Genomic DNA, 144,179 nt, shown 5'->3' with positions numbered 1-144,179 from the left:
TTTACTGCATACGGGTATCAAGCTCGTAAGCAAAACACCTGGAGCAGAAAAGATACTGCCAAGTCTGGGAAGCCGTCTCAGACTGAATCCCAGCACCAAGGCCGTCCTCAGAATAATGGCCAAGGTCCAAAACCGCAGTGGAAGGACCAGGGGCAAAACACTCAGAAACCTGAGTGGAAGAGGTACAAGTACCCTAACCAGCAGCAGTATCAGCCACGCAACCGACCGTCGGGACAAACTTTTCCACCACCAGCTCAAAAGAGGCAGGAAGCGAATGCAGCCTTCATTCCTCAGCAGCAGCATGGTGGTCACGTCCCTACCAGTGTGGGTACTTCCCCACAGTTCACTAGTCCCACAGTGACAGTGAACCCCCCTCCACAGATGGCCAATGTTCCATCTTCCCAATATAATCCACAAGGCACAATGTTTGCCACATCAATTCAGCAGCCTCATGAGTGGCTAGCTGCTTCCTCCACAGGCCCTCCCACAGGTGACAGTACCTTCCTTGTTCAGCCAGGGTTTGTGGGAGACATTCCTGTGGAGGTCCTGAGAGACAATGGTTCCTCAGGTTGCTCTGTTAAGCAGAGTTTAGTTCGGCCTGAGCAGTATACAGGTCGACAGATCCATGCAAACCTTATTGATGGATCAGTGAGAATGTTCCCTGAGGCATGTATCCAGGTGGCATCTCCATTTTATACTGGTACGACACTTGCAGTTGTCATGCCAGAGCCTCTATTTGATCTTATAGTAGGCAATATTCAAGGAGCCAAGGATAGTTGCTCCGATGATGGCGCTACTCAGACTTCGGCTGCTGCGGTAACACGAGCCATGACTGAGGCTCCAGACTGTGTCACCCCAGTGATCATTGAATCGCCGAAAGATCTGATGTGTAGCCAACTTGTTGTGCAAGAACAACATTCTGACCCGACACTTGCTGCTGTGCGGAACAAACAAAAGGGTCGAGTGATAAAGTATTCACGGGGAGGTCGAGCCAAGTTCCTTCGTAAACAAGGACGGCTCTACTGTGAGTCACGAACACCCGAGGGCGAGGTTCGACTGCAGTTTGTCGTTCCCGCCAAGTACCGCCTAGCAGTGTTACAATGGGGTCATTGTTCAGCCTCAGGAGGTCACATGGGCAAAAGGAAGACCCAGGGCCGTATCCGAGCTGACTTTTTCTGGCCAGGGATGGGACGGGACATAGATAGTTTTGTCCGTTCTTGCAGTGTGTGCCAAAGTATCACCACTAATCAGGGACATGCCCTTCCTGTGCCATTTGTAACTACATCTGTATAATCTCTGAGTCAGTTGAGAGACAGGGTAGTGGTGAAGTGGGTGCAGACCTGATGTCTTGCCCATTGGCCCCACAGGACACAGTATGTCCAGGGCCTGTACATACATATTATGTACCGTAAGTTAAGGGGGAAGTTGAGAGGCGACTTGAGGCTATGGAAGACCTGAGTTTGCATAAGGATTCTCAGCTTCCCGGTACTAATAGAAGTACTGTAGGTTAAGGGGAAAAGTTTGAGAGAGAACTCCGCAGAGGCGACTTGAGGCTATGGAAGACCCAGGTTTGCACAAGGATTCTCAGCTCCCTGATACTGATATAAGTACTGTAGGTTAAGGGGGAAGTTCGAGAGAGAACTCCGCAAAGGCGACTTGAGGCTATGGAAGACCCGAGTTTGCACAAGGATTCTCAGCTCCCCGATACTAATATAAGTACTGTAGGTTAAGGGGGAAGTTCGAGGGAGAACTCCGCAGAGGCGACTTGAGGCTATGGAAGACCCAAGTTTGCACAAGGATTCTCAGCTTCCCGATACTAATATAAGTACTGTAGGTTAAGGGGGAAGTTCGAGAGAGAACTCCGCAGAGGCGACTTGAGGCTATGGAAGACCCAAGTTTGCACAAGGATTCTCAGCTCCCCGATACTAATATAAGTACTGTAGGTTAAGGGGGAAGTGAGAACTCTGCAGAGGCGACTTGAGGCTATGGAAGACCCAAGTTTGCACAAGGATTCTCAGCTCTCCGATATTAATATAAGAACTGTAGGTTAAGGCACAGGTTGAGGACCCGTGTGCAGTTCGAGGCTATGGAAGACACGAGTTTGCACAGGGATTCTCAACTTGCCGACACTAATCGTGTGCTAAAATTAATGGCGACCTCGAGTGTACTTTTCGTAGCATGTACTGATTGCTAGGCAGAGAGAGTAATTGTAACGTAATAAGAATTTTGTCTCATTGACACTTTTGATGCTCCACCTTAATTGGTTTTGCAGGTTCGGCAATGGGTGTAGCAGTTTTGCTGTGCGGGCCAGCTGATCGTCTGCCGCACGCTGCCGCCTCTTCTCCTCTGCCTTCGTCGTCGCCATATTATTATTTGCTGTGTCATTTTACACGTAGGTACAGTTACACTACAACTGTCACACCTACACCGTGTATTACTTACACCACGCTACACAACAATTAGTTGTCAGTGTAAATGTAGCGAATTTTTGCTCAGTTTGACCTGAGTACAGGATTTTCACCGTCGTCACGGAGTTTTTCCCTCAAGCTTGCTTCTATTAATGTAAATACGAGGTTTTTTCGCTCACTGGCGACTGCGACTTTCTCCTGTAGCAGGATAGCACACACACCACAGTGTGAAGCTTGTGTGAATGACTTAGGATGTGTACATATATATATATATCCACAAATTTTTTCCCATAAGGAAAAAATTTAACTTTGTAAGGGCGTAATGTCACAAATCAATTCGTGACATTTCCCTTTTGTGAGAAGCCACGAACTATTAGTGGAAAACTCACTGTGTATCGCTCAGCTAACCGTTTCTTCCTCCATTTCGGAGTATACTTTTCAAAACATTCGTCACTTTCAAAAGTGACCGATTTAATGCACGACACTAAGTGCTCTACTGAGTGATACAATTGTTTCTTTATCGTTCGCCTCTGCTTGCCTAAACCGTTAGCCACGCCTTCTTCCGGTGGCTCGTGCGTCCTGCCTATACATTATTTGAATTCAGTCGAGTGTTTGTTGTGACGGAAGAGGGTCCTGCGCTCCAGAAGTGTGAGAGGTCGCTAGCACCCAAGCTCCACTGAGACAGTTAATCCAGTCCTCCCACCCCCCGGGTGATACATAGCATTCATCGACTGGTATTTCCTTTTTTGTATAATCCTAGTTTTAAGAGTTTAGTTAAGGTGTTTTTTCCTAGGCGTAAGTATTTAGCTTTTGTGTGAGTGAGTGAGTGCGTCTCATTGATTTGATTTGAAATGTAACGTTAAATTTATTTTTTTGTAATCAATAAATTTAACAGTTCTTTTTCTTGAGCTCAGTGTAAAGTAAAATCTTGTTTCATTTCTCCAAATTAAGCTTATTTTCCATATAGCTCCTAGCTTGCATAAACGCTTGCCTTCATGACTGGTACTTAGACCAGTCTTGTTGTATTAACTTAAAATCCGTTGTGCCAGATAGGAGTTAAAGCATCAGCAAGAGCCTGATATTATTATTAGTATTAGTTATTTACTGTCAGGGGTGAAGTAACTTTCTCCAGAGGCTAACAGTACAGTAATTCAGCAATTGTGAGTAATTAGTCTCTGCTGTGTACTGTTGAGAAAGTTTTTAAATTCTCGTTCTTAGAGAATCGTTGCACGATTTAGCAAGACAATCATTGTCCCTGCTCTTCAGTAATATTGAATATTATTATCAATCAAATAATATTTAAGCATTTATATCAAAATTACCCTGATATTATAAAAACCCCGTGACAGGTACATTTGGAGGTAGAGTCCCGGAGGATTGGAAGTCAGGTATAATTATTCCCTTGTACAAAGGGAAAGAGGAAAAAGAAGTGTGTCGTAATCATAGGGGCATTTGTCTTCTTAGTGTAACTGGAAAAGTATACGGTAGGATATTTACTGAGAGAGTTAGGGAAATAACAAAGGAATTTGTTGGAGAAGAACAGGGAGGCTTTAGGAAGGGAAGAGGTTGTGTAGATTAGATATTCATTCTTAGATCTTTAGTGGAAAATCTTTTAGAGAAGGGAAAGAAGTTGTATGCAGCCTTCATGGATTTGGAGAAAGCATATGACAGGGTGGTTAGACAAGGATTGTGGAAAGTATTAAGAATATATGGAGTAGATGGGAAGTTGTCGAATGCTGTGAAGAGTATGTATGAGGGTGCTAGTGCTGCAGTGAATGTGAATAGTGAACTGAGTGAGTTTTTCTATTCGAAGGCTGGGCTGAAACAGGGATGTGTAATGTCTCCATGGTTGTTCAATCTGTATATGGATGGGGTTATAAAAGAGATACAAGGTAGGGCAGTGGATGTTGGAGAGACCCTAATGAGAGAGGGCAGTGTTTGGAAATTCCCTGTACCGTTCTTTGCAGATGATACTGTATTGTTAAGTGAAGACGAAGGGGAGCTGCAAGGTGGATGAGTTTGGGAGAGTGTGTAAGAAACGGAATCTAAAGGTGAATGTAGGGAAGAATAAAGTTATGGTCTTCGAGAGAGGTGGAGTCAGTGAATGTACAGTGAGGTTGGATGATGAGGAAATGGAAAATGTGAGTATGTTTAAATACTTGGGTAGTGTGATGAACATGGATGGAAGTTTGGAGGGTGAAGTGTTTGAAAGGGTACAACAAGGAAGAATGGTTGCTGGTTCCTTGAGGGCAGTCATAGGAAACAGGGAAGTCAGCATGGAAATGAAAAAGTTATTACATGACACTATTGTGATACCAACTCTAACGTATGGAAGTAAAGCTTGGACGTTGCTGGAGAGACACAAGTCAAGAGTGAGGGCAGTGCAAATGAGTTATTTGAGAGTTGCATGTGGAGTCACATGGAGAGACAGACTGACAAATGAGGAAGTGAAGGAATGTTATGGTGTGGATGTGATAGGAAGCATTAGGAGAAACACATTGAGGTGGTTTGGCCATGTGTAGAGGATGAAGAGAGAGACTGATTTTTTTTTTTTTTTTTTTTTTTTATGTGTCCGACTCTGGGCATAGGCTTCACAGCCGGCTATCAAGGCCCAGCAGTCCTCCTAGATACCATACACCTCTACATGTCACCATTTCGGCGCTAACACCCACTGTCCATATTGAATACATGCTAGGGCTGTCTCATACAGGACTGGTGTATTGGTATTAGCGGGGGTATTTTTACGACATGTCGGCGGGTCTTATGGTAGATCAGTAAAGCCAGATTTAATGAAATTCAAATCCTTAAACTGTTCCCTACCCCAGCCGGGATTCGAACCTGGGTCCATTAGGACTGCAGGGCACCTCTCTACCGATTGAGCCACCGCCTCCCCGTGTGTATTGAGGAGAGTGTATTGAGGTTGGGGGGGGAGAGGGAGGGGGAGGCCAAGGTTGAGATGGAGGGATGGAGTGGAGAGGTATATGAGAGACGGGGGTGTGAACTGGGAGCAGGGCAATGAAATGGCAGGGGACAGGGTGACATGGAAGCAATTTGTTTGTGGTCATGCCGTATAAGGGATTAAGGCGTCTGGCAATAGATAATTAGATAGACAGACATTTGGAGGTACACCTGGCAGCATGGTTGTACAACTCATTTTGGGATACACTGTAGTCTCAGTGCTATGACTTGAGTTCCAAAGGTGACCAGAGGTTTTTCTATCATATAAATACTACCACAGGCATAGGTCAGTCTCCTACCCTTAAAGGTTCTGAATTATAGTAACCCAGACTCCAGTCCCTCCAGACGGGACAAAACAGTTTTAACAGTTACCACTTGCATCTAGGGATCTCTGATTATGAGTTATAATCCTATTAGGCACATCCAAGGTATGGTGTTTTATGTCTATTACTGTCATAAACAAGTGACTACCCAGCCACTTGAACAAACTGTAAAGATATGAGGTGCTACCCCAGAGTTCTTGAAATTTGAAAGCAGGGCAGAAACTGCTTGTCATACAGTGTGTGGATGTGAGGTGGCAGTGCACGCACCCTTTGTTTTTAGTGTATCGAGAGACATTGTGCAGGATAGATGCATTCACTGCATGTTTTTTTGTTTTTTTTTATCGTTGTGTTTGGGTTAGTGTGAATTTTGTGATCTCAAAAATGAAGGATGTGAAAGAGCAACCTCTGTGCATCAAGTTTTGTGTGAAACTCGGGATGAACACGGCAGAAACCCACAAAATATTAAATCAAGCATTTGGTGACAATGCTTTATGCTTTGGGGAATACACAATCCTACAACTGGTTTAAGTGATTTAACCCCTAAAGACCGCAAATCTCCCAGCCTCCTGATCCCCCAAAACACAAAAAAGGTCCACTTTTTTTTTTTAACTTTCACCAAGGTAAAATTTATTCTTACAGATTTCAAGAGCTTGAAATTAAACACCTGAAAACGTATGTTTCACTCTCATATGACTTATGGTTATCTCAGTATCAACCGTCACAGAAATTCAAAGATAAAAATTGTTACTTTCATGTATAGCAAGAGAAAAATTGCACCAAGGAAAATTTTTGTCTTACAGATTTGAAGAGCTTGATTTTACACACCAGAAAATGTATATTTCACTCTCCTATGTCTAATGGTTACTGACAATCGACCATTATCAAAAAAAAAAAAAAAAAAAAAAAAAAAAAAAAAAAAAAGTCACTCCTCACTATGAGAGAGAATGCGACGTCCTTGAGAAATAAGGGGCAATAGGGTGGTGGAGTGTGGGGGGGGGGGCATCAGGAGTGGGGGGAAAGAGGAGGGAATATGTCTGTCACACACCCAATATGGTCTAGAGGGGGCGTGGGGGGTAGTTTGGGTGGGAAGGGACACAGTAGGTAGGATTCAGTAGGGCAAAAGAAGGCGGAGAGATGGCCTGGGAAGGGAAGGGGGGTCCCCACACTCGGGAAGGGGGCTGGATCATGCCTCCCACCACCCGATCTCTTAGTTCCCATCAGCCAGGTTCCACATACACCATAAAAGAAGGGGTGCTACCTACTGCCAATTTTTGGTAGCCTCTGTACCATCGATGGCCATAGGACTTTATGTGACATTTTCCGTAACTGTCACATGACAGCCACAGGTCCGCAGGGGTTAAAGACAGACGAACATCAACAGATGACGATGCATGTTCTGGTCCCCTTCCATCAGTTCAACTCCTGACAATGTGGCCAAAGTTCGTGCAACCATCCTCAAAGATCGCAGGAGGGCAATTCACAATATTTGTGACATTATTAACCTATTGTATGGAACTTGCCAACGCAGTCTGTCTGGCGACAGGGGGTGAAAACGTCCAGATAAGTGGCGCACAAACAAATGGGTGCTTCACCATGACAATGCACCCACCACAAATCCCTTGTTGTTCAGCAGTTTTTAGCATAAAAAAACATACCAGTTGTCCCCCATCCCCCGTATTCTTCTGATTTGTCCCCCTGTGAATTTTTTCCTCTTTCTGAAAATGAAAATCTTGCTGAAAGGACTAAGATTTGACACCGCTGAGGAAATCCAGGAGAAAATCGCAGAAGGTCCTGAAGAAGATGATACTCGAGGATTTCCAGAATGCTTTTTGATCAGGGGAGAAGCGCTGGGATCAATGTCTGCATGCCTAAGGGGACTACAGATTTACCCTGGTTTAACGATGCAATTGCTTAGGTAAAAACCCATCGTTAGGCGAGGTACCGTATATCGGGGTAGTTTCAACATATAGAGTAATGGGATGCGTTTTCCAGCCTTGGGTTTCCCCCCAACCAAGTCCAAAACCCACTCAAATGAGCCCCAACAAGTTTAAAGCAAATCTAAATGGCCTAACAGCTGTAAAAAGAAGCTAACCTAAGCCTAACACCTGTAAATAACTCACTAAAACCAACAAATAAAATCTGAAAATCATCAAATATAAGTCTGGAAAATATCAAGCTTAGTAAACTGTACCCCAAAATGACAATGTTCACCCCACCCATAGCTAAAACACATTAATCTATGTCTAAGAACTGTTTATAAATCAACCTAAACACACAGTTTTAGTCTAAAATATCATCAAAATCAGTAAAAAATAAAAATAAAAACCAATCGTTAAACTGGGGTTTGGCCATTGTTAGGTGGGGTATGCTGGTATTTCTACCCCCATCGTTAAGCCAGGGTATCGCATCTAGGGGTATCGTCTGTTGGGGTATTACTGTACTCTGAAGGGGACGGTGGTGATTAGAACTTGATGTAAGCTTTTTCTTTCTTTAGTCAAATTTCGGGAACTTTTCAGTAGCACCTCGTACTTGTACAGGTTTTCACCATCTCCACTTAGTATGAAGTTGTGTCTACACCTTTTTCAATTTAACTTGGCCTAAAATTGGAATTCTCCATTCTGAATGCTGAGATGAATAAAAGATTAGCACTAGAATATGATACTAATCATGGTGTTATGGAAAAGACATAGGACTGGAGCTTTGTCTTTTTCTGCTAATGAGATCTATAAAATGAGTTGCAAAAGGATGAACATCTATCTATCTACACACAGATGCCTCAGTCCCACAGCAGGTAGCCACAAACAAATTGCCTCCATGTTGCCCTGTCCCTGCCATTTTGCTTCTCTCCCCACAACTTACACCCCCTTCTCCCATATACATCTCTACTCCATCCCACCATCTCATCCTTGGTCTCCCTCTCTCAAATGTGCCTCTACATTTCATCCCTCCACCTCACTCACAGACACTCTCCTAGCTAGTTTCTCACTCTCCATCCTCTCCATATCAATGAACATCTGGGCCAAATTAAAGTCAACAAACTATAGTACAATGAAGAAATGGCTGTAAAGAGGGTAAGAAAGAGGTGAAGTGCATCAAGAAGCAGAGTGACAACCAGCATAACAACAAACATATTCACCTTGTGAACCACATTTTCATTAATTCATTCATCATCTAATCCTGTGCTGCCCTACGAGCAGCGTAGAAGCCTGGGGCTAGGCAAGTCCGTCCTGACATCTAAGACACATGACCAGCCTCACTCATCCCTGAGTGGCATTACATACATGAGCAATAAATCCCAACCATCCCTTCGATTCAAACCTGCCCGGGCTCATTCCGACTGGAGCGCCTTAATTACCCACTGAACCACCAGGTGCCATACTTTGGTTATATGGTTACCACCCAGTGTAGTAAATGGTTCCTGGTGTACAAGAAACAATTTGGCTTGTCACTCAGTGTAGAGTCTCTCACACACAGAAAGAAGAGTAAAGAATGAAGACGAGAAAGACAGAAGAGGAAAGAAGAGAAGGAAGGAAGGGAGAGGAAAGGACAGGCACCTGACAGCAGTACTACATCGAGTGAGTGGATGGTAAGCACCCCCACCTACCACTACCAAACTGCATGACAATGGCAATTCTCCAACAAAATCTCAAGAGCAGATCACAGAATACCCAGCTGGTGACCCATTTCCATTCCTAGATCAGCTGGGGCACTGCTACAGCTCTGAACACCTTACCCAGATAACCTTATACACCCAGCTGAGAAGGAAAAAGAACCTAGTGCCACCACCAGACCAAGCAGCACAACTAGGAATCTGGATAAACCATCACTCATTGTGGTAATATTCTAGGGAAAGACTTGCACCAAGCAAAAATGTACTGCCTGCTTTAATAGCCCCTGGTTGGTTTACAGACACTGATTTATGCTCTCTTCTTCCTCCACTATTACTGTTTCTCAGTTCTTTTCTGACACTCACAGTATTTCCCTAACCCTCTACTACAGTGCAAACCTGTACATAGGCTCCACTTCAATCTCTGTGATGATTGCTTTTCTCAATAAATATTAACCTCTACTACCAAATACTGTCATGTGTTTTGTATTAAATTCTTGCAATTATCAGATAATTCTCTTCCATTTAGAGATGGCTTTCAAATCAGTGGAGTTAAACAGTGTCTTTGAAAATTTTATTCCTGGCACAAATTCCAGTACTGTATGGGGTAATTTTATTTGGAGGTAGCAAGATTAACCTAAGAGAGAGAGAGAAAAAAAAGGGGTGAAGTGGTCAAGGGGTTCCTGGCACCTCCTCTCTCCAATCACTGAATGCAATTCTAACTCCCCAATGAATTACTGAACTAAATCAAACAGTATTCTCATTCCAAGTGTTAACCCTGTAATGACAAAGAGTTCTCTTAACTGAACGACATCACTAAGTTATAGTATAAATACAAGTCCTAGGTGCACCAATAGCCAATAAGTTACTCAAGATAAGACATGAAACCTCTTGACTGCTAAGATTTCTCTCAGTTGAAAAGGTCTTTTGATATCATCCTGAATATATTACCCAAGTGCACCAACTGCAGGTCAAGGGTTATAGTGCTGTGAAGATGATCAAAATAGGTTAGGAAATGTTTGTAATATGCAAAGGTTTATGACGGATGAAATAAGAACAAGAGCCTGTAAGGGATGCCGAATGAGCTTTTCAGCAGGTGATGAGCCTGAGTAAAGTTATATTAGTTTACGTTTACTTTTCTTCCAGTCAACAGTCACACATGCAATGACCTGTCGTAGGCAATATCATTTAATTTTACACTATAGTAAATTTACACATAAGAGATAAAAGCCTCAGTAAAGGCATGGCAAACAACCCAAAATCTCAAAGCAACCATTAAACAAAATTTTTCTGAATATTTGAAGCTCTACCAGGGTGACTTGGTCAAAAATGTTCTGCAATGGGACTTTCTTATTTTACTAGAGTTGGGGGCTTCACAGTACATACAAGAAGGGATTACTGTACCCTACAAGCAGGAAGAGAGGGAGAAGGCTGCTGGGGAACTAGTATTTACAGTACTGTACTTCATTTCTTGATAAATGTGAGTTGCATTTTTAGCTGGAACAAGTGAGCTTCCATTGTGTATCCTCAATGTCACATAAGAAACATGAAACACAGCATTTTCAAGAAATATTTATTGTCATCAGCATGGTACATCACAGATCCTGTGGAGAGAGGGGGTCTGGTATCACATTAGCCTGAAACACAACTTAATGACCCACTAAAACAACATCAATAACAACAACAACAACACTGGTGCAACAGTACAAATAATTGCATTGTGAATGCATGCCACTACGATGCAGCAATAAATCAATTTTAGAACACATGATGTACTTAAGATATTTTCAAAAAACAACTGGACAACACATGACCTATGGTCATATACAGTTAACTAACACATGCGTATTTAGTTCTTAAAAGCTTTTCGTGCTTTGGTACATTAACAGTTGCATACCACAGATTAATGAAAACCTTATAAGCTATTGTAAATAACTAAGTAAAGCTCCTGGGTTTAGCTTTGGTTACCTGAACACATTACAAATTAAACAGTCGGCTTATGTATACAGTATTGTATTGTATTCATTCTGATGTATGGAAAGTGTTATGTGGATTTTATGCTATTCATAGTGCTCTACTTCTATGGTACGAATATGTTATACAGCACAATAGTACAGTAACCTCTCAACTAAAGCGAGTTTAAACAGTGCGTTTTCGTTTTAACTCAAGCAAATTTATAAGGAGATACGTTTAACTAATAAGGGTTTCTAGATTTAACGCGACTTTACACGTACGTGATGTTATCAAATTAGCCTCATGCACCTTGGCCTGACAGACCGTCTCGGGGATGGTTTAATTTATTCAGTTGAAAAAATACATATGTATATTGTATCTGTTTCATTATGGTAAGTTAAGTCTTTTCATATCTGGACAGCAGAGCGAGGAGGGGGAGCAGCGGGAGGTGAGGGAGGGCTGGAGGAGGGGGAGCGGGGTGAGGAGGGACAGCAGCAGACGACGATTGATGCATAGATGAAGTGATGCTGTGTGTTGTTATTGTCTGTGAGCTACTTACCATGATGAAAATGTTGCTTTTACTGTATTGTTTCTATGACCTACTAATGTATTAATAATGTTGAGGAACTTTCACAATGCCGTGAAAGTAGCAAAACTGAAAGAAAATCCACGTAAAAAACGAAAACAATACTGTATGTATTTGGGGAGAAGTAAACAATGCTTCGGCCCAACTAGGGCTAAAATGTTGTTTACTTCTCCCCAAATATACTGTTTTTGTACGTGGATTGTCTTTTAAATTAATATTGTTGCTTTTAAGTTTAGAGTAGCATAACTTCCCAAATGGGTAGACTTTCCCAGAGTCCAAGAACGTAACCCCCAATATTACCACTGTTTCTTATGGGAAAATTATGTTTAAATAACGCGCGTTTTTAGATAACGCGACCTTCCAGGAACATAACCTTCGTGTTACTTGAGAAGTTACTGTACTACATGTATTTCATGGGCTGTAGATACTAAAACTAAGTGTTTGGAAATATTAATAACAGCTTCCCTGATAAGGTGTGCAAGTATGTGTCTGTCAATGGCATAATATGAATGTGTGTATTCATGTAATGAATAAGATGAGTAACAATGCTCTGCAGCTCATCTAACACAGTCTATTCTTTTAATAAAAAAATGCTGGTTTACCATTTTTCATATCATATAACCCATGTATTCATTCATATTTTGCCATATTTACTTTGTAACGTTCACTGTTAATAATTCAAAACACATTGGCCATTTTTAGGATGGGATCTTGCTGAAATTTTTTTTCTTGAAAAATCAGTTAATTGCTACTGTCTCAATATCAAAATTCAAGAGAATGTTACACCAGGGCTGGCTGGGAACATTACACTGCAGTTAAGCAAATTTCAGTAAACCTGATAATACAAAACTTCCTAATGAAATTTCAATGTTGTGTAATCTTGCAAACTTCTCACTGAGAACTGGTTTAGTACTCTAAAGGATAATATTTTCTATGCGTGCTCACCTTAAAACTACCAGCATTAAACAAATGTGAATGGTAGATCAGGGCAACTCATTTTACCCCTCGTAATTACAGTATTTATGTACACAGTCCTTTCAGTCAAAAATACTCCCCAGATGCTACTCACAATTGAGTTTTCAAAGATGTATACCCTGTTATAAATCGATATTTTGTACTTCCACTCAAATGGAAAACAACAAAAATATTTTTCTCCTTCACGTTAATACCTGTGGTCGTTGTGTTTAAGCACTTAGGTAACTAACATATTGCAGAAAAATAGAGAAAAATACTTTATATATATTTACTGTATAGATATATACTGTATATATAGCTACTGTATACTTAATATATATTATCAATAAGTGAAATAGTAGGCCTCAGTTTATGCTATTCCTATGAAATATTTGGTTCTTAAGTGAATTACATTACAAAATAGTAATTTCTTAGCATGAGTATTATACTTAGAATGCACAGTTTCTGCAAATGTACTCTGAAACAAATTTAAATCAAATTCTTTGAAAGCTCCCACCCACACATTTAATAACTTCATACATTTCTTTTACTCCAGGTCTCTTAAAATTTTGGTACAATACATTCTGGGCCAGGACATTCACATCATTCCTGTATACAGTACTTCAGGTTAAATCATGCTACACCAGTATATACACAGTGTTAGCATATAGATGATGAAATAATGAGAATTGCAGTGGAGTCCTCTGCAGCCAATGACTATATTTTTGCTTTTTCAGAACATGTGGGAATAACACTGGCCATTCAGAATATGTATTAACTGTGTTGTGTTTTGCCCTATTACAGGTACAGAATTTATCGCAATTTCAAAACAGTAGTTTGTTGGCTAACTGTTTAGAATAATAGGGGCTTACTATCAAGTACTGTATTTTCCAATTTCAGTCACACAGCATTCGCAGTAACCTCCCCCCCCCCCACCTTATTAACTAAGATGATAAAATTTACTTCCAGAGATGTTCAAGTATATCAACAGAAAATATACTCCAAACATCCAAGGACGATGCTGACTTTTGTTCCGCCCCACAAACAAATATAGAACAACTCAATATGCACTGCTGTGTCCTCTTCATTTGTAGATTACAGGTGAAACTTGAACATGTACTTACAAAATAAATATACTGAATCTTACAGTGCTATAGTACATGAACCGCACCAACAACACCATTCCCTTATCTACACATATACAGTATTAGGAGCTTTGTTCAGACTAGTTACTTTAGTTCACAGTAAGTATTTGGTATAATTACTTTTGGTTCTTTAAGCCTTGACTACATGTATCACTGCATCCACACTAGAGACTTTAAAGCTGGATTATTGAGTTGACTGTAAGTTAAAGTTGAGGTACCTCAGAAAAGTGGCTATTATACAGACACACATAGCTAAGTAAAAATATCACTTTTCTACATTAACAACAGCAGCATGCTTCATTAAATACCAAACTGTACTTCATACTAATACACACCATACACCTGAAGTGTATATGCACAGCTCACAGTACAGTGAAGTATTTATTTTTTTTTAAATATTTTTTTAAATTTATGATATACAGAGGGTCAGCTACAGAGATTATGAACATAAGTCCTAAACACAATACTGTACTGTACTATCTTGTTCTGAAATTAGAATGTGGTAGCTGATCAAAGAAATAACCGAGATTACCTCCAGCCTTAGGAATGAAATCATGCTGAAATGCCACAAAGGTTTGAAGCTTGTAAAAAGGGGTCACAGAGAACAAGAATCAAACTGGACTGGTCAGAAGACCTATATGATCTTCTTTTCTGACTCAAGTTTTGTACAAGTGGAGGGATAGTCCACATAATGCCCCCCCCCCCATATCTCTCTCCTAAATGAATTTTCTTATTTGTGTAATACATATTCAGTCACATATTATCGACGAACACATTCCTCATATTGGTGCTCATCGAGTACTGTCAAATTGTAATATTATCTAGATGATTTAATGGTTCAGCGAGTGATCACTGTTGTCAACTTCATGGCACTTTCATCAGTATATAAATCATTCCTGTTTCTTCTTTTTTTCTTCTTCCCTACAAAAATTGCTACCAACTTGTTACTCAAACTTTCAAGCATTCGTTCTCTCCTTCAATTAATGATAAGAACAAATCCCTTCTTTACATGCATTCCCATGACATCTGCAACTTACATATTAAAAAAAAGTTTGTAAAGCTGTTTTCACCTTGTCTTTAAATTTTCCTTAAATCTGCCTTACTATTTCACCTCATGCCTCTTTTCCTCTACTCAGCTAACTGAATTGCATAAATTCTCTTCACGGTCTTTTTATTCTTTTAACCTAAGCTCAGGGTTTTTATTTTTAATCAGTCACTGATTAGTGTTTACACAGTACATTTTACATAAAAAATAAAAGTTTTCTTTCATCCACTGTATAATAGAATCATAACTCGTCAGTACCAGACCTAACAGCGGTTAACATCTCCAAATTCCCTTTTTAAAATCTTAAGACATAAAACCCATCAAGGTTCTTACTGATCTAATTATTCCCTGAAACGAATCCATCATCTACAATACATCAGTCTTACCTGACTGGTCCTAACCAATCATGAAAATGAAAATAATGCAGAGTCAAACCTACTATAAGCAGTCTTACAATATTTCATGCAACATTAAAAACAACTTGCAATTATGGTGTATTGGCCATTAATGTAGTATTTTTGGAACAAAATGTTTAAGTTCTTTAGTGGTACCTGAGTATTGTTAATCAGTTCATACAGTACATAATATACATACTACATACATGTTTAGTATAATATAGTATATCAAGTAAAATAATAACAAATACCATACAGCAAAATAAACAATGATATAACTGTTCCTTTACTCCACGCAGCTATCAATGTTCTGACCATTAAGGTTTTGTTAATGTTCATTCTGCGGTTGGCCTCTCTCGCTTCTTTACAAATACAGTATACTGAAAATGCCTGGTACATTTTGACTTCTCAGTCATTTGTTCAATGCTTTTGAAAAATAATACAATCTATTTAGCCCAGTGACCAAAATACACAATGCTTCCACTATATATCTAACTGCTTATCTCCCCTTGTCTCCTTTCTTGTCACTCAGGGGTGTCCTTCTCAGGTTCTAGCTCTGTGCGGTGCTGCCTCCAGGAGTGACGTCGGACACTCTCCCACTGAGTTGCGCTATAGGGGCAGGAGGAGCAGTGGTATAACTGCACCCCAGCCAGGCCCCCTCCTCCATGAGTCCGAAGGTGGCGCAGCAACACACTCTCACTGGTGCCAACATAACCACAGTACGGGCACTTCAGTGGGTATGAAAGGGCAAGGGGACTGGTAGTAGGGCTAGAACCTACAGGGCTGACTGGAGGAAGTGGGCTGATAGGTAAAGTAGGTGGCAATGGGCTGGAACGAAGTGGAGATGGCTGGGTGACACACGGACTTAAAAGGACCCCAGTGTTCCCCACAGTGATTGTAGGGGAAGCTGTGTGAGAGGGAGAGGAAGTAGGGGCGGAGACAGAGGTGGTGGTGGTGGTGGTGGTGGTTGTGGTGACGAGGAGGCCAAGTTCACGTCTGCTCTTCACCCTGATGCGGCCCTACAAAGAAAAATAATGGCAGCTTAGCACAATGTACCAACAGCCACCACCACCATCACAACTACTGCCGCCACCACCACCAGCATCAGCACCATCACCACCACCACCTTTCTCGAACTTTTGCTATAAAAACCCCTTTCTTTCAATTTCACGCAGAGAACAGTTATGCAATTATCCAAATTCCACACAAAGCTTAAAAATAGTAATTATCTCTTTTCTTAGATACTGTAAGCTGAAATTTTCTATATTTGATTAAATGTAGCATCTGAACCAGATTATTGAGAGAGAGAGAGAGAGAGAGAGAGAGAGAGAGAGAGAGAGAGAGAGAGAGAGAGAGAGAGAGAGAGAGAGAGAGAGAGAGAGAGAGAAATCATGCTAATTAAATATTTGCAAAACTTGACTTAAATGCTGAGAATAAAGACAGATATAATATGGAAATCAAGGATTTACTTCTCATGTACTAAACAATAATAAAAATTTACCATCATTTAATACTGTATTATCAAAATGTCCTAGGTGAGCCATGAACAGCAGTCAAGGGAAGTGTAATTTTAAAAACTAGAAGGGAAAATGAATCCTGTATACAAACAACAGAGTCAAATGAAACTTGACCACCTTGGTTGTAAGTAAAGAGTGTAAAGTCTGGGTCTGTGGGAAACTTTCTCTTGTGTCGGATGACACATTGGTTGTTTCGATAGAGGTTTAGATGACTGACGTGTGAAATGTGTTTGATGAGAGTATAGGCTTGTTGTTTGTTTGAATGTATGATGTCTGTTGTTGTGATGGCAGTGTGTGATTGTGTAGTGATGCTGTTGGAGAGTGTGATGTTGTTCACTGTTTTGTAGAGTTTGCTAGAGTTTGTTTTGTGATCAAGTGTTTGGAGATAATTTTTCTAATTTAGTGTTTGCTGCTCTGATTTTTTATTGTTTATCTGAGTATTGAGTGCTTGTATTTGTTGAACGGTGTCTTGTGTATGAGGTGTTGGGGAGTGTTGTAGTGTGTTGCGTTGACTGATGAGGCCATGAATTTCTGGTGTGAAGCTGGGACTGTCTCCTTCTGTTGCCTCTGGGGATGTGTCATCTGTCTGTGTATTCAATAATTGTATTGAAAGTGTGCACAGCAGTGCTGATGTTTGTGATGGGTGTACTGTTTAATGATTCAAAGCGTTGTACTGTTTCAGTTGTGAAGGCCTCCCAGTTGGCTCTCTTGTATGTGTATGTGTGTCTGTTGCCAGCTGGGGTGATTCTGGTTTGGTAGTGATGATGATCGGAAGGTGGTCAGAGCCATGGGTTTTCACCACTCTCCAGGATGTTGTGAGGGCGAGGTTTGGGGAGCAAAAGATGATGTCTGGGGATGATGGTAGGAAGAAAGCTTGGTGTGAGATAAGGGTATGTTGATGGAGATTGTTGAGGTTGAAAAGATTATCTGTTTGGGATTGTAGTACCAGCCCTCTGCCTGTGTCAGGGTTATTGAAATGCCAGGTCAATGCCTTGGCACTGAAATCACCACCCAGGATGGTGGTGGGTATATTAGTAATGTGGTGTCCTTGAGGAGAGTAACTGTGTGGTACTGTGGGGGATGACTAGGGGAATAATGTATGTAATGGCAATTGTTATGTGTGATATGCTGCCAGTGCATATTTTAATTGATTGTATTTCTGTTGTGGTGTCATGTGAGGGGAGAAGTGATTTTGTGTGTGCACTAATATCTGAAAAGTTGATGAATTGGTGTACCAGGGTGATGATTCCACCACCACTGCGTTGTATAGTATAGTGTTCATCACTGCTTCTGACCACCATTATCATCACTTTATTCCATACTCTGTCTCTTAAAAGACAGGTCATTTAACCATTTCTAAATCTCTGTTCATAACATGAATGCAATATGTAGGGTTCCGTTTTATGTTTTCTAAGTAAAATTCATAATAAAAAAAAATAATTAAAAAATATATACAGGTAAATGAACACATATATCTCACTAACGCCTTCCCCTTCCTTGGAATTCCTCCACAATGAATGGCTATGACAGAAATATCTCCATGCTGTACTGTCTTTATGTATCATTCATGATCTTTCAACCAGCTTTCATTTATCCCTAACTCTCTCAGTCATAAAGTGGTCAACTCTCTTCTCCCACATAAGTGAAGTCTTTCTCTTTTAACATCAATGACGACATTACTCTAAAAAACACGCCTTGTCAGTCTTACTTTTCTGGTATTCTATCTATCTATCTATTGCCAGACGCCTCAATCCCGTACAGGGTGGCCACAACCAAATCGCCTCCACGTCGCCCTGTCCTCCGCCATTTCACTACCCTGCTCCCAACTCACACACCCCTCTCTCATATACCTCTCCACCCCATCCCTCCATCTCATCCTTGGCCTCCCCCTCTCTCCCCCCCCCACCTCACTCACATACACTCTCCTCGTCAGTCTCTCACCCTCCATCCTCTCCACATGGCAAACCACCTCAGTGTGTTCCTCCTAATGCTTCCTATCACATCCACATCCACACCTCAATGCTCCTTTATATCCTCATTTGTCAGCCTGTCTCTCAATGTGACTCCACAGGCTCCTCTTAAATAACTCATTTCCACTGCTGGTATTCTGCCTACATTTATACCACTTCAGTGTTTCATTTCATCTGCACTCTGCTCTCTAGTTTTGTTTTTAAACGCTCCAATATGCTTGCATGCATTGGCCTTGGTCACCTAATGGCATCTCTCTATGCTGCTCAATCTCTGGCAGCCTCCTTATTCAGTCCCTTTTCCCTGAGGTCACACTCAAAGACCTTGTCCCAGGTCTTTTTTGGTCTACCTCTCGCAACCCTGCTCCTAACAACAATCTCACTTTCTGCACCCAATTATTATCCCCTACCCTCTCCACATGCCCAAACAACCTCAATCTACTTCTCCTCATCACACCAATACACTCCAATCCTATCCCACCTCTCAACTCTTCCATCTTAAACTTAGCATCCTCAGGCCTCGCACTCATGGATGCACTGCACATCCACCTAATTACTGTCATTTCTGCACGTCTGAGCCTGTGAATATCCTTTTCCTTTACTACCCAGGGCTCACTACCATACAGCATTACACTCCTAACACATGCCACATACAAAGATCCCTTAGCACGGAGGGAGAGCCCCCCCTCAATGTCAGGACAGGCTACAGCTCCCTGAACTGCTTCCAACCACTCCTCACCCTTGCCACAGAGCTAGTTCCAGCCCCACCTCCAGCACATAACATGTCTCCCAAATAACAAAACTCTTCCACACACTCAAGAGACTCACCAGTAAAATCAATCCTTTCATGCCTGACAATCCCCACATGCTCACCCTGACACACTGCACACAATATCAGCATTACCTCGCACTCTACTGCAAATACCACTACATCTCAAATGCACCCACTTATCACTAACCCTGCACAAGACGGAAATACTTCCCACACCCTTGTGACAAATTGTACATGGCCACTCTCCCTCTTCTTTGGCAGTACTGCCACCAGCCCTAGATACCATCACTTTTGTTTTATCTGCAATTACTCTTAAGCCCCTTGTGCCTCATACCATTTCTCAACTTCCTAAATCTTTCCTTTGCCTCCCTTTCATTCTCTGCAACCAACACCAAATCATCAGCATACAACATCTCCCACAGGAGTCCATTTCAGAGGTAAGGTAAGAGGGCTTCATGTACCATGATAAACAACAAGGGGCTCAAGACTGACCCCTGATGTACATCAACAATCACGGAAAGTTCATCACTCAAATCTCCATTCACTCTTACCTGGGTGCGAGCACCCGCATACATAGCCATAACCATCCTAACCAGCCACTCCTCGATCCCAAGCCTTCTCACTGCTCACTTCACCACCTCCTTACGGACTCTGTTGATGGCCTTCTCCAAATCAACAATAACAAAGTACAGATCTCTTTTCTTGAAGTTGTCAAACAGTGAATATGGCATCAGTGGTCCCTCTGCCTGTCATAAATCTCTATACCATATATTTTGTACAGTTTCTTATTCTTCACTCCATCTGTAAATTTTACCCAACCTTTGCTCACAAGATGCTCAACTCAACATTTCTCCCTAACTATGTTCAAGTTTTACACTCATATGCAGTGTTAGTAAATGTTCACTGGCCCTCAAGTCCCCTCTTCATTTCCAAAACAACCTCTTCCTAATAAATACTGGTCAGTTCTCCTATCACACATCTTTCTTAAAGAATTCTCTGTCTTGCTTCATCAACCACGCACAACACTGCTCCCACTTACACATACTGTACCTAAATTTTATACTTTCTCCAAGCCCTCAGCCCTTAGTCTGATTCTAAAGTTCAATTATCTTACAGTAAAACCTCGATATAACGAACTTCAACAGAGCAGAATTCACTTGTACTGGAATCAAGGAGCCAACTGGACTAAATTCTTATACTGTATATTGGAAACAGTCCGACAAAGCCAGAAGCAGTCCGGACTGCCTGACCACTTCAACTATGTTCATCACAATAAGGTAAATAAAAGACACGTTTACCAGTGTACAGAAGAGTATTATTAAATATATTATACCATTTGATTACAGCAGAGAATGTACTGTATAATACACTATAGTACACCAATGGCAGTGAAAACAGTTTGAAAATCATTGGTGCAATCCGGACTAATGTTTGATACCTGTACAGTACACCCATCCCTCACTATTCAGCTGGAATGCTTTCCATAAAAAGTGGTTGAATAACGAACAGGTCGAATAACAAACCAAATTCTCTCATAAGATTGTTAAGAAATAGGGGTGTTAGGTTCCTGACCACCTTCTTCATTCATTTCATTTCATTTCATTTTTAAAGGCTCCAACATGCTTTTAAAAATGAAATGAAATGAAATGAATGAGGAAGGTGGTCAGGAACCTAACCCCCCTATTTCTTAACAATCTTATGAGAGAATTTGGTTTGTTATTCGACCTGTTCGTTATCCTCAGTCAAAAAATATTTAAAAAGATGGAAAAATACTGGTATATATGATCGAAAGTGTCACAGGGATTTGAGGTGTTTTCTTTTAGTGGTAGGTGGTGTTGACCATCATCCACTCACTTGATGTAGTGCTGCCTACTTCTTCCTTAGCCTTTATCATTCTTTTTCTGTGCCTGCCCTCCTCTCTTCCTATTTCTCCCATCTTTCCTGTCACTTCTTATTGCTTTTCTTTCCTTTACAGGTGGCTTTACACTGAGTGACAAGCCAAATGATTTCCTGTAAGCCAAGAAACCATTTACAATGCTGGGTGGTAACCACATAACCAAACCATATGTGCTCCCTAAGTGTCAACAAGTGGGTTGGTGGAGGGTTAGTGCCCCTCCCTGTAAAACAAATAACTCAGAGTCAAATGGCCACCCTTTAGGGGATTATGGCATCTGGCAATAGACAGATAGATCTTTTAGACCTATGTTCTCATGGAAAATTATTTTATCACTACACACATCTCAGATGACTGACATTTTTTTTTTTTGGGGGGGGGGGGGGGGGAAATAGTGGAGAACAAATGAAATATACCTACTTAGTGATATTAAAGAAAGCTGCCTGAACGCCTTCGATAGCATGTTTATTGTTGATCCTGCCGACTGGACATGACATCACCACACCAAACTCAAATGTATTCAATTTAAATCCATAAATAGCAGTGGAGGCCTAACTGGAAGCGCTGAAACCTAACTGGAGGGCTTTGCCCCCAGTACCCCCCAGTGGTTATAACCTACAGTACATAACCTAGTGCAAACTAAGAAGTGTATTCCATAAAACTGGCGCCAAAACAGTATTGTACATTAAGAGTGTCTGTTAATCATTGGCGCAATCATCACCAGGGTTGCCATTTTGTACTTTTCATTACCAAATGTTGGCCAATTTGGTATTGAAAAATTTGTCTGGTAATGAATCAGCATGATCCATTACCAAACGGATTTTTCACATGTATGAAGATACAGAGGATGGAGACGGTGGATTGTCTGTTCTCTTTGATTAATCTGCTAGCCTACATAGTGCAAAAATAATCAACATGCTGCTAATTACATGGAGAGTAATTATTTCCATTTGTATACAAAATTAGTGAAAAATAAATGCTTGCTTTGAGAATTTGGTAATGGAAAGGTAAATTTGGCAACGAAAACTGAGGAGTTTGGTGATGTGGCCAAGTTCAGGTCTGGTAACCCTGATCATCACCTGACCATGCAATGGCAAAACACTCAGGTTGCTGAGCGTATGACCACCTGACAGGGATGATAGTAGGGGTCTTGGGTGGAGCCATGGTGGTGTTGTAGTATTCCACGAGGCTAAAAAGAAATGCAGACAGATGAAGAGGCAACCGATCAACAGGGCAGAGCGCAGGAGTCAGGCAGCTCAGCCGATTTATCTGGCGGCGAGCGGTCTGAATTGTCAAAATGGCGGGAATAACCATGTCGAACAACAAAAATAGGTATAGATATATTAATGCTGAAACAACGAATTGTCGAACAACAATCAGTCGAAAAACAAGGGATTTGTGTATATCGGAAAAACTCCGGGTAAGCGGGGGGAAGCCCAGATGTCACTTTGGTCGGAATTTTGCTATTTTTGGAATGGCTTGGGCCCCAATTAGTCTATTATGGTGAAGTTTTACTGTAATTCTTTTCTGGTGACTTCAAGTGGGATCTACATCAAAAACTTCAAACCCTATATTCAACCTTCTTAATCTTACTCTTAAACAGCATTAACCATTGATCTCCTCCTCCACACACTGTCTGATTCACTTAATAATAATGATAATAATAGTAATAATAAATAATAATGATAACAATAATTCATTCATTCATTCATTGCCAGACGCCATGTATCCCATACGGGGTGGCCAATGGCTTAGAGTTAATTGTTTTACAGGGAGGGGCACTAATCCTCCACCAACCCCACTTGACATGTAGGGATGCCAACAGCATCTGGTGTTCCCAGGCGGTCACCCATCCAAGTACTAACCAGACCCAACGTTGCTTAACTTCGCTGATCGGACGGGAAGCGGTGTACTCAACGTGGTATGGCCGTTGGCAATAATAATAATAATAATAATAATAATTATAAAAATAATAATATTAAAAATAATCCTGTAATAATAATAATCCATCCATCCATCATCTGAACCTGTATTGCCCCATGAGAAGCGTAGGAGCCTGAGGCTAGGCAAGTTGGTCCTGACATTTTAAGATGAGAGTGATCAGCCTCACTCATCCCTGAATGGCATTACGTGAGCAATAAACCAAAACCACCCATTGCATATGAACAGACACAGACTCAATCCAGTTGGAGTGCCTTAATTACCCACTAAACCACCAAAAGCCATATTTTGGTTATTTGGTTACCACCCAGTGTAGTCAACGGATTCCTGGTGTACAAGAAACTATTTGGATTGTCACTCAGTGTAGAGTCATCCATGGACAGAAGGAAGAGAAAAGAATGACATAAGAGGAAAGAAGGGAGGACGAGAGGAAAGAGCATCCATGTGAGAGCAGCACTACACTGAGTGAGCAGATGGTGAGCATCCCTACCTACCACCAAAGTGCCCCTACCTACCACCTAATAATAATAATTATAATAATAATAATAATAATAGCAACAACAATAATAAAAATAATAATAATAATAATAACAACATCTATCTATCTAACTATTGCCAGACGCCTCAATCCCGTACAGGGTGGCCACAAACAAATCGCCTCCACATTGCCCTGTCCCCCGCCATTTCACTGCCCTGCTCCCAACTCACACCCCCTTCTCTCATATACCTCTCCACCCCATCCCTCCATCTCATCCTTGGCCTCCCCCTTCCTCTCCTCCCCTCCACCTCACTCTCCTTGTCAGTTTCTCACCCTCCATCCTCTCCACATAGACAAACCACCTCAGTGTGCTCCTCCTAATGCTTCCTATCACATCAACATCCACACCACAATGCTCCTTTATATCCTCATTTGTCAGCCTGTTTCTCCATGTAACTCCACAGGCTCCTCTGAAATAACTCATTTCCACTGCTCTCACTCTTGACTTGTGTCCTTCCAACAACGTCCAAGCTTCACTTCCATACGTTAGAGTTGGTATCACAATATTGTCATGCTGTAACTTTTTCACTACCATGCTCACTTCCCAATTTCTTATCACTGCTTTCAAGGAACCAGCAACCTTTCTTCCTTATTGTACCCATTCAAGCACTTCACCCTCCAAACTTCCATCCTTACTCATCACACTCTCCAAGTACTTAAACATACTCACATTTTCCATCTCCTCACCATCCAACCTCACTGTACATTCACAGCTTCACCTCTCTCAAAGACCATCACTTTACTCTTCCCTACATTCACCTTTTGATTCTGTTTCTTACACACTCTTCCAAACTCATCCACCTAGCCTTGCAGCTCCCCTTCATCTTCACTTAACAACACAGTATCATCTGCAAACAACAGTACGGGGAGTTTCCAAACACTACCCTCTCTCACTAGGGCCACTCCAACATCCACTGCCCTACCTTGTATCTCTTTTATTACCCCATCCATGTACAGACTGAACAACCATGGAGATATGACACAGCCCTCTTTCAACCCAACCTTCAAAGGGAAAAATTCACTCAGTTCACCATCCACACGCACTGCAGCCTTAGCACCACCATTCATACTCTTCACAGCATTCAACAACTTCCCATCTACTCCATATATTCTTAATACTTTCCACAATCCTTGTCTATCCACCCTGTCATATGCTTTCTCCAAATCCATGAAGGCCGCATACAACTTCTTTCCCTTCTCTAAAAACTTCTCCACTAAAGATCTAAGAATGAATATCTGATCTACACCTCTTCCCTTCCTGAAGCCTCCCTGTTCTTCTCCAACTAATTCCTCTGTTATTTCCCTAACTCTGTCAATAAGTATCTTACCATACACTTTTCCTATTACACTAAGAAGCCAAATGCCCTATGATTACTACACACGTCTTTTTCCCCTTTTCCTTTGTACAAGGGAAAAATTGTATTTGACTTCCAATCCTCTGGGACTCTACCTTCCTCCCAGGCCAATCTGTACATCTTCCACATCCATTCTACTACTATCTCTCCCCCATGCTTCAACATTTCACCACACACACACCAACAATTCCTGGGGCCTTCCCCAATTTGACTTTCTGCATTGCTTCCACAACTTCTATCCTACTGATTTCTTCCTGTCTTCTCACCTCCCTCCTTCTCCCAGCCATCCCCCAACCACTTATACACGCAATACTTCCATTCTCTATGTTCTACAATTCCTTAAAGTGTTCTCTCCATCTGCTCACTTTTTCTCCCTTCTCCACTAGTAATCTACCATTTTTATCTTTCACTCCCCTACTAGCTTCACTGCCACCCTGTCTTACTCTCTTCACCTCTTTCCAGAACATTTTCTTACAGTCCCTCCACTTTACACTCAAATTCCTCATCCACTCTCTTCTTACTCTCTCTTACTAATCTGTTCAACTCTTTCTTCCTTTCTACATATAACTCTCTCTTCCGCCTCTCAACTTCTTCCACGCCCCTATTCCTCATCCGTTCATTGTATACATTCTTCTTTTGTGCCACAGCCTGTCTCATCCCTTCATTCCACCATGCTGTTCCTAGCACCCCCTTCCGTCTTCTCTTCACTCCACACGCAACATCACATGCTGCACATATTTCTTCTGTTAATATCGTGCACACACCTTCCACGTCCCCCATCTGCTCCAATTCATATTTACCCAATCGTTCCTCCACTCCTCTCTTATATTCTGCCTTCTCCTCATCCTCTTGTAACCTTTCCATTCTCCTTGCAACTACTCCTTCCTCCCGTCCTTCCCTTCTTCTATTTCTCCATCTTACTTGGATCTTGATTCTGGCCATCACCAAGTAGTGGTAGTAGTGGTCAGAAAGTCCACTACCCCAACCTCTATAAGCTTTTGCATCCATTACACATCTTCGCATCCTTTCATCCACACACACATAATCAATCACTGCCTTCCTTTCATTCAGTTTACCCATCCTTCTCATCACTTGCCATGTATACTTGTGGATCATTCTGTGCCCGAAGAGGGTACTGGCTATCACCAACCCCCTCCCAGCACAAATGTCCACTAATGCACTGCCATTCTCATCTATCTCAGCAGGCACACCCCACTCACCAACTATTCCATCCACCTTCACATTCTCTACTTTACCTTTTATATCACCAATCAAAAACACTCTCTCATTCCTTCCAAACTTTTCCATGCACACTTCCGCATTTGTCCAGAACTCTTCTCTCACTCTGCTTGCATGATCTTGCGTTGGCACATACACAAACACAATCGCCCACATTTGTATTCCAACTTTCAATCTCACCCAAACAATCCTTGAGCCAACAGATCCATACTCTCTTATGTTCTTCTTCCATCTTTTACTCACAACAATACACACTCCTTCTTTTGCCCTCTCATTTTCACCTACTCCTGCACACATACCTCATCCATGCTCCCATTCTTTCACACTCTCTCCTCTCCATTTAGTTTCAGTTACTCCACATACATCCACTTTCACACCCTCAAGCACCTGGACAATTTCTCTCTTTTTTACCTCATCATTCACACCCTTACATTCCACGCTGCGATCCATACCATGTCCTTTGTCCGGTCCTTGGTCGTCATCTTTTGGTCAGTCCTTGTCCGAGGCTTCTTGTTCAACTTTTTAGTTAGCTGTTTTCCGGGGAGGGGCACTAACCTGCCGCCAACCTTTTTAGTCACCTCATACAACAAGCAGGGATACTGGGGGAGTATTCTGGGGTTAGGGAGGTTTTCAAGCACTATACTCTGTTCCATATAAAGTGGCGGAAGAAGTACGCTCAAGTCCTAGTCGAACACAGGTGCCCGTACAAAGAGATTAAAGTGACCTCACCTGACTCTTTCTCCAGCCCTACCCTTCTCCTTCCTCTCCTGAGAGAGAGAGAGAGAGAGAGAGAGAGAGAGAGAGAGAGAGAGAGAGAGAGAGAGAGAGAGAGAGAGAGAGAGAGAGAGAGAGAGATTTGAACTGTTTATTGTCTAATATTCAAATATAGCAATCATATTTTATTTTCTGACCTATTATTAATTAATCCTACATCCAATCCAAACATGAATTAGTGTAATTTGAAGGCATTATTACGAGTTCTATCCTGATTGGCAAATCTAAGAAAATCACCAATTCATCGCGAAATGGCGAACCATTATAAGTATTAAAATATCAGTCATATGATTTGCTGAAAATAACTTCTATCAAGATAGAGTTTTATATAAAAAAAAATGGTGAAATATTCATTACCCTCTCTCTCTCTCTCCCTTCTCGTGTGTGTGTGTGTGTGTGTGTGTGTGTGTGTGTGTGTGTGTGTGTGTGTGTGTGTGTGTGTGTGTGTGTGTGTGTGTGTGTGATGAATAGGAAAAGAGAATGTTTATCCCTCCCCTCCCTCTCTGTTCTTTCCTCCTTCCCTCCCTCCCTCCTCTCTCTCTCTCTCTCTCTCTCTCTCTTGTATAATATTAAACAATGCATGTATATGGCTTATATTTATATTTACAACTCTTATTTACAATAAGTATACACAAGACACCTCACACAACACTTGTTTATTCATCTTCATCGCTGCTGGACTCGTTCGATATATTGATAACAAAATTTTCTACAATGTGGTTTACAGCAATGTCATTTCTCATAAATTCTTCTTCTATTTTTTTTTGTATGTGCCACACATTTCTGCCAGTTTTCTGCTATTATTTTTTCTATCGCATTTCTCGTCAGCTCTTCGATCACTCGTAATTTTCTAGAAGAATTTGAGTTTCTCTTCCTCATCATCCTTGACCTGAGCCCAAATCAGCTTTATGGGGCTGAGCTGGCAATGATAGGGAGGAAGCCGCAGCACCTGGTGACCATGATTATTGATGATTTCATCAATTTCAAACAATTGCTTGTCTTTATTTGTTTGTTTCTTCTTTTTTTTTCACTTGGTGTAGCAGCTCAGCCTTAGTGTGCAGTGGGTTATGAGGGAGGTTGTTATCAAGAAGCCACTTTATAATTTCTTGTTTTCGTAAGCTCTGTGTTGGTGCTTTATTTATGATTTTGCAGTGGTATGATGCGTTGTCCATTATTATAAGTGACCTGGGCGGGATGTTGGGAAGCATCAACAAGGGCGTTCCAGAAAATGCTGCATGTGAACTCAGGGCAAATGCTCCACCCATCTTGATCTGAGGCCAAATGCACACCTGAACCAGTACGGGTCAGCAGGTGCTCCACACATGCAGTCGCTCCTTCCTCTTCTTTGTTACCATTCATCTCAAGCTATACTCACCCAAGAGTCCCAGCATGTTCTACATATTTTTATAAGAAATGTCGATAGAGAATATACTTTATATGCGCCTCTGTGTGTGTGTGTGTGTGTGTGTGTGTGTGTGTGTGTGTGTGTCTAAGATGAATGAGAAATTTTGAAACCTGTCTTAGATAGTTTTTAAAATATTAATACAACAATCATGTAAGTTGCCAAAAGTTACACATAAGAACATACTGCAAGAAGAGAGGATAACTGCAGTAGACCTTCTGGTCCATGCTAGGCAGCTCCAACAGGAATAAGACTAATCTATGAGAATAACACAAGGACAGCACAGAAGAAGGCTCTCCACAGATAATAAAGACACACACACATGCACCTACATCTACACACACACACACACACACGAGCGTGTGTGAAGGTCACAGCCTTGCCCTTAGATCGGACTATATGAGCTCTCAGCTCCCTTCCGGCAGGGTAAAAGCTGACAATCACGACCATCAAGTGATCCTGACCGAACCGGTGAATTACACTCTCTCTCTCTCTCTCTCAGGAGAGTAGGGAGAAGGGAGGGGCTTGAGGAAAGAGGGGGATAATCCTTCAAAGGTCACCTGCGTTCTACGTTTGACCCAGACTTGGGAAGGAAAATACAGGTTTCTCTCTGCCAGTTTATATGGAACAGACTATAGTTCTTCCACTGAGAATTCACTTGTGCTCAACATACATATACAATACATCATTTTTACAATTACAAGAACCATGACATCTCTTGTACTGTATACAATACAAACTTCACCAGTAAAAAAAAATGTGAAAGCAGCAATAATTAAATCCTATCATCATCCGTCACAGTGCCTCTCTCCAGATCGTAGCACTTTGAATTTGCTTCTCTCTCTCTCTGCTACTAATACAGCATCATCAAGGATACAGGCACATCAACTTCCCAACACTTTTTCATCTAGGTTATACTTCATTCATGCACCAGTTCTTCCTGCTTTGATTTCATTTGTGGTACCATCCATAAAAATTCTATATGATCACAGCATCATGACACAGCCCAGCCTCAATCCCATTCATATCTCACACTCCCTTTCACACCGGCGCTATTTCTTGTGCAGCAGGCTTTTATCATCAACGTCCTCTCTCCAACTCAATTGTCAACTGCCACATGGCATTCTAAACAGATATCATAAAGTTTCTCAAGGTCCATCAGAGTAGCAGAAATTGATAAGATTTAAGAGTTACTCCATGCACTCCCATCTTGAGAGGCTAAAGCACTGCCCATTATTGGAGGCTTCTGCTGAAGCATGTAGCACATGGGACCAGGAGTTCTTCCTGACATCAACCAATGGTCTTTGTGTGGGATCAAATGTATGACACTATGACTGGCAGCATATGTTCTACTCCACCAGATCATGGTGCCTAAAATAATGAGTAAGGAATAAACTATGCCCTAGCTCTTTCTGTAAAAATGAAAATTTACTGCAGTGGTAAACTATATCTGTTACTTGACTGAGGTCATCCAGTAGACCATGGTAGATTTTACTGTGAGAGGATGGGGGATGATAACTGGGTGCAGAAAGCGAGAAGTGTTAATGTTGGGGGTAGGGTAGTGAGAGGTAGACCGAAAAAGACCTGGGACGAGGTCACTGAGTGCAACCTAAGGGTTAAGGGACTAAATAGGGAAGCTGCCAGAGATCGAGCCGCATGGAGAGCCACCATTAGGTGACCAAGGCCGATGCATACATGCATGTTGGAGCCTTCAAAAATGAAAACAAAATTGAAAACAAAGGAAAATTATGCGATGGAATGTATACACTCTCCTAACTGTACCATATAGCAGACCCTCAATTAGTGCAGCAAATGTATCTGGGAATTTTACTCAGAAACTTTCACCATTGAAACCCGTGTTATATAATTGGAGGGTATGGTGATATCCCAAAATTTTCTCAAAGTCCCCTCACTAATCATCTAGATAATTTTTTACCCCTCCTGATCATACCTATTTTTCACTTTAGCAGAGTGATCCCTTGGTTATGAAGCATAACTGGTGCCGAGCCAAGCGTGTGATAATGAAACTGCGCGATAATGAAAGCACAGAACATATGGGATCTATCCTAACTGGTACAGGACACTCCACTTGTAAACCCAAATTTTTCTTTACAAAAATTTACACCTACTAAATACATACATACTGTTATGGTAAGTATCAGAAACACACATAGGCAAGGTTAGGTTCATATTGTGATGAGAAGAGCACAATAAGGAAGAAACACATCACAGAGACCTGAAATGGGCTTGAGGTAAGAGGTTCTGAGGGTAGGAGAGTAGAGAGATAGTGGTCTCAACCACATAGGTCTACCTAAGCCAGCAGAAATCACAGATACTGCACCATCATTGTTGACAGAAACCATTTTTTTTTTTTAAGCCAAAAAATGCGATAACAGCAGGACTGCAGATTTTCACCTTGCAGTGACATGATGATAAATGGTATAACCAAGGGATCGTGGTACACACACAACTTTATCAACATCATGACTTAAAAAAAAAGGGGGGGGGGGTTATTAGGGGATACAAAGCAGTAAATAAGTGCCACTCTCTATTCTCACCAGCGAAAGAAAATCACTTTCTTCTTGCATTCATCAGTTATCAGGTGTGTTTGAGTGTTCATGAAAGTTTATTTACAGACATTAAATTTTGAGCATACAACATGATATGCAAATATGTATGGTTTGGAAAAAAAATATATATATATTTCAGATGCATGATACGTATTAATTACATGACAGAAATTCAGTAATATACTGTAATTAATGTTTTCCACTGACACCAGTTAAAGTAGCATAAGCAGACAAATATGCACTAAGCTGGGTTCAGGATCTTCAGATGATGACAACTTAACTATTTAGAGGCAGCTAAAAACCAATTTCAACAGCATAAAGTACCGTAAAACACCCTAGCTTCGGACATTTTTTATGTGTTTTAATGAATAACTCTGTGTAAAATGATGCAATTTTATCCCGGTTGGTGTCATGTGGTAGCCAGGGACAGTACCTACTGAATCTATATAATAAAAAAAAATTAACCATGCTAAACTTTTTTTTTTTTTTTAAGTGTCCGAAGTTAGGAACAAATTTCCTTACTTCGGACAGCTCTTCTAAACTTCGGACATCCAAGTATTTGCCCTTTAAACATGAGAATGGTTAATAGCACCTGTTTCTGGACACACTGGCCAAACTTCGGACACTTAAAAAAAAAAAAAAAAAAAAAAAATACTGGGAACTCGTGGCCCAAGTTATACGTATATAAAGGGAAATATCCAAACATATCTTCTTTTTTGAGCTCATAATTTGAAATCACATTAAGATGAATCATATCACATTGTAGTGAGGTAATCTGGCCATAAATATAACTAAGAACTCTTCAGAAACTTTTCAGATGAAAAAATTATATAAAATGCATTGCATATTTTCCAAACTGTAAGGGGAACTGATCTCTTTTTCCTAAACAAAACTTCACTTAATTTTCAAGTAGCTACTTCACTGACTCAACAAATGCATACTGAAATAACATAATATAATGTTAAACACTTCTTACTGGTTCCAATGACACCCACACACCCACTAACACGCACACAAATCAATAGACACACGCGCACACAGGCACATGTTATGAAGGCACCATGGAATGTATTAATGAGCTATACACTTTAGTCTTATACACACACACACACACACACACACACACACACACACACACACACACACTTCCCTAAGAGGCCTGTGCTTGTAAAACACACACACACACACACACTTTCCTATGAGGCCTGTGCTTGTAAAACACACACACACACACACACACACCTATTGTCTGTATTTTTCCAGTAATTTGTCTGTCCGAGTTTAGGAATTTTTATATTGAATAATAGAGATATTCATTAAAACAGTCATAGCAAGATGATGCATGTATATATTTTAAAACAGTTTACTGCCCAGTACTTACAACACTTTTCCACATATAATCGTACTAATTACGTTCTTACAATTGAAACTATTTGTTCTGTGTGAACAAAGTTTTGCAGGGTTAAAAAATGTCGATTTTTTTACCATTTGATTCATAAATTTTTATCACCCACACATATTCAAGCTAGTTTAATAGGACTTATACATAATAATCTTTAAAGATTACCCTACCTACCCATATCAATATTTTTTGCAGATATCGCACTCTCTTCCAATAAACTTCAATTATTACATTTTTTCACAAAACGTCCGAAGTTTGGGCGCTGTCTGAAGTTACGGTGTTTTACGGTAATGAAAAAAGATGAAAAGAAAAAGTAAACTGTGTGTGGTGGCAGTGAGGTGAGAGAGACGAAAGGCAGGTGGCAAATGACGTTTGTGTGTGGAGGGTGGGGGGGGGGCGGTGACAGTGTAAACAGACCATTTCATGTCCCATAATTTTAGCCATGTTTATTTTTATAATTATTTGTTTTAATGAAAAACATAGTGGAAAGAAGAAATGGTGAGTGGTGACAATAAAGTGAGACATGAGGTGTGTGTGTGTGTGTGTGTGTGTGTGTGTGTGTGTGTGTGTGTGTGTGTGTGTGTGTGTAACAGAACATTTCACATTCCACTTACACAGACCATTTCACATCCCATAATTTTTGCTGTGTTGAACTATGACTACCGTATTTCTTTTACCAAATCATACAAAAAGGTAACGATTTGTTTTCTTACAGGTGGGGTAAGTGTGCAGTTAAGAGGTCTGACACTGGAACTTGGAGGGGGGGGGGATTACCAGGAATGCTAGGCAACCCTCTGTTAGGCTGTAGACCAAAGTAGGCCAACCATGCAGTACAAAGCAGCAACAACTCATCTTCAGGGGGTGCTTGATCAAAAACTCCTAAGTTTTTATGTTAATAAATGTAACTTCAGCATTTTGTGTTACTTTCAAATACCAAACTACTTTAATATATCCCACTGAAACAATACTTTGATTTAGCGAGAGACTGATTTAAAGTGAGTTCCTTCAGCTATCTTGTGTTAAATCGACATCCAACTGTATTCAATGCCCTCCCAACTGACTTACTGTCAGTGCTTGAGGGTTTGCTGCTAGGACTGAGTCATGGTTTATCTTTCCACACAATTTACATTTAGTGTAAATTGGTCTTGCATAAACTGAGGGGCTACTTAGTTGAATTAGAAAACTTACTTAGAAATCTTTCCAACATCCACCTTTAACCCTCCCGGGCACATTGATGCGAACCACGTTCCATGTTTTTTTCTTACAAACACGTTAACGTGACCTGCATGAAAAAGCAGAAAAAATTCACCAAAACTTTTTTTCGGACGATTTGCATCAAACTTTCGTGCATTCTAGCATGCCAGTCTTGCCTCCAAAGTAAACTCTTGGCAACACTGACTGCTCTGATGAGACAATGCGCAACAGAAAAACCTCAGTACCTCACGACCAGCCAAGCTGAAGGGTAGCACTGCTGTCAGTCGTCCCTTTAAATCCACCATTTTCCCCCTCCCACCCGAGGCAGAAGCCATTATTGAAATATTGTGATTGTACAGTGTTTTTTATTATACACTCAACCCCCTCCTATCACGCGTTCAGCTATCACGCTTATCTGCTATCACGCACACATCAAATGCACAACCATACATGCTATCATGCACCCCAAGACCGCTATCACGCGTCGAGTTTGAAGACAGGCTAAGCGAAGCTTATTCACATGGCACTTCATACGAGGTTTGCAAAGGATACGATGGTTAATTGGAACGGTAACGCGGTAAAATTCCCGATTATAGCACGGGCATTTGGAATGCATTTGAACGGATTCCTGCCGAGGACACGACGGGCAAAACAGTGACCAAAACCCATTCGGCTCGAAAGAATATATCGTACTACAGCATTGAAATTTGGCCTAACGCTGAATACTATTAATATTGTATATTAGAATAAATATCAATCGTCTTGAAACCCTTATAAAGAGTTTAATATTTCTTATGCCGAAAAAACTGTGATGTCGATAAAGTAATCACGTGTTTACAACTGAGACGGGGCTCTGACGAGAGTGTGAGGAACATATGTGATAGCGTCCAAGTTTTGTTCCACTTAAATGTTCCTCAGCCATTCCTGATATAAGGTACCATGTGATACCCCCTTTAGCTGTGGACACTAAAGAAATGGAGACAGCCAAAGAGATCTGGCGGCAACTAAGCCACTCCCAAGCCTCGGAACCCATCAAACCACCCAAGCCGTAATCCTTATAAAAGTTTGATGGCCTTTTATGTTGTTTATTTATTCATTATACTGTTATTATTAATATAATAATGCTTTATTTCATGTTAGAGGAGAGATTGGCAGGAAATCATAGGCATAAAGTGGTTAAAAGTTAGAAAAATGGGCCACTGAAAAACCAATTAGAAATTTTCCCATTGATTGTTCAGTTCAGCTATCACGCGCGTTTCCTGTGACCAATTAGGCGCGATAGCAGGGGGTTGAGTGTACTGCGAAGTGATTGTGTCTATGGAACATAGATATATTGTTTGTAAAGCACTGGGGCCCATTATCAGCAGTTAGGCCTAGAGGCAGGAGTCTGATTTGTTATAGCAGGGTTTCCACTTTTTTTTTTTTTTAATACATGACCGACTCTGGGCAAAGGCTTCAGGGCCTATTTCTCGGGGGCAGTGACCAATCCCGAGGCTCAGTAGTCCTCTTACACCTCCACATGTCATCACTTAGGCGCTAATGCCCACCATCCATATTGAATACATGCTAGGGCTGTCCCATACAGGATTGGTGTATTGGTATTAGCAGGGGTATTTTTGCAACATGTTGGCAGGTCAACTGGTAGATCAGGAGTCTGCTTTTAGGAAATTCAGATCCTTAAACTGTTCCATGCCCCAGTCGGGATTCGATCCTGGGTCCATTAGGACTGCAGGCCGCCTCTCTACCGATTCAGCCACCACCTCCCCCTGCCTGTAAATGATATATTTTACCTGTATAGTGAAGCCAATACTTATATTTGTGAAACATATAGTGTCTGGATTAGTGAAATAACTGACCTACCATAGCAGGCGTTACGTACACCACAGAGTCAGGAAAGGAATAATAGAGGAGGATGGGATGGAATCATGTGATAGTGTTTTATACTGCACATGGTTTTGTGTGATATATATGTATAAAATAGTGTAGCAAATGTTCGCTGAGAAATATTGTGTTGACTGATTTAGCACAAACCTAGCACGAGGATCAGAGACAACAAATACAACACACAATCACAGAATTCAGTGAAAAGGTATTGTACCAATCTCACATAGTACTATATTGCATGTGGTTTAGTATGAAATATACGTATAAAATAGTGTAGCGAGTACTCACTGAGAAATATTGTGTGCACTGATTGACTTAGTGCAAACCTAGTGCAAGGATCAGAGACAAGAAATACGACACAGCCACATATATATAAATGTATGTCGTGCAGCGAATGTTCGTGAAGAAATCTATTGTGTGCATCGCATGTTAGGCAAACGTAGCGCAAGGAGGAGAGAACAAATATGCCACAGCCACACACACACGCTTACAGACTACATAACTCCTCATCTTCAAGGTCCTGCCAGCATCTCAACACCTCTGGAGGAAGTGAGTTATCCGTATTTTGTTGATTTGTATATTGACCTATTTCTATATTTCTATATTTTTTACACAAGTAAGTATTGTTTTTTACATATACACATATGAGATGAAAGTTCAGCTTCAGTATCCGCACCTAGCAAAATGACTAATGGTCATGTCGAGTTCCTGAGAGCACTATCAAAAAGCTTATGATATTTTACGTGTATATTTTGAGTAAATAAAGAAAACGATAAAACCTAATGAGCGAAAATATGTAGGTGTGGGTAAGGCAGTGAAAGAGAGTGTTTTTTTCTCACTTGCAGGCAAGGTGGAGTTTTCTACTTTTGTCGTCCATTTACTCGAAAAGTACGGGACGTATCGACTGCCTGTAAGAACCATGATAAAGATCAGTGAATTCTACATATGTACAAGACCCAAATATAAGCCTTTGGGAGCACATCTTTTAGGTAAAGGCAGAGAAAGAGAGTGTTTTTTTCTCGCTTGCTGTAAAACTATGCAACGCTCGGAGGAGCATTCTACGTTTGTCGTCCATTTATGCGAAAAGTATTGGACGTATCGATTTCCTGTAAGAACCACGATAAAGACTAGTGAATTCTATGTATGTACATGACCAAAATATCAGCCTTCGGGAGCGTAATTCTTAGGTAAAGGCAGGGAAAGAGAGAGTTTTTTTCTTGCTTGCAGTAAAACTATGCAGCACTCGGAGGAGTATTCTACATGTCGTTCATTTCCTCGAAAAGTATTGGATGTACCAATTTCCTACATGAACCATGAAGATCGGTGAATTCTACGTATGAACAGGACATAACAACGTAACATCTCTGATGAAAAGTCATTGTTACGTAGACGGAAATACAACTGTTATTGTGCACACGTGATGAAAGTGCAGCACGGGCGTGGGTACCCAGTATTTTTTTGCGATTTACTTGGAAACTATGAGGCGCATGAAAAATCTGTGGGTACCATGAGAAAGGTCATGAAATTCTACACAATATGAAATAAAAACATAACCTGTGTGAGAAAACTTTTGCAGCAGAGCTCCCTGATTTTTTTTTTTTTTTTTCTCTCTCTCAGAAACTACAGATCGTCTCACAACCAGACAAATCTCATTGGAAAGCTGATGAAATTCTCTATCAAAACTTCTAATCACATCTTTCTGTATGATGGAAAACATTCAAATTAGGATGTTGGGAAGTGAGACTGACATTCCGAAATGTTTATCCACACTGGCCTAATGTACTTTTTTTTTGTTTGTTTGTTTGTTTTTTTTGCTTATCGGCTAGAACAAACACCGGCGAGTAAGATGATGTAGGTTTCATCGCAATATATAGATGTTTGGGTGGCGAAAATAAGATGAGAATACATGTTTTCAGCAGCGCACGGGGGGGCTGGCGCGGAGGGGGGTGGAGTAAAATCGTGTGCTGGAAAACTTACTAAAACTTATCCATGTGTGAGAGGGTTAATGAGCCCTGTGAAGTAAGTGTGTGTGTGTGTGTGTGTGTGTGTGTGTGTGTGTGTGTGTGTGTGTGTGTACACGTGGTTTCCCTTTACGAACGTTAATTTTACAGAAAACTCACCATAATCTCTACAAATCGCATAAAAAATGATGTACCCTTTGGTACTTCTCTACCTTCTTTAACTCAACTAGTGTTTTTTCAACTTTAATTATACACGAAGGGAGGGATATCTTATACGTATTGCCATCATTTACACAGCTTTCTGTTCGGTTATTTTACACAAAAATCTGTTGTACATAATGTCCTGGCAAATCCAAGTCCTTGGTACATATGAGACTATCTGCAGTATGACATAAAAATCTGCATGACCCCGATCATTATTTCTGAAGGTTGGAGAGCAAAGTTTATCTTGATCTGAAATACTCTACTATCACTGTAAAAGACTGGTGCAATTACCAGTATGTTACTCCCGTACAACAACCTGGTTACAAGACACATTTCCTAATACAGTACTGCTATCACATGGAGACAACATGTACTGTGCACAGAACAAGTGCCAGTGACAAAAGAGAATGGATGTCCAAGAATAGCGCTGCCTAGTACACAGAACAAGTGCCAGTGACAAAACAGAATGGATGTCCAAGAATAGCACTGCCTATCACAGAATGTGCTTCCAAGAAGCTACCTTCTTCTTTATGGAGTTCACCTCACTTGGCTAGCCACAGCCACTGTCACATTTCCCGATTCCCTAGCTGATGATTCATGCCAGACAGCCACTCCAGCATCATGAAACTGCTTGATGATGACAGATGCAATGACCTCAAATTAGAACCACTTCAGGATTTTCTTCTTAAATTCACAATCTCTGCAGTGCCACAGAGCTGGAAAATCCCTCACTTGCTCAGCTGAAAAGGCCTCTGCTTCTAAGGACCTAAAATGTGGCTTGAAGTCACCCTTGCTTCTATGCAATGTGCATGAGGATATGCATTTCCAATGTGCAGGGGTCTCTCGTACACAAAAACATCAAATGACATTTTATCACAGCTACCACATTTCAATATATTTGAAAATTTTCTCAGACAAATAAAAACATAAGAATCATATAACAAATGATTATGGTGTTTACCAAAGGCAGTAAAACAATCATAACAATTCTGAATATAGTTTTTGCTCTGACCATAAAGTTCAACATAGCAGATAACACACACTACTTTGCCACGAAATGGATGAACTCTACCGAGAAGATGGAGACGAAGGAGTTTTGGACAGCAACGGTGAGTGTGGATGTCCACAAATGGGTATGGTGGTGGAATGTGCTTCACTACTGCAGCAGCAAAATTGGGCATCTGTGGGTCCCCATGTAACAGCAGCTCAAGTTTAGATCTCTTCATCACTAACCTAGCACAGATAGCACCAAGTCAATCTGCACCTCAAATCAAAGTGCTAAGATGGGTGAATAAAATACTAATTCCCATATTAGTTTATTAACTGATCTACAGACTTTTGACACCATTTTCATTTGCATATAGGCAAAGGCAAACAGGTTATTCTCTAGTCTGTTTACATAATATTTACAGTATGATATCAGTTACTCAGTAAAAACTTCAATAGAGCATTGTGTGTGACTATTAATTAGATTAAGTTGAATCTGTAGCATCTAATATCCCAATTGGCCACTTTAGGCTTCAGTGTTTAATATACTTTTGTGTGGAAAAAAAAAAAAAAAAAAAAAAAAAAAAAAATGCTCAATAGAACTGTACATGTGTTCAGTTTCTGATTTGGCGTCTGTAATACTTACACAGACAAGTAAAGAACAAGTCACTTATGCGAGGAATGTCCTTATGATGATAAAAGCACTGGGTTCTATTTACACTTGCAAAATAAACTTTATACAGTACATAAAATCATCCTTTGCTTTCACTAAAATATCCTATTCCCCTAAACACCTATTCTCAAACTGGATCCAAATTTCACTAGCATGTACAGTACACCACCGTAAAGAACTTTTATTATTAAGGCTCAACAACAAAGCACAAACTGATGTTCCCAAACAGTTACTTGACATATGATAAACATCATTCCACTCATGGTCAACTTTACGTAACTTACTTCAAATCTAATTGGTATTGAATCTTTGTGTTCTCCACATTCAACAACATTCATAATGCAGTTTCTGACAGTTTCATATGCTTTTGTGTCAGTGCTGAAGATTAAATTACCATGTACAAACATAAAAAAAAAAACAGAATAAATGGAGCATGGAATTGCCAGCTCAGCTAAATTACATGGAAATAAGAGACTTTTTGACTAAAGTAAATGGGATGGGGATGGGAGAGTATCCCAGACGCACAGTCCAAGCTAGCAATCATAATGAAAGAATCGAAAGTGATGCTCAAGGTACAGTTATGATCAGTTTCATGAGGTTGGTAGTTTTTCAGAATGCATCTAATTGGACAAGTTAAGTGCAAGTGTAACAGGTGCTGAATAAATTAATGTTATTTCAAATAACTGAGTATGTGTCACATGAGCTATACTGTATTTCTGAAAATAAAGAAACTGGTTCTGTTGCAGGTGTAATGTGTGATGCTATATATATAACTTGTAGTTATTTTGTTCTCATGGATAATAAGCGGGGCTGACAACTGTTTATGAAATGAAGCAAAGAGCCTCAATAAATTTTGTTTTCTGTTTTGTTTCATTTTGTCTTTTTTTGTGGTCAATAATATCCATTTATGAGCAAAAATACGAAATAGATCCCAAAAAGTTACCGAGACAAATCTATAATGCAGAAAACTGTCAATACAACTGTTTCACTAGCAATGTGGCAAAAATTGCATTCACTGAATATGAGTCTTTGTAATATACAACTTACAAACTGGTTAATATAATGGTATACATGTATATAAGTATTGTCTTATCATACACAATGGGTATTTATCACAAAGATTTACAAGCAAGTGAAGATAAATACAAATACAGGAACGCAATAACAATGACTCATGCAAGGACTGCAAAGGTAGTGATAAAAAATATCTCCAAACATCAAAAAAGTTTTTTGGACATACAAATAGGATATGGTCATGACCCTTATGGGTTACTTCATTATTGTTGCCACTAACTTGTTAGCTACAGTAGCACTGTACATGGCATTCAAACTTGCCATAAAATGAAATGCATGACCAGAGCTAATATAGACAAAACAATTTTGAGAAACTGCGATATGTTGGTACTTGGCACAAATTTCACCATACAAGCAAATGCTGATGATGAGAATTCAATGATGAGTGTGAGATATATAGATAAGGCTGGTATTAGGCAACAAATGTGTATGAGCAACGACATTCTTCATTACATCATTCATTATACACAACAGCTAACAAAGCTAAGCCTTTTTAGTGTATAACCTCCAACGACAGCTATTTAGAAGAGGAAAAATTAGCTGATGTGAAGTTTTATATTTCCAGTACATGTATATTAAGGCACAAAAAATAGCTGGAAAGTTTATGGCCAAGCCAGTTATAAGTACATGACATCCAAAAGTAACATTATTAATAATTGTGGGTATTCTTGAGTACCTTTCCAAATGCTTTAGCATGTGCAAATGACTCTGATGTATGTACAGTACTTAAATTGCACAGATTTACAACTTTTCATTCACTCCATCGCATAGGAAGAGGAAGAAAGGCACGAGGAAGATGAAAATGATCAGCACACAATCACAAAATTAACTGCATTCACTACAAACTTAAATCATTCATGAAAACTGAAATAATTTCCATCTTCAGGTAACTATTTATGGTCAGGCACTGATTCATTTTCTGCCAGACTTTCTCTGGCTTTAACATTAATTTTTTCTGGTTTGTTTTCAACAGGCTTGTGGCTAAATCTATTTGACGGGGCACTGAACCCAACTGATGGGCGCCTTCTCTCCCCTGTCGTTGTGGTCGTGGTAGTATTAGCAACCGTGGAAACTGGACTTTGGTGGTACGTAGGTGAAGAGAGAGGGGAGGCAATGTTGGGAGGAGGAGAGGAGAGAGGAACAGGCAGAGAGTGCTGGGAAGGGGACTGAGACACAGAGGGAGTGTTAGGTTGTGGGGTAAATTGTTTGAGTAGTGATATGGCAGTGGCCCTATCTGCAAGGTTCTTCACTTGCACAAAACTAGGAGACTCAGTTTCCTTAAGGACTACTGGTTTGCTTGCTGGGTCAGGGCAGTGGTTAGTTCTTTTACCTGAAGCCTGAGCTGGGCTCTTCCTGCGAGTGGGATCTTTGTCTTGCAGCATACGAGAAATGCGCTGCTTTAAGGGTGTGTCTGAAACTAGCTGAGGACCAGAGGGTGTTGGAACAGCCAGTGTGTGACTGGCTACAGGGGTGGTGACAGATACTGTGCTACTCAAGGGTCGGACAGGGCTGGAAGGGGGTCGAACAGGGCTGGATGGAGGGTGAGCAGGGCTGGTTGGGGGGTGAATAGTGACTGTGGCTGGGCTAGCTAGGGGCCGTGATGTAACTGTAGCAGGGCTGGCTGGGGGACGAGAAGTGACTGTAGCAGGAGCACCAATCTGCCCCTGATCCTGAGACACCCTGATCTGTACAGCCTGCAAAAGGATCTTCATTTCATCTGTGATCTGTGGTTGCTCTTGAGCATCCCCAATTTCATTTCCAGCCATTCCTCCAGAATCCTGGGATGCCACACCTGAGGCCTCAATCACTACAAAGGACTCCCCATCATGCCTTGGAGACAGAAGTTCATGCCGGGGAACTCCCGTGTCCCGAGAACATTTTAGCACAGGAGACAAGCCTTTAGAAGAATCCATCACAAATACAGGCTGTAAAGAGTTCTCAGAGGATGTGAAGGTAGGAGCAGCCAAAGACACCTGGCCAGGAGAAAGGGAATATGGGGGCTGGCCAGTAGACTGAACCAGAGCTGGTGGAAGCATCTGTCTCACCACACCTGTTATTTCACCCTGAGGTAGCTGACCAGGGGAGGAGCCTTTTAAAAGTAATGCTTTTAGTAAGGTCTCCTGGGGGGACTTGAAGGCAGAAGTATCCTTGCCAAGCAAAGTGTGTGGTGTTCCAGGGTCCCTCCTGCCAGACTCTGAGTCTGACTCAAGGGGGAGGACTCTGGTATGGCCATCATGGGGAGAAGGTTGCAAGACCAGGTGTGGTAATGCTACACGTCTGTCACAATCTACTCCCTCATTCTTGTCCTTGTACAATACAGTTAGGTCTTCCTTTTGTAAAAAATTTACAGTTTCTTTGGAGAGGAAAGGCATGACAGAAGGCTCATTGGCATGTGGTTTGGGCAGGATAGGTTTTGGGTCTGCTGAGGAAGCATACATAAGCTTCATCTCTGTGACAGGAGTGTGCTGTGGTAGTCCTACACCTCCTCCATTACTACCTCCTCCAGCTGAAACAAGTCCGGGGAGGTACTCGTGTTTCACCGGGAACTTAGGCACTCTACCCTTGCGGCTTTTTACATACGCCAGCTGCTCTTTGTGAATCTTGTTGAGGTGCGTCCTTAGATTGGAGCGCTGAGTGAAATCCTTTTGACAAATGGAGCACTGATACGGCTTCTCACCCGTGTGGGTCCGTACATGGTCCTTCAGGTGGACGGAGAGTCTAAATCCCTTCCCGCACCACTCGCACTTGTACTTCCTCTCCAAGTCCGCCACCTACGGGGAGAACAAAAATGCTGCTAAAGATGGTGCTCGCACAATCAGCCTTTTGATCTGCATTCTTATAGCTCTGCTCTACTGCTATGGGGCGTGAAATGGTACTGTCAAAAAAGTAGTTCCATGCTTGCCTGCCTTCCTGCCTTCCTCTCAAATTTTCATCAGCTACTTGACAACACTGAAGGAGTGGAAATAGGGGAGGGAAGGGGGGGATAAAATTTCTTCTCATGAAATTGTCCAATTGTACAGTTTCCTTCGAGGCAGGTTTTAAAAAATTTTCAGCAGCACTTTTTCACAAGAAAGTAAGAGGCTTCAACTTTAAATACATAAATTCAGATGTATACAATGTAACAATACACGCACACGAGGCTTCAGTTTTGAAAGTGCACTATACGACAAAATCCTGTTTTAAACTGTACGAAAAATTCTTGAATAAAAGTGAGAGTGCAGATGCACAAAAATTTCCAACAGCTTGATACTTAGAAACGTAGGAAAAACAGCAGAGTACTTCCCACATCAGTCAATTCCACTTCAGTCACACCTACTGGCAAACACCCATGCACATTCTTACCCATTCACCCCTTCAGTAAGATACCTTTTGTATTCCTCAACTGAAAGTTTTTTTTTTTTTTTTTTATATATATATATCAGGCTTAGAAGATAGCTCATGGGAAAAAAAAAAAAAAAAAAAATAAATAAAAAAACTATCATACTGCTGTCTGATTATGTTTAAGAGACAGCTGAAGTGATAAGGCTTAATCACACAGCATACTCTACACTGAATACTTCACTGCAGCTTTCCCTAGTCTTTCTGTGTTGGACTCACCTCTGGAGAAATAGAAATAGTAAAAACCAAAGTACTGAAAGATGTATGCATATGGTAAACTGAACTTCTGGAAAACTAGACATACTGATACTGCATATCTGACTTGCATATTCTATCTATTTATTATTAGTATTATTATTGTTTGTTTTTTTTGTTTTTTTTACAATCTGGTAATGGATAAATACTTTTGCAAAACATACATCAATCAATACTTGCTACTATTGAAAAAAATCTGTGTCTTAGCTGCTTGTGATATTTTGAGCAACTCCATAATTATCTGTTTATGAACAGTAATATACTGTGTGTGTGTGTGTGTGTATATATATATATATATATATATATATATATATATATATATATATATATCGTCAAAAACAAGATGAGTACTTTTCTACTTTAATATGAAGACACACTTTGCAAATAATTTCAAGCAATCTAAATTCTTGCTCCCCTTTCCCCCCTTGTTTTAAAGATCATCCACTGTCTTTCTGGTATCTGACACATGTTGTATAGTACCTCAATGGCCAAACCTTGACCAACAGATGTTTTTCCAAGGACCCAAATATATACTATTTCAGACACAGACATTTATACCACTTCTACATATCTACCTCCGAAGGAGTCAATCTGCAAACATGTACTGTACTGCAGGACACAACATGAAGGTTAACAATATCAGTCAATAATACAAATCTTAAAGAAAAAATGCAAGCAAGGAATGTCAATGTGTGGTTGCCACTCAAAGCTTTAAAAAAGATCTTAACCAATATATCTGAACATATCCTGCATTTACAGCAGTGATGTGATGCTTTTTATTCCAATGACACTTCTTTGGGTGACTGTATGCTCCATACAATATTACTAAAAGAAAAGGAATTGCTGTACTGAAAATGCAGTGAAGCAGAATCCTGGTGCTTAAACTTACCTTTCTCCTGAAGCTGATGATAATGTCCATATAGGGTTTTTCATTACACTGCTGTTTTACAACTTAAAGTTACTGTACTGGTTACTACAATAAATAATACTGCATTGCATATTCATAATGTTATGTACTGTTGTCTTTACAAACAAATGTCGAGTAAAGTTTTTAAGTCCCAATATTTAGAAGACTTTCAACTCAGCCTAACAACGATCAATTAAATGTACGAAACTTACAGGAAAACTACTATTTTAAAGATTTCAATGAAACACTGCTGCCTTTCGTGATAATACAATATTTGCAGGTAACTGGACTGTATATAATCTCTAAATATGGGTAACATATATGGCATGAACAATATTTTAAACAGATGAAACCTAATAAAAACTCTTTACTATAAACACAACTCTACATCAAAAGATAGCTTAATGGTATCACATGATTCTAGTGCGATTTTAACTCTCATGATCCACAAACTTTGCAGATGGCGATGCTGACTGAGGATAAATATGCTTAACTTTAATGCTGCCAGTAAACCAACCTTGGTACTACACACCCATAATACTGTATCTGAAGACAGCAAGAGGCTACAGAAGAAATCACCAAAAAGAAGGAATTATGCATTCCTCACCAATTTCATCCTCCTGCTTATATCCATTCTCTCTACATAACCATAACTTTGAAGCATAATCATCAAGGCATTGATCAACAGACTTCCATACTTTATATCTTCCATGAACTATGTAGCTTTTTCTTATCCTATCCAAGTTATGCAAACCACATACATTCCTTTTCAGTCCCATTGTTTCCGATGCATGTAATATTGCTTTCACACTTCAACACTAACATGAGCAACAATACACCTTCAATCAAACCTCTTGCAGCCTCTGTACTGTTGTTATATTCCCTACAAGGGCTTCTGTACCACTGACAAATATATTTCCAGAAGCAATTCTACTCTTTAGTTCCTCTATGAATTTAACTTTTTCTTCTATCACTAATGCCTGAATGTACTTGAAAATGAAGTACAGGCAGCTGGACCACTTAGAATATATGGCAAAGATATCATGCTGAATTCAAGAATATCTTTATACTCACTGTTACATTCTTATATATGGCATAGTTTGTATAAGTCAGTATACTTCACATCTACACCACACACACACACACACACACACATTCCAATAACAACTTCATAACACGGTGAAAGAACTGTACTTCTTACTGAGGTAAACTTCAGGTGCATGTCCTTCAATCCTATCTAATGTATTGTTAACAGCTCCTTCATGATAAAAAGAAAACACTTGCAAAACTATCAGAAGTAAGTGCTAGATATTAAAAACAATTCACAATTTACTTGAAAAAACTGTCATACTTATGTGCTTCTTTAATGAAATTCTGACATCAAAGAAATGCCATGCTTTTAACTTTTATTCTGCAAACAGATGGTAGCTTACTGGTACCAGTACATGATTATGATAAGTACAGTACTTGTAATTTTTGCCTCCTAATGGACGTATTCAGGATTCTGCTTTCTGCTACACAATGTAATTACTTATAACTAATGATGATTTAGGATATTCATTAATAAATAAATGAGTTTAGAAAACAGGACCATCACCATCACAATCACATAGGTTAAAATGCCAAACTCTTCAAATAACAAGACCATATAAATAATGACGATAAAAGCATTACAACATCCAGAACTCACCTAAGGAAAAGTGCTGCACTAAAGGGAGAAAGTTGCAAGGCTAAAGGGTATTGCTGATGATAAATATATGTGAACAGGAGAAAAATGACAGAACAAAGCACAGGATTATCAAAATGGTTCAAAATGAAAGCAGAAGTTAACTCAGAAGAGGAGGAGTACCAGTACAGTATTAACTAGTAAAATAACTGCATAAATGAGAAGAATTTATACTAAGGCACTGAAAGAAGGCTGGGGAGTCAGAATAGCGAGAGAAGCATACATATATGTTTTCGTTTTCGTTTGTTTTCGTTTTTAAAGGCTCCAACATGCTTGCATGTGTCGGCCTTGGTCACCTAATGGCGGCTCTCCATGCTGCACGATCCATTGCAGCCTCCCTGTTCAGTCCCTTAACCCTAAGGTCACACTTAATGACCTCGTCCCATGTCTTTCTCGGTCTACCCCTCATAACCCCACCCACAATATTAACACTTCTCACCTTCCTCACCCAACTATCATCCCCCATCCTCTCCACATGTCCAAACCACCTCAATCTACCTCTCCTCATCACAACACCAATACACTCCAGTCCCATCCTACCTCTCAACTCTTCCATTGTAAACCCAGCCCCTCCAGGCCTTGGACGCAGGGACGCACTGCACATCCACCTAATCATTGTCATTTCTGTACGTCTGAGCCGGCGAATGTCTTCCTCCTTCACTGCCCAGGTCTCACTGCCATACAGCAAAGGGGGAGGGGGGAATTCTTGAATCCACAAGCTGTAGGGGGGGGGGGGGGAATGTACTGTAAGCCAGTTATTATTTAGACTGAACTGCTAATTCAGTACTGGCTTTCCAAACTATAAGAGAAATCATATCTAAAGTCATAGGATATAATACTATATAGATCCAATAGCCATTCCATTAAAATTAGAGTGAGCAAATACGTAAGCAAGGCCCAAATTTTTATTGCCTATAGCAGATAACTTTCACTTTCTACCAGTAAAATAGCACACTTAACTTCATAACTTTAAATACACTCACAGTTACCAGATTCTTTTCTCACATGGTATATTGTAGCTACTGTTTATGGACTGCAGTACATTAAATCTCGATGAAACAAACTTCAATATACAACCGAAATTCACTTTTATCGGAGTCAAAGAGCCAACTGGATTAAATTCTTACAAATTGGGTAAAGTCTGGGAGTGATGAGTGATAAGTGAAATATACAGACAACGTGAACACCTTTAGTTTGTAAGATTGTAAATAATAAGGTGTATACTGTACAGTGTACGGTGCAGTATTTGAAACATGTTTTAAATTAAGTTGTAATAATAAAGTATTTTCTAAGCGCTTTCCCTCTCCCTAAGATAGAAATGAATGCGTCCAAATGCAGATGTGGCAGTGTATGCAGCTCTCCCAGTCCTCCCTCTATTCCCTCTCTTCTACTCCCTTCCTTCCTCCATCCCAGCCATGGGGGTTTCAGACTGGGCACAAAGAAAAGCAATTCCAAAGTCAAATTTGTCCCCGCAGATTGGTTATATTGTTGTAAATTGTATATTATTATCTTCGGTGGTGTTTATAAGATAAGCTACTAAAAACAAACAAAACTGATGAATACAGGTACAGAGATGCAGTGAGAATAAACTTGTGCAAGCACAAAGATAGCTTCAAATAACTTCCCAACATCCTAGCACAAAATTCTGCCCACATCATGCAAGTGCAAAGCATATGTCTAGATGTATAATTTCATGAGCTTTCTTGTGGTGTTTTTGGAATATTGATACGACCAATAGTTTCTAAGTAAATTGCCAAACTCCTTAACAAAAAAAAAAAAAAAAAAAAAAAAAAAAAAAAGCATGGCAGGTGATGGAGGAGGAACAGGGGAGAAGAGGGGATGTGTGTGTGTGTGTGTGTGTGTGTGTGTGTGTGTGTGAGAGAGAGAGAGAGAGAGAGAGAGTTTTTGGAATATCGATACGACCAATAGTTTCTAAGTAAATTACCAAACTCCTAAAAAAAACAAAAAAAAAAAGAAAAAAAAAAAAAGGCATGGCAGGGGATGGAGGAGGGACAGGGGAGAAGAGGGGATGTGTGTGTGTGTGTGTGTGTGTGTGTGTGTGTGTGTGTGTGTGTGTGTGTGTGTGTGTGTGTGTGTGTGTGTGTGTGAGAGAGAGAGAGAGAGAGAGAGAGAGAGAGAGAGAGAGAGAGAGAGAGAAACAGAATGAATGAGTGAGAGACTGAGTGAAAGAATGAGTGACTGAGTTGAAGGATTAGTGAGTGAATGAGTGGGAGAGCGAGTGAGTGAGTGAGCGAGTGAGTGAGTGAGCGAGTGAGTGAGTGAGCGAGTGAGTGAGTGAGCGAGTGAGTGAGTGAGTGAGTGAGTGAGTGAGTGAGTGAGTGAGCGAGCGAGATGAGGTGGCAGTGAAAGGGGTAGTAAGGCAGTTTGGCTTTCTTGTTTCCCTCCCTGTCCCCCCAACCTCTCCCACTCCTACTTGTTTCCCTCCCTGTCCCCCTGCCCTTTCCTTCCCCATACTCCCTCACCTCCACTTGTCTCCCTCCCTGCCCTCCCCCACCCCTGCTTGTAACCCTCCCCATCCCCTCCTCCTCCCCTACTTGTCTCCCTCCCCGTCCCCCTGCCCCATCCCCACTTAGCTCGCTGCCATCTGCCAGATGCCAGTTGCCCTCCCACTGCCTCACCACCTACCTGAATGTGATGTTTGCTGTCTCATTTTTTGGCAACAGTACTGTTTATGGGGATAATAATATTACCTATGATGTTTCTGTGTTAGTCTCTGTTGACTAAGGTCCATGAGAGTTTGGGTTTGTGTCTGGAATGCAACTCCGGCTTTTCTTCAGTATCTTATGGGAAAAACTGCATCGATATATATATATATATATATATATATATATATATACAATAGGTTCGCACAGTGCACGTCATCACAGTGCACGATTCACATTGTGCGCGAGTGACCAAAAATCATAACCAAAAACCCTTGAATGCGCGAGTTTACCACACAGAATGCAAGGCAGGGGCAAGGAGTGGCTCAAAAATGCCATTTTCTATTAGTGTGCGACCACCCTTCACACAGCGCGTCACATGTCGTCATGTTGATGCGCAGAAATTCCAGGGCATTCTACTGTTGAGGATGAAGAGGATGCAATGTCAGAAGTGTCAGCATTGGACTTTGAAGGGTTTATGGCCGAAGTGAGTGACTTTGATGCTCCTGGGAAAGGTGCTCAAGAGGAGTCTGTGGAGGGAAGTGTTGGTGTGGTGGGAGGTGCGGTGGGGAGTGCAGCGCTCTAAGTGTTGCCACGCCTCGGAACCCCTGTTATTTAAGGTCATCAGGCCTGTTGTCTACTGTTGTTAAGGTGACTACCCATATTTTTGTTATTGTAGCTATAGCTTTAGTACAATGTCTGAAAAATATGACCTTTATTATGTCTCTATGGGCCAAAAAATGTCCAGGTATGAGGGGTACCGCCCATATGTAATTATTCCCATAAGATTATGTATTCCCAGTAAGCGAGGTCATGGACCGCCCAATCTCTCACGCACTGTGCGAGCCTACTCCGCCCAATCTCTCGCACACTGTGCGAGCCTACTATATATATATATACTGTATATATATATATCGAAAAAAGTCCGGGTTAGCAGGGGGAAGTACATAAGTCGCTTTTATCAGACTTTCTCTTCTTTCGGAATGGTTTGGGGCCCAATTAGTCCATTATAGTGAGATTGTACAGTACTGTATTGTCTGATACATCACCTAACACAAAAATCTTACCATGCAAAGTTCCTGTTACAGAAATACCCTGCTACAAGATCAATCACTATATGATACCACGCCATAGCGATGTTAAAAATTTACACCCTTCCCCGCCAATCGATGGCCAGTCCCCAGTTATCTGATGTTCTTATTTCTGATGGTTTCTTTTAAACTGATTTTGATGATATTTTAAACTAAAATATTATGTTTCGGTTGATTTATAAACTGTTTTTAGACCTAGGTTAATGTGTTTTAGTCAAAGATGGGGTGAACACTGTCATTTTGGGGTACAGTTTACTAAGTTTGATTTTTCCAGACTTATTATTGATGATTTTCAGATATTATTTTTGGGTTTAGGTGAGTTTTAGACTGCTTTTAGGCTTAGTTTAGCTTGTTTTAAAGCTATTTTGGGGTTTAGGTGAACTAGAAACTTGTTTTGGGGACTCATTTGGGCAGATTTTGGACTTGGGGGGGGAGGGGGGGGAGGATCCCATGACTCTCAAATGCATCCCTCTACTTTCTATGATATAACATCCTCAATTAATGATACCCTGGCTCAACTATGGGTTTTCCCAATTGCAACCTAAAGTTATAATGAGGACAGCCTGTACTGTATGTGTAGGACATTCAATACAATACCTACCCTGTCCATACAACCTGCATAAGCCCTACACTGAAGGTGACATACTGATTTCACTACCGGTAGCTTTCCCAAACTGAATGCCTGCAGATGCTCTACATTATTTAGTCTGGCTGACCATTCTGTCTCCTGACAAACACAGGAAGTGAGGACAATACATAAGGCATTCAGCCATTATACAATAAAGTACAGTACTGTATACCATACTGTCCACCAGTATGGAGAGTTGTCCGTTACCACAAACAGTTGTCAGTCAGCCTCCTGTCATTCACCCCCATATAATCATTCAGCATTTGTATCCTCTTTTCCTTGTTTCTTTTATAAATGGTATACTATTTTATGAGGCTGGATGAGCAATGTTACAAATTAATACAGTAATGCACTGTAATCCAGGTTTAATATACTGTACAGTATACTGGTAAGTATAGTATCAAAGGAATATAATGCTATATATGAATTTTCAGTAACAAAATTGATGTTGTAATCAAATCTTAGATACTGATGCTGTAACCTTCTCTCTGAAAAACAGAGTAACAGAGTTGGTAATTTATGGCTGTTGTTAACCGACGTGCCAAAATGTTCATAATTTTTTACTACAGTGATGCGGGGGGGGGGGGGACAAGATGAACAGACTGACAAGCTTCTGAAGAAAAATAAATGTTATCTCAAAACAGATGAACACCAATGCAAAGTATAAAAATAAAATAATGACACATGTGAGCAGCAATGCAGATAAAATTATGACAGTCACAGCCACAAGGAAGGTTATATATGACTAATTTCTGTTTGTCTATGCTTCTCTCAATCCATTGCCAGACGCCATAATCCTATAAGGGGGGAAAAAAAAAAAAAAAAAAAGTCACCCACTACCCCACCATTTCACTTCCCTACTTGCAGCTCACCCTCCCCTCTCTCATATATGTCTCCACTCCATCCCTCCATCTCATCCTTGACCTCCTCCTCCCTTTTCCCCCTCCACTTCACTCATATACACTCTCCTCATTAGTCTCTCGCTCTCCATCCTCTACACATGGCCAAACCACCCCAATGTTTTCCCCTAATGTTTCTCATTTGTCAGCATGTAACTCCACATGCTCCTCACAAATAACTCATTTCCACTACTCTCACTCTTGAGCTGTGCCCTTCCAACGAGGTCCAAGCTTCACTTCCATACGTTTAAGCTGGTATCACAATACAGGTATATCCTGGTTTAATGATGCAATCAGTTCAGTAAAAACCCATCGTTAAGCAGGGTATCGTACCTCAGGGTAGATTTAACATGTAAAGCATAGGAACGTGTTTTCAGGCCTTGGGTACCTCCCTTAACCAAGTCCTAAACCCACCCAAATGAGTCCAAAAACAAGTTTAAAGCCAATCTAAATGGCATAACAGCTGTAAAAAGAAGTTAACCTAAGCCTAACATCCGTAAATAACTCACTAACATCAACAAACAAAATCTGAAAATCGTCAAATAATATCTATCTATCTATATACCTAGGATGCTTCCCCCCAAAAAGGGAGGTAGCCGAGACAGGACAACACACCCCTAATTTACTCATCCACACACCTACATTCAAATATGTCTGGAAAAAATCAAGCTTAGTAAATTGTACCCCAAAATGACGATGTCCACCCCACCTATGGTTAAAACCCAACCCTGCTCAGGTACACATGGGTCTGTGAGACCCACCCCCCCTGTTCCATTGTCTAGTTCACTAACGTCTAAATACTCGGGAGCCCTGTTCTTCTCAGTAGCTTCCTAACTTTGTGTCTCCATGCAAGGGGTGAGGGGGTTACTTCAAGCTCTCTCTCCGTTTCCCCAGCATAACGGTGGTTTTATATGTTAAGGATCTGTGAGACCCATCTCTACATGAGGTGTGTGGGGTTTTTGTTCTCCTTGATTGCAGATAAAATTGCAGAGTCTGGCATCCCCTCATTACACAATGATGCACCATCCCATACCATGGTATGGAACCACTCAAGCAACCATTCAGATTTTATGTTGTTTTCTTATAGGTCAAAAATTATTTACATTTTTCTACACTTTTTTTTTCCCCAAAAAAAAACTTGTTAAAAATACAAAAAGACAATAACAGGTCATTATTTTTACATGTCTGTGTTGCGGATCCATTAAATATGTTACTCTGTTTTCAGTATTGGAATAAACGAAACAAACATTTTCCCCAAATTTCTATATTTGTGGGTCTGAGAGACCCATGACCGCCTTCTATGCAACACGGACCGACCTCTACCTGAGAAGGGTTAATCTAAGTCTAAAAACAGTTTCTAGATCAACCAAAACACACAATTTTAGTCTAAAATATCATAAAAAATCAGTAAAAAGAAATCAAAACCCATCGTTAAACCTGGGTTAGGCCATCATTAGGCGGGATATGGTGGTATTTTTACCCCCATCGTTAAGCCGAGGTATCGCATCTAGGGGTACTGTATATAAAGGTATACCAGTACTATCATACAGTGAGTTTTTTACTTCCATGTTCACTTCCCTGTTTCTTATCACTGCTTTCAAAACTTCTTTTCTATTATTTGTCATTTTCTAAGTTTAGAAAATATTCTTGGGAGTGTCGTATTACAGTAGACCCTCTACTAACACACCCCTTGATTGCACGAAACATTACAGTACAGTATTTACACGGCAATATAAGTCTTTACCCCTATCCTGTTTACATAGTTCCGATTCTGTTTACAGAGAAAAATTGCTGACCAACATTCCATTTTTGCATACTGACATTCAAAATAATCACTAAGACAAGCCTCTTTATATTATAAATCTGACGGGAGTGATTTTGGAGACTTTGAGGCATAGCTCCAGCCTTTGAGGGATAAAAGTCACTTCTCAGTAGCCCCGCTCTAGCACCTCTGCCTCTAATACCCACCTTTCCTGAACAACTGCCACTTAATTATCTATCAAAGGGAGTTAAATTCCAGTTACTGGTCACTTAATAATATTCTTGTTCATGCACTACTTCTTAAGCCTAATGATGATCATTGTGTTTTTATGCATGATTGGTGAGGGTTCAACAGAGAGTTGGGGAATATTCTGAGATGCTGTACCACCGTATCAGCCAAGTGACAACAGTTTCTATGGCACATTTTATAAGTCTTCGTTACATGATAGTTTTCAACCCTACATAATCGCACAAATGGAAGGTCTACTGTATAGTGCAATAGGCCCCAAACATTCTCAAGGATTAAGCTACAAGACCCCTTGTGGGTGGGTGATACATGTAACCAGACACATTTTCTAAAAGTTGGGTCTGATGGTCCAACATTTCTCAGTTCTTAGGCATCCATTAATGGCTAATCATTATTTCCACATTTCTTTGATCATTAAAACCAAACTGTACACCAGCTAGTTAACAAGAAACCAACCACCTAAAGTTTGTTGAAGGTACAGTACTGTTATTCGTTAAAAGTGAGAGTGAGATGAGTACAGTACATGGAAATGAGAGGTTTCTGAGCTGTCACTGAGTCGACTTTTTCGGCATTACCTGTATCATAAGTTCATAATAACAAAGAGTAAACTAAGCATTCTGTGGTCAAATATGTACGCATATGGAGCAAGAAAATTATTGCACCATACCAAACTCATTGGTAGACTGTAAACAAAGCCAGCTGATTGCCAGCTCCAGTCGCAGTGCACAACTCTGAGGTTGTTATTATCGTCCCATGGCAACCTACCATTCAAAAGTGTGTGTGATTTTGTGTACAATATGGGATGCATGTGATTCGTGTATGATATGTTCGTGCATAATAATATGATTCGTGAATGATACGAAATCGGACACACTTTTGAATGGTAGGTTGCCAGGGTACGATAATGACAACCTCAGAGTCGTGCACCGCGACTATAGTGAATGCAAGGCGATGATGAAAGATTTGCATATTTGTGCATTTCCATTTTGAACAATGACTTGATACAAAATTATTTTCCATCACAAGTTATTGGTAAACACTGAATATGAATATGCAGAAAACCGAGCAATTCTTTTTCTCCAGGTTGTTTCCTTTGTGTTACACAGCTGCAAGTTATGGTTCACAACTCCCCCCCCCTTTGCTTTTATCCCCCCCCCTCTCCCGACCAATTCATGGATAGGGTGGGGACACGGGTATTTGTTCCACAGAAGTTCGGGGCCAAGTGTATTTCCAATTACCCTAACACGGGGGGTGGAGGTGCATCATTCAAACCCTTGACAAGAACCTAGGGTTAAAATAACCCTTTTATACAAAGTGGTATGGCGTGGGAAGATTAACAACAAAGAAGAAAGGTATGGCATGGTGGAATGACGAGATTAAGAAAGTGTTGGAGGAAAAGAGGAAGAAGTGGCTGGAGTAGATACAGCACAGGAGTTCAGTTGAAATAAGAAATGAATATACTGAGATTAAGAAGCATGTAAAGAGATTAGTGAAGAGGAAAAAGGGGTAAATGATGATCTAGGAAGAAAAATGAATGCAATTTACTCTGAAAATAGGAAGTTATTCTAGAATGAGGTGTGGCAATGTAGAAGTGACAGTGGAAAGAAATGTGAAAGTATGATGGATGTAAGTGGTAAATTATTAACCCATGGGGATGAAGTAAGGACCAGATGGAAAGAATATTTTAAAAGTCTAATGAATCGGAATGGAGAGAGCAAAGCGACTTAACGTGACTGGTTTTGGGGGTGTACACAGAAGGAATGCAGTGTCAGGAAACATGACACTCGAACAGGTGAAGAACGCTGTAAACCAGCTGAAAAACAAGAAAGCAGCTGGGGCTGATGCAGTGTATGCAAAGATGATTAAGTGTAGTGGAGAAAACAGAATGAAGTGCTTGTAGAAGATATGTACGAAGACATGGATGAGTGAAACTGTGCAAGTAAAGTGGAAAAAGACAGTGACTATACCCTTCTACAAAAGTAAAGGTGAGCAAAGTGAATGCAAGAATTATCATGGCAAAGGTCTATTAAATGTGGTAGGGAGGTATATGGAAGAATTAATAGGGAGAAAGTAAGAGAGAGACCAGAGGTCCTAGAGTGACGAACAGGGTGGCTTTAGGAGTGGCAGAGGATGTGTGGATCATATATTTGCAGTAAGACATATAATGGAGAAGGCATGTGCAAAGGACTAGAAGGTGTTTACGGCATTTATGGATCTGGAAAAAGCTTATGACAAAGAAGACAGGGAGGGATTGTGGAAGGTTTTGCACATGTACGGTGTAGATGGTAAGCTGCTAGATGTCGTCAAGAGTTTTAATGATGATACTGAGGCATATTGTAGGGGTAAATGGGCATCTAAGTGATTGGTTCACGATCAATGAGGGCGTGCAACAAGGTTGTGTGATGTCCCCATGGTTGTTCAATATATATATATATATATATATATACAGTAATCTCCGTACTATCCGGAGATCCCCACTTACTGGATATTTTGGTCCAGGGATCCAATATTCCCAAAATGGGCCAAAAATCGCAAAAAATTCGAAAAAAAAATCTGACTTTTTTCCCATTCATAATCTGAAATAGTCGCGCGGCGCAGAACAGCTGTTACACCATGGTCCCTTCACCCCTTCCTTCCTCCCCCCTCCCCTGTCAGGGTTGCCATTTGGTATTTTTCATAACCAAATGTGGGGCAATTTGGTAATGAAAAATTTGGTAATGAATCAGAATAATACAATACCAAATGGATTTTTCACATGTATGAGGATACACAGGATGAAGATGGTGGATTGTTTGCTCTCTTTGATTAATTTGGTAGCCTATATAGCATGACAATAATCAACATGCTGTTAATTATATGAAGAGTGATTACATGTATTTCCACTTGTATATATAATCAGTGAAGAATAGATGCTAGGTTTACGAATTTGGTAATGAAAAGTTAAAAATGGTAATGAAAATTGAGGAGTTTGGTAATGTGGCCGTTGCGATCTGGCAACTCTGTTACCCCATCATCAAGAGTCACAGCCTAACTCCGATCAAGAGCAGATGCTTATCGCAATGCAAGCCACATGTGCTCGTTTTTTGTGAATAAACGGTGAATAAACTGCAACTAGAACACACAGGCATTTACAGTGTTGTGCAGCGTTAAGAAATTAGAATTTTGAATGAAAAAGGATTAACTGTGGAGTGCAAACTGGCGGTTCAAACCAGTCCAGGAGCCAGAGACTTGTTGTAAGTACCCAGAATGTTTAATATTGTATAAACTCACCTCTAAAACCTCATTCTCTGCTTCTTATGATATTTATTTCAGTCTTTTATGTCCTTTATTGGTGTTATTTGGGTCTTAAATAGGTGCTATGCATGTCCAGAGGGAGTTGTATAGGTGTTTTTCTGAGTTGGGCGATAAGTACCAGTCCAGGAGCCAGGGACTTGTTGTAAGTACCCAGGATGTTTAATATTGTATAAACTCATCACTAAAACCTCATTCTCTAGTTCTTTTCCATTACTGTATTTTCAGTCTTTTATGTCCCTTATTGGTGTGATTTGGGTCTTCAATAGGTGCTATGCATGTCCAGAGGGAGTTGTATAGGTGTTTTTCTGAGTTAGGGTCCATAAGTACAAGTCCAGGATGCTGGGGCCCACTATCCGGACGGGACCACTTTCCGGACATGCCTTTGGCTCTATTACATCGGATAGTGGAGGGATTACTGTATAGAATACACACACACATATCTATATGTGTATATATATTATATATTACACCTGTATATATATAAATATACAGTAAAATCTCAAATTTTGATGGGCATATGTACCTAAAAATCACACTAACTCCCTAAAATCATGATTTTTTGCCCACAGCTCCTGTAAACCTCTTTTTTTTTTTTTTTTTTTTTTTTTTTTTTTTTTTTTTTTTTTTTTATGCGAGGAAGAAGGAACCAAAGGCCATGAGCCCGCAGTAACAGTTCCCTCCAAGAGAAAAACAAAATACAATAGAGAGCCAAATTCAAGATCCGATCATTCGGCAGATTCTCCGATTTTTTCGTCAGTCTTGAAATTCTCCATGAGGCTCGCCAGCTAGCTACCCGCCTTTACCCGCCTTAGTGAGTGAGATAGTGAAAGTGATGGAACGAGTCTACCACTGCCATGAAGCTCAGAGGCTAGCTCTTTCTCCTATAGCATAAAGAGAGGACAAACATGTAGTGAGTCTAGCATGGGAAAGAGAATCTGTTTCGCCATTCTTCAGAGTATGTTGCCAAGTGCTGCTGCCATAGACTTCATCCCTTGATTCTTCTCTGTGCTTTGTGAACTTTGTACCGAATGGAAAGGTGAAGGGTGGAGTCATCAGCGTATAGTGGATAGGTTAGATGTACAGCGTTAGAAGATCATTGAATAATAAGGAAAGATCAAGAGAGTTGGTGATGGACAGAGCCCTGAGGAACACCACTGTTATTAGATCTAGGAGAAGAACGTTGGCCGTCACGAAGCAGCTATAGAACGACCAGAAAGGAAGCTAGCGATGAAGGCACAGATAGAAGGAAGGGGTGGGACCAGACTGGCTGAATGTCAGGTGAGGCAGCAGATGAGGATTATGCCAGACTCGATCTGAAAAGAGCCTAGAGATGTAAGCAAAGAAGCTTTTTGCAATGACTATAAGAAGTGAAGGAAGGAACCTACTATAAGTTTAGGTAAGTACATGTGAACTTGTAGGCCTACTGTACCATTACATTTATATACAGTATGTTCACTAATTTCTTTATTTTTCATATTCATGTACAGTATTGTACAGTATCAAACAGTAGAAGAAATAGGTCACAAGAACCATCAGGAGAGAAAAGAGGAGGGGAAGGATGATGAGAAGAAGTTGTTAGAAAGATTTTGGCAAGGTGCCAGACAGGGAGTCCGGGAAAAAGAATTCGAGTTGGAGAGTTGAGAGCATTTAGTATGGATGAAATTTTTTTTAGTAGAGCGAAGAACAGACTTGTAGACGATTCCGCAGAAACGTAAAGATTATGTGATTCAGGGGTGGGTTGGCTCCGGTACCTTTTGTAGGCCTTCTCCTTGTTGCGGACAGCATTAGAACAAGCGTGATTAAACCAAGGCTTTCTTGCGTTAGTCAAAGGATATGAGAAAGGAATGTATGCTTCCATGCCTGAGAGAATAACTCCGTAATGCGCAAGGCACACTCAGATGGATCACGGCCATGGAAGCAATAATCATTCCAGGTGAAAATCAAAGAGAAGTACTGGACAGAGGGCCTCCCAAGATGCCAAAAAACCGGACTTCTACTGTATACAGTAAAATCTCAAATTTTGATGGCGCATTTATGGTCCCCCTGGGGACTCCGAGGCTGGGTGAATTGCCGCCATTATGGTGAATTTTGAATAGGAAGTGTGGTGTGTACTGTGCATGTAGTTTGGTGAAGATAGATAGGAGAAATTTGTACTGGAGAGCATGCTGCTTTAGCCTACTTCCTGTGTGTGTAACTGAGACACTAGGGAAAAGTTCAGCAAAGGGGGATGGTCAGGAATTAGTCCTGAGGCTGATGAAACGGGGAGCTCCAGCACCCCTGTCATCAGCTTCTTCCATCCACCCTCGGGAGTACTGGCCCTGCCCCGACAGCTCCTGTAAACCTCATGAACTATAATTGTGGTTAAGTAACTGTAGTTCTGCATTGTATTGCCATACTGTCAGCAAGTGTATACTTGGTGTATTTCTGCCCTTTCCTGTATTGCCATTTCTCCTTTGGCTGCCAAGATTTGAGAGATACCAGGCTACTCTCGTACATTACCACTGCTACCCAAAGAACCACTCTTGCTTTTTTTTTTTTCCCTTTTTTTTTAATGTGTCTGACTCTGGGCATAGGCTTCACAGCCTGCTATCAAGGCCCAGCAGTCCTCCTACATACCATACACCTCTACATGTCACCACTTCGGCGCTAACACCCACTGTCCATATTGAATACATGCTAGGGCTGTCTCATACAGGACTGGTGTATTGGTATTAGCGGGGGTACTTTTACGACATGTTGGCAGGTCTTCTGGTAGATCAGAAAAGCCTGATTTAATGAAATTCAAATCCTTAAACTGTTCCCTGCCCCAGCCGGGATTCGAACCTGGGTCCGTTAGGACTGCAGGCCACCTCTCTACCGATTGAGCCACCGCCTCCCCCTTGCCATCTTGAAACAGGTAAGTTGCGACAAAAATACAAAGAAAATACTGTACATACAACTAAATTGCGGTGAAATGTATGTCCACATATGGAAGGTACAGGCTGAAAGTGCAGCACTTGACTGTAGAGGGCTGCTGGCAGGACAGTCGCAAGATGGCCGCCGACAACAGAACATCTTGCACATGGCTTGTTGTTGGTGGTGCCTACTCCCATCTGGGAGCTCTTGTCCTTAAACAACATAACCATATTTTTTCTCAGTCTCTATTGTTCATTTCTATGTTGCGCCTTATATTCATAATTACCGTACTTCTCTTCGCTTCAGTATTCTGCCTACTGTATTTGCTAACACCTGTAAATCATTTTGTTTTAATATTTCTACTATTGATTATCTTCCTTTCTCTTGTTATATCTTCGAGTTATTAAAGTACTGATTAATTAATAAGTATATTTATAGAATGACGGAGAATCGTCCAGGGTGCAAATTGTCCTGACAGGAAATCGTCCATGTTTTGACGGTGAATTAACTGACGGCCGAATTGATTTGACGGTGAATTGTCTCGAAATATTAGGTTAAGCTCACACTTTTTCTTATAACTTCCTTCACTTCTAGCATTTTGGTTTGCATCAAAAATATTATCTTTGCTTGTTTTGGTTAGAGTCTAGCCCTGGCAGCACATGTCACATACTATATTGGGTTAGGTTCATACTTTTTCTTATAATTTTCCTTCACTTCTAGCATTTTAAACTTGTAATAATCTCTACTCCATCTTATATAAGCTTGCATTACTCTCGAAACGTCTACATTTTACAAGTATACTCTTGACGGGCAACAGTTGCCAACTCAGACATCAAAACATGAAGAGTTGTCTCACATTACATAACACTCTAAATCATTTACTATACGAACTTAAACTACATAATTTAACAAGCAGTCATTTAAATAAAACATTATTGTTACATCCCAGTCCCCACACTGCCACAGGCTCCAAAAGCAGTAGTACAGTACAGGAAGGACGTTGCCAAGCGAGCTGTTCTTCCTATGGTCAGCTTTAAGGTGTACAGTACACAAGATCAGCTGAGGCGAAAATAAAAACTGGCTTCTTAAAGTTCACTGTCTTTATTTTCCAAGTAATTCCACTTAATGCTTTTCAACTTCTCTTCAATGTTCTCACATGCACTGGAGCTATACACACTTTACTGATTGCAGTTACACTTAATGTTTAACAACACTTCGCAGTTGGTACACTTAATGCTTGCTAACACTTCACTTATTACACAAGTACTGATAATAATCTTCACTGACAGTAATTACACTTAATACACTTTACTGTCTTCTCAAGTTCTAATGATATACAAACTTCAATAACCCGTCACTGTTTGCTATTGTTTTCACAAGTACTGAAAGTATACAATCTTCACGGACACTACATTGCACTACACTCAAACCAAAACTGACTGCACTTCACTCAATCTGACCTAAAACCCAACTAAACTTGTAATAATCTCTACTCCATCTTATATAAGTTTGCATTACTCTCGAAACATCTACATTTAATGAGTAAACTCTCGACGGGCAACAGTTGGCAACTCAGACACATCAAAACATGAAGAGTTGTCTCACATTACATAACACTCTAAATCATTTACTATACGAACTTAAACTACATAATTTAACAAAGCAGTCATTTAAATAAAACATTATTGAGAAAAAGCACATTGAATTAATGCATAACTTACGAAATAACTACACTCACAAACAGCCGGCTAACTGGCAACTCTGACTCGTACCGATACGGGAACTACTGTACACGAAACTCCGAGAAGGTACGAGACCACCTAACTGGCAAATCTCCCTTCATAACAATATTATCTTTGCTTGGAGTAGAGACTACCTAACTGGCATATCTCCCTTCATAACAATATTATCTTTGCTTGTTTTGGTTGGAGTCTGGCCCTGAGAGCATCGAAATACACGACCTTGCATCGAAAAATAGGGTAGGCAGACCACTCCAAAATGCATCGAAATTTGATTCATCGAATTCTAAACTGTCAAAATTTGAGATTTTACTGTATACAGTACCCTCGCGTCCAGCACGGTAATATTGTCATGCATGGGTCACGTGTTGGACCAAAAACGTGTTGGACTAACAATAGAGCTTATGGGGAAAAATGAATTATGTCAGCAACCCTCGGAAAAGTCACCCTAAATACCTACCATATACCTATACATATACTGGTACTATTGTAATTATAATAAATGGTACTGTGCTATGAATGATAACTAACCTTTTAGGATAGTGTTGGTGGGCTTGCTGGGAATGGAAGGTGGTATCCAAGGCTGTAGTTAGTCCTACTGGGTCCCCGGAGGATGGCTGCTGGCGTCACTAGCGGGTAATGGCTGTTGCTCCTCCTCAACCTCCCTCATAAATCCTTCGAAATCACACTCAGAATCACTATCTTCGTCCACAGCCATGGAAGGTCCTGCTTCTGCCTGTCCTAGCCCTGTAATCCTCGGCAAAGTGCATGCTTCTCACACTGTTGCCAGAGCCCTGTCTCGTGACTGTGGAAAGTGATCGCTGTCGCTGACTCGGTAGAGAATAAGGAGAAGCAACTTTGTTTATAAACTGGTACGCACGCCGATGAGAAGGGTTTCAAAATGATTGATATTTATTCTAAAATATTAATATGTATTCAGTGTCAGGCTAAATGTTCAATGCTGTAGTACGATACATTCTCTGTCGAGTCGCCTGGGTTTTGGTCACACTGTTTTGCCCGTATCCTCGGCAGGAATTCATCCAGATGAATTCCAAATGCCCGTGGAATCGTCGGCAATTTTACCACGTTACCATTCCGATTTACCATCGTATCCTCGGCAAACCTGGTATGAAGTGCCGTGTGATAGCCTTCGGCTGCCAGGATCTTGTCTTAAGTTTTTTATTATGATCACGTTGGCTTCATTCATGTCGTAGGCCTTGGCAATGTCAACTTTCCTCTCCCCTTTCTTCTTCCTCTCGATGCTTTCTAGCTTGGTGGCCTGAGGGAGGTGCCGACGCTTCTTGGGGTTCTCAGAAGGCTTCCTAGGCATCGTGAGCAGGGTAAAATGCAGTAACAAGGGCAGAAAATGCAGCAAGAAAAAAGCACCTTCCAATGCAATTATGCGACTGAGTGGCTCTGTGGCGGGAGAAATGTAAACAAAACATCACGTGACACCAGAAGCGTTTTTAATTGGGCGGCATCACGATCACGTCACGATAGCGGGCAAGAAAGGCTACTTGATCAGAAGTTTTTCATTGGCTATCATCATCATGGGAATGTCCAGTATGACCATGTTGGACCGGGGGTGATCATGCTAGAGTGAACTCTGCGGATTTCGCCCACTTCTCGGAGCTCTGTGCGTGTTATGCTAACACACTCGTGTTGCAGTAATTAAATCGTATTAAATAATATTAATTAATTGCTCTCCGTGCTGGACCCGAATCGTGCTGGACTAACACGTGTTGGACGCGAGGGTACTGTGTGTGTGTGTATATATAAATATATATATATATATATATATATATATATATATATATATATATATATATATATATATATATATATACATATATATATATATATATATATATATATATATATATATATATATATACATATATATAAATATATATATATATATATATATATATACACAGTATATACTGTATATGAATGAGGTGATGAGAGAAGTATAACATGAGTAATGGAGAGGGGGATGACGTTGGTAATGAATGGTGATGGATTTGCTGTATGCTGATGATGCAGAGTTACTTGCAAATACTGGTAAAGAGCTTGGTAAACTAGTGCAGAGTTTTATAGATGTCTGTGAGCCTTGTGCTTCGAGAGTAAATGTAGAAAAGAGTAAAGTGATGGTTATTGAGAAAGAAGGGGACTCCCAGTGTGATGTTCCAGTGACTGGAGAAAGAGACTGGAACTGGTGAGAGTGTTCAAATACCTGGGTACAGAAAAAAAAAAAAAAGTGGAAAGCAGATTGACATAAGGAACGTAGCTAGAGTTATGAAGTCCTTGATAAAAAACAGAGACTTGAGTGTTGCACCTGCATGGGGTTGACAGGAAGGAGTGTTAGTGCCAATTTTAACATATGGATGTGAGACTATGGTGTGGCATGAAAATGAAAAGTCAAGAGGATGAGCAGTGGAGATGGGACTACTGAGGAATGTATGCAGAGTATAGAGAGTAGACAGGATATGGAATATTGTGATTTGTGAAAGATGCAGAGTGAAGAAGTCTGTGGACACCAGGATCGAAGAGAGTGTACTAAGGTGGTCTGGTCATGTGGAGAGAATGGATGACAACAGAGTGGTGAAAAAGGTGTATCTGAGCAAATCTGAACAAGGGAGGAGGTGAGGTCAGTCAAGATGGTGGTGGATGAGTGTGTGAGAAGAGAGGTATGGAAGTTGGTAAGGCTAAGGGACTGACAAGAGACTGAGATGACTGGATGAATTTTGTGCAGAGAAGCACATAATGAGGGATATGGCATCCCTTTTAATGTGACAGCTTTAGGACTGACTCTCAGATAGGTATATGTGAAGCTACAGAACGTGGTGAAATTTCTTTGGCCCATCTGATGGAGCCAGGATTCTGTGGACTTGAATGATAAGTGAAAGGAAGCATGGTCCATTGAATTGGGCAAACTTAGGCTGTCTGGACATTGCTACTCTGCACCCTGCCCTAGGGTGGAAAAGGAGGTCTGAATGATGATGATGATAACCTAAAATACATCTTTTATATACGGTAGCTTCAATCTGCTAAGCTGAATGGGATAACGGCTGGTCCCAATCCTCCAGGCATCCGGACCTTCTGGTTTAGATATATTACGTAATTACAATGTGTGTAACAGTACATCAGTGTAGGTGTTATCAGACACTGCCATACTAGCATTAATACCATATATGATAACTAAACCTTGGTTGCTTGCCCACTGAATTATGTTCTTTCTCACCAAGACGACATAACATCTCCATTACTGCCTAGCCAGCATCTAAACACAATGCACATATGTTCACCAATGTTTGCTTCAAGCTCCACATTTTGCTTAAAGATTGTATTTTCTGATGATCTGTGAAACAAAAAGCATACTGTCTTACAAATTAGACGCGAGTGGCAATCAATTAGGGGGTGGAAAAAAAACAAGGTACGTCATGCGACACAACAAACAAGCGCAACCAAAACAAAGTGACTTTTGACAGCAGAATGATGATGATGTTATGATTCTGTACTCAAATTCAATTATATTACTATCAATTTTGCAATGAATTGAAAAAATAAACAGTCTTACCCAGAAATTATTTCAAATGTAAAGCAATTTACTGGCTTCCCCCCCCCCCCAAAAAAAAATAAAGCATCACACGGAAAATTAAACAACACATGACCAAAATGAAGTGACTAGACAGTACAGAGAACAGTCTAGTGATTCTGTGAGTAGAGCTAATTACATTTTTTTCAGCTTAGAGATGAATTACATAAAATATCTGTCTTGTACAATTTAAATGATTACCCGGTACACATGTAAAGCAATCTATTGGCTGGCAAGAAAGTATGTCCATCACGTGTGATAAATCAAACAATATATGAACAAAACAAAGTGACTATACAGTGCAATGATGCATAAATGATAACTTCATTTTTTTTTATATCTCAAGATATTTTCTGGTTAGTTAATTACTGTGCATCCATCATTATGGATGGATAGCAGTCAGTATGATTAAGAATACAATACAATATTAGGTTTTCTTGAACATTCTTGTGTTTGGACAGATGTCTGAAATTTCCAGAATTTTTGGATTTGGGGGAGTGTGGCTCTGTTCTGTTTTTTTTTTTAAATACAGTAATCCCCATACTTTCCGGATGCCCACTTTCCAGACACCCTACTTACCGGACATTGTGGGCCTGGACCTTCGGAACCCAAAATTGGCCAAAAAAAGAAAAAAAAAAACCCCATAATCCGAATTTTTCCCCACCCATAATTTGAAACTGCCGCGCAGCACCGAACAGCTGGTTTACACCACAGCCCCTTCACTCCTTCCTTCCTCCCCCCTCCCCTGTCAGGGTTGTCATTTGGTATTTTTCATTACCAAATGTGGGCCAATTTGGTAATGAAAAATTCACTTGGTAATGAATCAGAATAATGCATTACCAAATGCATTTTTCACATGTATGAGGATACACAGGATGGAGATGATGGATTGTTTGCTCTCTCTGATTAATCTGCTAGCCAACATAGTGTGAAAATAATCAACATGCTGTTAATTACGAGAAGTGATTACATGTTTCTCCACTTGTACAGTATATATAATTAGTGAAGAATATATGCTAGCTTTACGAATGTGGTAATGAAAAGTTAAATTTGGTAATGAAAATCGAGGAGTTTGGTAATGTGGCTGTTGCAATCTGGCAACTCTGTTTCCCTGTCACCAACACTGTCCAACAATTACTGCCTAACTTCGATGGCAAGTAGATGCTTATCACAGTGGAAGCCACACGTGCTCATTTTTTGTGAATAAACAGTGAATAAACTGCAATACCTCGCCACTAGACCACACGGGAATTTACAGTGTTGTGCAGCGTTAAGAAATTAGAATTTAGAGTGCAAAGGATTAACTGTGGAGTGCAAACCTGGTGGCTGAAACTGGCATGGTGCAGTTAAGAACAATGTGCAGTGTTAAACTATTATAACTCACAGTGCAAAGAACTAAGTGCAGCACAACACTGGATTATTGTACGTGCTTCAACAGCATTTTCACCACTGCCAACACCTTAGAAAAGCCGGCCACAAACGTGCTGTAAGGACCCTGGCTGAGGTACAGTCACTTCTAATTCCTCATTCTTTGGTTCCTTTTCATTTATTTCATGCTTTACGTCCATTATTGGTGTGAACAGGATCTTAAATAGTTTAAATAGGTGCTATGCATGTCCGGTAGGGAGTTATTTAGGTGGCTTTCAAAGTTAGGCTGGGTTAGGGACCTTAAGTACCAGTCTAGGAAATAAGGGCCCACTTTCCGGATGGGACCACTTTCTGGACGGGACCACTTTCTGGACATGCTTTTGGCTCTATTACATCGGATAGGAGAGGGATTACTGTATATACAGAAGAAATGGATGTCTGGATTCTGACCAACTTTCTGGGTCAGAGAAACTGAGATTACATCATAACGAGTGGTTGGTCAGGTTCAAAAAGGTCGCACAACGTGAGTAACATACCTATACCGCAAAATGCTGGCCCAAACATGGCACTTTCAATTACGGTGTGAGGTAGCATATGACTGTACTGTAGAAGACCACTGGACTCCTCCCTCACACAACACCCGTCCACCCTCATACAGTAGTTCATTCAATACCGTGTGTTTATACATTCTCCCCATTAGTCTCTTGCTCTCTATCCTCTCCACATGGCCAAACCAACTCAATATATTTCTCCTAATGCTTTCTGTCACATCCATATCCATGCCACAACGCTCCTTCAACTCCTCATTTGTCAGCCTGTCTCTCTATGTAACTCCACTTGCTCCTCTCAAATAACTCACTTCCACTGCTCACACCTTGACTTGTGCCCTTCCAGTAAGGTCCAAGCTTCACTTCCACAGTGTTAAGAGTTGGTATCACAATACAGCACTATCATGCAGCGTCTTTACTTCCATGCTCACTTCCCTATTCCTTATCGCTGCTTTCAAAGAGCGGAGGGATGGAGTGGAGGGGAATGTGAGAAAGGGAGGTGTGAGCTGGATGGAGGGCAGCGAAGTGGCAGGGGACAGGGCGACATGGAGGCGATTAGTTTGTAGCCATTCCTTACAGGATTGTGGCATCTGGCTACAGATTGACAGACAGAAGTATGTTTATGTGTTACTAAGCATTCTTATGAATGTCTAGTACTTTTAAGGCCAATTTGGGGAAGGACTGGGCAAGTTTAATGGGGTCATTAGTGGTAACACTAGGGGAAGTTGGGCCAAATTCCCTTTTTCTCACCCACACATATATACAGTATAAACCAACATTTCTCAAATTCTAAAATGGTCGGGATCACGAGGCCTTTGAAATACAGTACAATACAAGATTTGGGGGGAATCTGAAAAAATTTCATTACCACTAGTCATACGTACTGTACTGATATCCATGTCCCCTGCCATACCTTTCAGCAGTGTCCTGATACTACAGGTACAATTTATTATCTAGTATTAATGGTTTCATTTTTTTTCTTTTTTGTCAGTACTGTAAGTCTAACTTACATTATCACTCTTCATGTCCAGCATCCCACTGCCCAAGTGGAAACATATAAATCATCCCATTTGTAAACAATAATACTGAAAGCAGTTCTCTCAACTATATTATGTCGCACAGTATCATCATATTATGAAAAAGCTTACTGGTACTGTATTACACCTGTCGCCATTTTGTTGGTACAGCTACCTGTTGTAACCGAGATCAACTGATCGAATCTGAGGACTAGCAGATGTTGGTGGGATTTGTATTTTGTGATTTTAAGTTATCATTATCTCTGGATATTTTTCATCTTGATATGCCAATATGTTAGAGGATGAAGTGATATTTTTTGTTCAGCATTTCAGGGCTGATTTGCACAAGTGACTAATTTTGCTTGCTCATGAAGACAATAAAACATCTCAAGTACTGCCTGGTCAGCATCTAAACACAATGCAAGTATGTTCATCAATGTTTACTACTATTTTATATACAGTAACCCCTCATTTATCTGAAGGTGCAGTATCCAGACCTGTTCACTATCCGGGTACTGGACCTGCTCTATTACACCATTATCAGAATTTCCTTGCTATTATCCAGACGTAAAGTCCCTGAGAACTTCCGCAGGCTAGCTGACATGTTCAAACAATTGGTATCATGACCTCTGGCCTCTAGCCATGCACGGGAAATACTGTAGGCTGTGACCCACAACCTGAGCTGAAATGTCCATCCACCTGTGTACTGGATGGTCAAAATAGTGTGCTGGTCCGATCACTCCCTACGAACCTCCAGCACCCGAGTAATACCAACCGTAACCCACACGTGGTGTCAAAATGTCCATACGCATCCCCACCTAATGTCCAAAGCCGTGCGGTCACCGGGATTTGCCCGTCCCAACTGCCACCACATGTCTAAGAGAGACCTCACGCCATAAGTCAGGTTAAAGCGCCTGTCCACTCTATACCAAACGTCCAAAGTCGCCAGGTCACTGGGATTTGTTACCCAATGGCCAATGCATGTGTAAGACAGACCACAAGCCACAAGTCAGGTGAAAATCCTGCCCACAGTCTCGCTTCTCCCCCCTCCCATCCCTCCTCCACACCCTCCCATGCTCCCTGCCTTGCTAGCCAGGCCTCCCAGCTCCCCCCTCACTCCCTCCCCTCCTTTGCACTGAAAGCACTGACCTGTGACTTTTTAGTTTTTGGCGATTTATTCAAAATCTATTGGTTGTGTCAAAATTAAGCAAAATCCACAAGAAAGCTCATGAAATTCTGCATCTGGACTTATGCTTAACTCCTGCAAGGTGGAGGCAAAATTTTGCACTAGGATGGTGGGAATTTATACGCAGGTAAGTTTTACTCTTGAATACCATTTATTCTCACTGCAGTTTTATTATTTTACTTACCAGTTTACTGTTTATATTAGCTTATCTTATAAACACCAGCAAAAATGATGGTATACCATTTATACCAATATAACCAATTTTCAGTGGCATATTTGGTTGTGACTTCATTCACAGAATGCACAATGAGGTTGGATGGTGAGGATATGGAGACTGTGAGTGCATTCAAGTACTTGGGTAGTGTGATGAGTAAGGATGGAACTTTTGGGGATGACATGCTTGAAAGGGTACAGCAGGGAAGGAAGGTTTTGGTTCACTTAAAGCAGTAATGAGAAATAGGGAGGTGAGTATGGAAGTTAAGAAGTCACTGCATGACAGTATTGTGAGCCCTACCCTGACGTACGGATGCGAGGCATGGACCTTGCTAGAGGGGAACAAGTCAAGAGTGAGAGCAGTGGAAATCAGTTACTTCAGAGGAGCATGTGGAATGACATGGAGGGTCAGGTTGACGAATGAAGAAGTGAAGGAACGTTGTGGGGTGAATGTGGATGTGGCTGAGAAAATTAGGAGAAATACACTGGTAGTTTGGACATGTGGAGAGAATGAAGAATGAAAGACTGACTAAGAGGGTGTACGTAGGTGAAATGGAGGGGGGAAGAGGGAGGGGAAGATCAAGGATGAGGTGGAGGGATGGAGTTGAGAAGTATATGAGGGAGGGGGTAGTAAGATGGGGGGAGGTCAATCAAATGGTGGGTGACAGAGCGACAAGGAGGCATTTTGTCTGCAGCCACCCTTTGCGAGATTAGGGCGTCGGGCTATAGATAGATAGATAGAGATATTTGGCTGTGGATTTTTTTTTTTTTTTTTCTTTTTGTGCCCCAGGAGCAACTATCACTCCTGTCAATGATAACTGATTTTCCAACCACCTTCAGCTTTTCTGTAAATTTTTGTTGTTTTTGCATTGTTTTTTTGGTGTTTAGCATTAATATGAATATTCCTGTGTGTGTTTTGATGTCTCAATATGGCAGAATAACCGGAAAACACTGGCAAAATTTGGAGGGGTACTGTACATATAGTTTTTTTTTTTTTTTTCCCCATGGATTTCTTGCTGTTTAATGTCTAAATATGGCAGACTGACTTGAAAAACAGTACCAAAATTAGGAGGGGTCCTGTACATACAGTAGCATATAGGTAGGGTATTTTTGGTTTTCAATGTTTTCCTTTTGCATGGCTTTCTTGGTGTTTAAAATAATACTGGATATTCATATGTGTGTTTTGATGTCTAAATATGGCAGAATGACCAGAAAACACTGCCAAAATTTGGAGGGGTACTGTACATACAGTAGTGTATAGGTTGGGTGTTCTTTAGGTTTTCAAGTTTTCTTTTTTTTTTTTTTTACATCTATCCTTCATTCTTTCCTCCTCCTCCTGCCTATGGGTGACTGTACACTGAGTGACAAGCGAAATGGTTTCCTGTACACCAGGAAACCATCTACTAAGGTGGGTGATAACCATACAACCAAATTACGGCACCAGGTGATTTAGTGGGTAATTAAGGCGCTCCAATCAGATTTAGCCTGTTTTCGTTTTCATTTATGAAGGCTCCAACATACTTGCATGCGACGGCCTTGGTCACCTAATGGTGGCTCTCCATGCTGCATGGTCTACTGCAGCCTCCCTGTTCAGTCCCTTAACCCTGAGGTCACACTTAATGATCTCGTCTCATGTCTTTCTCGGTCTACACCTCATAACCCCACCCCCAAAATTAACACTTCTCACCTTCTGCACCCAACTATCATCCCCCATCATCTCCACATGCCCAAACTATCTCAATCAACCCCACCCCCATAATTAACACTTCTCACCTTCTGCACCCAACTATCATTCCCCATCATCTCCACATGCCCAAACCATCTCAATCTACTTCTCCTCATCACAACACCAATACACTCCAGTCCCATCCTACCTCTCAACTCTTCCATCGTAAACCCAGTCCCCCCAGACCCTGCACGCAGGGACGCACTGCACATCCCCCTAATCAGTGCCATTTCTGTATGTCTGAGCCAGCGAATATCCTCCTCCTTTACTGCCCAGGTCTCACAACCATATAGCATTACACTCCTAACACATGGTGCATACAAAGACCATTTAGCATTTAGGGTGAGTCCTCTCAATGTCAGAAGAAGCAACAGCTCCCTGAACTTTTCCAACCATTCCTCACACTAGCCACAGAGCTAGCTCCAGCCCCACCTCCAGCACACAACATGTCTCCCAAATAACAAATCTCTTCTACACACTCAAGAGACTCGCCAGCAAGTTCAATCCTTTCACGCCTGACAATCTCCACCTACTCTCCCCGACACGCCGTACACATAAAATCAGCATTATCTCGCAGTCTACCTCTGATACCACTACATCTCTTGTGCACCCATTTATCACAAACACTGCACAAGATGGAATTACTTCCCACATCCTTGTGGCAAACTGCACATGGCCACTCTCCCTCATAATGACAGTACCGCCACCAACTCTAGATATCATCACTTTTGTTTTATCTGCATTTACCCTTAAGCCCTTGCACCCCATACCATCTCTCCACTTCCTAAATCATTCCTCCGTCTCTCTTTCGTTCTCTGCAATCAACACCAAATCATCAGCATACAACATCTCCCACAGGAGTTCGTTTCTGAAGTCACGTAAGAGGGATTCAAGTACCATGATAAACAACATGGGACTCAAAACTGACCCCTGATGCACACCAACATTCACAGAAAACTCATCACTCAAATCTCCATTCACTCTTACCTGGGTGCGAGCACCCACATACATACAGTAGCCATAACCACCCTAATCAGCCACTCCTCCAAGCCAAGCTTTCTCATTGCCCACTTCACCACCTCTCTAGGGACTCTGTCAAAAGCCTTTTCCAAACCAACAAAAACGAAATACAGATCCCTTTTCTTCCCAATATATTTTTCTTGAAGCTGTCAAACAATGAATATGACATCAGTGGTCCCCCTGCCTGGCATAAACCCAAACTGTATCTCATCAATATTCACTCTTTCTCTAATCATACCTTCTAGAACTCTCTCCGTCTGATCTAAAAGCTTTATACCTCTATAATTTCCTCTTTCCAGGGCATCACCCTTCCCTTTATACACATTTACAATTACACTCTTCAACCAATCATCTGGGACAACATGCTCACATATAATCATATTTATCAGGTCAGTGACTAACCTCACCCCTATCTCCTGAGGCCTTCAACATTTCGGCAGTCAACCCAGACACACCTGCTGCCTTCAACACCTGCATCCTGCCTATTGCCTCACTCACATTAGTAGTGTCAATCAAAGGCCAAGGGGTAAACACAGGATCTGCAGGCTCCAAACTTTCCCTGTCCCAGTCAAACTCCTCATTCAACAACCAGCTATAATGTTCTCTCCATGCATCTTTAATATCCCCAATGTTCACCACTACCCTTCCTTCATTATTCTTCACACACTGGTCACCTATAATATCCCGATTATCCCTCTTCATCTGATTTGCCACCTTAAATATAATATTTTTCTTTCCCCATGATTTATGTAATTAAGTAAAAGTCTCTGTGACTCAGACTTCGCCCTGTATACCTCTCTTCTTGCCCTACGCTAGGAAGCCAAGTATTCCTCCTTGTTACCACCCTTCTTCCATTCCTGGAAAAGCCTTCTTTTCTCCTTAACTGCAGCTTCTACACCCTCATCCCACCACCAAGTTACTTTATGTCTTGGTGGGCCTCTTGTCCAACCACATATTACATCAGTAACTCTGAAGAGATTGTTCTTGAGGGCTCTGTACTGTTCATTAATGCCTCTGTCTACGACTCCCTGTTCAGCCACCATTCTCCATCTCGCTATAAGGCATCCCTTACTACTTGGTTTTCCAGCTTCCATATTTTCCTTCTAGGTACATAAGTCCTCTTCTTCACCACTTGTTCTTTAAACAGGTTTATATCCAAGGGATGGTTGGGGTTTACTGCTCACGTAATGCCACTAAGGGATGAGTGAGGCTGGTCACTCTAATCTTAAATATCAGGACCAACTTGCCTAGCCCCGGGTTCCTACGCTCCTCATAGTGCGACACAGGATTGGATGATAGATATACTGTATAGTTAAAATTATTTTGGATATTCCCATGTGTGTTTTGATGCCTAAATATGACAGAATGACCGGAAACCACTGCCAAAATTAGGAGGGGTACTGTACATACAAAAGTGTATAACTAGGTACCGTACATACAGATGTGTATAGCTAGGGTGTTTTTTTGGTTTTCAATGCTATTTTTGCATTGTTTTCTTGGTGTTAATATTATTTTTGATATTCTTATGTGTGTTTTGATTAAATATGGCTGAATGACTGGCAACCACTGCCAAACTGAGCACAGGTACTGTATAAATAGGTTAGGTATAGGCTGGAGATTGGGTATAGGTAAGGTCTGGGCACAGTAGGGGGGGATATTGTTCATTATCCAGACATTGCCACTACTCAGACATGCCTTTGGCTCTATCAAGTCAGATACAGAGGAATTTTGAATTTCGACAGTTTAGAATTCAATTATTCGAATTTTGATACTTTTGGAGTGGTCCACCTACCTCATTTTTCGATGCAAAATCGCATTTTTCGATACTCATTGTTCTCAGGGCCAGACTCTAACCAAAACAAGCAAAGATAATATTTTTGATGCAAACCAAAATGCTAGAAGTGAGGGAAAGTTATAAGAAAAAGTATGAGCCTAACCTGTGACATGTGCCAAAAAGAGAATGACAATCAACATTATTTATTCATATGTGAAGCATACGAAGATACAGTTCTGAGATATTTCGCCGTCAGATAATTCCCCGTCAAAACATGGACACAGCCAAAGGAGAAATGACAATACAGGAAAGGGCAGAAATACACCAAGTATACAGTTACTCACATGGCGATATCCACTTGCTGACAGTATGGCAATACAATGCAGAACCACTATTATTTAACCACAATTATAGTTCAAAAAGTTTACAGGGGGTGTGGGCCAAAAAAAAATCATGATTTTATGTACTTAGGTTTGGAGGCCCCGGACCAAAACTAATTTTTTCCATAAGAAGTTCAGTTTATATTTTGATGATATGAAATTCGCAGTGATTTTTAGGCACCTATGCCCATCGAAATTTGAAATTCCACTGTAATTGAGGCACGGAAGGCAAAATCTGATGCCAAAAATCAGTCACACCATGAAAATGACAGACAAACGGCAGGTTGAGGATGCTGCCCATTAATTTTAAACACCGTACTACGCTGCAACGATAGACATAATGCAGCCAGAGGCCCAAAATTATGGTTCAAACAGTCACAACGTGCAAACTAGGGTCACCTACCCTCTCCCCACACACTGGCTGCACACGTGCTATGTGTGATCTTTGCTGTTTTTTTGGGGGGGCCACCTGAACCAGCCCAACCATGCCAATGCACCATGACCCAGCGAGACTTCGAAAAAGTCTGACTCAGGAACAGAAGCTTGATGTTACCATGCAGAAGGAGAGAGGAGAACATAATCGTGCCATCGCTGAGGTGCATCAGGGCAATAAGTCAACTATTTGTATGATCCTGGGGAAGATGGACGCCATCATGAAGGTTGTGCAGGCCTACGGGGGATCTCCCATGGACCAGAGGATTTGACTGTCTGACCTGCGCTTGTAATGATGGAGAGGTTCTTGGTCATGTACTGCAACCGAGAGGAGAGGGAAGGCGTTCCAACTGACTTATTTAACATAATGAGCATGGTCCATCATCTGTACGCTGTAGCCTGCCATAAACTGTCCCGATTCCCAGGTAGATTTAAGGCACTGAGTGGTTTGTTTGGTAAGTTTAAGAAAAGGAAGGGCTTGAAGAGGATACAGGTGACAGGAGAACAAGCATCAGCAGGTGCAGGAGTAGCAGAGATGTTCATGGATGTCCTAAAGGAAGTAATCAGGGACGGGAGTTATACTGCTGCACAAATTTATTAACACTGATGAGATGTGGCTGCAATACAAGAGGATACCAAGGTCTACACACTGTATATCTCGAAAGAACACAAGCAAGGCAGGGGTAGGAAAGTAGATAAGGTAAGCATCACTCTACTTTTGTCTTGCAATGTTGCAGGCCATAAGACGAGGCCATTAATTGTAAAGATATAAAAACCATGGTGCTTTAAGCAGTTGAAACACATGAATAAATCAGGGGTTTATTGGGATAAATCAAAGACAGGGTGGATAACAAGGGAAATTATGGCTATAGTAGGACTCGCCTACGTTTGCGGCTGTGGTGTGGCCTGCACCTGTGTACAGTGTTGCCACGTTTTCTATACCGTTATCTCTCTCTCTCTCTCCTGGCAGGAAATGTGAGCCACCCTGAGTACTTTTGATTCTTTTATAAGTTATTTATAATTGTGCTTTCATTTGTTAATTTGGTTTTGTTATATTTAGTGATGCCGACAATGCATTCAATGCATGCCCCTCTCCTGCCTCTCTCTCTCTCTCTCTCACCGACTGGGTGTGGAAGTGTTGCCGCTCGCGAGTGAATAATTTTTTTTTTTTTTTTTTTACTTTGGTATTGGCACATGCCTACTATTTTGTCCTACATATTAGCTTATGATTATAAATGTGATTATTCCTCGCCCTTAAAATTATGGTAAAAGCCAGTAAATGTGAGCATTTTTCCCTAGCAACACCTGTACAAGCTATGGTTGGGTCTACGGTACTTTACCTTAGGCCAGATGGGTGTGTAAGTGTTGCCACTCACAAGAATTACATGAATTATTTCTTTTACTTTGGATATTGGCATATTTCTTCTTTTTTCAGGCTCATTATCTTATATCCATAACTGTGATATTATTACCCACCCTAAAACTACGCTAAAAACCATTAAAAGTGACTACAATTTCTTTTAGCAACACTGTACAATATGTATGCCATGTTTCTGTGTTACTGTATAAATATTTTATGCATAATAAGATTACTGTTGATTCATCCATCAAAATACACAAGTGTAAATTTTATTCATCTGAATTTATCGAATTTGTGATGCCTTGTACATAAATAGCTTCCGTTTCACATCGCAAGTTGGGGAAACGTGGCACCATTGTACACAGGTGCGGGCCACACCACAGCCGCAAACGTGCGCGAGTCCTACTATAGTACAAGAAACATTTTCTGATGCAAAGAGAAGGTGTGAAGAGTTGGGAATACCATTTAAAATCATGTCGGTGCTTGATAACGCATCAGGGCACCCAGTCTACTTCAAGGGTTTACATCAAAGTGTCGAGGTAATATTTTTGTCAGGTAACATGACCTCCCTCTTGCAACCCCTGACCAGGAAGTGACAGGTAGTTTTACTTACCATTATGAGACTATCTTGTCTGAGTATTTGTGGGAGGCCACAAACAATTGTGATGAGGAACATCTCCAGAGGGAAGTGTTTGATGGTGATGAGGAGGTGGAGGCATCGTCATCAGATGAGGAGGTTTTGGATGACCCAGCAGATCCCCTGCCAGGTCCCTCCTGTGTGCCTCAGCCTGACCTAGCTGAACCAGTGCCTAATCCTTCTCATGTGCCTCAGCCTGACCCTTCACAACGTTGTCTTTTAACAGTGACAGCTTTTTGGAAAAGCTACAATACGAGGAATGTCGTCATGAACATTCTCATGGTGTGGGATTTGGTGTTTGTTGCAACAATAAATTATGCCTGGTGAAAGTTGGCACCTGAGTTGTGTGCCATTAGAGGTGAGGCGCAGTCACTACAGGCTGTGCAGCAGGAAGTGGTAAGAGCATGCAGAGCCGTGGCTGTAAGGTGGTGCAAGAGGAGGATTGGTCGAGGTTGTTAAGGACAACACAATGCCCGAGGACGCCATGCAACGCATCAACAAGCTGGACAGGGAACATTGTGAGGCAGAGGAACAGGGGGATCAGGCTGAGGTATGAACCATGGCACCAGTTATGACCATGACTCGAACAAATAACATCTTGGTTGGTGAAGAAGCATTCAAAGGAAGCCATCATGGCTTATGAAGAGGATGAGGTTCAGAGGGCTAATATGCTGGTCACTGTGTTGATAGCAATGCGACCGTAAGAAGACCTGAGGCAAGAGAAAATATGTCAACACCATCAGACTCTACTCACCCGGTACTTTCGACCTCGACAGATGCCAGAGTAAAAAGAGCCATAGGAGGATGCTATGTCTGTGGGTTGACTTTGAGGAGTTTGTGCCGGAGGCAGAAGAGTTGCAACAGAGGATTTCTAGGTACAGGATTTGCCTTCTTCTGCAGATGAGGACTCTATGGAAACGAAACGGCATGAGGACCATGCTGGGGACCAGCAGGAGTCCTGCTGTGCCTTAGAACCCCACTCCCCACCCCCCAGCAAGCCCACAACCTCTTTCATTCAAGATGAGGAATCTTCTAGTATTTGCATGTACAGTAAACCCCCGCTATAATGCGGTTCAGATATTGCCGGTTCACTTTATCGCGGGATTTTCATTGGAACCTAAGTATTTTTACATCGCGGGAAACCCCGCCTCATCGCTGTTTCCGCAAAGCCTACTACGGCTACTTTTAGGGTACAGTACATATTTTACATCTTTATTTTCAGTACTGTATTCTGAAATGGATATGTTTATGGTATTTTACATCTTTACTTATTCTAAAATATTAATAGCTGTATTAAAATAATAATTAAAAATCGGCTAATATGTTTGATAAAATACATGCAAAATCGTGGCGTGGGGTGAGGAAATACCCAGACTCATTGGTAGGTGGCACACAATTGGCTGGAGCCTTACCAGTAGCCAATCCAAACACGCTTTACATTTTTACTTGCCGCTGATTGGCTGCTGCCGACGCGCCCTCCTCAAAGAGAGGAGCAGGACCGCACCGCACCTCCCAGTTTACCTGACAAGCACAGGCGTAGGTGGAGACACTTTAGCAGTCTGGTGCACAGACTCTCACTGCCTCCCATATGCTACATTCTGCCTTCTTTATTGTCCAAACAGTTGACTCATTCACCCTAAACATACGGTTCTGAGCCAGTTCACAGGCATAGGTGGAGACACTTCATCACAGTCTGGTGCAGTAGCCCACACTGACTCCCGTTTAGTCCCGTATGCTATGTTCTCCTTCTTTATTGTAAGAACAGTTGACTCACCCCAAACACACGGTTCTGAGACAATTCACCATCAAGTCAATTCACCATCAAAACATGGATGATTCCCTGTCATTCTCTTAATATACTTATTATTGATTAATTAATACCTTAATAACTAATTTTCAGGGGGATTTTATAACTCATATAAGTAAAAAACTAGTGTACTGTACTTGCTGAATAAACTGGTATGTAAATAAATGACGGGGGAATTGTCCTGACGGAGAATTGTCGCCGACATTCCTAACTTAAGTTTGTCCAACACTTTAACTTTCTCTGTCAGCAACATCACTTTACTAGTCCGTTTTGGTGTGTTACCACATGCATCACTAGCACTACGCTTAGGCCCCATGTTGACAGACAAGGCAAGCAATCACTGGAAGGCAGAAAAATAAGCCACAAATAATGATTTGCGAGTCACGCATGGTTCGACCATCGGATTCAAACTAACTGTTTCGCTCACCGCCCGCAGAAATGTCGTCATAGGCGCCCTCTCAAGAGCTGCACAACTAATATACATCTTGTACTGAACTTCATGATCATCATCATCTTCAATTCGTCTCATTCATCATCAGTGAGTACCCGTACTGGTTTTTCTTACTGATAGACAATAAATAGCCATTTTAGGGGTAGCGTCGATACATCGCGGATTTTTGCTTATCGCGGGTGCCTTTGGAACATAACCCCGCGATAAAGTGAGGGTTTACTGTAATGAAGTCTTTATTGGGCAGCTAAACATCCAGGAAAAAAACTTGAAAACTGCCCAAAATGTGAGCTTGGGGCTGGCTTGGGTACCAATAAACCCTTTATCATACAAGCATATGGCCCCATAATGTGGAATTCTCATAAAGCAGGGCCTTCCGGGAACAATATTCCCGCGTTATGCAAGCACCGACATACATACAAACATATCCGACATACATACAAACACATATATATATATATATATATATATATACATACTGTATGAATATATATAGGTTGTATATATATATACATATACACTCAACCCCCTGCTATCGTGCGTACAGCTATCGCAGTTATCTGCTATCACGCACACATCAAATGCACAACCATACATGCTATCACGCACCCCAAGACCGCTATCACGCGTCGAGTTTAGAAGACAGGCTAAGTGAAACTTATTCACACGGCACTTCATACGAGGTTTGCCGAGGATACGATGGTTAATCGGAACGGTAACGTGGTTAAATTGCTGACGATACGACGGGCATTTGGAAAGCATCTGAATGGATTCCTGCCGAGGATACGACGGGCAAAACAGTGTGACCAAAACCCAGGCGACTCGACAGAATATATCGTACTGCAGCATTGAAATTTAGCCTAACACTGAATCCTTATTAATACTGTATTTTAGAAAAAATATCAATCGCTTTGAAACCCTTATAAAGAGTTAATACAGTATTTCCTATGCCGAGAAAACTGTGACGTCGATAAAGTAATCATGTGTTTACAACTGAGACAGGGATCTGGCAACAGTATGTGGAACGTGTGTGCTAGCATGCAAGTTTTGTTCTACTTAAATCTTCCTTGGCCATTCCTGATACGATATATCATGTGATACCCCCTTTAGCTGTGGACACTAAGAAATCACGGAGACAGCTAAAGAGATCTGGAGGCAACTAAGCCACTCCCTAGCCTCGGAACCCTTCAAACCACCCAAGCCTTAATCCTTATAAAAGTGTGATGGCCTTTTATGTTGTTTATTTATTCATTATATTATTATTATTAATATAATAATGCTTTATTTCATGTTGAAGGAGAGATTGGCAGGAAATCGTAGGCATAAAGTGGTTAAAAGTTAGATAAATGGGCCACCGAAAAACCAATTAGAAAATTTCCCATTGGTTGTTCAATTCAGCTATCGCAAATTCAGCTATCACGCGCGTTTCCTGTAACCAGTTAGGCGCGATAGCAGGGGGTTGAGAGAGAGTGTGTGTGTGTGTGTGTGTGTGTATATACAGTATATATATATATATATATATACAGAGATATATGAAGGTGGGGAAGGCAGCAAGTGTGTCTGGGTTGACTGCTGAAATGTTGAAGGCCTCAGGAGATATAGGGGTGAGGTTAGTCACTGACCTGATAAATATGATTATTTATGAGTGTATTGTCCCAGATGCTTGGCTGAAGAGTGTAATTGTAAATGTGTATAATGGGAAGGGTGATGCCCTGGAAAGAGGAAATTATAGAGGTATAAAGCTTTCAGATCAGATAATGAAAGTAATGGAGAGTTTTAGAAGGCATGATTAGAGAAAGAGTGAATATTGATGAGATGCAGTTTGGGTTTATGCCAGGTAGGGGGACCACTGATGTCATATTCATTGTTCAACAGCTTCAGGAAAAATATATTGGTAGGAGAGGGGATCTGTATTTCGTTTTTGTTGATTTGGAAAAGGCCTTTGACAGAGTCCCTAGAGAGGTGGTGAAGTGGACAATGAGAAAGCTTGGCTTGGAGGGGTGGCTGGTTAGGGTGGTTATGGCCATGTATGTGGGTGCTCGCACTCAGGTAAGAGTGAATGGAGATTTGAGTGATGAGTTTTCCGTGAATGTTGGTGTGCATCAGGGGTCAGTTTTGAGTCCCATGTTGTTTATCATGGTACTTGAAGCCCTCTCACGTGACTTTAGAAACGGACTACCGTGGGAGATGTTGTATGCTGATGATTTGGTGTTGACTGCAGAGAACGAAAGGGATCCAGAGGAAAGGTTTAGGAAGTGGAGAGATGGTATGGAGAACAAGGGCTTAACCCGCCGCATGCCAGTGCCATTTTAAAATGGTCTGATATAACTGTGCGGCCAGTGCCAGTGCCGTTTTAAAAGTCTAAAATAAAAAACTTCACTGTGACCGCATTCTTCATGATTCGCGGGTAAAAATTGGCAGGCATGAAAGGTAACTGCTCCTCTACCATCCCCCAGGCTGTCAAGGCCCTACACTCACTCGCTCCCCGCCCCCATGCTTGCTCTGCCTCACTCTGCCTGTGTGCCTCACCCAGTGCTGTACGTAGTGAAGGCATTTTGTAAATATTTTCATGTAAGTGTAAGTTGTAAATATTTTCTTTTTAAGTGTAAGGACTATATAGTGAAGTCAAGTTGTAAATACCTTCTTGTAAGTGCCAGGACTGTACGTAATGAAGTCAAGTTGTACCTATCTTCAAGTAAGTTTAAGATAATACATTCACAGCGAGAAAGACACGCAAATTGTGATAGATGCTGAAGTAATAAGTAATCAGAAAAGTATACAGAACACTGCTATACCTTCCCAGCATAAATACCTGAATATACCTTACACAGAAAACGGCTCTCTCTCACGTACGTAGTGAGCGTGAGAGCGACTATACCTGTATCTGAGTATAACGGACTAAATAAAACCCATTTCCGAGCCTTTGTCAGCATTTTAACAGCAAAATTTGTTGTTTCCACAAAAAAAAAAAAAAAAAAAAAAAAAAAAAAAAAAGCCCAGCACTGGGGGGACCCATAGGGTTAAAAATAGCCGGCACGTGGCGGGTTAGGGTTAAGGGTAAATGCAGATAAAACAAAAGTGATGATATCTAGGGTTGGTGGCAGTACTGTCAAAGACAAGGGAGAGTGGCCATGTGCAGTTTGCCACAAGGATGTGGGAAGCAATTCTATCTTGCGCGGTGTTTGTGATAAATGAGTGCACAAGAGATGTAGTGGTATCAGAGGTAGACTGCGAGATAATGCTGATTTTATGTGTACGGCGTGTCGGGGAGAGCAGGTGGAGATTGTCAGGTGTGAAAGGATTGAACTTGCTGGTGAATCTCTTGAGTGTGTGGAAGAGTTTTGTTATTTGGGAGACATGTTGTGTGCTGGAGGTGGGGCTGGAGCTAGCTCTGTGGCTAGGGTAAGAAGTGGTTGGAAGAAGTTCAGGGAGCTCTTATCTCTTCTGACATTGAGAGAGCTCTCCCTATGTGCTAAGGGGTCTTTGTATGCAGCATGTGTTAGGAGTGTAATGCTGTATGGCAGTGAGACCTGGGCAGTAAAGGAGGAGGATATTTGCCAGCTCAGACGTACAGAAATAACAATGATTAGGTGGATGTGTAGTACGTCCCTGCGTGCAAGGTCCAGGGGAGGGGTTACAACGGAAGAGTTGAGAGGTAGGATGGGACTGGAGTGTATTAGTGTTGTGATGAGGAGAGGTAGATTGAGATGGTTTGGACATGTGGAGAGGATGGGGGATGATAATTGGGTGAAGAAGGTGAGAAGCGTTAATATTGGGGGTGGGGTTACGAGGGGCAGATCGAGAAAGATGTGGGACGAGGTCATTAAGTGTGACCTCAGGGTTAAGAGACTGAACAGGGAGGCTGCAATGGACCGTGCAGCGTGGAAAGCCGCCATTAGGTGACCAAGGCCGACGCATGCAAGCATGTTGGAGCCTTTAAAAATGAAACGACAATACTGTGTATATATACAGGTAACTCGCGCGGAACACGATCTCACGGAACGCGCTCGCAATTATACACGGTAAGGGCTGGGATACATATAAGACAACGTAAGATTAAAAAACCATTATGAAAACTACAAATTAACGCAGGAGAGGCCTTTGAAAGATCAAATCCTCGAACGTCACCGCAGCGCGCGGTTTGTTTTGATTACGTGACGATCTAGGCGGGAAATTATTCAGTGAGAGACATTCCCGAGTACAGTAGCACAGTATTTGTAAGTTAAATATTTACAGTACTGTACTGTTCTGGTAAGTTTATGTGCAACTTAAAGTACTATTAAATAACGTTAAAGCAAGAAATAAAGTCTTATACCCAGTTTACCTGATAGGCGTCAGAATATTGCCTTTTTTATTTGTTCGTTTTTTCCACAATGCTGTTCAGTATTTGTAAGTTAAATATTTACTGTTCTCGTAAGTACTGTACTTGTAAGCACTTAAATAAAGTTAAATCATTAAATAAAGCCTTGTAACCAGATAACCCGAATTATATGATTACCCATGGTCGGCGTCGGAATATTGCCTTTTTTGTTTGTTCGTTAAACTCTTACTGTACTGCTTTTCCACAGTACTGTATTTGTAAGTTAAATATTTACTGTTCTGGTATGTACTTGTAAGCAATTAAAGCATTAAATAAAGCCTTGTAACCAGTTAACCTGATTTATATGATTACCCATGATCGGCGTAGGAATATTGCCTTTTTTTGGTTTGTTCGTTAAAGACTTACTGTATAATAAGAGAAAAATACATTTTTGTCTTGGTATCTTTACCTATTTGCTCAGGTTTGCTGTAATGGTTTGCAACTTGTAGAAAACTGTGAACACTTTCGGGAAGTGAACGAAAATCTGGGACATGACCTTGACTTCACCCTCTCATGTATCATCTGTCAGTTCACCACCGGCTATCGTGATGAGTGGATGTACGATTTTTTCGCTCGTGGCCATGCCTAACCACACATAGTTACACCCATTATCTCGACCCAGACAGAAAATACAACCTTTTTCCTCCCTTGCAAAACACAAACAACCACCCTGTTTACGAGACAGCAATATATATTGCGAAAATAACAAGGTAAAATGATAAAGATGAACGTAAAATGATAGAGAAAGATGAACATGTTATGACGGAAGAAATACGTTTTCCCCGTCTGTAAACGTATTTATTTCCGCTTTGTATCTGTATTCGTAATAATTAGACTTATTGTTAGTTCTGAAACTGCATTACGATTCTATTTTTAGCCATTCTCGTGGTGTGGGAGCTGGAAGTTGTGATACAACTTCCTTATTGCTAATCGGACTGACCCTCCACTTTATTCTCCTGTGGCAGAGTCTAGCCTTGGAGGACGTGCAGTTTTCTCATTTAGGACTGAAAATTCAACTCTTTCGCTCCCTTTTCCAAGCATGGGAACAACGATAACGTAAAAAATAACTCGAAACTACCATAAACATATATCAAAAAGGTGAAAATGTATTCATAACATTAATTTTTTTTCCAGCCATTCCTAACAGATTATGTACTGAAATCATTCAATATCACAGTACTGCACTTCTAAGTTAAATATGTACTGTTCTGGTATGTACTTGTAAGTTAAAGCACTGGTACCAGTTAACCTGATTTATATGATTACCTATGATCGGCGTCGGAATGTTTCCTTGTGTTTACGTACAGTATTTGTGTGTTGAAGTTTTGCTCTGGAGTACTGTATTTGTGAGTTATAACATTAAATAAACCTTCTAACCACTTAAAGTGCTTTCTAGTGACAGATAACAGCAAAACAACACATTTGGGGGGTCTAGGGAGCAAAATACGGAGTAGTTTAAATATACGCGATTTCGCACCTAACACGGCACGGTAGGAACAAAACCCACGTGTTCCGTGCGAGTTACCTGTATATATATATATATATATATATATATACAGTACAACCTCAATATAACTAACTTCAAAAGACCAGAATTCGCTTTTATTGGACTCGAGGAGCTACCGGACTAAGTTCCTATACAGTACAATCCCAGCAATCCGGTATCCAGACAAACGGAATACTCAGAACAACGGGAAAATTCAAGGGCTGTTAAAAATGTCAGTAAGTTATAACTGTGCGCCAATTTGAATGGACTGCCAAACCGCCGTTTGATTGTGTCACACGAGGCTGGGGGAAGTCAGACAAAGCGAGGTGAAGGCATTTCCGGCTGATGTAAATCCCTAGCAAATCCTCTTAACCACCCCTCCTCTCCCTCTCTTTCCCCTACTTGAATTCAGTCATCCTCCACACCTTCCAAAAATCACCAGTCTGCGTTTTGCCACCAGACAGTAAACAAGGTCTCTTGCTATTGTGTTCCTCTGATAGACGGTAATTTGTACACTCCAAAATGCCTAAAGTGCAAACTAAACGTAAGCGTATCGTGCTTACCTTGAAACAGAAGCTGGACATATGCAACAGACTTGAAAAAGGCGAACATTATAAAATACTAATGGCTGAATATAAATGTTAATAGGAATGAAAGTTTACTTTGTTGGAAGAAAAATAAATAAATAATATGCCTGCATTTCATACGTACATCATTTATTTAATTTTCTGCAAAACAGCTGAGTTTCGGGTGAGGGGTGGAGTGATGGAGGTCAGGAAGGGAAGAAGAAGAACAGTCGGAAACGTAAACAAACTCACGTGGGGGCACAGGTGTTGTGATAATTCTACAGTGCAGTCTCAGCACATCATCAGTTCACTAATAAATGTTCAAGCTTTTATTTCTATATTTTATTTTTCAATTTTTTTGAGTACAGTACATATAATGAATACAGTAATTCGGTAAACAATGGAATGGTGTAATTTGCAGTACTGCTAGTTGCTAGACATTGCACACGTGCGTTATGACCATGGTGTGTGTTTACAAGGCAGTTTTTCAGGCGGAATCTCTTAGTGTAACCCCTAATGTGACTGGTGAGTACCTGAACTGTATTTACTGCTGTGATAGCCTTTGTATAGATTTGATTTGAAAATCAGAAATACGGGAAAAATCTGTAACCGGGAAGGTAAATTCCCCAAGCCACCCGGTTAACTGGGATTGTACTGTATATCGGAAAAAGTCTGATAAAGCCAGAAGCAGTCCAGACTGCCTGACCACTTCAGCTATGTTCATCACAATAAGGTAAATAAAAGACATGTTTATCAGTGTACAGTACTGTATTATTATATACATTATACCATATGATTAATGTAGTGAAGTCATAACACAGTACAGTACCGCAATGGTAGTCAAAACGGTTTAAAAGCTGTTCATGTGATCCAGACTAATGTCTGATATACCGGAAAAAGTCCGGATTAGCAGGGGGAAGTCCAGATGTCGCTTTTATCGGAATGTCGCATTTTTCAGAATGGTTTGGGCCCCAATTAGTCCATTATAATGAGGTCTTACTGTGTGTGTGTGTGTGTGTGTGTGTGTATATATATATATATATATATATATATATATATATATATATATATATGTATGTATGTATACACAGTCAACTCGCCTATGGCATGGACTTCTATGCCGCAGTTTTCTATGACACAGAAAAAAAAAAAAAAAAAAAAAAAAAAACATGCATAAAATACCTATGGTGCAGGGGAGCAGCAAGGTTTGAAACACGCCTCTTGCCTCAGAACCCCCAGCCCTACCCCTTCCACTTTAGCACTAATGTTGTTGGAGCTAGGTACGTTCAGCATTTTATGGCCTTAAAGCTCTTTGTTATTTATTGTTTAGTGTTTAATCTGTGTGTAATACATGCACTGACTGACTGCTTGATTGTGTACTTGTGTAAAATGGGGGGAAAATGGGGAAAAGTGGGGTGAAAAGGGGGACTTTGGGCGAATGTCCAGAACCAAATTTCATTTTTCCCATAGGTTTAGTTATTTGTATGGCACAGTTTTCTATGGCGTGGGCTTGGCCCAGAACCAATTAGCTGCACCTTAGGCGACTTGACTGTGTGTGTGTGTATGGAATGCATACAGGGATTGCTTAGTTAGGATTGCTGAAGAGGTGTGTTGGTGTGGCAAGAGTATCAACAAAAAAGAAGGGTATGGCATGGTGGGATGAGGAGGTTAAGTGAGCAGTGGAGGAAAAGAGGAAGAAGTGGCTAAAGTGGTTACAGGATAGGGGTTCAATTGAAATAAGAACTGAGTATATCGAGAGCAAGAAGCACGTAAAGAGACTAGCGAAGAGGAAAAAGGAGGTAAATGATGATCTGGGAAGAAAAATGAATGCGAACTACTCTGAAAATAGAAAGAAGTGCAGAAATGTAGAAGTCAAAGTGGAAAAAAATGTGATAGTGTGAAGGATGCAGGTGGTAGGTTACTAACCCATGAAGATGTAGTAAGGACCAGATGGAAAGAATATTTTGAAAGCCTGATGAATGGGAATAGAGCAGAGCAGCTGTAAACATGATTGGTTTTGGGGGTGTGCAGAGAAGGAATGCAGTGCCAGGAGACGTGACACTTGCACAGGTGAAGAGCACTGTGAAGCAGCTGAAAAGTGGGAAAGCAGCTGGGGTTGATGAGGTGTATGCAGAGATGCTTAACCCACTGACTGTGGCTGTATCATATATGATTTCCTGCTTTCAAAAATTCCGCCGTCAGAAATGGCACGAAATAAATCAGCTAGCAACTCATGGCACCCTACAGAATAGTGCTATACATCAGGCTTGGGTTCGAGTACATTTTTCTGTACTCGAGTTCAAGTACGATTACATTACGGTATCACGAATCCAAGTACAAGTACTCTGTTTTATAGCTGAACTCGAGTCCAAGTACGAGTACATTTGTGCTGTACTCGAATCCAAGTACGAGTACATTTTACTGATTTAACCTCAATTGCTTTCAGCAGTTTATTGTGTGTATGTAGATATATATATATATATATACTGAATGCTAGTAGTACTGTGGAGACCTAGAGAGTGACCAGTCTCTCTCCCCAACCCCCACAATACTTCTCACCACCCTATCAGGTCATAATCCTAATCTCATAATGACCTGTTCTAGGGCTCGGGCTCAAGCCCATGCCACCACCTAAACATAAAATTATAGTACTTTCAGATGTCATTACAGTTCATCGCGCACAGCACTGGAATTATAGTACATGTAATCAGATAATTTTCGAACAATTTCCATCCCTGCATCCTGACTTGGCCTGGTTTTGATTATCGCCTTCCCCTCCCTCCCCCTCCATCAAGGTAACAGCGACCATAAAGGTCAAAATGATTCTGGAGTTGAACTGAAAGTTCAACTTTATTCGCGAGGAGTTTGGGGCAAATCTCCCTTGACAGGCTTGGGTCGCTCTGCCTCTCAGTGACACAGCATGCTGTCCAGGCATCTGTTTTTCACTCCTTGCAATTAGTACCAAGGTGCTAACATATTAAAAGCAGCTTATCAGGAGTTAGTAGGCATTGCTGTACACCACTTGACCTCAGTGACTCACCAACACAGGCCACCTGGCCTCTCCAAGGACACACCATTGTTACCCTCACCACTTTTATATATCATGGTTGTACTCGAAAGTATTTGTAAAACTGTCGAGTACTCTGAGTCTGAGTACAAGTACAAGTACTATGAAAATTTTAAACCCGAGTAAAAGTACAAGTATGTACATTATATTGTGTACTGTACTTAAGTACGAGTCCATGTACTCGGACCCAAGCCTGCTAAACATAGATTATGCATTTTTACGAGGAGCAGAGCTCAGGTCAGTTACCTACAAAATGCCGAACGTAATGGTACAAAATCTTCTCCATGCTGCTGCTAGCAGTAGCCCAAGCAAATATTGGGTGAATTCTCTGGATGAGTGTAGTGATGATAGTGATACGTTGTTAGATGATGAGAGTGATGGTTCAGATGCTGATTGACGCCTTATCTGATTGAAGATTGACATTGACGACACAGTACGAAGGGTGATCAGAAAGTAATGACAGTTCGTGCTATAACATGAAAACCTTGAATGATGGGAGGTAGGGGAGCAAGGAGAGTGCAGAGTTGCCTGTCCTTACGAGTTTGAACTTGTCGCCGTATGCCTGACTTTTCTTGTTTTATTGTTGTGAGTGAATGCTTCACTCTTGTTTTTGCTCTCTGGCCAGAAACATGGATTACTCGAAAGAAGGCTGCAGGTTCTACATTTTTACGAGGTGGAAACTGGGAAAGAAAGCAACAGAGATTCGAGGGGAATTATTACAAGTTTATCCAGACACTACTCCTTCCCATGAAACTGTTTCCCGCTGGATTCGTGCTTTCACAGCAGGAAAAACTGAATTGAAAGATGAACAACGCTCTGGACGCCCCCGGACATCCGTGACCGAAGCAACAACTGTCCGTGCACGGTCCATCATTGATGAGGATCCAACTGTAACTCTTGGGTTCTTAGCCTTGGAGCTTGATATCAGTTATGGGAGTGCATATGACATCGTGCATGAACAATTACACCTGAGGAAGAAGTGTTGTCGATGGATACCCCATTTGTTGACTGATGAGCAAAAGGCTGAACGGGTGAGGATTTGTCGTGTCTGGCTTGCTGAATTTGAACCAAATGGTCCAAAACGGTTCTCAGATGTTGCTACTGGAGATGAGTGTAGGATTTCATTCTTCACAACCCGTGACAAGCAGTCAAACATGGTGTGGTTGGGCGATGAAGACCCTCGACCTCAGATTTTGAAGGAAGGATTTCGCAGCCGGAAGCGCCTTTTCACCATCTTTTTCAATTCTCAAGGACCAATATGCGTGGATGTGATGCCTGAAAAGTCCACTATCACAGCCCAATACTACACAGACCAGGTCCTTCCACAAGTCTTGGAACACAAGGCCAACACCGCACCAACCCGCCGTCGGTCTCGCCTTTGCTGCACCACGACAATGCTGCACCCCACAAAGCTCGCCTCACTATGCAGTACCTGGAACAACAAGGTATAACTCTGCTCCCCCACCCAACCTACTCCCCTGACCTGGCTCCCTGTGACTTTTGGTTGTTTCCAAAAATTAAATCTGCCATCGCTGGGAAGCAATTTCATCGCATCCAAGACTTGGCACGGACCGTCAATTCAGAACTCCGAAGTATACCGTCTTCAGAGTACCACGCTTGCTTCATGAAGTGGAGAAAGAGAATGGAACGTTGCATAGAGGTTGGAGGGGAGTACTTTGAAGGAATGTGAGTCATAGTTTGATAGTTCTTCATGCTAATAAAAGTTTATGGACTCACTGTCATTTCTTTCTAATCACCCCTCGTACAACTATAACGCATCGTTTGCCTGGCACCACTGCACGGGAATATTTATTCCTTCACGGACCTGTTTCAGAGGTAATTTTTTTGTCTGCTATATTGTGTTATATAGCATTGAACTCGGGATTTTTTCTCTATCTTTTGACAATATTATTTTTTTCCTAATATTTTTTTTCTAAATATTTGAAAACTGCCGCACACAGGATGTACATGTAAACAAACACTGACGCAGTGAATGGGTTAAGTGTAGTGGAGAGAGTGGAATGAAGTGCTTGTTGGAGATATGTAAGAAGGCATGGATGAGTGAAACTGTGCCTGCAGAGTGGAAAACGGCTGTAATTGTGCCCCTGCACAAAAATAAAGGTGAGCAAAGTGAGTGCAAGACTTATCGTGGCATAAGTTTATTGAGTGTGGTAGGGAAGGTATATGGAAGAATTATTAACCCCTTAACCGCGGGGCGTCACTTTCGTGACGCTTGGGAGCAAGGGATCATACCGCGGGGCGTCGCTTTTGTGATTCTGTGTTATTTTGAATTCACCCGGGCTTCCAAGTGGGGGCTTGTATCATCTATCAGTACTGCCAATGTCCAACACTAGTCAGCACTCCTAATCTCATCTGTACTCCCATCCATTGTTGACAATTTAGCCATTTCTCCCCGTTCTTGACTCCCCTCCCTACCCCCCCTCCATTACCCTATCCTCTCGCCTGCCCGGCCGTGCTACGCTAAGTAAATCTTCACTGGAATTTTTCACTGATTTCATCCATTGAAATAAGCCCTATGCCCTATTCTTATACCAAATAATATATACAAGAAAGAAAAAAGGTAAGTGAGAGTGCCATACACCTGGAATTGGCTAATTATCACCTGACAACACCTCACGTGCACTTGTTCGCTAATTTTCACTGTTATTTCTCCTTGAAATATGCCGTATAATCTATTTTCGTAATAAATATACATATAAGAAGGGAAGGGAGAAGCCTAAGTGACATTTACATTCACCTGGAACTACCTAATTTATAATGTATTGTCTAGATTTCCTGCCAATCATTTCACTGCTATATATTAGCTGTGTCAAGAGGCTAACGTTGGCAGTAATGCATTTTCCTAGGTACGCTACCACCCCGGCCCACTCTTATCAGTTCACTCTCATCTTCCAATGTGGAGGTACGTCTGTTCGCTCTTTCTAGCTGCAAGGACTTTTCACCCACATGCAAAGGGCCCTGTGACCTTTACCCACTACTAAACCTCGTGTGGAAAGAGGTAAAGGGCTGACAATTGATAAAAGAATGACTAGGATCTTTCTATTGAGTAAAACAGTGCAAGTGGAATTGTAAATAATGTGTAAATAATATGTAAACAGCAAGTGAAAGTAATGAATGTAAATATACGTGAACAGTGGAAAACAGTTTTATAAGTTACTTCAAGTGACATTGCATAACACAGTGTAAATAAAATAGAAATGTAAATAACGTAAATAAAATAGAGAACGTAAATAGAAATGTAAATGAGTAGTATTATAAGAATACGAGTATATACCCTAGGAGTAATGAAAGTGAAAGTTTCACTCTAGCATGTCTGAATACTATGAGTTATGAGAGTGAAGGTGAAAGTGACATTCACTCTCATTGCTAGTATACAGGACGAGAAAGTGAATGCTACGTATTTTACTGAAAGAAATTGAATCCCTACAGTGACGATAAACTAATACTACTGAAGGAAACTTATGGATAAAGACTGTAGATATATATAAGTGTTATATAGTAATAGAAATATAAAATGTGAGGGGTTTTATGAATAACAAATGACAAAGTACCAAGAGCGAACTAGTGCAAGTGCGATGGTCAGACGCGCTCGTAATTTTCATTGCTTTCACAGTGTTTTTTTTTTTTGGAGTATGGATCCCAAACTACTTGAAAATCATAGAGTAGTGTTTATAGTGTTAATATCTGGCTGTGGTAATCATATTACGGGTTGTCGGGAAGTGTAAAATGGAGACTTCGTTACCCAACTTCAGAGGTCTCCACAAGTCCTACGGTAACCGACGAAGGCTCAACAAACATTCCAGGAGAAAGCTGAAGGTATGTGCCATAAGCATATGTAATTTTAATATTCTAGGACTAATAACTGATTTTTGGCAAATATTTTTTGAGAGTCTGTCGGAGCCCGAATAACCCCGCGGCACACGCAAAACATTGGTAAACATGCCCGCGGTGTAGGGGTTAAAGAGAAAGTAAGAGAGATGCCAGAAGTCCTATAGTGTGCAATGGGTAAGGGTGTGGCTGGTGAGTGTGTGGTGGGGTGAGGCTGGTGTGTGAGTGGTAACCACAGAAGCAGGATGATGACGTAATGTCTGACCTGGACTTACAGGGTTCCTGGAGCAGCAACAGGCAGCACTTAACCTAGTGCAAACTAACATGTGTATTCCATAAAACATAAAACTGGCCACACAATACTGTGCTTTACAAGCATTCGTTAATAACTGGTGCAATCGTCACCAGGGTTGCCATTTGACATTTTTTCTTGCCAAATGTGAGGCAATTTGGTTATGAAAAAAATCGATCGGTAATCATTCAGAACGATTAATTACCAAAAATTCGATTGGTAATGATTCAAAATGATTAATTACCAAAAATTTGATCGGTAATGATTCCGAATGATTCATTACCAAAAAGATTTTTCAAATGTTTTTACCGAGGGTGGAGACAGTGGATTATCTTTTTTTTTTTCTTTTAATGCAAGAAAGGGGGAACCAAAGGCCAAGAGCCAAAAACCGTTCTTCCCCCCCCCTCCCCAAAAAAACACACACACACACAAAAGAGAGCCAAAACCCCTCCACTACTGATGAAAGTGAAAATGCAGAACAGCTGTTGAGTGTTTTTATTAAATTTCCAGGGTACGGCTTCGGATGCCACAACAATTTGCATTATCTACCCTCTGTATAATGCTAGTAAGGTCTTGAAATTTCATAATAATACAGTATTACTCTTGCATGTTTCCACTGTAAGTTTTCCTTTTGCATTTTAGTTGGGGGTAGGTATTGGTGAGTCAATATAGGAAAATTCAGGATGTCGCCCATAAAGCTATTTTACATGGGATCCTATGCTTCGCAATGTGCGAATTTAAAAAGTGCGATGTGCTGTGTCCCCATATTCACACACTTTAGGCGAGATAACTGGGGGTAGGGGGGTTTCAAGAATACTCCCCCAGTATCCCTGCTTGTCGTACGAGGCGACTAAAAGGGTTGGTGGTGGGTTAGTGCCCCACCCCGTAAAAAGAACTAACTAAAAAAGCAAATAAAGCGCCTCGGACCCGGACGGACCATACGTTGACGACTAAGGAACGGACAAAGGACATTCTGAGGGTAGGAACGTGGAATGTGAGAGGAGTGAATGATGAAGTGAAAGAGAGAGAGATTGTCCAGGTGCTTGAGGATGCAAAAGTGGATATATGTGGATTGACTGAAACTAAATGGAAAGGTGAAAGGATGAGAGAATGGGAACACGGTGTAGGTATATGTGCGGGAGTCAGTGAGAATGAGAGGGCAAGAGAGGGAGTATGTCTGATGATAAGCAAGAAGTGGAAGGAGAATATAAGAGAGTATGGAACAGTGGGTGCAAGGATTGTATGGGTGAGGATGAAAGTAGGTATACAAGCATGGGCGATTGTATGTGTGTATGCTCCAACAGAGGATCGAGTGGCAAGAGTGAAAGATGAGTTTTGGGCAAGAATAGAAGCATGTATGGACAAGTTTGAGAGGAGCGAGAGAGTGCTGTTGATTGGAGACATGAATGGCAAAGTTGGGAATGTACGAGTGGATGGAGTGGTTGGTCAGTGGGGTGTGCCAGCTGAAGTAGATGGGAATGGTAGTGCTTTGGTGGACATCTGTGCTGGTAAGGGGTTGGCAATAGCCAACACCTACTTTCGTCATAAGATGATCCACCGGTATACATGGAGAGTAATGAGGAGGATGGATGGTGAACTTGTTGAACGAAAGGCAATGATAGACTACGTGTGTGTGGATGAGCGAATGAGAAGACAAGTGTTGGATGCAAGGGTGTGGAGAGGGTGGGGGAATGGAGTCTCGGACCATCACTTAGTGATGGCCAAGGTAGAGCTGCAAAGAAAGTGGTTGAGGAGACGAAGGGGAAGACAGGAGGAAGCAGCTCCTGTGAGAAGAGTGGAGAAATTGCAAGATAGTGAGAAAAGGACAGAGTATAAGAGCATAGTGGAAGAAAGATTGGGAAGGTATGAGCTAGAGCAGATGGAAGGGGTGGAAGACGTATGTAAGATATTCACGGAAGAGATAAGCGCAGCGTGTGAGGCGGTTTGTGGAGCGAGGAGGAGATGCAAGGGTGTGCAAGGGACAGCATGGTGGAATGATGAGGTGAAACGAGCTGTGGAACAAAAGAAGAAGGCATATGGTGAATGGTTGGCGAGTAGAGGTAGGGGAGAAGATGAGAGAGAGAAGAGAGAGGTATATGTGAGCAGGAGAAGGGAGGTTAAGAGACTGGTGAAGGAGAGTAAGAAGAAAGTGGATGAAGAGTTTGGGAGGAATCTGAGTGTGAAATGGAGGGAGAGTAAGAAATTGTTTTGGAAGGAGGTAAAGAAAGTAAGGCAGTGTGAAAGGGGAAATAGTAGGGGAGTGAAAGATAGGAATAATAGATTGTTGGTGGAGAAGAGAGAGAAATTGAGGAGATGGAAGGAGCACTTTGAGGATTTGTTGAATGTAGAGAGTGAGAGCAGTGTGAGTATAAGTGGTTGGGGAATGGCTGGGAGAAGAAGAGATGAGAGGAGGGAGGAAGAGATCAGTAGGTCGGAAGTAGTGGAAGCGATGAAGAAGATTAAGCTGGGAAAGGCCCCAGGAATTGATGGAGTGTGTGGTGAAATGCTTAGGTATGGGGGTGAGATTGTTGTGGAGTGGATATGGAAGTTGTGTAGATTGGCTTGGGAAGAGGGAAGGGTTCCAGAGGACTGGAAATCAGGTATAATTGTTCCTCTGTACAAAGGAAAAGGGGACAGAGAAGTATGTGGTAACCATAGGGGTATTTGCCTTCTTAGTGTGACTGGTAAAATATATGGTAGAATACTCATTGACAGGGTGAGGCATATGACAGAGGAGCTAGTTGGAGAAGAACAAGGGGGATTTAGGAAGGGAAAAGGGTGTATAGATCAGATATTTGTTCTAAGATGTTTAGTGGAGAAGTATCTAGAGAAGGGAAGGAAAGAGTATGCTGCCTTCGTGGACTTGGAGAAAGCTTATGACATAATAGATAGGAAAGGTATGTGGAAGGTATTGAGAATATATGGAGTGGAGGGGAAATTGTTGAGTGCTGTGAAGAGTATGTACGAGGGAGCTAGGGCTACGGTGCGAGTGGATGGTGAGCTGAGTGAGTTCTTTGATCTCAATGTGGGACTGAAACAGGGGTGTGTGATGTCTCCATGGCTGTTTAATATATACATGGATGGGGTTGTAAAGGAGGTGCAAGGTAGGGCAGTGGATGTGGGGGTGGCCCTAATGAATGAGGGTGAGATTTGGAAGCTTCCGGTGTTGCTGTTTGCTGATGATACAGTATTGTTGAGTGAAGATGAATGGGAGTTGCAAGGTTTGGTGAATGAATTTGGGACAGTGTGTAGGAGGAGGAAGCTGAAAGTTAATGTAAACAAAAGTAAAGTTATGGTGTTTGAGAGGAATGAAGTCACAGAGTGTGCAGTGAGATTGGATGGTGAGGATATGGAGAATGTGAGTGCATTCAAGTACTTGGGTAGTGTGATGAGTAAGGATGGAACTTTGGGGGATGAAGTATGTGAAAGGGTACAGCAGGGAAGAAAGGTTGTTGGTACACTGAAAGCAGTGATGAGAAATAGGGAGGTGAGTATGGAAGTTAAGAAGTCACTGCATGATGGTATTGTGATCCCTACCCTGACGTATGGAAGCGAGGCGTGGACCTTGCAAGAGGGGAACAAGTCAAGAGTGAGAGCAGTGGAAATGAGTTACTTGAGAGGAGCATGTGGAGTGACGTGGAGGGACAGGTTGACGAATGAAGAAGTGAAGGAACGTTGTGGGGTAGATGTGGATGTGGTTGAAAAGATTAGGAGAAATACACTGAGGTGGTTTGGACATGTGGAGAGAATGGAGAATGAAAGACTGACTAAGAGGATGTATGTAGGTGAGGTGGAGGGAGGGAGAGGGAGAGGTAGACCGAGGATGAGGTGGAGGGATGGAGTTGAGAGGTATATGAGGGAGGGGGGGTGAGTTGGGGGAGGGGGGGGGTGAGTTGGGGGGAGGGGGGGTGAGTTGGGGGGAGGGGGGGTGAGTTGGGGGGAGGGGAGTCAAATGGTGGGTGACAGAGTGACTTGGAGGCGTTTTGTCTGCGGCCACCCTTTGCAGGATTAGGGCGTCGGGCTATAGATAGATAGATAGATAGATAGGTAATTCAAATTTCAACGGGCATAGGTACGTAAAAATCACTGCAAAATTCTAATCATCGAAATTTAAACTGAACTTCTTATGGGAAAAATTAGTTTGGGTACGGGGCCTCCAAACCTAACTACGTAAAATTATGATTTTTTGGCCACACCCCCTGTAAACTTTATGAACTATTGTGGTTAAGTAACTGTAGTTCTGCATTGTATTGTTATACTGTCAGCAAGTGTACACTTGGTGTATTTCTGCCCTTTCCTGTATTGCCATTTCTCCTTTGGCTGCGTCCATGTTTTTATGGGGAATTATCTGACAGCGAATTGACTTGATGGTGAATTGTCTCGGAACCATATCGTAGACTTCACATATGAATATATGATGATGATTTTCAATCTCTTCTTGACACATGTCACATATTAGGTTAGGCTCATACTTTTTCTTATAATTCTCCTCCACTTCTAGCATTCTGGTTCACATCAAAAATATTATCTTTGCTTGATTTGGTTGGAGTCTGGCCCTGAGAGCATCGAAAAATGTGATTTTGCATTGAAAAGTATACCGGGTAGGTGGACCACTCCAAAACGCCTCAAAATTCAAATCGTCAAATCCTAAACTGTCGAAATACAAAATTCCACTGTATGTATATTTACAAACAGCAGGTACGCACAATATGCGAGTTTGTGGGCAGCAGAGGAGGTCACTTACTATGAATACATAAACTTATGGGAAAAATTACATGCGGGTGACATCCCCCTTCATCGGTATCCCTTGAGACTCCTTTCAGACCTAAGTACAGTATTGTACTGTACAGGGAAACTATCTACGACACATTACCTATTATAAAGTGAACCAACAAGATTATGGCTTTACTAAGTCAACAAGGATATGCCTTAACTAAACCAACAAGAATATGGCTGCTCACCTTAACCAAGACGACAACAGGCTTGATGGTGGTAAGAAGGGGATCCGACGCAGGGTGAGGCACCTAGCGTGCACCTCCTGCACCACCCGCCACACCACCTTCCTCACCACTCTCGTCACCAGCACTTTCGACACTTTCACTAGCTAATGCACTCACTTCATTCATAAACCCCTCAAAGTCTATTTCTGACACCTCAGACATTGCTTCATCCTCTTGATCCTCCCCAGGAAATGGTTCTTCTGATGCTGAGAGAGTGATTCCTCACTTTCTCGAGGCCACAGGTAACGGGTGATGAGGGTTTGCTTCCTTCTGTTATGCTCCGGATTGTGCCCATCTGTGTAGTAGCAGAAGGTTCTGTCCAGTGAAGTCATCACTTCCTCCACTCGCAACTGACAGTTTTCGATGTCCTTGAATTCTTCCTTGAATTTATCTAGGGCGCAAAGTACCAGGCCAATCTCCACCATCGACAAGTCTCCACTCTCCATCACTGGTGGTGCTGGCTGTTCTGCTGCTGTCTCCTGCTCTGCGTCCTCGTCCTCTCGTTGAAGGACTTCCTGAGGATTCTGCTCCACTGCTGGCAAATGTAAGCCCCTGATCTCCTCCAGCGTGACACCCTGAAACCCGAGCACAGCTTGTGCAGTTGTGAGAGTGGCTGTCTCGACAGCAGCCAGTGACTGAAAGCTGCTTGCCGGTGTGATGTCACAGGTGCAGGACGAGAAGGCGCCAGACATGGTTAATTGTTGTGTCGATGATATCTGCCCAAGAAGACAACAGGAAGTTGATGGCATCCTTGAGGTTGAATGACCGCCAAAAAGCCATTACCCTCTTATCAGGAGTTGAAGCGGTCGATGATGCAGGTGCTGTGCGTGGAACAGGCGGTGCAAGTGGAGCGGATGGAGCAGGTGGCAAGTCCCAACTGTCCTCGGTGTCCGTGACATCACTCTCAATGGTGTCCAAGGCAAGGATTGCCTGCAGTTCCTCTGGGTTGTTGGTCTTGCTGCCAGGGTTGGCATTAAAAATACCCCCCCCCCCCATTTTTTTTTTTTTTTCCTTTTTTTTTTCCTGCAATCAGCAGTTATTTTGTTGCTGTCATCCTCTCACTACCAAGGAGAAACTGGGACTGAGACACTGAGTACTGAGTCAGGAGTAGTCAAGCCTATCTCACCCGTCCATGTCCTGTACAGTACGAGTTAACAGAGGCTTTGTCCAACCGGACCACCTTGTAACAAAAACAACATGTCTTAAACAAGTGTCTGTTCTTAAGATAACACTTAAAACCTTCTGTTTCACTCTAAATTACGTTTTAATTGCTTATTTTAACTGATTCACATATTAATATGAGGAATAAGAAAACCCCCCAAAAAACAGTGGGTTGGGTAAAAAAAAAAAAAAAAAAAAAAAAAAAAAATCCAACCCTGCTTGCTGCAGAGGTGGTCATAGAGGCGCTGGTGGTATAGTTGCTTCACCGTTCCAATCAACTCCAGGTCTTGCGGTTGGATGAGAGAGGTCGTTCCGAGTGGCAAAAACACGATCTTGCAGTCCCTACTGAGGTATGCTAGCCAGGTTGGATGACTTGAGGCGTTGTCGAGGACGAGGAGCACCTTGAAGGGGATGCCAAGTTCTCAGGACTCTGCCTCGGCATCAGGGATAAAGTGCTGCAGCAGCCACTCCAACATGATGCTGCTTGTCATCCAGCCGTTGGAGTTGCTGTGCCAGTACACCTCGCTATCATCCATGTAGTGAAGATTCTTGTAACACCTGGGGTGTGCTGCGATATGAACCGCAACAGGCTGCATCTTGTGTGAGACTGATAAGTTCACGGTGAACATGACCGTTATCCTGCTCTTGTCCATTTTTCTCCCCCAGGCCTGTCGCTGATGTTTACTGATAAAAGGAGACCAGCATAGCATTGGAGTATAGGGCCGTTTCATCAATATTGTACAGTAGATTTGGTCCCTGCTGTAGCCACCCTCATCGATTATCCCCTTAAGGATGGCTGGACAGTCCTTGGCTGCCATTTCAACCGCTGGTGCACGCTCGCAAGTGAGGTGAATGTGACAGCTCCTTCCTCTTCAGGAACTGGCCTAGCCATCCCACGGAGGCTTTGAATGGTTTCTCGACACCAAGCTTCTGAGCCGTAGCTTTGTAGAAAAGCTTTACCTGGTCCCTGATGTAGTGCCCATTCAGTGGCACTCCCTCCTTCTCTTTCCTTACTATGTATGTTGCCAGGTACCAACCCATGAGATTTATTGCCCGGTTGGTCAGCCTGCTTCTCCCGTCAAGTGCTGCTGTCCCATACGTCTTAACAGTCTTCTTTATGGCCTCCCTGTTCGTCCATATTGACTGTACCGTCGATTCCACCAAGCCGAGTTTCTTCCCAATGGCGGTGTTACCCTTGCCCTTCTCCTTTCTCTTGATGACATCCATCTCCAGGGCATGGCTGATGCACTTCTTCTTTCTGGATGACATGGCAGACACCCTGGCGTAGTACGGCAATCACAGGAACGGTTGTAGCACACAAAACAATAACCTCGGAGTAGACGGGAACGTAGCTGGAACAGCGAGTGTACCCACTGTGAGCACGTGTTTCCTCTGATGGGCTTTTCTCTCCATCCTCCAAGCAGTGCATTGGGCATCACGTCACAAGTGTGCATCATCGACGTCACAAGGAGGGCAGAGCATAGGCAACCGTTGGTGCTTCTTGGGGTGGCAATGTCGGATGTTCGGGGTAACCCCAAATCTGGGCCACTCATCGCTGCCGTCTTGCCGATTATGAGTTCATTTCGCGTCACTCTTAAAAAATACACTAAAATTCGATAAAAAATAGGTCCTCACGTTCAATGAGATTCTAGTACTGTGAGCTCACGCACTATGCGTACTTGCTGTACTCATTTATTTTCAAACAATTGCTTGAAATTCCACTCTGGGGGGATCATTGGACATAACAGATTTTTGGTTTTATCGGTTCAGGCTCTCTCAAATTAATCCAGTATAGGGAAGGTCTACTGTAATGCTGTAATAGTTATGAAGAAGTGCTATCACAAGGATGTTAATTAAGCTGCAAAAGGGCAAAATTATGGGCCAAGTAAGTGTAAAATGTGCATAGTTTTCATTTTTAGTACAGGTACCTCTTGATTTACGCGAGTACTGTGTTCCAGAAGAAGTCATATACCTGTAATTAGAATTTTCGTGTCATTTAAACATAATAGAATACATTTTAAGTACAGGAGTTAGGTTCTGTGAACTTTCTAGAGTATTACATGGATCCACTCACTTGATGTAGTGCTGCTCTCAGGTGTCTGCCCTTTCCTCTCTTCCATCGTTCTTTCCTTTCATCCTCTTCTGTTTTCCTTTCCTTCATTCTTTCCCCGTCCTTCTGCCTCCAGGTGACTTTATGCTCCCTCTTTTTTCTTTCCTTCATTCTTTCCTCTTCCTTCTGCCTGTGGGTGACTCTACACTGGGAGATAAGCCAAATGGTTTCCTGTACACCAGGAAACCATTTACTATGCTGGGTGGTAACCATATAACCAAATTTTGGTATCTGGTGGTTTAGTGGGTAATTACGGCACTCCAACTGGATTGGGCCAGTGAAGGTTCATATCCAAGGGGTGGCTGGGGTTTATTGCTCACATAATGCCACTCAGGGATGAGTGAGGCTGGTCACTCTCATCTTAAATGTCAGGACCAACCTGCCTAGCTCTGGGCCCCTACGCTCCTCATGGGGCAGTATTGGATTGGATGATGGATGGATGAATGAAATACAGATTATACTTCAGAGGTAGAAAGACGCTTGGAAGCCATGATGAACTAGACGAAGATAAGTTTAGTAACAAAAATATGGTGAAAAAAAACTCGTAAGGCTGCACAGTGCTGTTGACACGATGCTGGTACAACAATGAAAGTGTGTTTGGCAGGATTTTTCATCCTCCAGCACGGGATGACAAAGTGAGACCTCTGGTGGCTGCGAAATGAAATGCTCCATGGCGCATTTCATTTTTTCTTAAATTGTATTACAGTATAAGAAAAACATGTATTGTAAAATGAGAGAGTTTTTACATCCTTTTATTTAAAAAATGTGTAATTTAGACGAGGTAAATCAAGAGGTACCTTAACCAGAATACTGTATATTATACTCATTTATTTTCAAATATGTTTGAATTCTCACCTCAGAGGGAGGGGGGGGGAACATCAGATATAACAGACTATGGGCATTATTGCATCAGCTTTCCCCCCTATTAGTCCGTTATGGTGAGGGTCTACTGTACACATATTTATTTACTTTTTAGATTGCAGCACTAATTGGCAGTCATAAAAATAATGTTTATTTTAGTCAGACCTCATTTCAAGTGCTGTGAGATGAAAAAGATCATTTGAAGTATAACCGATCCCATTTCCAGCTCATTATATGATACTTTTTTGACAAACTTTTGGAATTTAGGCACTCTATTGTAGCTGGAAGTGTTTCATAAGGGTTACTAATTTTGTCCACTGCTTATCATATGATATCATGAACAGTTTATAGGTTATATTTTCCATCATGCATATACTGCTGACTGAATATGAATAAAAACCTTGCAATATGTAGGACACACATGGACTGCAACTCACTGCATCCCATTTAATGGATACTGTTCGTCATACCTAACGGACGTTAGGTGGCTTCCGCAAGGTCCATTAAATCCAATCTCCTGCCTATGGAGGTCTGTTAAAGCAAGGGTCTATTGTACAGTCAACCCATGGATTGCGCAATTGACTTTTTTTATCCCACCCCATGGTGCGCAAAAAATGAAGAAATTTGTTTTGTTTTGTTTTTGTTTAATATAAACTTGAAGATAAACTTCCAGGGCATCATCTAGTGAAAAAAAATAATATATCTCTATCTTTGCATAGGCAATGTGTAAGTTTACGTAGGGGAGTACTGTTGAGAAAAAATGAATAAAAAAACAAAAAAGTATTTTCTTTGTTTTTGTTTATTATTAACTTGAAGACAAACATCCAGGTCATCATCTGGTGAAAAGAAAAAATCTCTCTCTCTCTGTCTCTGTGTAGTGCCATGCATAAATTGGCAAAGGGGTGGAGTAGTTAGCTGTGATGCATAGCCTGAGCTATGGCTCACAACGTGACTCTACCCAGCCTGAGCTGTGGCTTGCAATCCATGGGTTAAATAAATAATTAAAAATATACTGTAAAAAAATAACTAAAAACTAAATCACTCAAGATAGCTGCAACACATCTAGGATAAACAAGTTTCAGCACATCATAATTCATTTTATGAGGAGACCTGATTTTTGGGGGACATTTGATAAAAGCTATTTCCTTGGACACCACAAGGCAGACTCCTAATGTTGCGGTATACATTTTAAAATCCCAAGAAACTAATGAGAGGTGTGACCAGCATCTGAGACTTTTGGTAATCTGTATGTATGACTGGTTATATGTAACAGTGCTTGCAAGCATAAATGGTTCACACCATGTCATCAGAACTACCAGATTATTTTTTTCCTGCTTTCTTTATGTTTTCATAATACAGTATTTCCATTCACTCCACTTTGCTGCAACTTTGAAATGCTGTATTAGCTTTATTATATGTGATTAGAATCCAAGGAGTGGTTGGGGTTTAATGCTCACGTAATGCTACTCAGGAATGAATGAGGCTGGTTACTCTCCTCTGAAATGTCAGGACCATTTGCCTAGCCCCGGGCTCCTATGTTCCTCATGGGACAACACTGGATTAGATGACGGATGGATGGAGAGAAGCAGATGATAAAACTAAGCAAAATAAGGAAAATTACTAACACAAAAGCATGTGACAAGAAAAGGGCTTCAATTGGCAACATATCCAACCTCACTGATAAGTGTCCAAGGTTTGATTCAAAGGAAGCATTGTCATAAAAGACTTTGTAGTTACTTGTAGTGGAGTTATATATATATTAGACTTGTGGACGAGCGGTTGTTATACTTGAGTAGCTTTGTAAGTAGATAATCTTCTTTCCCATTTGTCGTGCATTGACAGGAGAGGTAAAGAATAGTATGGGACTATTTTTATTTGTCTTGAAAATATTAACAAGTATCTCACACAGAGCGAAGTATAAAGTAGAGTCCCGCTAGCTATCTCTCTGTCTCGCTCTCTCTGTCTCTCTCTCAAATTGCTAAGCCCTTCTCCCTGCGACCTGTCTGTTCTATGGCTAGCTTCCTTCTGAGCTCTCTTTCCTAAATTCTGGTGAAACAGGAGACGTATCACGTGTGTTCCCTGTGACTGGAAAGTTCTAGAAGCCTGTGTGTGAGTATGTGTGTATGTGTGTGTATGGTCACTAGGCGCTGTCGTGTGCCTATAAAGCATTCCTTGAGTTAAGAGTGTGTAAGCATTGCTCGATTCTTGAAGACACAGTACCTTCTCATCATCCGACTTCCTGCTTCTATCTGTCTCTCTATCTATTTATTTATCTATCTATCTATTATGATTTGTAATTATAATATGGACTCATAACAGCATTAACTGTTTAGTTCTTGTGGAAAGTGTTACCTTTACATCTAGCTAAAACATCGAGTTATTGTGAGAAGCATGTGGAGTTACATGGACAGACAGACTGACAAATGAGGACGTGAAGTATTGTTGTGGAGTGGATGTGTATGTGATAGAAAATGCTAAGAGAATACACTGAGGTGGTTTGGCCATGTGGAGTGGATGGAGAGCAAGAGACTAATGTGGAGAGTGTGTGTGAATGTGGTGGACAGGGGGAGAGAGATAGACAGACCAAGAATGAGATGGTGGGATGGAGTGGAGAGGTATGTGAGAGTGGAAGGTGTGACTTGAGAGAAGGGCAGCGAAATGGTGGGGGGCCAGGGAAACATGAATGTGATGTGTTTGCAGTCACCCCTTACAGAATCAAGACGTCTGGCAAGAGACAGACTAGATAAAATATCATTCATTTCTGCATTCTGGAGGCAGCATTAGGCAGCAATATTCAATCCTGCTATCAGATAAATGTCCAAGTTCAGGTTTCTGAGAAGTACTGCCTATTTAGTTCTTGCTGAAAGTGTCACTTTTACATCTAGCCAAAACATCCGCAATTTTCGCACCTTGTCATGTTGTAACTGATTCAATTCGCTTAACCAATATACAGTAAGGTTGGGATATAATGCAATTCTCCACCTCCCCCCCTTCCCAAAAGGACCAGAATAATCTGAATATTTTGATTAATGAGATTTATTTATTTATTTACTTTTTTTTTCCACACAAGGACCAAAATAATCTGAATATTTTGCTAGGCTGTGAAATCAGCAGAAAACATTTATTAGCCACAAAACAACTGAAGTGCTTTATTGCTTTTGTTTTTAGCATAATAATGTCTGTCTTAAATCCTCCCAAACAGCTGTTAATACACCATTCCAATCAGATGGGTGAGTGAAAATATACATAAAGATACAAGTGGCTAGTGCGGCAGGTCACTGGGTAACTATATAATGGTTTACTATGGTAACTGCATGCCTAACAGCAACTGGCTTCAACCAAACAACCCCAGAATGTAATAATGTTTTATGTATTCCACACTCATTTATTAACTGCCTCAGTAGATACCAGTAATGGAAATAAGTCTGTGGTCTGACTGTGGTAATTTTTCAGCATAAACTAAAGTAATATAATATTTAAGGGTAAAATTCACTAAAAGAATGAATGTTATGAGAAGTGTTGTATTCACAAGAACAGAAATTGATGGTTAGGAGAACAAACAGCAGGCAACTAGCTATGTAAGTAAGTAACACAAAGAAGACAGGCTGGTGCTGTCCAGATGCATACTTATTGAGGGGGGGGGGGGGTACTTTTCCTTTTAAAAGACAGTACTCTGATGAATGCAGATCAAGAGTGCTGTATACTGATGTAGGGAATTAGTCCCACTGCCCTCATACAGTTTCTTAGATGCCTGGTCTAGCTAGTTAAGTATTCCAACCAGATATGGCCCACAGAGGTCTACTTTTGAGGGGATGTCAGAGCTTACTGTTCATATAACACTCATGGAAGAGCAACGGTACAAAGGAGTACAAAGGAAGGCAAACAGCAACAGACCTTATGGTCCTTTCGAGGCTGTTTGTTACAGAATGGACTATGACTACGAGATCTAACTCTACATGCTGAAGGATAAGGATAGTAAAGTAAGAAGGCTACCCCCACCTCCAAACCCTCCACTCCAGTCCAGTATGAATAGCTTGATCCTGGGTTTTTATACTCTTACTGGGAAAATACTGAACTGGATGATGGATGGATGGATGACTGGTATTTATGTCATTCAAGAAAAATGGATGGCTGCTTCTAATCTGCCAAATCTTACACGGTAAGGTATTGAGTACAAACTCTCAAATTTGAATTGCTTAGATTCAGAGGCTTTAAAGAAAAATGGAAGATTTTGGAATGTACAGTACAATCATACTGGTATCTACGAACAAAATCACGAAATAAACTGCATATGGTACAATTACCAATATGAACAGCAAAGTATCCAATACTAGTAACAGTAATTTATTTCTATATATGTCTACAAAAAACATGAAGTCTTCAAACGTGCACAGGTTGTGTGAGGAAAGGTGATATCAACACCTGACCCATAGGATGAAAAAAAATATTTGGAAAGTGACAGTTTCGGGAAAATGGTTTTCTGGATTTGAGTTTACACTGTCCTGTAACTGATCATGGATAAAATTCTAACATAAAGTCAGAATGAGCAAATGTGTTTATGAATACAACAGATATATACCTATCAAAATAATCACAGCATAGAAGAGGAGGGCAGACAGGGGCTTGATTCTAACTTAAAAAAGAAGCGATACAATGCTTTTGAGGATGGAACCTCTAAGCACACAAAGATGCATTATGGCTTACACCCATGGTAAAATGGAACTGAGATACAAAAGTTACCGATTCCTTGAGATGAAAGCAATGGAATAACTTGACAGAACTCCAAATGACAGGTGCTTATTTGTAATTAGTGATGATACTGCAGTAACCAGTACTTTGAAGTTAAACTTCTAAAACAAACAAGATTGTCCATTCAGTAATAATTACAGAAGAACGGAGTTTTGCAGGAGTAACTGTAGGTATGATTAGAAATTATTGGCAAGTGTGTGCAAGAGGAGAAAATGTAAAGTGACATGGTACTTCCACTCTAGGACTGTGTAAGTACAGAACAGGATACTGCAAGAGCACCCTTAAAAGGAGGAAAGGGCAATACAGTACTATATTGGCAGTGAAAATAAGAGACAATCAGCAACAAAAGCAATGAAATCATATATCAAAATAAATACAATAACACAAACACTTTACCACACAGTTGTTACTACCTCTACAGGAGTTCCTATATGGGTACAATATTAGAAGCTACAAAAGATAATAGTTTTCTTTTAAATTTTCATCTGTGTAGATGCGAGTGGTCCCATTTTCTACCTACATCATGTTGTATATTTTTTTGGAGAAGCTTGCTAATATCATGTTACAGACTGGACTGAATGATTAACTATTGAATATTAACTACTGAAATTAACAAGCTTCTCTTATACAGTATGAAACTTTGGTAGTGCGGGGCTGAAAAACAGCTACACAGAATATTTAAATCATACTACTGATCACGTAAAGTTCACTTATGACTATAATTGAAAACACTACTAAAATATTATGCTACTAGTTGTCACTAAGTGACATCAACAGAGAAATATGGAACAGTAAGTTACTACTGGTACTTTCTTGCAAAACTTTGAGATACATATTTCATCATGGGAAATATCTGCCAAGTTCACTTTGTCATATTTTGCAAGAACTTTGGAAATACTGAACAATGTGTGAACTGTCAAATATATAACAACCCATCACTACCAAGGTAAAATGATGAATAAAATGTTGTAGTTAACACTCACCCCTTGTACCTCCGCATCACCTTGCTCCTCCATTCCAGTCTCCGTGCTGAACCCCTCCCCACCACCCCCTCCTCCACCACCTCCTCCTCCTCCAGTAAAGCCACTCATGTCACCATCTCCATCCCATGCATCTGAGGGCTGTAAGATGAAGAGATAACATTAATTTTTGTCATAAGTTACATAAATGGACATATTTTTAACCCCTTCTATCTGACAAGACTTTTTCCATTTTATTCTTGGAGTTTTCAGGCAATGTCATTGAACCGGACTGGTTAGATAAAACTCACACTTAATATTCTCATAAATAATGAATAAAACCGTATGCTAACCGTTTAAAATCTTATGTACCAACTTATTACAAAATACAGTCGGAATCTAAAACTTCACATTGGCTAAGCCCTAAATTTTTTAAACGTAAATTCAAGCACTATATCAGACCCTTACTATTCATCATCATCCAGATCTCTTCTCCCACTCTAAGGTAAGGTGAGGTAGGGTAAAAAAAAAAAAAATCAATACTGGCTGATGAAAGATGAATTTATTCATATTTATAAAGACGTCTCCTGGTTGAAGGTAATGTTAGAACATATCTCCATGAGGCCTAAGACATGTCTGATACCCACGAAATTTTTCTTTATTACTTAACTACAAAAACTGTGTAACGAGACTTGTCTCATTCAATTATATACTTACTGTATGGTGAATGATGATGATGATGAAGACATTACTCTTCTTTTCACTTTCACTATCAGGTATGATTCAAAATTCTATTCATACTGTATTCGTATTCAGATCCTCTCTATGAATACCGCCTATAAATATTACAGTACCAATGAAAATTGTTAAAGCTGAATCTGCATGACCAAAGTCCACTTTGCTTTCTATCAGAGATGTCACACTACTTCAGTGAAAAGTGAGGGTTGACCACTGCTATGTTCAGTTACATACCTAAAACGAGTCTAATAGAAGCAAACTTATATAATGCATAAGAAGACTATCTATCTATCTATTGCCAGACGCCTCAATCCCGTTTGGGGTGGCCACAAACAAATCGCCTCCAAGTCGCCCTGTCCCCCGCCATTTCACTGCCCTGCTCCCAACTCACACCCCCCTCTCTCATATACCTCTCCACCCCATCCCTCCATCTCATCCTCGGCCTCCCCCTCCCTCTTCCCCCCTCCACCTCACTCACATACACTCTCTGCGTCAGTCTTTCACCCTCCATCCTCTCCACATGGCCAAACCACCTCAGTGTGTTCCTCATAACGCTTCCTATCACATCCACATCCACACCACAACGCTCCTTTATATCCTCATTCGTCAGCCCGTCTCTCCATGTGACTCCACAGGCTCCTCTGAAATAACTCATTTCCACTGCTCTCACTCTTGACTTGTGTCCTTCCAACAACATCCAAGCTTCACTTCCGTACATTAGAGTTGGTATCACAATACTGTCATGTAGTAACTTTTTCACTTCCATGCTCACTTCCCTGTTTCTTATCACTGCTTTCAAAGAACCAGCAACCTTTCTTTCCTGCTGTACCCTTTCAAGCATGTCACCCTCCAAACCTCCATCCTTACTCATCACACTACCCAAATACTTAAACGTACTCACATTTTCCAATTCCTCACCATCCAACCTAGCTGTACATTCACTGACTTCACCTCTCTCAAAGACCATCACTTTACTCTTCCCTACATTCACCTTTAGATTCCATTTCTTACACACTCTCCCAAACTCATCCACCAAGCCTTGCAGCTCCCCTTCGTCTTCACTCAACAACACAGTATCATCTCCAAACAACAGTACAGGGAGTTTCCAAACACTATCCTCTCTCACCAGGGCCACTCCAACATAAGAAGACAATTTCACTAAATATCAATACTGTACTCAAGAAGTGGAACTCTTCAAAGAGCACTGTATGAAAGATGACTTACTCCTTGCAGCCCTGATGGTCCTGGAACTGCACCATCTGATACATCTGGCTTGGTGTCTCCATCCTCATACCCTTCAAAGACATCTGGGGTTTCTGTTGGGTCAGCTACCTCTTGTTTGATTACAGGGATAGGAGGAGTAGGGACTGTTGGACTGCTGGTGGAGCCTTGGCTTGTCACTGGAACTTGTGGTAGAGGTAGAGGTACAGGCTGAGGTTTACTGGGCTGTGGTGCTGTGGTCTGAGGTGCTGTGGTTTGAGGTGTATGAGGTTCTGACTGTCTCATCTGTTGTGCTAAGGAATTTATCTCCGAGGGTGGGGGTATGGTATCTTGTATTCTGGCTGAAAGTGCAGAGGTACTGCTTGACCCAGATAAACTACTAGATCCTCTGTCCTCATCTACTTGGAGGTGTCGCTTTCGTTTAGCTGGGGGACTGCCCTCACGCTGATCCTCTGGCATCCTGGTCCTTGATTTCTGTGGCTCATCATCTGGTATGGCCAAACCCTTGATCCTAAGGCACTCAGCGGTCTTTATAAGGCTGGCTAGCTCTGACTGCGCCACGTCTACCTGCCCTAGGTACATATAGTCTAGGAGGTACTCCAGGTCTGCCCGGCGCACATCTTTTAGCACCACTACCAGGTTGGTGCCAGTTACTGATCCAAACACCTCGCTGAAGTATTCGCTGCATGCTGACAACACAAACTTGTGGGCTGGGTACATACGACCCTCACATGCCACTGTCACATCAGTGAATGTTAACTGAAAAAATGATGGGAAATGGTTAATACATGATAAATATAACAGACAAATACAATACTTTCAGAAAAAAAATTGTGCATAAACTTACAAACTGCAACACAGTATTAAGTCCAAGACAGGAATAAGACATGCTTCAAATGAATTCATTCATCTGATAACATCAGGAATAAGGATAAGGTATGTTAAAGTGGGATGAGGGTGTAGAAGCTGCAGTTAAGGAGAAAAGAAGGTTTTTCATGGAATGGAAGAAGGGTGGTAACAAAGAGGAATACCTGACAGCCAAGCGTAGGGCTAGAAGAGAGGTATACAGGGCGTAGTCTGAGTCATAGAGAGTTTTACTTGATAACCTACACTGTGTGGAAAGGAAGAATATGATATTTAAGGCGGCAAATCAGGTGAAGAGGGAAAATCAGGATATTACAGGTAAGCACTGTGTGAAGAATGATGAAGGAAGGATAGTGGTGAAATTAAAGCAGGGAGAAAGCACTATATCTGTTGTTGAGTGAGGAGTTTGACTGGGACAGGGAAGGTTTGGAGCCAGCAGATTCAGTGTTTGGCCCTTGGCCTTTAATTGATGCTGCTACTGTGAGTGAGGCACTAGGCAGGATGCAGTTTGGAAGGGCAGCAGGTGTGTGTGGGATGACTGCTGAAATGTTGAAGGCCTCAGGGGATATAGGAGTGAGGTCAGTCACTGACCTGATAAATATCTATCAATCTATGTATCTATTGCCAGACGCCAAAATCCCATAAGGGGTGGCCATTTGACTTTGAGTTATTTGTTTTACGGGAAGGGGCACTAACCCTCCACCAACCCACTTGCTGACACATAGGGAGCACGTATGGTTTGGTTATATGGTTACCACCCAGTGTTGTAAATGGTTTCTTGGCTTACAGGAAACCATTTGGCTTGTCACTCAATGTAAAGCCACCTGATAAATATGATTATATATAATTATACATGAGTGTAATTATAAATGTGTACAACGGGAAGGGTGATGCCCTGGAAAGAGGAAATTATTGAGGTATAATGATTTTGGATAAGATAACGAAGGTAATGGAGAGAGTTCCAGAAGGTACGATTAGATAAACAGTGAATACTGATGAGATGCAGTTTGGGTTTATGCCAGGCAGGGGGACCACTGATGCCATATTCATTGTTTGACAGCTTCAGGAAAAATATATAGAAAAGGGAACTGTACTTTGTTTCTGTTGATCTGGAGAGGGCCTTTGACAAAGTCCATAAAGATGTGGTGAAGGGGGCAATGAGAAAGCTTGGGATTGAGCAGTGGCTGTTACGATGGTTACGGCCATGTAAGAGGGTGGTCGCACTCACGTAAGAGTGAACGGAGATTTTAGTGATGAGTTTTCTGTGAATATAGGTGTGCATCAGGGGTCAGTTTTGAGTCCCTTGTCGTTTATCATGGTACCTGAAGCCTTCTCACGTGACTTCAGAAATGAACTTCCGTGGAAGATGTTGTATGCTGATGATTTGGTGTTGGTTGCAGAGAATGAAAGGAAGGCAGAAGAAAGATTTAGGAAGTAGAGAGACGGTGTGCAGCACAAGGCCTTAGGAGTAAATGCAAATATGCAGATAAGACAAAAGTGATGATATCTAAGGCTGGTGGCAGTACTGTACTGTCAGAGAAAAGGGGGACTGTCCATGTGAAGTCAGCCACAAGGGGGTGGGAAGTAATTCCATTTTGTGCAGTTTTTGTGATAAGTGGGTGCATAAGATATGTAGTGGTTTAGAGGGAGACTGCGAGATAATGCTGATTTTATGTGTGCAGTGTATCGGGAGGAGCAGGAGGATATTGTCAGGCGTGAAAGGATTGAACCTGCTGGTAAGTCTCTTGAGTGTGTGGAAGAAATTTGTTATTTGGAAGACATGTGCTGGAGGTGGGGCTGGAGCTAGCTCTGTGGCTAGGGTGAGGAATGGTTGGAAGAAGTTCAAGCAGCTGTTGCCTCTCCTGATACTGAGAGGGCTCTCCCTATGTGCTAAGAGATCTTTGTATGAAGCATGTTAGGAGTATAATGCTGTATGGTAGTGAGACCAGGGCAGTAAATGAAGAAGATATTTGCAGGCTCAAATGTACAGAAATGACAATGATTAGGTGGATATGCAGTGTGTCTTTGACTTCAAGGCCTGGGGGGTGGGGCCTAGGTTTATGATGGAAGAGTTGAGAGGTAGGATTGGACTGGAGTGTATTGGTGTTGTGATGAGGAGAGATAGATTAAGGTGGTCTGGGCATGTGGACAGGAAGGGGGATGATAAATGGGTGCAGAATGTGAAAAGCGTTAATATTAGGGGTGGGGTTGGGAGGAGAAGACCAAAAAAAACCTGGAATGAGGCCATTAACTGTGACCTCAGGGTTAAGGGACTAAACAGGGAGGCTGCCAGAGATCGTGAAGCATGGAAAGCCACCATTAGGTGACCAAGGCTGACGCATGCGTGTTGGAGCCATAAAAAATGAAACAAAATGAAATGAAGGAATGGACATGGACAAAGGAGCCTTGTATTATCCTAAATTACTGCATTAATGAAAAATAATCATCTTACTATATGAATAATGTATCACTGTAGTGTGTAGAAAGATCAAGAATGGGAATATTCGAGTATGAGGTCTGTCCAAAAATGAAACCCAACTTTTTAAACAGCACACCAACTAGCCAACGTAACATGATCATGATCGGAGCACTGTGTAGCAGCGACTTTGAGTTTTAGTTTAACACTAGCCGCACTTCCCGTAGTCACTGAGGTAGCCTACATGTGCTTGAGTGAACAAGTGTTTAGTTTATCTATCTATCTATTGCAAGACACCATAATCCCGAAAGGAGTGGCCGTTTGTCTTTGAGTTAGTGGTTTTACAAAGAAGGACACTAACCCTCCGCCAACCCACTTGTTGACATGTAGGGAACATGTGTGAATTGGTTATTTGGTTACCACTCAACACTGTAAGTGGTTTCCTGGATTACAAGAAACCATTAGGCTTGTCACTCAATATAACACCTGAAAAGGAAGAAGAGTAATGAAAAGTGACAGGAAACATGGGAGAAATAAGCAGACGAGGGCTGACACAGAAAAAGAATGCTAAATGTGAAGGAAGAGGTAGGCAGCATTACATCAAGTGAGTGGATGATGGTCACCACCAATCACCACAACTTGGCTTTTTGTTGTTGAACAACGAAGGATCTTGAAGAGCAACAGATTTACATGAAATTCTGTTTCAGAATTGGAAAAACTTTTACAAAGACTTCAAAAAACTGAAGATGCACCATGATGCAGCAAAATTTGTGCCACTCTGCTGACACATGAACAATAAGAACTGTCACAGTCACTCAGACAAAAGCTACTTGAGTGTTCAAATACTTATGAAAACTTTCTTAAAAATGTCATGACAGGTGACGAAATGTGGGTGTACAGCTACAATGTTGAAACAAAAAGGCAGTCGTCACAGTGGGTTGGAACAGTCACTGCAACCTCCCCCCCCCCCTCCCCAAAATGCATGCCAGTGGCTCAAATTTGAAGGTGATGTTGACTGTTTTCGCCCTACTCTCCAGATTTGGCCCTGCAAACTTTTTTTTGTTCCCAAAGTTGCATGTCATCCTGAAAGGTCACCAATTTCAGACAACAGAGGAGAAGAAAATTCGCCAAGTGCACCAAACAAACATTCACTCAAACGCATGTACCCTGATGACTAAGTGATGCGGAATGATGAAGCTAGTGTTAGAATAAAGGTCAAAGTTGCCACTTCACAGCACTCCCATAGAGATCACACTACACCAGCTAGTTGATGTGCTATTTAAAAATTTTGGTTTCTTTTTGGACAGACCTCATAACGTAGATCTTTGTAGTTTATGTTTAGAGCACTGATCACGCTAGCATATGTACATCTTATTGCCTGATGACAGTTCTCCATGCATCATGACACTGGGCCATATCCCTGCTCAGTCCCCTGACCCAGAGATCTCAATTCTTTTTACCTTCACACCAAATTCATGCTGGGAGAAGCCAGCAGAACCTGATTATACACCCTATAAAATTAAGCAACTTTTCTTCTATAAAGATGCCCTGGTGAGTAATTTAAGTTCTCTATGAATATTCAGGACTGTTTATACTGGATATGATACTGTCCTACCAGGCTGCCACTTTCCCACTTCCCTCTCAGACAAAATAAGGTATCAGGGTTAAGGTAAGGCACAGTAGCAACAGGTTGGTTTAAGGCCGAAATACAGCTTTTCAAATGATTTTTGGTCATAATACCATATTTGCCGGTGTATAGGGCCGACCTGTGTATAAGACTACCCTCGATATTTGTATATAAAATGTGGGTTTAGAGGTATACTCTGTGCATAAGACGACTCCCAACTCTTTAGATACTGGGAGCTTGCTGCCCCAGTAACCCGTCCTTTACCACTCTCCCCACTGACAAGTGAAATGATACAGTACTACCAACACCTTGCTAGGCAACACAGTCTTTGTTTAGGTTTTTACCTTAAACCAGCTTCTGTGGGTTTCACACGCTATCTAGGGTACATGTGCCACCTCTGACATCTAAATGGGGTATACATTAAAGATTCCAGCATTAACTCATACTATATTAAAAACTTATGATCACATTAAGATGAATTTTATACCTAAGGTTAAAAAACACTTATATTTTAATGGAGTTCATCACATCAGCTTTCAGTGACTAAAAACCTTCAAAATCAGTATCATCCACATCTGACATCATCAGTTCATCAACTTCATCCTAGGCCAAAGTTTGCAGTTCTTCATCGCATGGATCAAACTCTGGATTCAAAGGTGTAGCTTCGGCATCAGCTTCCTCTTCCTCATCCGCCCACAAAATATCATCTTCCGAGCCATCCACTGAATTGGAAATTCCACATTGCTTGCAAGCCTTGATGACTGTTTCCATAGAAATATCATTCCATGCCTTGATAATAAAATCACACGGCACATCCAAACCGGGAGCACACATATTCCCATCTTTTGTATACGACTTTTTACCGCTGATCATCCACTCGTTCCATTGCTCACGGATGCAGTCCTTGAATGGTTTATTCAGACAGACATCAAGTGGTTGTAGAACTATAGCAGCCGTGGCTCAGTGGGTTAGAGCGTTCTGCTCTGACCAAAGGGTCGGAGGATCGAATCCACTCAAGGGTCATTGGTAGACATCAGGAAGGGCATCCGGTCATAAAATGCTACACGCTCCAGTCCAAAAATCCTCTATCCAGAGGCAACGCCTTAGCCCTTCAGGGATACCTGGCGTAAAACCAAATTATTTATTATTTATTTTTTTTTTTTTATCAAGTGGTTGTAGAACTGAAGTTAATCCACCATGAATAACGGCAATATCACTGCTGTTTCTCACCATGTAGGTTTTTGTTCCCTCCGTTAAATGACTTTTGAACTTGTCCCATACCATCATGCTACGCTTTTTTAGCAGGCCACCAGGTCACTTACATCACACATGCTCAATCCACAATTTCATTCCAAATTCATCCATCCAACCTTTCTCATTGATGTGAACAAAAATTCCAGCTGGGAACTTAATTTTTGGCATCGTTTTTCTCTTGAAAATAACCATTAGGCTCAGCTTGGTTCCACCTACCATACAAGAAAGTGCTACTGTAAAGCATGTTTTCTTGTGTCCTGTTGTTTTCACTAACACTAAGTGCTACTGTAAAGCATGTTTTCTTGTGTCCTGTTGTTTTCACTAACACTGTTTTTGCACCCTCCTCCTCGACAGTTTGATTTCCAACCATATCGAAATTCATAGGAGTTTCATCTATATTCCCGATGTTGCTCAATGGATATCCGTGCTTCTTGCGTAGGCCTATGATGTATCGTTGAAAAATGATAATCTTGCATTCAAGATCATTTGATTTTTGTTTTCTGTCTCAATACTACTGTAGATCATGTCTTTTCATGAAACGAGAACACCATGAAACTGTTGCTTTGAAATCTCTGCAGTGCTCCTTGTTTTCTCTGGCCCACTTAAGTGCTCAAATACAAATTTTTTTTCTTGTGACAATGTGCCCATTCTGTTGCTGTTCATGGACCAAGTTGGCTACATGCTTCTCCAAAATTGGCCACTGTGCACTCTTTTTTCTCATGGCACATTTATGCCTTGGCATATCCCTTAGCATGTGTTTGGCATATCCCTTAGCATGTGTTCTTTCAATCTCCATTCTCGTATCATCTTCTCTGTCACACCATATTCTTTCGCAGCAGCACAATTATTGGATGATTTGGCATATTCCACCATTCTTAACTTAAAACAAGCTTCGTATTTTCTTCGTTTATTATTTGGAGCCATGTTGGAAATAAGATGTATTACTTGGTTTGCGGCTGCTGGAAATAAGATGTTAACGCTGAGAGAATGCTGCTGCTTATGAATTACTGGCAGCAAGAATAGAAAAAATCAACTTAGTAATGAAACTAAGGACCTCAGTAATGACCCTTGCTTCAGATCTGGTAACCCTGCATTCAGTGGCAACTGGGAAACAATCCAGCCAGACTGCCAGTCACTCTAGACACACGCTGGTGTTCGTGGTGTGCTCTAAACAGGTTACTCACCTTTCTTATGTCCTCATGGCTGTATCCATGGAGATATTTTTTAAAAATCTGCCATTATTTCATATAGAAAGGAAGCTGTGTTTGATGATGATGTTAGTAATTTCATTGGGTTTTGAAACTGTATGTAGACTGCGAGATAATGCTGATTTTATGTGTACGGCGTGCCGGGGTGAGCAGGTGGAGATCGTCAGACGTGAAAGGATTGAACTTGCTGGTGAATCTCTTGAGTGTGTGGAAAAGTTTTGTTATTTGGGAAACATGTTGTTAGCTGGAGGTGGGGCTGGAGCTAGCTCTGTGGCTAGGGTGAGAAGTGGTTGGAAGAAGTTCAGGGAGCTCTTGCCTCTCCTGACATTGAGAGGGCTCTCCCTATGTGCTAAGGGGTCTTTGTATGCAGCATGTGTTAGGAGTGTAATGCTGTATGGCAGTGAGACCTGGGCTGTGAAGGAGGAAGACATTCGCCGGCTCAGATGTACAGAAATGACAATGATTAGGTGGATGTGCAGTGCGTCCCTGCGTCCAAGGCCTGGAGGGGCTGGGTTTACAATGGAAGAGTTGAGAGGTAGGATGGGACTGAAGTATATTGGTGTTATGATGACGAGAGGTAGATTGGGGTGGTTTGGACATGTGGAGAGGATGGGGGATGATAATTGGGTGAGGAAGGAGAGAAGTGTTAATATTGGGGGTGGGGTTATGAGGGGCAGACCAAGAAAGACATGGGACGAGGTCATTAAGTGTGACCATAGGGTTAAGGGACTGAACAGGGAGGCTGCAGTGGATCGTGCAGCGTGGAGAGCCGCCATTAGGTGACCAAGGCCGACACATGCAAGCATGTTGGAGCCTTTAAAAACGAAACAAAACGAAATGATGTACTATATTCAGCGAAATAAGGGTCAAGGTGAGTGATCGACGATGTTCCCCATCACGCCTATAGATCTAACCACAGGATGTAGAGGTTAGGATTTTATAACCAGTGTTTAGGACAACCCCCAGTTTTGGGCAATTTTTTATGAGGTTCAAGAGCCGCCCTATACACCAGCAAATACGGTATAAATTTTTTTAGTTCATTCCCAGTAAAAATGGAGACTGTCATACTGAACTTTTATAATGATACTAGCTGAACTGATATCTTGGAAACTGTAAACTTCTATGGGGTGTTTAAAGAAGAAAATGCTGGTATAGGCTACTGTACTCACTTACTTTCAAACCTGTGCTTGAAATCCCACCAGGGGGAGGGGGGGCTCAAAACTAAGGAACTATTGGTTTTAACAGGCCTGACTTTTCCTAAATAAGTTCATTATAGCAAGGGTTTACTGTACACTGTACAGGACACACTACTGTATAACTATACCAGATTGTTTCATCAACTCACCTTTTGTCGCAATGCAGAGAGAACTTGGAAGAACGTAGACTGGTGGTTATTCCACTTTAATGACAGGAGGCCCTCATCCATGTCTCCTGTTAAGGAATCAAACATGACATGAATGACAGACTGCTTCATGCCTTTGTCCCAAGCGAACTGACAACATAAATAAACAAGCTCATCAAATGGATTAACGCCTGGGTCAATACAAATAATGCTTTGACTGTACAAGCTTTTATGAACTAAATATACAGAACCAAGTTTATCCCTCAAAAAATTAATAAAATAAAAATAAAACAATTACTACAACAAATAGTTTCTGCCAATCATTAATTGCATGTAGTACCCTTCATTTTCAATAATAGTAAAATTCAGTTATTATCTGAAATAATATACAATGTAGGTAATTTGCAGCCAGAGAGTTCACCTTACTGTTGCATACAAGCGTAGCACAGTGGCAGTTATCATACCACATGAGGTCAACTAAACAGACCAAGTTCTGATATGCTATACTTTATCAATAGCTATACACAGTTTCTTAAAGATCTGAAATTTCTTCTAAATACAGTCAAGTCACCTATGGCATGGACTCCTATGGCACAGTTTTCTATGATGCGGCAAGGTGCCAGACCCCCCAAAACGAACCACGCGCATAAACTACCCAAGCTGCGGGCGCAGAAAGGCTTGAAACGCGCAGGCAAATTCCCCCGGCAGAACGCTCCCGTTTGTAAACAAAGAAGAAGGCGAGCGCTTCAGCTCCATACTACAAGTGCTCCAACTGTGGACTTTTTTCTCTCTTATGGGGAGGTTAAACTTCACCAAATTCATTGTGTTAAGTAATGAAACATTAAAGATTCTTTGGGTATTGTGACTAGTTTATAGGTTTGTTCGTAAAACCGCTATGAACAGGTAAGTGACGAAGCACCCATCTCTGAGCTAAGACAAAGTACTGTATAATAACTCCCATCATCGTCATCACGTATATAAGAATGATTATTAATGTGTTAAATGTGAGTTTTGTTGACAATTGAGAATACAAACTTTATCAAATACAGCAATCCCTATACTATCCGGACGCCCACGTTCCGGACATTGTGGACCTGGACCTTCAGATACCAACAATGGCAAAAAAAAAAAAAGAAAAAATCCCCTCCCCCCAAAAAAGATTGATTTCCCTCCCGTAATCTGAAATTGCCGTGCAGAGCCGAACAGCTGTTGACACCATTGCCCCTTCACCCCTTCCTTCCTCCCCCCTCCTGTCAGGGTTGCCATTTGGGATTTTTCATTACCAAATGTGGGCCAATTTGGTAATGAAAAATTCATTTGGTAATGAATCAGAATAATGCATTACCAAATGGATATTTCACATGTATGAGGATATACAGGATGGAGATTGTGGATTGTCTGCTCTCTCTGATTAATTTGCTAGCCTACATAACATGAAAATAATCAACATGCTGTTAATTATAAGGAAAGTGATTACATGTATTTCCACTTGTATACATAATTGGTGAAGAATAAACACTAGCTTTACGAATTTGGTAATGAAAAGTTAAATTTGGTAATGAAAATTGAGGAGTTTGGTAATGTGGCTGTTGCGATCTGGCAACTCTGTTTCCCTGTCACCAACACTCCAACAGTTACTGTTTAACTTCAATCGCGAGTGGATGCTTATCACAGTGGATGCCACACTTTTTTTTTTTTTTTTTTTTTTTTTTTTTTTTTTTTTTGAATAAACTGCAATACCTCGCCAGCAGACCACATGGAAATTTACAGTGCTGTGCAGTGTTAAGAAATTAGAATTTAGAGTGCAAAGGATTAACTGTGGAGTGCAAAACTGGCTGGTTGAAACTGGCGTAGTGCAATTAACAATGTGCAGTGTTAAACAATTATAACTCACAGTGCAAAGAATTACTGTAAGTGCAGCACAACACTGGATTACTGTACGTTCTTCAACAGCATTTTCACCACTGCCAAAGCCTTCAGACGACGGCCACAGACATGCTGTAAGTACGGTACTCTGGCTGAGGTACAGTCACTTTTAATTCCTCATTCTTTGGTTCCTTTTCATTTATTTCATGCTTTATGTCCATTATTGGTGTGAACAGGGTTTTAAATAGGTTTAAATAGGTGCTATGCATGTCTGGTAGGGAGTTATTTAGGAGGCTTTCAAAGTTAGGCTGGGTTAGGGTCCTTAAGTACCAGTCCTGCAGGCAGGTGCCCACTTTCCAGATGGGACCACTTTCCGGACTTGCCTTTGGCTCTATCACATCGGACAGTGGAGGGATTACTGTAAACTTCTTCAATCAGTGCTTGACCAGGCAGCCTCCACCATCTTCAACATTTTGGTTGTCAACTGATCTGTGTCTACTTGGCCGAGTTTTTTTTCTCGATCTGTAGCGCGTGGTACTGCCCAAGTAGACACAAGGCTGATCACTCTCCTGTTTTTTGTGCCTTTTGTAACATGTAATACCGGTACATGCATTGACTGACTGCCTGATTGTGTGGGTGTGTAAAGTGGGGAAAAATGGGGAAAAGTGGGGTGAAAAGGGGTACTTTGGGCGAACGTCCAGAACCAAATTCCATTTTCCCATAGGTTTAGTTATTTGTATGGCACAGGCTTTGTCCAGAACCAATAGCTGCACCTTAGGCGACTTGACTGTAGTATAATCAAGTTAAAAAAGGTACAGTAACCAGTTCTGCAAAATAAAATAAACAAACAATTCTATATCAAGATAATGAAAATAAATAAACAATACTGTATCGAGATAATGAAAATAAAAGTGTAAGTGTTCAAAGACTGAGATATTCCTCACTGTTAAGGTGGCAAACAGCTAACCAGGATTGGCAAACTAAGGTACTATAGTAGGTCTACGATTGGGTGGTCAGTTCAACTGGAGCTATTTGATCAAGGGACCACACTAGCTCTTCCTGATTTCTTGTCATGTTTTCCCCCTTTGACTCATCACTTGTCAAACCCTTACTATCTTTCACTATATTGGCTACCAGTATATTTTTCATCACTAAAACTTCCTTTATCATTCTTATTTTCATTTTATGTCATTTTCATGTCACAAAGTGCAATGTTATGCACCTGGTCAACTCCACCGTCAGTTTAACTGATATGCAGCAGCTTTAATACCAGCAATATAACCTGGTCTATAATCACAGGCTAGGTATATCTCAATAAAAAGTTTTAGGATACTGTATTATTTTTTTACAGTTTTAACTGTAAATTCTGTTAAACTGCACTCCTAGCCAACACTTTACAGATACAGTAGTGTATTACAGTATCATCTGGCAATGAATAGATAGATTTATATCCACAAATAACTTTCAGATGAGGAGAGTTCAGAAGTGCTCGCTCTGAGTCAGGGTGAAAAAATTGTGCACATTATTATCCCTAGGCCTCATATTGCTTGCCTGAAACATAAGACCTAGGGCCCAAAATCAAGTCTCGGTTTTGAACCTGATTCCCAGTTTAAAACCTGGATTACAGCATTATCACAGAACACAGATATACAGAACAAGATTTTGAGCTGCTGAGGCACTTAATCCGAGGTTTAGTCCATCAGCAGTTCAAACCACTTCGAGGGGGTGGATTGACGGGTAATCAAGGCTGGCAAGTGTCAACATTAGAATACGCTTTCCAAACATTTCTATAGACTAAGGAATTTGTGAAGACCAAACTAGTTGGCTGACATGTGTGATGTCATTAAATGTCACATGTCCTTGTGCACTCTACACTGAGAATACAGTACCGTGCAAACAGTGGTCTAATTATAATCATACAGTACGTGTACATACCTTACTTCTCTACCACAGAACTTTTCAGCTGTGCAGACAATAGCTTATTAATACCATATTTCTGTAGCCTATAATAAAATTTTCATCATTTGTGCAGATAGTAGCCTATTATTACATTTGTATAATAAACCTTTGCCAGCTGTGCAAACAGTAGCCTATTACCATACATCTATCTATCTATCTATCTATTGCCAGACGCCTCAATCCCGTTTGGGGTGGCCACAAACAAATCGCCTCCAAGTCGCCCTGTCCCCCACCATTTCACTGCCCTGCTCCCAACTCACACTCCCCTCTCTCATATACCTCTCCACCCCATCCCTCCATCTCATCCTCGGCCTCCCCCTCCCTCTTCCCCCCTCCACCTCACTCACATACACTCTCTTCGTCAGTCTTTCACCCTCCATCCTCTCCACATGGCCAAACCACCTCAGTGTGTTCCTCATAACGCTTCCTATCACATCCACATCAACACCACAACGTTCCTTTATATCCTCATTCGTCACCCTATCTCTCCATGTGACTCCACAGGCTCCTCTTAAATAACTCTGTATCATAAAACTGTTGTGAAAACTGTAGCCTAGCATAAATGTACAGAAAATCTGTAATATGTTATCAATTGATATACTTTTCTAGTACCTCATTCGTCAGCCTATCTCTCCATGTGACTCCACAGGCTCCTCTTAAATAACTCTGTATCATAAAACTGTTGTGCAAACTGTAGCCTAGCATAAATGTACAGAAAATCTGTAATATGTTATCAATTGATATACTTTTCTAGTACCAAAACTAGATATGCCTCATCAAAATTTTACATTTGTTTAAAAGAAACATGATTAATTGTAGTTCACATCATTTGAACAGGCTATTAGTGTGATTTCCTAATGCTAATATTACATATGCTTCATTAGAAATTCAGATTTGTTTACAAGGAACATGATTAATGGTAGTTCACATAATTTAAACAAGCTATTTAGAAATCCCCCCCTCCTCTGCAATGCAGTAAGACCACAGTGGTTTGACATAATCTGCTTCAACTTTTGGCCATGTGGAGAGGATGGAGAGCAAGAGACTGACGAGGAGAGCGTGAGTGAGGTGGAGGGGGGAAGAGGGAGGGGGAGGCCAAGGATGAGATGGAGGAATGGAGTGGAGCGGGATACAAGAGAGGGGGGGGGGGGCTGGGAGCAACGCAATGAAATGGCGGGGGACAGGGTGACATGGAGGCAATTTGTTTGTGGCCACCCCTTACGGGATTAAGGTGTCTGGCAATAGACAGATATACGATATTAGTAATGAATAACTGATAATGGCTACCATATGAAAATGTTTATGATAAATTCACATTTGGCAGGGAGAGTGATGGCTGACGTGGTAAAACAGAAATAATGAACTACGAATGTAGTGCTTATGCACTACATAATACAGTACAGAACTATTAAGCTTAGTAACTTACTATACTGAACTGTTCATGGAGGATTGGATTTTCTTTTTCAGTCATGTTATAGTGATATTTCATTATACACTGGATTACTTTTTGTCATAATGCACTAACTGGGCAGGAAGGGGATTTTCTTTCTCAGTAAAGTTGGTTTTCCCACCACATTCAAATTCGTTACGCTTAAAATGCACAATGATTGGCTATGATCATTGTGTCCAAAAGCAAGCTTCAGTTTGAGGTTCAAGTCCTTGGATTATCTACGATATAATTCAGCAACTAGAATACGGCTAAATCCTTGACTATGATCCAGGATCAAGTAATCCTCAACCCACGGTTTAAACCATCATCCCGAATTTTGGCATGAGTGATCATGCTTAATACATTACCTATTATCACTCAAACTCTCCACAAGCACGTCATCCTCTTTCATTTCAAGGAATATCAACAAGTGTTGCAGGGGACATCAATGACAATGCTGCTCAGTAAATGCACGGAACAGAAGTTTTTTGGGGGGACTTATGGCCAAAACTTTTTTATAAATCCAAAAACTTTCTGTTCAGGTATGACAAGTTTCTGATTGGAAACATACACCAGTGGGTGGGACTTATTCTGCCTCCATAAAAATTATTAATCATTTTCTCTCAATATGATGCACTATATTATGCATGATAGGACAGTACTTGAAAACTGTCTCAATGAGCTATAATTTTACCAAACAAGAGCAAATTACAGATTAAATATATACCGCATAAAAAAAAAAAAAAAAAAATGGTGGACCTGCTATTAGAATCTATGACTCAACCCTGCTGACTCACACCACCCACTCCTCTCGGTCTCTTACACACACAATGGCTGACAAAACACCAGTTCCTAGTCATAAATTTGGAATTTAAGGGTATGAAACACCATCCATCAAGCTGCACCTAACATCGAAAATCTGATGCTACTATTAACTGTAAACATTAGTTTAAAAAATCATTATTTGTAATGAGAAACTTCAGTGTGTGCATGTGTGGAAATCTACAAACATATATGCCACGATAAGAGCGAGTGGGTGTATGAGTAGGCTATGTACGGCAGGGATGAGTCAGCCTACGCCTTATTCCCGAATTACCATTAATCCGCTACACTGCCCCACGACTGCCTCAATACAAATTACGATTCGATTAAATACAGCCAAGTATCTTGGAACACTGGCCAAAAAGGGATTAAGAGCGAGTGAGTGATTATGGATGAGTCACAGCCTACGCCTCACAACGTCCTCTTCGCCATGACTGCCAAGAACCCCCATTCCCTCATTTATTCAACGTTTATGGCAACGCAATGGGAAACGTTAGCCAGCTTCCTCAAAGATCGATACACACTTCATATCAAGCAATATGAAAATGTCGATTTAATTTTGGGGCCAGGGTGCGAAGCACTTGAGATTCCTTGGTAAATGGGGATAATTTTTGGGCTCGCCATTTTTGAGCACACCCTCGCCGCACCTACAACCACTTCACTCAGCTTTTCCTCAAACGTTCGGACACTTGAATGTTCATTAGCCTGCTGTAAGGATTCTAGTGACCTACCTGACGCTATATATGCAGCTAGTAAGGCTGTCAGGTGGGTAGAAAATGCATATGTGCTGGCTTCACTCAGTTCGCAACACGGGGTCCCATGTTTGGATTCTCAAGGACAGGTTCTCGTACGCATTTAGAATGGCCGTCAAGGAAAGCGCACGTGTCCTAAAAACCCATTGTACTGGATTTTCTTTTCACTCGTGTTTCCTTTCTCTTTTTACAATATTGCAATTCAAAACTTTTATATAACTGAATAACCTCACAACACCGACTAGGAATATCTGTGCATGGGCATTGTACAATAAAGTGTGTTTGCAGCAAACGTTGAAAATTCTTCTTTGAGTTCGATACTTGGCACCGGATTCGTCTTCTTTTCAATATCATATATTTTTGCAACACCCATGGGTTGTAAACACTTACAACAAAGCTAAGCAAAAATTGAAATACAGCCCTGCATATTGTCGCAAATTAGCTATTTACTGTAAATGCCACTGTGCGTCGGAAGAGATGTGAGCATTGAGACGCCAAGAACGAGACTAGAAACGTAACACGCGGAGTGGAACGTTGCCAGATGTTCCTCGCGGGTTCCAGTATTATTGCATGGGTGGGCGAGAACAGTTGTCATAATTCCAGAAACATGAATTTTTTTTTTTTTTGTTCTCATGATGTTGTTGATTAGAGCTAACTCAGACACACACTGAGTTCATATGTAGGTGCCAGAAACGTGTGTTCTTGACAGTTTTTCTCTGGTGAGGAAATTACTTAAGTAACGATAGCTACACGGAATGGAAGCTATTGAATAGGATGTTGGTAAATAGACACGTGGTAGGTTATTATAAGTCTATCGAAGTATGTAGCGTCATTTATTAAATTGCCTTATAAAAAATTTACTCTGTGAAGTTTTGGAGAAATGACGCAAATCCACCGTTCACGAAATATATCCGTGCAACATTTCCAAGCACAGTTGCCAGTTTTCAGGATAGGCCTGTGAAGGAGGCCTCTCAAGTGACACTAGTCGACACACAATAGCGGATATGTTACCGCTCCGTCAAAATTAATAACGTCTAGTTTCGATATTCAAAACTGCCAGCAGGAGAAAGCATATGTCCAGAATATTTCGTATGCAATAAGGCAACAAAAATATATTCATGCAAAAATAGTTAACCTTCAGCACAACGGCAACTCTTGTGCATCAACGTCGCACCTAAGACGTCGACGGGAGGAGCAGCTAGAACAATGGCTGAATTTGAAAAATCGTTGTTTCATGAGAATTAACATATTGTTTAAGAATAGACTGCATTTACAAGGTAATGTTATTGGTTGAATCAGAGAAGTTTTTACAATTTCATGCCTTCTCCATGCTTAATGACAGGATTAGTCTCCTGTATATAATGCAGATATAACTAGCTTGGAAAAACTGCGCACACACACTTTGCAGAGACCTCGCTGAAATACCCACCGCGACGAGACACCACCGGGACGTCGCGACCCCCACCCCAGAAGGAGACCACGGAGGGGTTCTGAGAGTGTGCACACTACCCAGGCAGTATGGGCCTATGTCGCCTACTACCTTGCGTCCTCATTCCCCGCAACAGACCCAGCAGGAACTACTCAGTGCTAGGGCAATACCCTCCAGCCGGACCAGCCCTCGCCAGGTTCGGGGTTGGGCTGAATACTCAGTCCCAAGCAGCACCCAAGTGATGGCCTTTAGCTGCACAAAACAAGTGATGGCCTTTAGCCGCACAAATACCGAGACGACCTTAAGCCGCTCAACTGCTGCAGCCCCCTCCCTCCCCTGCAAAGACCAGCACTCGGGGAGAGACGGATAACGCCCCCTCTCCTTCTACAGCTGCCTCCAGGAGTCGGATCTCGGTGACGGCCTTCAGCTGCACCTTGATTGCTTGCCAGTCCCCTTGCAGGACGCCGGTAACAGCCTTCAGCTGCACCTAAGGACAGGTGATGGCCTTCAGCCACATCTGTGGACAGGTACGGCCTTCAGCTGCACCTCGCCCATGGTCCTGCCAGGAAATTGGGCCCTGGTGACAGCCTCCAGTCACACTGATGGGAAAGGGACGGCCTCCAGCCACCCTCCTTCTGTTGCCCATGGGACCTCAGCAACAGCCATCAGCTGCACCAGGGAAAGACACTCCACCAAACGTCTCTCATCCCCTGAGACTTCCCCTGTGGAGGATGACCCTTGCTTGGCTCACCCCTCCTGTAGCTGAGCGGGACACTCCTCTGTTTCTCCCCACAGAGGCAGCCCCCAGGAGGAGCTTTCCTGTCTGGAGGAGGTTTGGCGAGGCCCCGTGCTGACCCGGGGAGTCTGTGCAATGCAGCTGATGCCCAGGCGAGATGACCATCTAACTGACCCCCACTGGAGGCAACGCTGCAGTTCAACCCTGATGGCGGCCCAACGGGAGGGAGACCGGAGACGCCGGACTCCACAAGGTGCCCCTGCAACCCCAGGGCGCGACCTCCCCAGCCCTAGACAACAATGACCTCCTCCCCAGTGTAGGCACAGACAAGCGTGCCTACTTGTTCTGTTTGGCCCGAGCCCCGAGGACCAGACCACCCAGCAAGGCCCCACGATCAGAGGGCCTCTCACCATGTCCAGCAACAGCCTTCGAAGACGACGTCGCCCCTGAGGGTTGTCCCGTGGCCTTTGTGAGAAAGAATACCTGATGGGACTCCTCCCACACTGGGCCGACACCTGGAGGGCACCAGACTCCTGCAGCCCAGTCGGAGCCCTCCAATCTGCCTAGTGTAACTGTGACTCTGATGTATGGTGTGATACTGGTGTTCATATTGTATACTGTGCCTGACTAGTGCCCTGGTGACTGAATAGTATATGTGTGTCATTTACGTTCATATTGTGTACTGTCTGACTAGTGCCCTTGCAACTGCATAGTATATTGTGTGATACCTGTGTTCATATCATGCACTCGTGGCTGAATAGTATACTGTGTGAGACTTACATCCATCTTGTGTACAGTATCTGTCTAGTGTCCTTGTGACTGGATAGTATCCTGTGATACTGATACACTACAGTCCAGTTGGAGCCCTCTAGTTTGCCTAGTGTACTTGAGCCTGAATAGTGTACTGTGTGCTACCCACATTCATATTATATACTGTGAGTTGTAATTGAGATAATACATGTGTAAGGTTAGTGTCCAGAGTTTTTATGCCCTGCTGTTCTCGTTGTGTGTTCTAGCTCCGGTCTCAAAGGAGAACCCCGGCTCAACAGCTAGTGTTTCTAGGACGAGAAGTCGGCCTAAAAACACCTAGCATAACACTGGCAGCTAATATACTTTTAATACCGATTCATGTGTCTCGCACTCTGTTGCCGTGGACAGGTGCCACTCTTATTAGGATCGACACCAAAACATAAGTACTACGTTCTAGTACCAGACACCCACTCCAAAGCATAGGTGCTGATAATTAGACTTCAGTTGCTCCTAAGTATCAAGGAAAATTGGGCTAACTTTGAGAAATACAAGATTTTTGGAAGTGTGACAAATTACCGAATCGCCCATTATTTTTCGTAACGGCACCGAATCGGCACTTTTAATTGGAAAATATATTTTTATCACCATATAGGTTCTTGCAAACCTAATTATGTGAAATCCGGTCAATAAATTGGGTTTAGCTTAACTGTTAATTAAAAAATAATCAGGATTCAGAACAAAAACGTGCATAAGCTAGCAGGTTTTTTGCCTTTATATTGCCAGCTCACTGTGACAGACTTGACTGACTAATTGAATATTAAATGTTGTAAAGGTAGACAGAGTACCGGTACTTGAAATCCCCGCCCCCATGAGACACCCAGAGAAGGGTGTTGCAACACTCACCCCAGGAAGGACCCACGGCCCCACACCCACCCCAGAAGGACACCACGGAGGGGCATATGGAGAGAGCAAAGGGCCCAAGCAAGACGGGCCTAGGTGGCCCACGGACCTACGCCCCTCTTCCACTCAACACGGCCACCAGCAGGAGAGCAGTCCTGGCCAACGACATCCCAGCCAGGCCAGCCCTCCCAGGATCGGGATGGGACTTGTCTCCAGACAGTCCCAAGCAGCACTGCGGTGATGGCCACTGTACACACCGGGGAAGGGACGGCCACTGTCTGCCCTTTAGTTGTTTGCCCCCTCCAGCCCCGCAGTGATGGCCAGTGTATGCACCGGACAGGACTTGATGATCACTTTACGCACGTTGGCTGCAGTCACCCCTGGAACCAGCCCTGCAGTGATGGCCACTGTACACACGTCGGCTGGTAAGCCAGGGAGAGGTAGAACTGTGGTGACAGCCACTGTACACCCCGGGGAAGGGATGGCCACTGTACGTTCTTCGTCTGCCTCCTCCTTAGGGAACAGCACCACGGTGATGGCCACTGTATGTACTGGGGAAGGGATGGCCACTGTATGCCCTTCAGCTGCTGTTTCTAGGGTTCGTGGAACCACGGTGATGGCCACTGTACGCACCAGGGAACGGACAGCCACTATACACCCTTCATCCAAGGCCCCTGAGACTACCCCTTCGGAGGAAGTCCCTGGCTCGGCCTACTACCCATCCGGAGAGTGGGACGTCTCTCTCTCTCTCCCCTCACAGGTGCAGCCCCCCAGAGGAGTTGCAGCTCGAGGAGTGGTGGCGAGGGCCTCTCCCAGACCTCGGGATCCATGCCCTACAGGCTGCCCCTGGATGACGACCGACACTGACGGACACCACTAGGAAGGGATGCTGCAGGCAGCTCCTGACGGTGATCTGACCTCGTTGGAGACCGCAGCCCTCAGCCACCCAGGGACATCCTCAGGACCCCAGGGTGGGACCTCCTGAGTCCCACCTGCAGACGACCCTCCACCAGGAACCGACGCATAGAGGGGCGCCTGTTGGCCCTGTTTGGCCCCAGTTCCGAGGGCCACACAACAGGTCAAGGCCTCACCAGGAAAGTGCCTCCCTGTATGCCAACCCGCAGCCCCACCCAGATGACCTTGTCCCTGGCAGTAGTTCCGTGCCTCCTGAGGGAAGGCACGCCTGACGACCTGCCTCCCACGCCCGGGCGCCACCTGTAATCCACCCAGGCCCAGCAGCCCAGGAAGAACCGGACAGTGTATTTCCCTGTGCCATGTGTTATGCTGTATGGTGAAACATGACAGTGCCCCTAGGTACCTGGCCATACTTAATAGTGCATATCGAGGACTGACAGTGTCCATATCCACCTGGCCATATATTACCGTGTATGTCCAGGCCTAACAGTGTCCATATCCACCTGGCCATATATTATTGTGTATATCTAGGCGTAACAGTGTCCATGTCTACCTGGCCATATATTATTGTGTATATCGAGGCCTGACAGTGTCCATATCCACCTGGCCGTATATTGTTGTGTTAATCCAGGCCTAAAAGTGTCCATTTCCCGGCCATACATTATTATGTATATCCAGGCCTAACAGTGTCCATATGTACTTAGCCATATATTACTGTGCATATCGAGGCCTGACAGTGTCCATATCCACCGGCCCATATATTATTGTGTATATCAGGGCCTGACAGTGTCCATATCCTCCTGGCCATACAGTATATTATTGTGTATATGAAGGCCTGACAATATATCATTGTGTATATCCAGGCCTAACAGTGACCATATCTATCTTGCCATATATTATTGTGCATATCGAGGCCTGACAGTGTCCATACCTACCTGGCCATATATTATTGTGTATATTAAAAGCCTGACTGTGTCCATACCTACATGCACTGTTTACATTTGTTGTATATTGTGAAGGATAAGAATTAAGGCAATATATGTGTAAGTTTGGTCTGCTGAGGTTTTATGCCCTGTTCCTCTTGTAGTGTATTCTAGTTCCGGTCTCGAAAGAGAACCCCGCTCAGTAGCTAGTGTTCTTAGGACGAGAAGTCGATCTAAAAGCACCTAGTATAACAGTACTTATACAAGAAAAGAAGGTGGTGGGTCGTGCCAAACACCTCCTTCGGCAAATAACCTACTGTACATTTTTATACAGACTTTATTTTGCATAAATATTGATTTAAAATGCAAATAATTGTAATTACAGGCATATTTTAGCATATTTACCGATATTTTGGTAGTTATCCGTACTTGTTTGCCTGTATAACATTGAGAGCAGTAATGAGATCACTGGGCTATTTCTTGGTGTCTGGGATAAACTTTGGTATTTAAGTAGATGATGTTCTTTGTACTGTTTAAAGAGTTTGTTACTAAAACTGTGCTTACAACAGGTGAAGAGAACGCACTTGGTGGTGATGGTGAATGCCACTACGGAAAGTAGGTTGGTCAGCTACCCTTAAACATAGCCCTTAAACATATAGTGGCCCACAATAGCCCCGCCTAGCTTCAGGCCCCTACACCTCGTAAAGAGGGTAATCTATAGTAGTCTTATGCAGTGTCCTGTTATCTACCAACCAACCTACCTACCTGCTACATTGGCTATTGACGTACCACATTGCCCACCTAGCTACCTACCATCTACCACAGTGCCCACGTGTCTGCCTACTCACCTGCCTACCACAGTGCTTACCTACCTACCCGGCAGTTTCCCACAGTGCTTGCTTACCTACCTACCGAAATACCTATGTCCCTCCCTCCCACAGTTCCTACCTACCTACTTACCTATCTCCCACAGTGCCTAGCTACTTACTGCAGTGCCAACCTACCGACCTACCTACCACAGTGTTATACCTACCTACCCATCTACCACAGTTTTATAACTACCTACCTATCTGCCACAATGTTATATCTATTTTTTTTTCTTATCGAGGCGAAGATCCACTTGACAGGTTGGTGATGCTTGGCTTAATGCAACGTTCCTTCATAATCTCTTTACTCGTTAGCATTATTGTAGGCAACATATATTTGAAGGGGACAATTGAGTTGGTAAAAAAGTAATTCGGACATGCTGCATTCAGCCAGTCATCACCAACATGTCGAGTGCAGCTTCGCTTCAATGAAAAAACTGAGTGTACCTGCTTTCCTAGCACAGTGTCATGCCTACTTAGTAGTTACCACAGTGCCTACCTACCTACCTTCATACTTACCTATCTGCCACATTACCTACCTATCTGCTTGCCTACATACTTACCTACCTGACAGAGTTATACTGTTACCGCTGTAGCATTCATTTAACGTCAAATCATTTTACTGACCTGTGAGTAAGTCTTAGGTAAGCACTTTCAAAAAGAGCCTACAGATGGTGCTTAAACATGAGTATGGTATAGCGTTTTAAATTGTATTAATTGGACAGTAACTTCCTTTAACTTTGTTAATATATTAAAGACAATGAACCACCACAGAACGCACAAAAATTGCGAAGGAATTCTTGAACAGATGTCAAATAATTCTTTCAAGTTCCAATAATTTCTGAGCTGCTCCAAAGAAAGATCTTTCATTTGAGCACCTCACGAAGGAAAAGAATTTTTAAAGCATGCCAGTTCAAATAAGGATTTCCTATCCATACCTCTACAAGGGAAGGAAATTTTTTGAAACATGGCCGTGTGTGTGTGTGTGTGTGTGTGTGTGTGTGTGTGTGTGTGTGTGTGTGTGTGTGTGTGTGATGGAGTTGGGTAAGGTTATTCATGGTGGTGGTGGTAATAGTGGTAGTTGGTGGTAGTGGTGGTAATGGTGGTAGCTGGTGGTGGTGGTAGAAATGGTGGCAGAAATAATGGTGGTAGTTGGTGGTAATGGTGGTAGTGGAGATGGTGATGGTGGTAGTTGGTGATGGTGGTCGTGATGGTAATGGTGATTGTGGTGGTGAAGGTGGTAATGGTGGTAGTTAGTGGTGGCGGTGATAATGGTGGTAGTTGATAGTGGTGGAAATGGCGGTAGTTGGTGGTAATGGTGGTAGTTGGTTGTGATGGTGGTAGTTGTTGGTGGTGGTAATGATGGTGGTTGGTTGTGGTGGTAGTAATGGTGGCAGTTGGTGGTGGTAATGGTGGTAGTTGTTGTTGATGACGGTGGTAATAGTGGTAGCTGGTGGTGGTAATGGTGGAAGTTATTGCTGATGGTGATGGTGGTAATGATGGAAGTTACTGTTGTTGGCGGTGGTGGTAATGTTGATAGTTGGTGGTGGTCGTGGTGGTAACGGTGGTATCTGTTTGTGGTGATAGTGGCAGTAGGTTGTGGTGGTAGTAATGGTGGTAGTTAGTCGTTGTGGTGGCAGTGGCGGTAATGATGATAGTTGATGATGGTAATGGTAATGGTGGTAGTTAATGGTGGTGGAGGTAAGGGTGGTGGTGATGGTAATGGTGGTAGTTGTTGTTGGAGGTGATAATGGTGGTAGTTGGTGGTAATTGTTGTAGTAGTTGTTGGCAGAGGAAACGGTGGTAGTTGGTGGTGATGGTAATGGTGGTAGTTGGTGGTGGTGGTGGAGGTAACGGTGGTAGTTGATGGTGGTAGTTAGTGGTGGTGATGGTAATGGTGGTTGTTGGTGATGGTGTTGGTGGTAATTAGTGGCGGAAGTGGTGATAATGGTGGTAGCTGGTGGTGGTGGTGGTAATGTTGGTAGCTGGTGGTGGCGGTGGTGATGGTGGTAGTTGGTGGTGGTGGAGATATTGGTGGTAGTTGTTGGTGGTAAGTGGTAAGTGGTGATGGTGATAGTAATAGTGGTAGTTGGCGGTGGTGCTAGTAATGGTGGTAGTTGCTGGCAGTGGTGATAATGGTGGTAGTTGGTGGTGGTGATGGTAATGATGGTAATTGTTCTTGTTGGTGGTAGCAGTGGTAGTTAGTGGTAATGGTAGTAGTGGTTAGTGGTGAAGGTAACGGTGGCAGCAGGAAGTGATGGTAATGATGGTATGGTGCCAGTTGAATGGGCAAGTGCTTGTGTGGTTCCGTTGTATAAAGGTAAGGGTGATAAGTATGAATGTTCTAGCTTTAGAGGTATAAGTCTGTTGAGTGTTGTAGGTAAGGTGTATGGCAGAGTGTTAATTAAGAGAGTTAGAGAGGGTACAGAGGGAGTGAATGGTGACGAGCAGTGTGACTTTAGGAGAGGGAGGGGATGCGTGGATCAGGTGTTTGCTGTGAGACAGGTGTGTGAAAAATATTTAGCGAAAGGTATGGATGTGTTTTGGACGTTCACGGATTTAGAGGAAGTGTATGATAGAACTGATAGGGAGGCTTTGTGGACTGTTTTAAGATTGTATGACTTGATGGTAGGTTGCTAAAAGGATTGAAAAGTTTTTATGTAAATAGTGGAGCGTGTGTAAGAGTGGGAAATACTGTGAGTGATTGGTTTCCGGTGAGTGGGGCTGCGGAGGGAATGTGTGATGTCGCCTTGGTTGTGTAATATTTATATGGATGGTGTTGTAAGGGAGGTGAATGCTAGAGTGTTGGGTGGAGGTTTGAGTTTGGTGAATGCTGATGGTAGAGAGTGGAATCTGAATCGGCTGCTGTATGCAGATGATACTGCACTGGTGGCTGATTCAGAGGAGAGATTGAGACAGTTGGTAGTTTGGGAGAGTGTATGAAAGGAGGAAATTGAAAGTAAATGAGAATAAGAGTAAAATGATAAAGTGTACGAGGCTGGTAGATGGTAGGAGGATGAATATAGTTTTGAATGGTGAGTTGCTTGAGGAGGTAGAGTGTTTTAAGTATTTAGGATCACATGTTGCTGTGGATGGAAGAATAGATGCAGAAGTGAAGTTTAGAATGAATGAAATAGGAAAGGTGCTATGAGAAGAATGAAAAAGTGTTTAAACGTCGTTCGTTTTGAATGGATGTAAAGAGAAGGCTGTATAAGGGTGTTATGGTATCGACTGCGTTATATAAGGCTGAAACGTGGAATATAGGTGCAGCAGAGAGGAAAAGTTTGAATGTAATGGAGATGAGATGTCTGAGGAGTGTATGTGGAGTGAAGCGTATGGATCCAGTAAGAAATGATGAAATGCGAAGGAGAACGAGAGTTGTGTGGGAGATGGCTGATCGAGTTGAGCAGAGGGTGTTGTGATGGTTTGGGCACATTGAGAGAATGGATGATGAGTGGTGAAAAAGATAACTGGACTGGATGTGAGAGGTGTAAGGCTGAGATGAAGACCACGAACAGGATGGACGGACAGTTTGAAGAAAGCGTTGAATGCGAGAGGGATGTTTGTTGAGCAAGGAAGAGTGGCTGCGCATGATGGGAATGATTGGAGAGAAATTGTGAATGAAATGATGGCGCAGCCCTGAGGGGATATTCTTCTGCATTTGGTCTGATCAGCTGATCAGGTCAGGTGCGGGTAAGGGGATGGGTCCAATATGATGTGGCAGGGGTAAACCAGCTCTGCTGTCGGCCCTGCTGCACATGTCGCTTATTGCACTCCGCATTTGACCCTTGTGCGGTGTGGTGCGGTGAGGATCTGTCCCCTCTCCTCCTGGGGCTAAGATGCGAATGAATGTGCATGTGTGGATGAGTAAAGTAGGAGTGTGTCGTCCTGTCTCGGCTACCTCCCTTTCTTTGGGGGAAGCAAGCTAGGTATATACTGAAGATAGATATATACATTTAAGCAAGATTATGAATAAAACATTGTCACAATTTGCCGCAAAGCAGAACATAGTTTTTTTTTTCGTTTTCGTTTTTATGACCTCCTTAGCCTAATGTCTGTTTAATTATGATCAAGATAAAACTGAAGTCAATGGAAACAGCATATGTATGAAAATAATGTACATTTCGCATTCATAAAGTATATAAGACCATTATAAAAAGTAAGTTATTATCTATCTATCTCTCCATATATTTATCTACCCATATATCTATCTATATATCTATGTCTGTCTTTATAGTTCTATCTATCAATTTATCTACCTATCTATATGTATTTGTCTATCTAAATAGATTACTCTCTCTCTCTCTCTCTCTCTTCGAACACCTGTTTTTTACACCCTGGAATTCTTTACATGCGATGCGAATATTCTGTATATTACACGAATGTAAACAAGTGTAGTGTTTATCAGTAATCTTACAGAATTAGCAACAACATAGGCTATATTTCTTACCTTTGAACTGTAATACCATCTCTCTTTGATGAAATGCTGTGCTCATTTTTGCATCTCTAAGCTGCACAGCCGACCACAGCACTAAATTTTCCACACCCAATTGTCATCTTCCACCCTCTCCACATGCCCAGACTATCTCAATCTACCCCTCCTCATCACAACACCAATACACTCCATTCCCACCCTTCCTCTCAACATTACATTCACACCTTAGTCTCCACACACAGTTGTCATCCTCCATCCTCTCCACATGGCCAAACAATCTCAATCTACCCCTCCTCATCACGGTACCAGTACACTCCAGTCCCACCCTTATCTCAACTCTTCATTCACACCTTACCCTCCACGCACAGTTGTTATCCTCCATCCTCTCCACATGCCCAAACCATCTCTATCTACCCCTCCTAATCACAAAACCAGTACACTTCAGTCTCACCCCTCCTCTCAACCCTTCAATCGTAAACCTAGCCCTCCCCCCCCCCACAGGTCTGGCATTCAAAGACGCGAGATTAAAACAAATCATCGTACTGAGGGGTTAAAATATATTGTACCGTACCAGTGACCACGAAATACAATGGGGAAATACACAGAGTAACCTATACCCTCCCATTTCGATACTTATGATTACTGGAAAACGCAGCATACAAACACACAGACCTTGCCCGTTCAACAGCTTGGTCGACACCGACTACGTAACGTCTAGTTTCTCAAGACTTGGGGATAGCATTCTGTGTGGATTTGGAAATGCCGTAGCACCTCCTCTTTAGCGATTAACTTTTCCTGATGTAACTTAAAATCCTCGCATAAAAACCCTTACGGACCCCATCGTAAAGACGAGAATTTCATGCCTCATCTCCACCCACCCACCCACCCAAAGAATTCATCTCAATAATAAACCCACACCAGCAACTACGTTTGGACACATAATAAGCTTCCATCTCAAACATACCAGGGTAAGCAAACATTTCTTTGGTTACTGTTCTTTAATCCTTCATGAATTTTATATTTGTGTGTGTGATGTGAGAAGATATCAGCATATCTTAAAAACTGCCTATCTGGTACGGATATAAACATTTATCAGTCTCTCTGATATATTCTTGGGCAGTTCGAAGGTAGAAATATATGTGCAGCATACACATTTCATTCATTTTGTTTTATGTACAATATATATTTTTAACTAACATTATTTAATTCGGCATTATTGTAATAAGTAATAGCGTGATATAACACTTAGGTACAGCTGTAATTTTTGTTAGCCTATATGAAATGAGTTTTGAATTATGTATATGTCTTGAAGACAAATTTGTGAAAGTATTTTATACAGGCTGTTATACATTTCCATCATTCTAAGATAATAATGAGAGTTTGAAAGGATGTGCCTAATTATATACTGTACATGTTAATACGAGTGTACTTTTTAAATATATGGAGAGCTGAGTTATGCTATTTTATAATATACAAACATACACATTTTATATATATATATATATATATATATATATTCTTGTCAGCATTGGCAACTTCGTAGCACCTATTCCATAGCGATTTATTTTACGTATTGCACGTTATCCTCTTGTATGTTACTACAGAGGAGATGGTAACATACAAGGGTTACTCACCTCTTCGTTATCGACATGGGATCATTAACATTCTAGATAACATTAATATGTACACGAGGAAATAGTTTTATGTCTCTTATTGCTCCACCAGATGAGTTTATTTATCTCCGGAAAGCGCTCCTACTGAACAGGTTAATGACGTCTGCCTCTAACCCCTCCAGCCTGGAAAATCTCTCCGAAGCTCAGTAATACAGTCAGAAGCTAGCAGGAAAAAAATACATCACAGTGAAGTGGTTTAAGTGTAATGTGAACAATAAATCGCTGAAGACAACGGATTACGAAATTTCCAGGCCAACAAGACGGCCTCCTGTCGTGTTTTTTTTTTTTTACCTATTCATATCCACATCATATTATGACTACATGATTTATGCACGACATATTAATGGCGAAAAAAAATACATGATCTCTGCATTCATTGGATAAAAATACTCTCAAATATATAATACTTTTAGATACAGCATCTTACTTTATCTGACCCGCCGAATACTAATAAATCTATAAATTAATAAGCCAATAACTATATATATATTTATCACTGGGGACAGAACTACATGAGCCACAACTCGCATTATTTTTACTTATTTATTACTTTATTTTTGGCGTGTCATCGAAAAAGGGGAGGGAGTGATGGAACAGGAAGCCTCTCTCATCTGTACTGTATTGATGTGGGGATGTGACTACCCTACCACCCAGCATTTGTACTGCAAGCAACGTCACACCTCCTACGGTGCAGGAAAGGGTGAGAGATTACTCTTGGGGCTTCCATTCTTCTCTGACCTGTGTTCCTAAAGAGACCAGAGATTCAGGCTATCGATCTTAAACGTAAATACGGAAAATATAGTATACGGTGAAAGATGAACATTGTCGGGGTGGTCCATATGTAAGCCTCTTTCACTTTGCTGGACAGTTTTTCGTGTGTTGCGGGGACGGCCCAGTCAGCGTTATCAATATCCACTCTGTATCATTTATTCATTTCTTACTCACACTGCCTTCTCCAAGCCTGTATTCTCGTCGAGTAAGGAAGCACTATACACCTTTTCCTACGCTGTTTATTTTGCTCATTATACATTTCTGTGAATAAGGAAGGTACAAAATGATATTAGCCAGCGGGATCCAAAAATAAATCGCTGAGGAGAAGGTGCTGGGGAACTTCCTTAAGCGAACAGAATAGCGGGTCAAGTGACTAACCCGTTCCCACAACACATAAGGTGAGCTTCTAGGAGAGTGCTATTTATGAACCACCCTGTATTTCTTTTAGCAAACAGTGGGTCAGAAAACTATTGGACACCCAGTAGACAAACTTGGGACTAGACAGATAACAACGATCACAGATAAGAACGTCGCCTTATCACTGTTTATATACGCCGACAGTCCAGCTTATCACTTGCAATGTACACTTCACGTTTCTCTGGCATTTGCAGTGTTGAGTGTACGAATATTATAAACAACCACAGCGAATTTTTAGAAACAGTGTGGAATGGGCATGATTAGTGAAAGGTGATATAAGAATACAAAGAACGATAGAGGAATACGAAAGAGTTCAAAGATTCACGGAGCGAAAAAAAAAAAAAAAATCTCTGGTGAGTGTGACTGGAGTAGAGGGTATGGCTGGGTAAGAACTGAGTATAAGCAAGGCAGAGAAGAGAATGGAAGAGAAGAGAAGAGAAGAAGAGAGGAGAAAAGAAAAAGTGATGGAGAAGAAAAAATAAGAGAATAGCTTAGAAAAGAGAAGAAAAAAGAAGATACGAAAAAAGAGAGGAGCAGAGAAAACAGAAGAGAAAGGAGAAAAGAGAAGATGTGGGACGAGAAGTGAAAAGCAGAATAAAACAGAGAGGATAGAGTTGGAGGAAGAAGAGGGCAAAATAACAGAGTACGAATGAGATTTCAATGCAACAAAATAAAGCAGAACAGAATAAAGATTAAGAGTGAGAATGGGATCAGGGATCAGGGTTTCTCTCTCTCTCTCTCTCTCTCTCCCCCTCCGCATATCTTCTAGTGTGACAACACCACATCGAGATAACCTTTTCAAAACAGTGACTTTTTCATATATAATAAGGCTATCATTAGACGATTGTAGGCAAGTTTGGAAAGATCTCTAGTCGTAGTCGTAGTCATAGTAGTAGTAGTATTAGAAGTAGTAGTAGCAGTAGTAGTAATAGTAGGCTAGTAGTAGTAGTCGTAGCAGTAGTAGTAGTAATAAGCCTCTGTTAAATTATCTGACCGCAACGAATCTGCGGTCAAAGATTTTAATTCGAAATTCAAAAGGACGATCCCGATGTTGATTAATACTTTCCCTTGCGTGAAATTTAATATTTTGATGCTTCCAATAATTAGTATTACGTATAACATACAATACTGATTTTAATTTGATGTGGTAGTGCCGTAAACACTAAATGAACACCTTATAGCGCTACAACTGCTGTCACTGTCCCCATTACTGCTGCTGCTGCTGTTACTACTACTACTACTACTACTACAACTGCTACTACTGGTACTACAATTACTGTCATCAGTACTAATATAATACCGCTTTTTTATAACTTCATACTACTAATTTTATTACAACTACGTTACTGCTGCTACTACTACTACTACAAGTTACCGTAACAACTTACTAAAGTCGGTTTGTTTTCCACTGAAAATGATCCATAACTTCTTTCAGCTCAGTCAAATGTGGTCGGAGTGGAGGGCTGATTTGATAAGTAACCACGGAGATTCGCCCTTACCTCATAACAAAGGCTCGTCGAATGTGGGTTGTGAGAACCGTAGAGTTCCATCAGGGGATAACAGCGGATTTAGTCACTAATTAAATTCCCTACTACAGTTTTTAGTGATTTAGTCTCCCATTTAAATCCTACTACAGCTTTTAATAATGAACTGGAAACAAGGTTTGATGGAGCACTGATATAACGCTGAAGCATATATATTTTCAAATGTTTCTGAAGATCTAGAGGAAGCCTAACGCGTCCAATTTAGTGACGTAGGTCTGATTTAACGGGTCCAGTCCAGTGACGTAGGTCTGATTTAACGCGTCCAATCCAGTGAGGTAGTTCTTATTATCTTTCATCTCAAAATAATTGTATTCGCCCAGCGGGATACTTGCGGGATCAGAGGGGTTCGATATGGTATTTTCTTTAGCCACCTGAGCAGGGCCGGTTTTAGAGGGGGGTACGGGGGGGCCATGCCCCACCAAATTTTTCAATGTCCCCCCCAAATGCAAATTATCAATATATGAAATGTGCTGCAGACCACTGTGATAGTTCTCTTTTGTAAATGTACGAAAAGTACGATAAGTATCGTACTTCATGACTAAAAAGGCTCCTAGAAATCCGTTGGACAAATCATTATGATGTGACAATGTGCATAGTTGAAAATAAGGATGCTATCCTCAACATTCTGTCTGAGGTTTCTGAGGATGAAAATGCATCAATGAATGTATGTACACAAGCATCAGGCCTTCAAGTACAGCTAAAGAAGCAGAATTTTTTTGCAACCGGTCAGTTTCTTCTTCGAGTCTTTGGTTCTCTAAAATCAGCCAGTTCCTTGCTGCAGGTTCAGTACGTTGATAAGTGCAGTGCTAGGGAAGTTATAGATGCCAGCTTACAAAAGCTGAAAGGTCTGCGAGATGATTCTTGGTTTGATGATTTTGAGGCTTCTATATGTAACCCTCCTTCAAAGAGGAAGGGAACTAGCCGAAAGCAGTGTGCTCTCCACTGTTGGGGATAAGGATTCCGATAATCCCACCATCACTTCTTGTCAGTCTCTAGAGAGATCACTTCTCAACATCCTAGACAGAGCATAGCTGAAAATAATGGAAAACAGATTTTCTATGAAAAACCTGGATATTATGAAAGCTGTGTCCTGCTTAATGCCTAAGTCAGGTTCATGTCTGGATTTCAGCTCTCTAGGTCCTTTGCAAAGACTTGCCGATAATAACAAAGAATCTAATTATATGAGTTTGAGAAATGAAAAAAAAAACATGTTGCAAAACCTATGTTACTTAAGAAATCTTCCAGCTGCAATGATGCATCCATATCTACCATATGTAAATATTTGCAAGAGTACAAACAAGCATTTCCTGAACTGCATAAGGTATATGTCACAGTCCTAGTTGTTGGAGTGTCATCAGCATCACGTAAGAGTTCATTCTCAACGCAGTCACGAGTGCTGATTCCTTTCCGACGCGTTATGCTACATGACAGAAAGAAAAATCTGGTGATCCTGGCCCATGAAAAAACAATAAGTCTAAATATGGATGAATTTGTAAGATGCTTTGCAAAAAAAAATGCAGACGGTTGGTGCTATATGCTAAGCATCTTAAGTTCTATGACAGAAGTTTCTGCTTTGATGTTTGCCTTATTTTATGGAAAAAACAGCATTACCTGATATGCAGACGGTTAGTACTGTAAAGTAATTGAATTCAAGTTCTGCGGCATCAGTTTCTGTCTTTATGTTATTTGCCTTATTTTATGGGAAACGGAATTTTGTGTTATGCCTTAAGTTTACTACATTAGTGCTTAATTTGTAAAATCAATAAAACAAAAAAGGGTCTTTATGTTTTCCTTGCTTGTAATCTGCCTTGATGTTGTTTGCTAGTGATTTATTATTTTATCAACTTAAGTGTTATATTGCTGTAATGTAAAATGGTTTATTTTTTAAAAATAATAAAACAAAATAAGGTCTTCGTTTTCATAGCATGTAAAATGTGAACACTATTTACTTGCTATGGTTGAGATAGTTAGTTCATGTTCATCTTCACGTGAATCAGTCATAGAAAGAGAGGGAGGAATATCATTATCATAATTATTTCACCTGAGTTTTGCACGTTTGCCTTCTACAATGTACAGTATTTTGTATTTATGAAAATTATGTTTAGCAGTTATCTTATAGCACTCAAAATGCTTTATTTGTTTTTGCATGTGTTAATTTAGCTTACTGATATACCATTAATCTGAGGCAGAGGAAGGGAGGTGTGAAGGAACAGGAAGAGATGGAGGGATGGACGAAGGGAGAAAGGGAAGAGTGGAGGAAAAGAGAAATCCCCCCCCCCCCCGGCTACGCCTTTGTGCCCCATCAATAGCTGCCCCTCCAAATGGACGAGTCTAGAACCGGCACTGCTCCTGAGGACGATTTTTCCCAATAAGGAATTTAAAATCGTCTGATAGTAGCAGGAATTCAATATATATGGCGTCCTTGGGCATACGTGGTTAGGTTTCAGTCTCTCTCTCTCTCAACTTAGGACCAATTCTCAGAGCTGCAGGGGTTAAATACTGCCTTAAGAAATTCCTACAGTACAAGAGACCTTTCTTAAGCTGAATAAAATCGTCTGGTTGCAGAAAGAATGAACTGAAGAGGACGCCAAGTTGTAGTAATTATTGTTTGTCTGAAATGTGAACCCCAGTGGACTGCAGGCTGATGCTGTCTCTCTCCTGCAGTCCACCATCCTCCTCTTATGTGGGGGACAGAAGTAGTTGAGGGATGTTTGTATATTCAGGCAGTTGCACCGCTCAGTTATATCGGTGCCACCACATGAAGGCGCCCCTCTCTATCACCTGGGTTTAGGAGACTAGGATATGGATACTTTCTGAGGGAAACTTAGTCAAACAATATATGGTTGATAAGGTATAGTGTTTTTGTGTAGTGAAAGCTTTGTAAATGTTAAAAGACCCCTTTGTAGCACCTCGCCAGAGAGAGAGAGAGAGAGAGAGAGAGAGAGAGAGAGAGAGAGAGAGAGAGAGAGAGAGAGAGAGAGAGAGAGAGAGAGAGAGAGAGAGAGAGAGAGAGAGAGAGAGAATATAATATGCCAAATAAAGCCTATCACCACTACCTAAACAAACATTAGATCCAAACAGAATTATTAATTCTTTATGGATGCGTCGAAAGCTTCACACAACCGAGCAATAAATAAATACATC

At 41.5% G+C, this 144,179-nt stretch overlaps 1 protein-coding gene and 1 non-coding gene across 2 annotated transcripts; both read right to left on the bottom strand.

The window, feature by feature from the left end:
- Positions 1 to 23,340: 23,340 nt before the first annotated feature.
- On the bottom strand, positions 23,341 to 23,459 carry LOC145399924 (5S ribosomal RNA). The gene has a single exon (XR_013897370.1). It is a non-coding gene; the product is annotated as a 5S ribosomal RNA (ribosomal RNA).
- Positions 23,460 to 39,297: 15,838 nt separating this feature from the next.
- Positions 39,298 to 125,746, bottom strand: LOC145399820 (uncharacterized). The gene is made up of 5 exons (XM_080272383.1): positions 125,656 to 125,746; positions 118,852 to 118,937; positions 110,141 to 110,896; positions 108,203 to 108,340; positions 39,298 to 43,493 (listed from the first exon to the last, which is right to left on the bottom strand). The coding sequence occupies exons 2-5, from the start codon at positions 118,930 to 118,932 to the stop codon at positions 41,613 to 41,615; spliced, it is 2,856 nt and encodes a 951-aa protein (XP_080128509.1). The 5' UTR covers positions 118,933 to 118,937; positions 125,656 to 125,746; the 3' UTR covers positions 39,298 to 41,612.
- Positions 125,747 to 144,179: the final 18,433 nt, after the last annotated feature.

This window comes from Coenobita brevimanus, chromosome 50 (assembly GCF_032717465.1).
Source record: "Coenobita brevimanus isolate Jiangsu-jjx chromosome 50, ASM3271746v2, whole genome shotgun sequence".
Taxonomy (NCBI): Eukaryota; Metazoa; Arthropoda; class Malacostraca; order Decapoda; family Coenobitidae; genus Coenobita; species Coenobita brevimanus.
This window is presented reverse-complemented; position numbering and strand designations above follow the sequence as displayed.

Coding starts and splice junctions, on each gene's coding strand:
- LOC145399820 (XM_080272383.1), bottom strand. CDS start 118,932: ATGGATGAGGGCCTCCTGTCATTAAAGTGGAATAACCACCAGTCTACG. Junction 110,897..118,851: donor TCTCTGCATTGCGACAAAAG/GTGAGTTGATGA, acceptor TCATTTTTTCAG/TTAACATTCACTGATGTGAC. Junction 43,494..108,202: donor GTGATGCGGAGGTACAAGGG/GTGAGTGTTAAC, acceptor TTCTCCCCGTAG/GTGGCGGACTTGGAGAGGAA.